The sequence below is a fragment of the Boleophthalmus pectinirostris genome, unplaced genomic scaffold (genome assembly GCF_026225935.1).
Source record: "Boleophthalmus pectinirostris isolate CB_2022bp ecotype Guang Dong unplaced genomic scaffold, ASM2622593v1 HiC_scaffold_16, whole genome shotgun sequence".
Lineage (NCBI taxonomy): Eukaryota > Metazoa > Chordata > Actinopteri > Gobiiformes > Gobiidae > Boleophthalmus > Boleophthalmus pectinirostris.
Genome location: NW_026571095.1, coordinates 28,113,056 through 28,257,234, shown reverse-complemented (window position 1 = coordinate 28,257,234; position 144,179 = coordinate 28,113,056). Strand labels below are relative to the sequence as shown.

The 144,179-nt window shown below is 37.4% G+C and overlaps 5 protein-coding genes across 10 annotated transcripts in view; 3 read left to right on the top strand and 2 right to left on the bottom strand.

Annotated features, from left to right (window-relative positions):
* gipc2 (GIPC PDZ domain containing family, member 2) overlaps positions 1 to 21,223 on the top strand; it is a 39,924-nt gene extending 18,701 nt beyond the window's left edge. Inside the window, exons 2-6 of the mRNA XM_020941016.2 lie at positions 9,008 to 9,193; positions 15,051 to 15,231; positions 16,648 to 16,757; positions 18,316 to 18,397; positions 19,286 to 21,223. Coding sequence (XP_020796675.1) covers positions 9,008 to 9,193; positions 15,051 to 15,231; positions 16,648 to 16,757; positions 18,316 to 18,397; positions 19,286 to 19,437 — 711 coding nt within the window. The 3' untranslated portion in view covers positions 19,438 to 21,223. The remainder of the gene's footprint in view (positions 1 to 9,007; positions 9,194 to 15,050; positions 15,232 to 16,647; positions 16,758 to 18,315; positions 18,398 to 19,285) is intronic.
* A 5,945-nt stretch (positions 21,224 to 27,168) lies between these two features.
* txndc12 (thioredoxin domain containing 12 (endoplasmic reticulum)) lies at positions 27,169 to 41,321 on the bottom strand. The gene is made up of 7 exons (XM_020941038.2): positions 41,145 to 41,321; positions 39,565 to 39,625; positions 38,102 to 38,154; positions 37,946 to 38,019; positions 36,092 to 36,161; positions 35,399 to 35,482; positions 27,169 to 33,077 (listed from the first exon to the last, which is right to left on the bottom strand). The coding sequence occupies exons 1-7, from the start codon at positions 41,242 to 41,244 to the stop codon at positions 33,001 to 33,003; spliced, it is 519 nt and encodes a 172-aa protein (XP_020796697.1). The 5' UTR covers positions 41,245 to 41,321; the 3' UTR covers positions 27,169 to 33,000.
* A 1,109-nt stretch (positions 41,322 to 42,430) lies between these two features.
* Positions 42,431 to 51,812, top strand: LOC110174890 (transcription factor BTF3 homolog 4-like). Of its 2 annotated transcripts, none has more exons than XM_020941003.2 (6): positions 42,431 to 42,540; positions 43,315 to 43,377; positions 44,944 to 45,057; positions 46,657 to 46,858; positions 48,937 to 48,996; positions 50,969 to 51,812. In XM_020941003.2, the coding sequence occupies exons 2-6, from the start codon at positions 43,324 to 43,326 to the stop codon at positions 51,013 to 51,015; spliced, it is 477 nt and encodes a 158-aa protein (XP_020796662.1). In that variant the 5' UTR covers positions 42,431 to 42,540; positions 43,315 to 43,323; the 3' UTR covers positions 51,016 to 51,812. The 2 variants fall into 2 exon arrangements, with proteins under 2 accessions (XP_020796662.1, XP_020796663.1); XM_020941004.2 differs by having other exon boundaries at positions 42,480 to 42,540; positions 43,286 to 43,377.
* Positions 51,813 to 56,170: 4,358 nt separating this feature from the next.
* On the top strand, positions 56,171 to 118,351 carry zfyve9a (zinc finger, FYVE domain containing 9a). Of its 4 annotated transcripts, none has more exons than XM_055151636.1 (20): positions 56,171 to 56,412; positions 57,289 to 57,380; positions 77,783 to 77,875; positions 83,260 to 83,364; positions 87,372 to 88,594; positions 92,957 to 93,056; positions 93,843 to 94,022; positions 94,579 to 94,736; positions 95,644 to 95,752; positions 96,987 to 97,109; positions 97,203 to 97,358; positions 100,707 to 100,931; positions 106,577 to 106,659; positions 106,741 to 106,845; positions 108,648 to 108,798; positions 109,846 to 109,926; positions 110,024 to 110,186; positions 110,259 to 110,364; positions 110,905 to 111,081; positions 112,252 to 118,351. In XM_055151636.1, exons 4-20 carry the CDS (start codon positions 83,295 to 83,297, stop codon positions 112,411 to 112,413), a joined length of 3,372 nt encoding a protein of 1,123 aa, XP_055007611.1. In that variant the 5' UTR covers positions 56,171 to 56,412; positions 57,289 to 57,380; positions 77,783 to 77,875; positions 83,260 to 83,294; the 3' UTR covers positions 112,414 to 118,351. The 4 variants fall into 4 exon arrangements, with proteins under 4 accessions (XP_055007611.1, XP_055007609.1, XP_055007610.1 ...); XM_055151634.1 differs by having other exon boundaries at positions 96,924 to 97,109; XM_055151635.1 differs by having other exon boundaries at positions 95,644 to 95,776.
* A 10,215-nt stretch (positions 118,352 to 128,566) lies between these two features.
* cc2d1b (coiled-coil and C2 domain containing 1B) overlaps positions 128,567 to 144,179 on the bottom strand; it is a 29,707-nt gene continuing 14,094 nt past the window's right edge. For both annotated transcript variants that reach the window (XM_020941006.2, XM_020941008.2), the window contains exons 11-26: positions 144,101 to 144,179; positions 143,278 to 143,350; positions 141,367 to 141,506; positions 140,469 to 140,580; positions 139,661 to 139,830; positions 138,846 to 138,971; positions 138,324 to 138,382; positions 137,056 to 137,172; positions 135,757 to 135,830; positions 135,613 to 135,671; positions 135,488 to 135,539; positions 135,090 to 135,189; positions 134,882 to 134,972; positions 134,157 to 134,273; positions 134,010 to 134,051; positions 128,567 to 133,813 (exon numbers count right to left, since the gene is read on the bottom strand). The exon at positions 144,101 to 144,179 is cut by the window's right edge and continues 61 nt beyond it. In XM_020941006.2, the coding sequence (XP_020796665.2) occupies positions 134,046 to 134,051; positions 134,157 to 134,273; positions 134,882 to 134,972; positions 135,090 to 135,189; positions 135,488 to 135,539; positions 135,613 to 135,671; positions 135,757 to 135,830; positions 137,056 to 137,172; positions 138,324 to 138,382; positions 138,846 to 138,971; positions 139,661 to 139,830; positions 140,469 to 140,580; positions 141,367 to 141,506; positions 143,278 to 143,350; positions 144,101 to 144,179 (1,375 nt within the window). In that variant the 3' untranslated portion in view covers positions 128,567 to 133,813; positions 134,010 to 134,045. The remainder of the gene's footprint in view (positions 133,814 to 134,009; positions 134,052 to 134,156; positions 134,274 to 134,881; positions 134,973 to 135,089; positions 135,190 to 135,487; positions 135,540 to 135,612; positions 135,672 to 135,756; positions 135,831 to 137,055; positions 137,173 to 138,323; positions 138,383 to 138,845; positions 138,972 to 139,660; positions 139,831 to 140,468; positions 140,581 to 141,366; positions 141,507 to 143,277; positions 143,351 to 144,100) is intronic.

Below are 144,179 nucleotides of genomic sequence, written 5' to 3'. Positions count from 1 at the left end.
GTCACTGCACATATTTAACCTGTACATGGTTTTAAAGTACTTTTATATTTCAAAGGGCCCACAAACTATGTCATAAAGTCTTTTCCTCATCACAAACAGACCTGGGGTTGTTTTGTTTCATTCACACATTTAACACACAAACCGCAAACCCTTCATATTTAGGCTGAGTTCTTTTACTGCTGATTGTTATGCCACAGTTTATCAGTGTTAATGCTCCTTTATCACCTGTCAATCAGTGTTTATGCTGCTTTAGCACCTGTCGATTAGTGTTAATGGTCTGTGTCACGCCATTGGGTCTGTTTTATAGACTTGTGTTACGCCCAAAGCGGCCTGGTCCCATTGTCCCCTACCTGGTCCATGCTGGAAGAGGCAAAAAAAAAACCCAAAAGGGCTTATATTAAAGCCTCCACCTTATGAATATATTAAAAAATTAACGTTATTGCTGTGCATAAAAAAAAAAACAATTACATTTACACACCTTGGATTAATTTCATTTGATTCAAACATGGATTAAAACACAATGAAACATCCACAATTGAATGATTACCAAACACTGTCATGAAATATCAAACATTTCTCTCTTTTTAAACAACATTCCTGATCTGCCGTCACTAACCAAAGGTGAAAACTGCTCCAGAATTTCCCGCCTCTGTATCGTAGCAAAACTGAGCTCTTGATGTGACACATTTTGGAATCAATGAAAATTATGATTTTGACGAGTTTTGTATCTACGAATCTCTGCATTGGTTTTAAAGTCAAATGTGAAATGGTTGGGGATTGTAGTTGTATTATAAAGAATTTTATACATGAAAATACAAATCTGATAAATATGAATCTCATAAATATTAAAAATGTTAAATTTGATGAATAAATCAGCAGATGATGTTAGTGGCAGGAATGAGTTTGAATGAGCAATTCAAACAAAACGTTTTTGCACCAATAATATTTTGTGTGCTTGTACTTGTCCAGACTATATTAAAGTATGACAGATAGGTATAAATTAAACTATAGTATAATGTAAGTCCAGAAATTTACACATTTTTCTTATAATACGAAGAGATTTATTAATTTTTCTGGTCTGGTCTGCTCTTCCCAGTTTAGATTATCATCGACAATTATGCCCAGGAATTTGGTGGATGAGACACGAGTTATTTCATTTGAATCAATTTTGATTTTAGGGTTTTAGGGCTACTAAAGTCATCTCATACCTCAAAATATTCTGTTCCACCTTGTGACGTCATTAAGTGGCAGTTTTAAAGTTAACAACTATGTGCATCCTGCTATATAGTGCAATAAATTAGAGTAACCATAAGTTGTTGTCATTTGTACAAAAATATGTTTGTTTTTCCTTTTTGTTCAGCTGAGATTACCACAGAAAGTCTACAATATCCTCCAGTGTATCGGGGAGTGAAGAAATTTCAACAAGGCTAAAACTATATGTAGCTTCAAACTTTGGCAAATCCAGGGCTGCAAATGTTTCAGATGATTCTAGAGAGGTGTATTTAGTAGAGTTTAAAACACAGTGAAGCACTTCCTGTATCACCACAGAAGATAAAACTGAGTGTTTTCAGTAAACAAAATGGGCCCTTTAATAATGGCTATAATAATGAATAATGGTATTTACCAAAGTGACGTGGATTAAAAACGTCTTGCTTCTTGTCCTTGTTCTTGGCACTCCCAGACTTCTACAGTTGTGAAATACATAAGTAAATCCACAGAGACACATGCAAGAATGTTAGTTTGGTTTCTATATTTGCACAACTGTTCATGCTACAGCAGCTGAGACCACAACATGACCACAACAATTGTCATGTTGTGGTCATGAGATCACAACATGACAATTACATGATGAGAGCATTTCCACACACAGTCAAACTAATCCCCGAATATGTTTTCTCGAGTGTTACTTCAACATTGTGCAATATTTAGGTTAATACATACTTCTGTCTGGACCACCAAAGGCTGTCGCAATGTGCAAAATGAACAATTCGAGGTTTTGGACCCCAAGAAAAATAATCCAATAGGGTTCCCATAAATAAATACATTATTAATAACATGGCTGCTCATTCTATAGCAGTCAAATCAAAATCGCAGTTTGAGTTGTTGCAATTATCAAATCACAAAGGATGCAAATAATTAGACTGACCTGTAGAATGTCCTGTCCAGATTAGGTGAGTGTATTTGTCATTTCTGTGTTGCATAAAAACAAAATTGTGTTTCATAGCCACCATGATTCAGTGCAAGAGTTGATGTTGTAAAAGTAATGTGGAGTCCAACCAGAGTTTCTGATTTAAGAAGCTGTGTATCATTAGTAGCAGTAGTTCTGTAGACCAACTTTGGCCCTGGACATGATGGAGAATCAAATCATTGCACTAAAAAATGTCGGTAGAGTTTTGATAGTTTCGGTTGGTATTTCCTCTGTTAGCTTTGTCGTGGTATAAAAAGTCTGTTGCATAGTGAGTTCTAATGTCTAATCAGCAGTGTTGGGCAAGTTATTTCAAAACTGTAATGTGTTATTTATGACTTATTACTATCATTTCAAAGTAATTTGTTACATTACAATATTACTGTATTTAAAATTTAAGGCATTACACGACTATTGCATTACTTTTAAGTTACTCTCACCAAAGTAACTGCGAAGATGCTGAACTTTTGCGCCGTATATGGACTGAACCAGGACTAAACCAGAACTGAACCAGGACTAAACCAGGTCTAAACCAGGACTATATTATTAAGATCATGTTTGTGATTTACAATGAACAAAACCTAAATTGATGAGCTACCTATTCAGTTCAATTCAGTCACTTTATGCTCGAGGAGCAATTAACTAAACCAGAACTGAACCAGGACTAAACCAGGACTAAACCAGACCCAAACCAGGTCTAAACCAGACCCAAACCAGGTCTAAACCAGGTCTAAACCAAGACTAAACCATGTCTAAACCAAAACTAAACCAGGACCAAACCAGGACTAATCTTGGACTAGAACTTGGCATCTAGGACTGCCCCTGAGAGAACCCTGAGCACAATTGGGCGTCATCTGTGTTTAGCTCCATGGAGCGCGGAGTTCTGTGTCGATCCTTTCGCTTGCGGTCACCCAACTGTCTACGCGGGCACACCTCTGGCATTTCATTGCTGCTTATATCGCGGTGATTTTGGCGAATTTGTATGAAGAAAAATGAAAAACCCACCACTTCAATCCAGGTTAAAAATCCAGGAAAAAAAAAATCGCATTGTGACGCACATTACTGACATTTGTACCAAGTAAAATATAAAAATTTTTTCCCTGTAATGCCACATTATGCATTACAGCAAAAAGCAATGCATTACAGTAATTTGTTACTTTTATGACGCGTTACTTCCAACACTGCTTATAATCAGTAATCAAAATAATCAGGTTCAACATTTGTAAATTTACCTTTTGGATATGTCGTGTCAAAGTATAATGTTATTAACAGGAAAATCTGTCTCTTGCCCCTGTCTGGGAGTATGACATAATCTAGAATCTGAAACCACCAATTAGCTGTTTGTTTGGGTTGGTGAGGAGACGGGACATTCCCTCAAAGTATTTCCTCTATGTCAGATCTAATCACAATACTTCAGAATACAAAATAGTTTTTCTAAAATCATAGAGCCTTAGATAAATACATAGCTATAAATGCTTTGTGAATGGCTGCAATTATTTAGACTGATTAATCAATAATTTAGTCAATTTATCAGACGATGTAGTCTTGGTCGACGAAAATGTGTATTAGTTAAGAATTTATATGTGAGTGAGTTATCTTACAATTTGGTATATTTTTGGTATTTATGTAAAAATGCTGATTAAACTATTGATTCACAAGTTTAATCTCTCTTCATATAAATACATTGTTTCTGAATAAATAGTAATTTTTGCATAAACTCCCCCTGCAGGTGTAGTTTTAAGAGTGTAGTTTGAGTCAGATACTTACAAAAAACATAATAGTTTTGAGCGCTTTTGCCATGCCTCCTTTTTTAGTCAAATAATTGATCTGCATGACATGTCTTTAATCCACCAAGAATTTCTTTAAGTCGACTAATATTATCTCTGTGTAGTAATACGCTGCTCATTGTTTGAAATACAGGGAATAATCTCAATTTTGTCCATTACCCACCTCGCTTTATGAGAGCTAACTTTGCTTTTTCAGCTAATTACATTTAAATCTGTTATTAAATCAGGAGCAATGTTGTTTTTAGTTAACACTTGTCCTGAAATATTGTTGTAGCTTGATACATTTGAGATTTTGTGTTAATTGAGCTTCATTACACCAGAGTAAACCAGACAAATGAGACTGAAATCCCCGAGGAGCTAATGCTAATGCTAATGCTAATGCTAACAGCTAAGAGGCAGTGGGCCCAGGTGCAGTTGTTTACACAGACAAGTGGAACGTGTGGTACCATTAAGAGTCTAATTTTTCTGAGAATTACTCACTATAATTAAGGATTTAAGTGTTATCATGAGTAAGATCATACAAATGCATCTAGAGGTGGATTAATAATAGGTTTAGTTCTGGCTTTGGTCATAGTTTAGGCCTAGTTTTGTTCTAGTTTTGGTTACGTTTTGTTCACGTTTTTTGCCTTGGTTTTGTCCTGATTTTGCCCTGGTTTAGTCCTTGTTTAGTCCTGGTTTAGTCTTGGTTTAGTCTTGGTTTTGCCCTGGTTTTGTCTTGGTTTTAGGCCTGGTTTGGCCTAGTTTAGGCTTGGTTTAGGCCTGGTTTAGTCCTGGTTTCGGCCTTTTTTAGTCCTGGTTTAGTCTTGGTTTAGTTCAGGTTTAGTCCAGGTTTAGTTTAATCTTGGTTTAGTGCAGGTTTAGGACTGGTTTTACCCTGGTTTAGGCCTGGTTTTTGCCTGGTTTTGCCCTGGTTTTGCCCTGGTTCAGTCCTGATTTAGGCCTGGTTTATTCCTGGTTTAGTCCTGGTTTAATGTAGGTTTAGTCCTTTTTTTTTCGTCCTGGTTTTGTCCTTATTTTGTTTTGATGTAGCCCTGGTTGTGTTGGTTTAGTCCTGGTTTAGTCTCGGATCAGTCCTGATTTAGTTCTTATTTTGTTTTGGCGTATCCCTGGTTTTGTTGGTTTAGTCCTGGTTTTGTTGGTTTAGCCTGGTTAGGTCCTAATAGGTCCTGATTTAGTCTTTGTTTAGTCCTTGTTTATGAACCAATGATTGTGTCTGCGTCATGTTCAGTTATTACAAACATTTTACAGTCACATTCTGGTCGATGATTAAACCAGTGAACTGCTGACAAACTCTGTTTAGATCATTAAAATATGTCGAGCCGACTTCAGCAGTCCAGCTAAAAGACCATCATACACATTTAAACCATGAAAGTGCTGCGTTATGTATATACTACTGCAAGGACCACTATTTCTATTTCTACTTCTACTACTACTAGTACTACTACTATCAAAACAACTACTACTACTAGCCCACTATTCCTACTGCTACTACTACTTTAAGCAATATGTTCACATTGAGGATCTTAGGGTGTCATCATGTACTACTACTTACTACTACTACTACTACTACTACTAACTACTACTGACTACCACTACTACTACTACTACTACTACTACTACTACTACTACTACTACTACTACTACTACTACTACTACTACTACTACTACTACTACTACTACTACTACTACTACTACTACTACTACTACTACCTACTACTACTACACTACTACTACTACTACTACTACTACTACTACTACTACTACTACTACTACTACTACTACTACTACTACTACTACTACTACTACTACTACTACTACTACTACTACTACCTACTACTACTACTACACTACTACTACTACTACTACTACTACTACTAGTACTACTACTACTACTACTACTACTACTACCACTACTACTACTACTACTACTACTACTACTACTACTACTACTACTACTACACTACTACTACTACTACTACACTACTACTACTACTACTACTACTACTACTACTACTACTACTACTACTACTACTACACTACTACTACTACTACTACTACTACTACTACTACTACCTACTACTACTACTACTACTACTACTACTACTACTACTACTACTACTACTACTACTACTACTACTACTACTACTACTACTACTACTACTACTACTACTACTACTACTACTACTACTACTACTACTACTACTACTACTACTACTACTACTACTACTACTCCACCTCCTCCTCCTCTTTCCACTACTACTATTAGTACTACTACTACCACTACCACTACTACCACTACTACTACGCACTTCCTCCTCCTCTTCCTCCTCCTCCTCCTATTATTACTACTACTACTCCTGCTCCTCCTCCTACTACTACTTCTACTACTATTACTACTACTAATTTTTTTTATAATATTGCACATTTTTAATAGTTTCTGGGTGTTTGGTGTTATTGTGTCATAATTACATTTTAAACAGAAGTAGCTAGTACTCCGTTGCATTTACTTTAGTAACTTTTCTAGCAGCATACTTACAATCCTACTTGAGTAATATTTTTATTGAAGTAACAGTACTCTTACTTGAGAAAAGGCTGTGGTTCCTCTTGCCACTGTGAGTAAGTCTACAGCGACAAAAGCTTCATGTGACAATATGAAATGATTTGAACATTTGTGTTTCTTGCACCGTCCGTCCATTGAAAATACCAGATTTTTTTATATTGATATTATATGACAGTTACTCTTTAAGTTACTTTTACTTGTAGTTTTCCCAAATACTTTTTATTCTCCTACTTGAGCCACTTCTTTGTGCTTCTCCTTCTACTTTACTCTTATTTAAGTAAAATTTTTTGGCTACTCTACCCACTTCTGAGTTCATTATTATCTTTTATCGTCTAATATCGCTCTTCAAAACGTATCAGGCCTACTTCCACGACTCTTCTCTCTTTAAAATCCCAGTTCCTGCCCTCTCCTCTCCATTTCTCTCTGCGTACATTAGTCCTTGTGCGCTGGTCCAACCCGGAGGAGGTGATGTCTTCTCTCCTCCTCTGTGACAGTAGCATCAGAGCAGCAGGGTGTGGAGGAGAGGAGACAGCAGCTCTGAAGAGGCCTGGAAACAACAAAAAACATGGAGGAGGAATAGAGAGAGTAGGCGCTCCCTGCTGTTTCTCCCACGCACAGTTTGAGTACTATCAAGTCTCTAGACACGTGCATGTTCTGGTAATGAATCAGAGATCGACCAATATATGTTTTCGACCGTTATGGGTTTTTACTTGGCCGATGACGATACTGATTGTTTAGAATCTATAGAAACTGATGGCTGATAAGCTCTGTGAATGTTTTTGGACTGATATGTTGGGCTGATTTTGTTTATTTTCTCCAAATTATGTCATTTAAATTTGGTACAAACTCACCAACCTTTAAGAAAGCTGTGTAGTATCACTTTGAACAGTTATATCTTCATATTACAGGGTTAAAAAAAATCTTTGTGTGTATTTTTTAGGTTGTAGATCGACCCACAGCTGAAAAAAGTCAAAAAATCAGCTTGATATATATCAGTCTGTCTCTATTGTTTTCTTGCCTGATGCCAGTGCCAATAGTTTAGTCATTTAAATCCATTACAAACTCACCCAGAGCCTTTTTAACCAAAGAGAGTCGTCTGATCATGTTTAGTTTATCTAGGGTTTACTCTTTACTCTTTGTAGTAAAATGTTGACTTCAATTTAAGCTTTAGGCAGCAGGTCGATCAGAACAAAATCTGGTCCTGGACATTACAGGCTGGTAACTGATACTCCCTCTGTTATCTGTTCATTTTACTATTAATAGTTTAGGTGTTTGGATTAAGAATGGCAACAAAAACACATGTTCTGTCTCATTCTGTATGACGTAATCGTATAATCAGTGGTGTTGCAGTTAGGGCTGGGTATCATTAAGATGTTGCAGATGCATTACATACCTCGATACTGTGAGATTACAATTCAGTATGAATCAATACGATATATTTCAAATCTATTTGATACAGTTCAATAAAAAATAAAGGCTAAATCATGTCTGTGATACTAAAAGTCTTTGTTAAACCACTTATTGTGCAAAGTTAATATGAAACACAAACATTTTAATAATCAAAACAGTGAAAATGTCAAATGTGTCGCATAAATGAGTTTCCACTGAACAAAACTGTAACAAAATAATTTACTCAAATATACCAAAAAATACTCTTGGTGAAATATCAATACAGCAGCCCACAATATCAATACTGTATCATCACATTAAACAATACGATATATCGATATTTTTATATTTTTGCACAGATCAGACCCCACCCCTCCTTCTCTTAAGGTCTTATATTACATACAGTTTGCTAGAATTAAAAGTTAGAATGTTGTTACCTCAACAAAAATATACCTGGAGTTGTGTTTTGTTTCATTCACACATGTTCGAGTAACCCTTTATTTATTAGTCCAGATCTAGATCTAGATCTCCAACGCTCAAAATGCTCTGTTCCACCTTATGATGTCATTTAGGGTTAGTTTTAAGATTAACAGCTAACTTTTACCTTTTGTTCAGTAGAGATTGGCAATTCCAAGGTTGAAATCATCCAAATGATTCTAGTGAAAGTGTATATAGTGTAAAAACACAGTGGAACATTTCTCGTATTATTGGAACTTGGTCTAAATATCCCGGAGTTGTGTGTTAAATATGGGCAAACAAAAAAAACACAACTATGGGTATGTTAATGATAAGGAAATTACATTATGAATAGCTTAATATGGTCCTTTTAACCTTGTAAACTTAAAATAACTTTAAAATATACAACATAAAGATTTGAATATTGTTCTTCACTTTGAAACCATAACTTCACAAGTCTGTTCCTATGATGTTATTAAGTTATTGCTGTTTGCAGAAGTAATAAAGCATAAATAAAAAGTCACTACTATCTTTCTAAGTCTATCTGTCTATAAAATATAAGGTTAATCTTTTCTTGCTTGGAGATTGCTGCTTAAATGGACTGTGTGTGTGTGTGTGTTTGCTGTCCAGATCCTGTTCTGCACGCTCAACACTCACAAGATCGACATGGACAAACTGCTGGGCGGACAGATCGGCCTGGAGGACTTCATCTTCGCTCACGTCCGAGGCATCAAGAAGGAGGTGGAGGTGCACAAGACTGAAGACGCTCTGGGTCTGACCATCACGGACAACGGAGCCGGATACGCTTTCATCAAGGTTAACATTTTTCTTTGTATTTTTGTTTTCTTTGTAAAGAAGTGACAAGATAAAATACAAAACTATACATAGGCCTGTCACGATAATACATTTTGAAGTGCGATATCCTCTATTGTTGAAGTAAATACGAACAGATAAACGATAATATTTAACCAAATTTACACAAAAGCTACAAAAACTATTCAGAATCTACAATATTTTTAATCAAACATGAGCTGCCATCGATAATTTGCAGAAAGAAACACTTACTTACACTTATTTAGTTTGCATCTGTAATGAGTCATAGAAGTTTTTAATTCAACTTTTTACTGCTTAAATCTCATTATACAGACAAAAAATAACCACAGATTTCCCAATATTGCAAAGAAAATGAAAAGAAAAGCACAAAAAATATTGGCCACAAAAACTATTGCTCCATGTGTCATATTGAAGTCTAGTAGGTGTAGTATTTTTTGTTTTGGTCAAGATTTAGTCAACTAATACTTCAATTGTCGTTAAATTCTTAGTCATGTAATGAATTCTTTTTAGTTATAATCTAGTTTTGGTCAAACTAAATGTCATACGAATTACTAGTTGACTAAATCCATGGTATTTAAACGATCAACATTTCTGGTTTTGGGCTCAGAGATTGTTCTTTTTATTTTTTTTGTTCAGTTTTTTATATTAAAAGAAAGCATCAGTAGTTCTATTTTTTGTTTAATCCCGTAGTTGTCCAGGTAGGATCCATAACAAAGGAGAAATTCAATTCTGTCAACTGGACAATTCGATCAAAAGCTTTTGTGCAGTTGACAGAATTTAATTTCTATTTTGCTATAAGTAGTTTTAGTCAATAAAAATTTGTATCAATCATAGTTTCACTTTATTAGTTCTTATTTCGTTTTCAGCAAAACTCCAAAGACAACAGAATCCCTGATCTATTCAAAGTCCTGTCCCAGGCTCATTCTAGGGAAATGAGGAAATAATTAGTCATGTCGCTCAGCCCTACTACAACAAACATTTAAGGGAAGGACAAAGTATCACATGTCACATCCTTCTGGGACAATTGTGGGAAATTGACAATTAACCAAATACTATTTCTGATGACAAAGCCTCTGTTTTTATTCTGTTTCCACTATATGAAGTGTTACTGTTGTATTTCCAGAGGTGAGAACTTCTCAGTTACATTTACATGAGAAATTTTACTTTTCAGAGTACTTTTATAGCAGCAGACTTTTACTAATACTTGAATCATATTTTTAATGAAGTAACAGTAAAAGTTTTAGTTCCTCTTCCCACTATAAGTACGTCTACAAGTGACAAAACTTTATGTGAAAATATGAAATGATTTGAACATTTGTGTTTCTTGCAGCGCTCCTTCAAATATATTGTTTTTGCATTTATTCTTAGAAAATACCAGAATCTGTGTGTTATTAAATGTTTTCTTCTTCATTATGTTCAAATGATATCAGATATTATGTCCAGAAGTTACTCTTTAAGTTATTCTTAGTTAGGGAAGTCACAATAACCGAAATATTGTGATATTGTTTAGTCAAAACTCAATAATAGCCTATTGTGGACTGTCACAATATATATCAAATTGCAAAGTTTTTCTATTAAAAGTGTTAAAAAAGAGGGAACTGCATCGGCCATGATCCTTTACTTCATTTACTACACGATAAATCTTATTTCTTTGGAGTATGACAGTAATGAGTCACACTGAAAACTTGTGAAGGTATTTAAAAAGGAAGTATCGCAGTAATTATGGTACCGTGAGATTCGTATTGTAATAATATCGTACCGAGACATTTGGATATCATTGCGTCCCTACTAGTAGTATTCCCAAGTACTTGTTTACTCTTACTTGAGTAATTTCTTAGACTACTATTTTGTACTTCTATTTGAGAAGTATTATTTTGAAGTAACCCTTACGTGAGTACAATTTCTGGCTACTCTACCCGCCTCTGTGTATTACTCATTTGTCCTACTCGAAGTGCGTGTCTGAGTGCAGTTGCTGTAATCAGTGTAAGCCTCTTAATGTGTTTCAAGAAAATCACCTCATTGATTTGACTCACACATGCCCCCTTGTGGTACAACTGCGACACCACACCACAGAATCTTTATTAACTGCCATTTTATTACTCTTAAGTCTATATAATTTATTTTTTTACATGGGTTTCAGGTTGTATCTTACACAGCATGAGATTGTTCAGTACAAGATAGATGGATCTATAATTGTGGAGGATCAATATTTTTCTGTGCTTTATTAATAAGATTTGAGCTGTAGAAGATTCAGTAAATACCTTCTCTGACTCATTAAAGATGCAAACTAACTCATTCATTATTTTTTTGTCCAGGATAATCTTGCTTTAGGGTTGTCGTGTCGCTATAAATTGGTTTCAGTATGATCACATATGACACATGTTTGAGTAATCATTTATCATTAGCCTGTCTACATTTCCAAACATCTAAATTGTTTGTTCCACCTTGTGATGTCATGTAGTGGTTGTTTCAAAGCTACCTTTTAACTTTACTGTCCTACAAATAACCTTAACTTGCCAGAGTGTGAAACTGAGAAAAATGACTTCAAAGTTTCTGTTTTGTCCAGACAAAAGTATAATCGGTAGGACTCCCAAAATTTGATATCTAGTTGCTATAATGAAGAAATATTTGTACGTGAAAAATATTGAGCTCAAAATTGATCTTTGACCCTTATTTGTCAGTTCCTGTTCTCTGCCTTTGTATCATGAGCCAAAAATAATGAGTCATGCAAAGACAAAAGGCAAAAATCAGAAACTGGCATTATCATTATTTACTTGATTTTCTCCAGACTTCCATCCGTTATAAGAAAAACACCTCACCAAGGTTGAGTCATCATGTTTTTTGTTTAAAATTCTATAAAAGAGCTTTGGGTTTCCTGTTTAGTGCTGATCAGGATCATGCTGGGACACTTACACAGTTAAACAGTTTGACAGACGAGTTACTTCACAGTATAGTAGGCAAGGCAAGGCAAGGCAAGTTTATTTGTATAGCACAATTCGTACACAAAGTAATTCAAAGTGCTTTACAGAATAAGAAATACATTAAAATCATAATAAAAACAAATCAAAACATAAATAATCATGAAGATTAAAGTTAAAAAAGAGAGACATAAATTGGAGAGAAGAGTGCGGAATGAAAACCTTTCAGTTATATGCACAGTTAAACAGAAATGTTTTGAGCCTGGATTTAAACAGCGTCACAGAAGAGTCTGTCTCACATGTTCAGAAGACTGTTCCAGGTTTTAGCTGCATGAACCTGAAACACTGACTCCCCTTGTTTAGTCGTGACTCTGAGCACCAGCAGGAGGTCGGTCCCTGAGCTCCTCAGAGTGCGAGATGGTTCATATGACACTAACATGTCACAGATGGTACTTTGGTGCTCGGCCATGGAGAGACTTGTACACAAGCAGAGCTGTTTTAAAGTCTATTCTCTGAGGCACAGGAGCCAGTGCAGAGACCTGAGCACAGGACTTATGTGCTCGTACTTCCTAGTTCGAGTAAGGACCCGAGCGTTCTGGATGTTCTGCATGTTCTCACAGCTCGTTTGGAGAGACCAGTGAGCAGAACATTACAGTAGTCTAAATCTACTGGAGACAAACGCATGGATAAGTTTCTCCAAGTCTGATTTAGACAGTAAACCTTTGATTTTTGCTATGTTTTTTAGATGGTAAAAGGCTGCAGATGTTATTGATTTGATGTGGCTGTTAAAGTTCAAGTCTGAGTCCATTATTACCCCTAGATTTCTTGCCTGATTTGAAGGTTTTAGAGAGAGAGACTGGAGGTGACTGCTGACACTGTCCCTTTGTTTCTGTGGACCAAACACTATGACTTCAGTCTTGTCAGAGTTTAGCTGGAGAAAGTTGTTTTGCATCCACACACTGATCTGTTGGATGCAGTGACCAAGTGAGTCCAGTATGTACAGTATGAATAAATACACAAAATACTTCCACATTAAAGATAATTGAAGTATAATTGAATACAAAGGTTTATTTATTTAATGCGTTCAGACCCTGTGCCAAGGCCGCAACAAAAAGAAAGAGACGAGAGGCTGGATTTTAAAATAAAATATATTTATTAACTAAATCTAACTAAAACAAAACATACACAGTTACTGCTTTTTGTCTTTGCATGACTCCTTATTTTTGACTCATGATACAAAGGCAGAGAACAGGAACTGACAAATAAGAGTCAAAGGTCAATTTTGAGCTCAATGTTTTTCACAATATTTATTCACATGATAAAGAAGGTCTCCAATACAAACAAAATGACATGAACTCATTTCTGACCAAACATGATGATACAGCGTTCTGTCTTTGTAGGACAGTTTATTTTAGTAGAGATGTGCAAATCCAGGACTAAAATGATCCAAATGATTCAAGTGAAGCTGTAGGTGTAAATATTGTGTCTACTTTAATGTCAACCAAGAATATTTTTTGCGAAACTTTGACACAAAAAGCACCAAAAAAACCAAACAAACAGGAGTGAAGAAGTATGGAGTTTAAAAATACAGTGGAGCACTTCCTGTATTACCACATAACATCACAAGGTAGAAGAGGGTTTTCTGTTTAATTTAACTCACCCTAAGTTTCCAGGGTTTGTGTGTACATGTTTTACACGTCCTTTTGCGCATTAAAACATGCAGTTGAATAAGCTACAAGTTCATTGTGTAGGGCTGAGTATCATTAAGAAGTTGCCAATATGATACATACTTCGATACAAAGGCCACAATATGATACATATCTCAACAGAGTGCATTTTCGGTTTGATGAAATACACTACTGGTCAAAAGTTTTAGAACACCACACTTTTTCCAGTTTTTTAGTGTTTACTGTTGACCAAAACTTTTGATTCATGAAAGTGTCCACCTTTGGCAGATAAAAGAGCTGAACACACTCGTGGCTCGTTCTTTTTACAAATATTCTTCAGAAAGTTCTTCCCAAGTCTGTTGCAGAAGTTCCCATAAATATGTGGCACTTGTAGGTTGTTTGACTTTCGCTCTTCTGTCCAGTTCATCCCAAACCAGCTCGATGGGGTTTAAGTCTGGAGACTGTGTTGGACACTTTTCAAGTTCAGCATCTTGTTCTTTTTTCCTGAGGTAGTTTTGGCAGAGCTTGGACTTGTGTTTTGCATCTTTTATCTTTTTTTTTAACATCTGGCTGTTCAGTTCTTACCTTTGTACGATTTCCAGCTACTAATTGGACTCGCACGACTTGAATTGCAATAAATAACTGGAAAAATTAGGGTGTTCTAAAACTCTTGACCGGTAATGTATTTCAAATCGATTCAATACAGTTCAGTAAAAAATAAAGGCTAAATCATGGCTGTGATACGAAAAGTCTTTGTTAAACCACTTCTTGTGCAAAGTTCATATGAAACACAAACATTTTAATCATCAAAACAGTGAAAATGTCAAATGTGTCACATAAATGAGTTTCCTTCCTCTAAACAGGCAACAAAACTGTAACACCGAGACATAATAATTTAGTAAAATGTACTAAAAAACACAGCAGCCCGCGATATCGATACTGTATCATCACATTAAACGATATGATATGCCGATATTTCGATATTTTTGCTCACCCCTAATACTGTGGAACATCCAAAGAAAAGTAAAAGAAAATGTTTGATTGCTTTACTTACTGGTGGAATTGCTAGTGGACAGAATGACCCAGACCTCCAAGACAAGGCAATAACACCTCCATGGAGACAAAACAGACCACCAGAAAAGTTCCGTAGTGCACTTTAACAAATACATGTGCCCTGTAAAGTAGAGCTCCAGTGGTTAACCATATGTTTTGAATACTCTTGTTTGTGTTTCCTGTTTCCTGTGTGCTGTGCAGAGGATTAAAGAGGGCAGCGTGGCGGACGGGGTGAAGGTGATCTGTGTGGGAGATCACATCGAGTGTGTCAACGGGAAGAACGTGGTGGGGACCAGACACTACGAAGTGGCTCGAATGTTAAAGGACCTGCCCAAAAACAAGACCTTCACTCTCAAACTGGTGGAGCCTATGAAGTCGTTCGGTCAGTATGAGTCATAAGAGTGTTACAGATTAGAGTGCTACAATATTTGAATAATATTTTACTACAGCGTTTTTGTGTGATCAGCTTCATTTACATTTGTTAGAGATCTGATTCCAGTGTTGTTTATATAAAATGTATTCACGTGTAATCCCTCATCTTGCCTGAGCAGCCAGTCCCGACTACATCCTGTTTAAGTCTTGGAACGTTCCAACCACAGCCCCTCGTGTGTGCGTCTCAAATGCAGAATACAAATTTCTGTGTCCATTCTAGGCAATCAAACGCCTTTTCAGCATCTAAATCACTCACCTACAGCCTGAAAGGATCCTGTGACATATGAGTACATCCTGAGTACATCCTGAGTATATGCAGCGGTATAAAAATATTGTCAGAGGGATAACGACCCTTGAGGAAATCTGTCTGAATATATGTCCTCTTAAAAGTTTTCGAATAATTCAGTACAAAATGTATAATTTCTTTTACCTGAGATCCAGTCCAACTTTATTTGCATAGCACATTTTGTAAACAAGGCAGTTTCCAAAGTGCTTCACATAGCAATGTAAAACGTTTTACTTTCTCTGATTAGCTAATCTACCTGTCAATCACTCCCTCTGAAATTGGAATTGGGGAGACAGTTCCAGTTCAATTCTTATATAGGGCTAGTTTTATTTTTGGACTATCATAACATGAAAAGGATGAGAAGATCACTCCACTGCAGAGGTGGGGACTTGTAAGTCATGACTTGGACTCAAGTCAAACTTAAGTCACTATATTTAGGGCTTGAGACTTGGCTTGATAAAATGGACTAAGACTTGGGACTTGACTTGGACTTGAGGCCTGTGACTTGAGAAGACTTGAGAAGCACTTTTAAATCTTAATTCTTTCTGTTCTGACCGTAATGATTCACACTAAGATCTTGTCAAGACTTTTAAAAAGAAAAAAAATAACATTTCTACAACTCTTATATACTCTATAAATTCTCATATAAATATACTATGATTTTTAAAGTAAAATTTATCTTAAAATTCATATAAATTGCAAAAATCTAAGCTATATTTGGTACTTAGATTTAAAGACTTGAAATGACTTGAAGCTCAAAGCAGACGACTTGGACTTGACTTAGACTTATGGACCAGTGACTCGAAACTCGACTTGGACTTGCCCGTCTTTGACTTGGGACTTGACTCGGACTTAAGGTCAAAGACTTGAGACTTACTTGAGACTTGCAAAACAACGACTTGGTCCCACCTCTGCTCCACTGTAACAAGTCGTTTTCACTTTTCACACTGAGCGTAATCACAATAACTCCACCTGCTGGTTTGAACATTGTACTGTACGTCCTTTTGACATTAGTATGTGGCTAAAAGCTGAACATAGCCTAATAACAATTTTTTACATATTGTGTGTGTTTTGTATCAGAAATGCTGGAGCCACGAAATAAAGGAGCCAAACCCACCGATGGTAAAGTCGGATCAGGCCGAGCCACACTCAGACTCAGGTCTAAGGGACCGGCCACCGTGGAGGACGAGGTGAGACCAAGATTTATGTTTCATGAATTAGTATCTCATAAAATATTATACTTTTGTTTTACTAGTAAGAGTACTGCTAGTATTGTGAACATTATACTTTATTTAGTGGTAATATGTATAATTGTAGGTACATAGCAGCAATACGTAAAAGCCTCCCCACGTGAATATTGAAGTAAAAATATACACAATAGTACCGTACAATGCAACTGAATAGTGTCATGAACCTAGATTTATGTACAACATTTTAAAGAAGATGGAAGAGAATTATGTTATTTAATAAATTGCTTCCTCAAAAACATACCCGAAGTTCTGTTTTGTTTCAATCACACATGTCTGAGTAACTCTTTATTATCTATTAGTCTGTCTACATGGAGCAAAACATGACTTTAGGTCTGTTTGTGATGAGGAAACAACATTATGACATAGATCAGAACATGAGCCCTTCAAAAATTGTTTAGTTAATAAAAGATTAATCTTCTTTTCTAATTTCCTTCAAGATAAACAAGTAAAGCTCTAGTTAACAGACGCGGCGCCTGTCTCACACCTCCCCAGTCTCACAGCACACCTCTGAATCACCTCCTTCACTTCACTAAAATCAGCCTGGGTTCATTTCTTATTTTAATACTTAACACAACGCTGAGGCGCCAGACTGCCTTTTGGACACAGAAACCTGGCTCAGATTGTTGCCAATATGTGAGTAGCTACAGTTAATGTCAAGTATTCTTAGTGTTGCTAGAGACTGAGGATAATTAATACAGCGAGAAGTAGGAGTAGTACAAGTATCGAAAATACACAATACTAAAACGAGTATTGAAACTACATACTCATTTTAATGTTGAAAATCACATTCTGTTGTCTAAAGAGTTTGAACATTTTGGGTCAGTATTGTGCATCCTACTGTTGTACTCAAGACTGCACTATTTGAGACCAAGACCAGTCCGAGACCCCAGGGTCCAGAGACCAGGACAAGACCAAGACCTGTGAGGGTCGAGACCGAGACAAGGCCGAGACTTTTAAAGGTCGAGACTGAGACAAGACTGAGACCACGTCCCATCGAGACTTTGTTATTTCCTACATTTATTTGTATTTTACAGTTATTTTGGCACATGTATATCAATGCTTTTATAAATCTATCTCCATTTTGTTTGATTAATATTCATTTAGGCTTAAAATAAGACAAACAAACTGTATCACACTTAAAGACTCTGCGCCCCTTTTTTGGACCCTCACTCACAGTTTGAGAGTCCCTTCTTTAACCCCGCTTCCACTGACACTTCAGAGAAAATTACTTCAAAGTGAATCAAGTCATTTTTGTCAAGTTCATAACATTTTCAGTTACATTATCTTAATGGGTGCAGTGATATTTAGCAGCCTCTGCACATTTACCGGCCGTAATAAAATATGATCGCACTCGTCGAGTGTTAGACCTCGAGTCCGAGACAAGACCGAGACCATAAAAAAGCCGTTCTCGAGACTAGTCTCGAGTACTGCAACACTAGCGCAGCCAAGTATTTCGTTATTTACTGAGTATGTTTATCATGTTTGCTTGTGTTTGTAGCCCACAGAGTTTGAGGAGAAAGCAGTGCAGAAAGTGGACGACCTCCTGGAGAGCTACATGGGCATCAGAGACACAGAACTGGGTAAGTTTGCTCACAATATATAAATTTTTGCTTATTGATAAAACTTTAAATACATTTCTATACAGAGACGAATTAGTACCTTTCATTAAACAGTAAAAACACCTGTAATTGAAATGCAAAATAGACAGATACTACTGCATTGTGTAACTTTCTTGGAGGGTCCTTCACCTGTTTCTTTCCATGGAGATATTGCCCGGATTGTTCCACATTATGGCATTACACTTATCTCCACGGAGACAGCAGGTGACACCACAGGTCCAAATTAAATGTCAGATCAGCCCACTCACGGTAATGTTTTTAGGTAAATAAAAACCCATGTTGTTGAGTAAATGCAAGATGGATACAGTTAAGGCCATACCGGGACATTCCAGACAAAGCAATAACATCTCCATGGAGACAAGCAGGTCGCAGCCCTTTCAACTTACAAAGATCTTACAAATAACTCATCAAAAAACTACTGTCTTCCACATTTACTACTTACATTAAAGGTGCATTGTGTAACTTTTCTGGTGGAGAGTTCGTCAAATACTTTTCTCTATGGAGACGTTATTGCTTTGTCTGGAATGTTCCACAGTGTGGCATTAAACCTTCCTGTCTGAGACGAAGACTAAGTTACAGGTCAGGTCTGTGGAGAGGCGACCCTGCTCACAGTCAGAATGTCTGTTTTTCTAGGTATTTTTGAGCTATAAACCCACCTGTAATTGAATAAATGTAAGATAGAGCTGTTTAAAGTCATACTGTGGAACATTCCAGGCAGAGCAATGACATCTCCATAGAAACAAGCAGGTGATGGACCCCCAACCAAAACGTTATACAGTGCACCTTTAAGCATGAAACTTACTGTACGTCCATGATTTGTTTTGATTTTTTTTTCTTTTTTCTCACCAGCGGCTACGATGGTGGAGGTCGGACGTGATAAGAAAAACCCGGATGAATTCGCCATGGCTCTGGACGAGACTCTGGGAGACTTTGCTTTTCCGGACGAGTTTGTATTCGACGTTTGGGGCGCGATCGGAGATGCCAAAACGGGAAGGGTTTAGGTTCAGATCCTGCCACTGTACCAGAAATAACAACAACACTATGTCCTATGTTCCTTTGTTTTTAAATGGACCAAATCTGACCTGCCACGCTGTAAGGGTAGTACATATTAGCTTTGTACATACACGGACTGTCCTGTTTTATAAGCAATTGATACTTTGCAGTGACATCACGCTGGGGGGGACTGCATGTATGTCTATGTAGGAATGTTCAGCAGCTGCACCGTGGTGACACAATGCCAAAAACGTTTTAAGTTCTCAAGAAAAAATACAAAATGGATTTAAACAATCCATTTTAAGGAGCCTGTGATCAATCCGAGCGTTCATGGTTCTGTTTATTTACGTTACTAGGTTATTTTTTCAGACTAAGAGTTTGTTTTCATACCTGACAGTTTTGACTGATGTTGCTCGGACATTTCTGGTCAGCGGATTTACACAGGTTTTGGCGCTGTCTTCCTACCGGTGGAGGCAAGATGACCTATAAACCGGGACGAGGGGGCTTTTTTACTCTCACACACCCGGGATACTGTCCTGAGGAAGTCGGACTGCAGATGGCGCTGTCGTCCTGCCTCCTCCGGTAGAAAGACAGCGCCAAAACCTGTTTAAATCAGCTGACCGGACACATCACAGCTAGCCAGTGCCTCCGCTCAATTTCATTTCTCTCCAGCGACTAAGTCAGGAATCAAAATACAATAGACGTTTTGCAAAAACCCCGGAAGTGCAAATTCGGGCACCAGCCAATCAGCGAAGAGTCATATATTCAGTGTTGTCAGCGATTCCAGAGATCGAGGATTTAAAGCCGGAACAAAGAGAATGTTTGGTGAATTTTATCAAGAGGAAAGACGTTATTGTCCTTCTTCTTACAGAATTTGGGGAAAGCTTAATATACCAGTTAGCTCCATTAGCGGCGCATTACATACGTCCCGACCAAATAGCAGTGATTGGTTAAATGATAAAAAGTACCCTCCTACCATCGAGCGAACGAAATCTAAGGCCAGACGATTTGTACGAAGTGAAACGAAGTAAAACCAGCTGATGAATGGCTACATCACAACAACATCACGTGAACACTCTGTCAGGTATGAAAACAAACTCTTGGTCTGAAAAAAGAACCTAATAACGTAAATTATCGAGAACTAAGTGAACCTCATTGGACTGTCCTGTTTGTGTGTTTTCAACAAAAAGGTGAGCGAATCTAAATGATAAACTGTCAGCTAATGTTATTTGAGAGGGACTTGTTTAACAGCACAAATCTGCTCACCTGTTTTAGTTCCAGCTAAGACAGTTTTATGATCAGATTGTGTTAAAACAAAACTGAGATTAAGGTCTAACTTGAGTAACAGAGCTTCAGACAGAGCAGTGCTTCCAGTTAGTTCCACTCCCCCAGGGAATGTTGATGATTTCAGCTGCAAAGTATCAATAGACGATGTCAACAATTCAATTCAACAAAGTAGCCTCACTATATAATAATGCTTATTGTAGAAATATTTTTATTGTATTTTCTAGAAAGGAGAATTGGTTTAAAATGTTGATTAAGCACTAAATGTTCTATACTTGGTGAATACTTATGTGTTTTGTTGAATAACTTCTGAAGCAATTGTAATTTTATCACTTATTATACCAGTTTGGTAACATTCTCGCCGACTCCAACACAAATGTATAGACTGGATTTTTAGATTTGACCCTTTAAAACTGCTATTGAACGCTATGCTTCCCTGTCGACAATGTATCAAGAACTACATTTGACGTCTTTAAGATAATATATGATCATTTGTAAAACGAAATATAACAGATTTTTATTTTCAGTTGATCCAAAAATCTCTATTATTGGTACCTCAACTTTCTCCAAGCAGCAGTACAACCTTTTTTTAAGCTACGTACCAGTCTGTAACCATTTTCAATCACTAAATTGTTTACGATTCAGCTTTTCTCCTTGGCAGTATAAAAAAATAGATATATATAAGTTTGGATTGAAGTTAAAGGGCTCATATTATGCCATTTTCTGTTGTGTTTTTATGTTTTTATGTTGTTTCCTCATCAAAAAAAACATACCCGGAGTTGTGTTTTGTTTCATTCACACATGTTTAACACAAAAAAATGAATAAATATTGTAACACTTTATTTTAGGGTAGACTTATTAACATACTAACTACCTGCTAATTAGTGTAGTTATAGATGGTTAGTTTGTAATTAATTGGTATTTATTCAGCCCTTATTAATGTCTAATTCTCCATAAGTTTATTCTGCTATTAGTTAGACATTTACAGACACTTTCCTATTAATACACTCCTTATTACTGCTTATTAATGTGATACTAAGCCATTTTTGTCCATGAATTCTAATAAGAGTGTTGTTAATTTACTTACCGTATTTTCCACACTATAGGGTGCTCTGGATTTTAAGGCGCACTGTCATTAAATGGTCTATTTTTGAACTTTTTTCACAAATAAACGGCACTGGACTTCAAACGAAACACAACAGCTGGATGGGTCAGTGGGACTTTGTTTGTTGCATTCACGGTGACTCTAGTCTTTGTTCAGTTGTGGCGTGTAGGGAGGGTGCTGTCTGGGACCGCTGGATTGTCGGCGTGTTCGCAGTGACTCAGTTGTTCAGTTGTGGCTAGAAGCGGCACATTGCACTCACTTTTTCGGCTTTTGAGCACGCCCTATAGTGCAGAAAATACGGTAATTCATGGCTAGTTGGACTCTTAACACTGACTAGACAGTGTTTTATTACATAAGAGAAATCTAAAATTATTAAGTGCAAATAAGTAAAAACTACATTTCTTGTCCTTAACAATACGCTTTTTACCAAAAGCTTATTAGAATCATAATTCATGGACAAAAATGGCTTAGTATCATATTAATAAGCAGTAATAGGGAGTGTATTAATAGAAAAGTGTTTGTAAATGTCTAACTAAAAGCAGAATAAGCTTATGGGGAATTAGACATTAATAAGGGCTGAATAAATACTAATTAATGACAAATTAACCATCTACAACTCGGCTAAAATACCCTAAAATAAAGCGTTACCATAAATATAAATAAAAAATTACTCAAACATGTGCGAATGAAACAAAACACAACTCAAGATGTGTTTTTGATGAGGTAACAAGATTATAACACGTCTTGAAGCTCAAAAGAGTCCATTTTAATTACGATTTAATTACACTAAACAATTGGCTAATAACAATGGTACACTACATCACATTTACTCCATCCATTCCTATTTTTGTGACAGCGCCATCTTGTGTCTTGCTTTAGAAAGTGTTTGATAATGTTGAGGTAGGTGTACTGCATGTGAATACTTAAATATAACTTTAAAATACTTTGAAAATGCTGTCGAAACACCGCGGAAACGTTTGTGAATGTAGAATAGAAACGTGTAACTGGTTAATAATACTTAGTGTCAAATTGAGTTGGCAGAAGTCTGGTACTCTGGAAATGAATGGTACATGTAGAAATTACGTTAGAATAATTACTTTTAATAATAATAAAAGCGGATATTGCCGTGTGCTCACAGGCTCTTTATACTGTATATGCTGCTAATTTGAAATAGGCAGTCTTGTGTAATTAGTGTAACTAGAAATTGTAGAAAATATTTTTGGTTTTTCTATTTTTCTATCTGCAAACGACTACTACTTGTGTCTTTAAAACTCGACAAGCCTTCCATCGATAGAAAGCCCTGTACTATCAAGCTCGATTTGAGATAATTTGGCTTATATTTTTTTATTTTCTATGTTATAATGTCGTTTTCTCGTCACAAACAGACCTGGATTTGTGTTTTGATTCATTCACACATGTTTAACACACAAACCTGCATATTTGGAGTTCTTCTCTCAAACAGAAAACACTGTTCCACCTTGTGATGTCACGTGGTAAAACAAGAAGCGCTCCACTGAGTTTTAAAGCTCCACACACCTTCATCGTCATCATTATTTGGATCAGGAATTGCCAATCTCTTTCTGAACTAAAGGTTAAAGGCGGCTGTTGACTTGAAAACTACCACTTCGTGACATCACCAGGTGGAACGGAGCATTTTGGGCTTTGGGAAATCTACTTTAAATCGACTCTACTTTGAAAAACAAGTGCGAATTAAACTAAACTAAACTAAACACAACTCCAGTCTGTTTTTGACGAGGTAACGGTGTTTCAACAACACTAAAAGCTCACATGAGTTAATTTTACGTAATATAGGGTCCACCATTCTGCTCGTTTCCATGGAGACGATATTGCTTTTCCTGAAATGTTCCACAGTATACCATTAAACCTCTATATCTTGCATTTATTCAATTACAGATGTTTTAATTGTTAATAAATACCTTTAAAAACACGCAATGTGGCCTGGTTGCGTCATCCGTTTGTTGCCGTGGTGATAGATCAGAGTTTAATGCTATACTGTGGAACATTCACAATCAAGGCAGAGCAACAGCAACTCCATGGATATGTGAAGTTGGAAAGCTCTCTAACAGAAAAGTGACGTAGTGGACCTTAAAGAATCACAAAACTGGTCCAATTTCTATTAGTAGAATCAACATTGACCATAATATTGGAATAATTATAAATCAATAATAAAAATAAATAAATAAATCATGTCGGGACATAAAAAAATACACAAGTAACTTCACGGTTTAGTAGGTAGGTGAAGTGCCTTGCTCAGTTACACAAGATTAGATGAAATTTGGGGGGAAGAATCAAAATTTGCAACCATTAATGAGTGCTAATCTTTACAAACTTTTACCAAGCAGTGTGATTAAAGCTCTATTGCGTAACATTTCAGGTTTCCGATGATATTTATTGCTCAAAAAACATATTTGTTCAATCATTTGCTTCGATAGTACAAGGTTTTGGGTTGAAACTAAGCTACAAACATATCAGAGGGACTTGTAATGCCTTTAACTTTGCTCATCCATTCGTTCTTTATTACGCTTTTATTTTGAAATGTGAGATGCATTTTAAGTTATTGCACCATACCTACTGTAACATCTTCTGTTTCTCTTTACGTAAGCCAGTCTTCACGTCCTTAATGCGTCGATCCGTTGTGTTTTAAATGCAATTCTCTGTTTCTGTCACTGTTCGTTTGAGTGTCATTCATATTGTGTCTGCGGTTTGAAACACTATAAGGGATCATGTTTGTTTAGAAAATAAAATTTGATACTCTTCTAAGTGTCGTGTAATTTCCTTTTCGCTTTTTATGTTTGATTAAGAGTTAACAACCAAAAACACTGGCACAGGCTTTATTATTCCAGTTTGTATGCAATTCGTTTTTGATTAGTTAGATTATACTTGAACTAATCTTATGATTATTTGTACAGTGTTTTTCGGTGATTATAATCAAATGTTTATCATATTTTAATTGGACACTTATGTAATCTGCATTGTTAAAGTGAAATCTTGTAACTTCTAAAGATGGAATGTCAAGTGAAGCCTTTTAGTTTATGTCGCACATTTAAAACAACCGTAACAAGTTGCACCAAAGCTCTTTACAGCATGAGACGCAACACTGTGAAACAATAAAACAAATGTAAAATACACTAAATATTACATAAAAGAGTGGCTTGAAACACAAAAGATAAAAGTCTAAAGTTGACTTCTTCAGAGTAAAGCTCATGGGGTATTGAACGCCATCTTAGAGAAATGTGTTTTTAGGAAGGTTTTAAAGCGAATTAAGGAGGAGAATGATCTGAGATGAAGAGGTAGGCTGTTCCAAAACTCAGGGGCGACAACAGAGAAAGCTCGGCCTCCCTCGGTTTTGTGGTGGGACGGACAGGAGTTTGAGAGAGTTTGACCTGAGAGACCGAGCGGCAGAGTGTGGGGCTAAAAAACTGTGGAGTGAGTGAGTTTAGTGATTTAAAAAACAAATAAATACAGAATTGATTTAAAAATGTTATTAACAGGTAACCAGTGGAGTTGGGCTACGATGAGTGTAATATGGTCTCTCGTTTTGGACCCAGTGAGTTGTCTGGCAGCGGCATTTTGGACTAACCGCGACCTATTGAGAGAGGATTGTGGGAAGCCTGAATGTGGCGAGTCGCAGTTATCCGATCTATCAGTTACAAAGGCTTGTTTCAAAGTTATTGCGTGTTAGGATTGGTTATAATTTAGCGATTTGTCTTATTGTTAAAAAGCTAGTTTTAACATTTGAAATTAGTTTAAAGTTTAAAAGCGAGTCGATACAAACAACAAGGTTCTTGCTGTACAAATTTGTAGCAAGAGGCCCAAGGTCAGATGCGAGGGAGTCAGTGTAACATCCAAATAGAATAACTGCAGGCTTATTTTCATTTAGCTGGAATTTTAAGTTAACTGCATGAACTGGAAATAGAAAGTTAAAATCATGATTCAGAACATTCTCCATAGTGTGTGTGTGTGTTTATGTGTTGATGACACAGACCGACAGCCTTGATTTCGGACAGTGTGCCTCAGGGCGGCTTTGGCTACAGCTTTATCTTATCACTACTGACTCTGGAACGCTTTGGCTGTCTCGAAAAGGCTCTATGTCAGGACTCTCCAACCTTTTTCCTCCTGTGAGCTCCTTTACAAAACAAAAATGCCAGAGAGCTACTCATTTTAGAAGCCGCATGAAAGAGAGCAAGCCTTGGGGTACAGCCAGTGTTGGGAAGGTTACTTTTAAAATGTATTCCCCTACAGATTACAGATTACATACCACAAAATGTAGTTTGTGACATAATACATTAAATTACTTGAGGTGAGTAACGTAATCTGAATACTTTGGATTACTTGATTTGCTGTAGAGAAGCAAAGTCGAGGAAATCTTCACATAAGATGTTTTGTCTGCTAAAAGAAAATGAAAAGCCCAGACTTTACTAAACCGTATTAAAAATATTATTGATAGAAGACGAGGACGTCTATGCAGCATGGTTTAGTCCTGTTAAATCCTGTTTTAGACCTGGTTTTAGACCTGGTTTTAGTCTTGATTTAGACCTGTTTTAGATCTAGTTTTAGATCTGGTTTAGACCTGGTTTAGACCTGGTTTAGACCTGGTTTAGACCTGGTTTAGACCTGGTTTTAGTCTTGATTTAGACCCGATTTAGACCTGGTTTTAGACCTGATTTAGACCTGGTTTAGACCTGATTTTAGATCTGGTTTTAGATCTGGTTTTAGATCTGGTTTTAGATCTGGTTTTAGATCTGGTTTGGACCTGGTTTAGAGTCCAGCAATGAGAAAAAAAAAAAGAAAAAAAAAGGGATATAGCCTAAACTGTGAAAACAGGAAAATACTGCTGTGTAATCCATTTATTTCAACAAAGTAACTGTAATCCAAGTACCACTCACTTAAACAGTAACTGTAACCGAATACAGTTACTCATAATTTGTACTCTGATTACGTAAGTCTGGTACATGTAATCTGTTACTCCCCAACACTGGGTACAGAGGTCTATAAAACATTAACCATTGTCCATTTATTAGTGCACAAAGTTGGGTTTCAAAGTGATAAATGAACAATGGTAATAGTCATGTAATAAACCAAATTTGTGTTATTCAGCACAACAGTATAATTCTGAAATCCCTCGGTGAGCTGCTTGGAAGAAAGTGGAGAGCTACAGGTTGGAGACTCCTGCTCTTTAAAAATCAAGTGCATTATTAAAATGATCTTTGAATTTTTCAAAACTAATCAAGTCACTGCAGCCTTATTAAAAATACAATATCATGGGACAAATCACGTGTTCACCTTTTGTGATGTCGTCTAAAATACAGACAAATAACGAAGAACACTGTTACTCAATACACAAACTTTATTTTGCCCAATGGCTGTGTATAAAATACATCGAAACAATGAACAAATGGGTTCCCTTACAGTTTAACAAGGCAAGTTTAAAGGCAGAGTCCAGTGACAGAAACGGATTTAAACTATAAACACAAATCATGTTTACTGGATAGGTTGTATATTGTCAATTATTGTGCTATATAATCTTGTTTTAATGGTACTTATGCAGCAAATCCTTAAAAAAAAGTCCAAATATTCTTCAATTTCACCACGAAACAACACGAAGTGACATGATATAGTTTAGATTTAAGATTTACTGGAACCTAAAGAGAATTTTAACCCCAGAATTTGACCCATCCTTTGAACCAGGATCACAGTTAAGAGGAGTAAATATTTCAATTTCTAACATGTGTATATTTTTGGCTAATGGAAGAAACTATATGGTAACACTGGAAACCCACCCAGACACAGGAAGAACATGCAAACTCCACACTATCTGGACATTAATCCTGCAACCTTCTAGTTTCCTGGTACTCCCAACCCCATCCCAAATACGCCTAAAATATAACAAAACACTGGACTATTCCTTTAAGTAACACAAGTAATACAAAAAGTCACTTCACAGGCAACAAAAGGTACGTTACAACTGAAGTACTTAAACTGTGAGGGTTAAATGAACGTTCGTAGTGTTTAAATAAAGAGAATAAAGAGTATTTTCACATAAGGAGGCTGTAGAGGACGATGGAAGCACGTTTGGAGGTGACTTGGCTAACGGTGCAAAAACCTGGTTCAATTATTTGTGATTAAAGTGCATACGAGAGGTTTGGTGGGACTGTACCTGTGGTCAGTATTTATCATAGTTTAATATTAGTTAAAGCGGCAATTTGTGGACAGAAATTTTAGAAGAAAAGTGCAAAAATACAGAACGTAGTAGTAAGTTCTGTCACCAACACAAAAGAGAGGGGGTATTTTACTTTTAAGGAGTATTAACTGCTAACCCATAACATATCATCATGTTACCTTTTATTGTTTTGAAAATGCTATATTCAGGGTTCCCACTCGTTTTCATGACCTAAAGTGAATTTTCCATGACTTTACGGCACCTACATGTGTAGAATTGATCAGACTTTTAGGGCTAAATATGAAATATTAACCCTTTCCACTCATCTTATGGTTTGGGATTATGGTTTTTAACATTCAAAATACTGTCAGTGCATTTATTGTCGTCTCTTTTAAACAAAAGGCTCAGACATTCGGAAATAATCATAATAGTTTAACAATAACTTAACAGAACGCTGGAGTTGTGTGAAAGAGATACTAAAATTCCATGACTTTTACAAAACTTTCACTGAATTTACAAAAATCCATGACTTATCGATAGCCTGATTCAGCAGCCGGTTTCACTTTGTAGAAACCGTCTGACCTCGCAGCATTAGGATTCGTTTGCTCAACGGTAGGCGGGTACTTTTTTTATTTAACCAATCGTTGCTATTTGGTCGTGACGTATGTAATGCGCCAAATCCCGTAGGAAGAAGGACAATAACGTCTTTCCCCTTGGTGAAATTCACCAAACATTCTCTTTGTTCAGGCTTTAAATCCTCGATCTTAGGAATCATTGCTAAAACAGAATGTATGTCTCTTCGCTGATTGGCTGGTGCCCGAACTCACACTTCCGGGGTTTTTGCGAATCGTCTAGTGTATTTTGATTCCTGACCTAGTCACTGGAGAGAAATGAAATTGAGCGGAGGCACTAGGTGGTGCCAACCTGACTAACTTTGAGGCCTGGACATGACTTTTCCAGGATTTACTTGACCGTGGGAACCCTGTATATTCACTGAAAACAACATGAACACTTTAGTTTTTGACGCCAAGTCCTTTCGCTCCCTGTGTTAAGTCACTCCCCCCTTAGAGTGCGATCACAACACTATCAACGTGCTAATGAACCGCTAATGAAACTACTGCTCATCACATCAGGTTTGTGAAGTTGTCATGCTTTCATATTTATGGTGAATTGTCGCGTGGGAGCTTGTGGGCGGAGTCTTCCACAGGGTTCGACTAGAGCCTACAAGAGATCTCTAAATTACTCAAAACATGCATAGATGGGATCTAAAATCTCTTCAGGCATGTTTTTGATGAGAGAACATTATAACATGAAGAAATCTAAAAAAATAAATAAATAAATTGCAGAATACCCCATGTTTTAGTGAAATGAGCCTGAACCTGTCGTATGCACTTTAACAGCATCTGGAAACACTGCGGGTCAGAAAGTCCAGCTAAATGTTTGGTACCTACATTATATTCGACATTATCGTAGAAAATGCATAGAGTCTACTTAAGAAAACAAATTTTATCAGTTATATTTGTCGGCCCGTGTATCATTCGTTCTTTTGAATTTCAATTAAGAATGAAAAACAATAAAATGAGAAAACAGTTTGTCATTTCATTTTTCCGTTTTAGTGTCAGAAAAACACCTTTCGACCTCTAGTTCCAATATTTCATTTAAACGTTTATTCTCAATCTCGATGTCTATTTCAATTTAGATATTTTATTTGGCTTATTTGCCCCGGAAGTTCTGCTGCTAGAAGGACTCGCCTGAAAAATCGTTGCAATTTTATGGACAAATGCGTCGTCTTCTTTTATCGTGACGTGTTAACTTTCGTGTCTTAGAAAGTCATTGTTGAACTCCATGATGAGAAACAGGTAACTGCGACAGAACTATAATAAAAATAGTTTTATTATAAATCTATTGCTGACACTGCAGCAGAACTTCTGGGGCAAATAAACCAGAGAGAATAAAATATCTAAATAAAACAGGCACAGAGACAGAAATAGTGGTGGAAATCAGTTTTTTTGTTTGACACTAAAATGAAATAATGAAATAACGAAATAAACTGTTTTCCCATTTTACTGTTTTTCGTTCTTAATTGAAATTCAAAAGAACGAACCTTTGTCCTGCATCTTTAATTACTGACCTTAACCTAAATGAAGCAAAAACACCAATAGTTTTTGACCCAGTTCACAAATACAAAATTAATGCAATATCTTGATCTTAATTGATTAAAATTTTGAGAAAGAAGTTCAAATATTTTGGCTTTTTAACTTGTATATGCAATCAAAGTTTTCAATATGCAAAACTGAGCTAAAATCTTGCAAAATACAAACTTTGCATTTTTAGATGTGCCACTTGTTTTTTATGAGTAATTGTAATTTTTAGCAATAGATCTTGTATACTCGAAGTTTTTTTTAGAAAATGTTATCCCCATTTTTGAACAAACTACACAAAATATTGCAAGATAAATTTGGGAGCAGCTGATTTCAGATTTAAATCTTAAACCATGGAGCGGGCTTTCTTTTGCAGTGTTCACAGATGTAACTTAAATAACTACGTTACTTGGCTCTGTGTAATTGTCCATCCTCTACAGACCAGAGTGACAGTCTTATGGCATTCAGAGAAAACAGTAAATTACAGTATCATGATCTGAACGTTACCAGGCAGAAAACCCATGTGTAAGACTATCAAATACTGCTGCCTTTGTTTTTGTTCAACTGGGGCTGCACAATATGTTCACCTCTTTAATCAAAACATCAACTCAGGAGTTTATTTCTTGAGGAGTCAAAAATGAAAGTGTTTGTCCTGACTAAACCTTTACTTGACGTCACAATTTAAGCCCTTTTCGCACGGGATTAGTTTTACCGGTGGACCTCTGGTGATTTGTAATAATTGCGGAAGATGTCTGAGATCTTAATCCATGTCTGTAATTTGTAAAGTAAAAATTCTGCAGCAAATTACCTACTTTATTTTGCTAAACATAGACGTCCGGTGATAATACTAGTCCCGTGCAAATCTGCATCTCAGAAAAGCGGAGATATTACAACAGCAAACAGCTTAATTTCTTTTGTTTCCGTGTTCTTTTCTCTTTCAACCTCAGTGTCAATGTCAGTAAAATAGAGAAATTTACCCACTTTGCTTATCCCGTGTGAATGCGCCTCAAGTAACACAGATTTGCAAATTACCAGACGTCCCCAGGTTGTACTTATCCCGTGCGAATAGGGCTATAGTCATGTATTTGTACTGTTCTTCGTTAAAACTTGTACATAAAGGCATTCAATTCTGCTCAGTAATAGAGAAAAACATACATTGCAAAAATTTGAGCTGTATTTGAAATAATGTTTACTGGAAACAACAAGCGTCTAGAGCAGAGGTGGGCAAACTTTTTGACTCGTGGGTCACAAAAGGGGTCTAAAATTTGATGGAAGGGCCAGACCAGGAGCAGATGGATGGAGTTTTTTGGTAATCCACCTCATAAAAGAAAAAAAATTGAAAAAACTGAAATATCCCATAATTGAAAAACATTCCAAAGCATTACAACAAATTATCTGTCTTTTAAATCCCACAGCATTTACTATTGATTGAAATGACTTTTAAAACACTGAAAATTATTATTATCAATATTCAAGTTTGGCGGGCCAGATTAAAAAGATTAAACGGCCGCATATGGCCCCTGGGCCGTAGTTTGCCCACCCCTGTGCTCGAGCATTCATCCTGTTTTTGTGTCCTTCACCCACATTGCCGAGTATGTATGTGGTGTGAGTGTTGGTGGTGGCCAGAGGGGCAGATGTGGCAGATTGGCAACCTCACTTTTGTCACTTTGTCACTTTTGTCTGTCCCAGGGCAGCTGTGGCTACAATAGTAATTTACCACCACTGAGTGATTAATCATTAGAGTGCAGCAAGACTTCAGCAAGCACTTTAAGGCATTATAATTCTTTTTGTATTGTCAAAACATAATCTACAATAATCTACTGTAATATGATGCAAGTTTTAAAAGTCCCTGTAGGGCTACTCCTCCTCCAGTCTACTACAGGTTTTGGAGCGGCAGAACTAATCTGTGTATCACTCGTTTATTAGTTTTTCCAAAATAAAACCAAAAATAAGAAAAGAAAAAAAAAAACAGTTTTTTAAATTATTTGTCTCTAAAACCAACATGAAAAAACAGAAAACAATTCGTTTTTTCAGTTTCCGATTTTGTGTTTAAATTAATAATGGAAAAATGGATAACGATTGTTTCCCGTTTCCGTGACTTAAACTGTGATGCTGGACGTCTGCGCCGCATACGGACTGAACCAGGACTAAACTAGGTCCGAGACCAGACTGGAACGAGACCGGGACCAGACCGGGACTGAGTCTGGGACCAGGACCAGGACTGAGATCAGGCCTGAGACCGGGACCAGACTGTGACTACAGACTGGGACTGAGGCCGGGACCAGACCGTGATTGAGACCGGGACCGAGGCCGGGACCGAGGCCGGGACCGAGGCCGGGACCAGAACAGGACTGAAAACGGTTTAGTCCTGGTTTACACCTGGTTTAGACCTGGTTTAGTCCTTTTAGTCCTGGTTCAGTCTTGGTTCAGTCCATATGTGGCGCAAAAGTCCAGCATCACAGTTTAAGTTACAGAAATATTATCAGTTTTTTCCATTATTCATTTAAACACAAAATCGAAAAGGGAAAAAACAAATCATTATCTGTTTTTTCATTTTGGTTTCGGAGACAAATAATGAAGAATAGTTTTGTTTTTCGTTTTCTTATTTTTGGTTTTATATTGAAAAACAAATGAACGAATGATACACGGATTCAGAACAACCTCCATAAAATTCAGAACAGATTTCCTTTCCCCACTTGCACCATTTTTGTTAAAGATTGGAGCTATAATGCTAATCTCTCCCAGAACCCTAAGTGAACATTCTTATTTGTTTATATTGTGCAGCCCGAGTGTCAGAATAGTTATTGGTTGTCCAGGGTTGTGTGGTAGCCCTTACAGCCTGATGTGAAATAGGTTTTCTTCAGAGCTCGTCTCCGCTGTGGCGTTTGAAAGCATCTCCGGTCAGCGTCTCCTGTGCCTCCCTCATCCCAGACACGACTGAAACACACACAATAACACAATAACATGTCAGTGTCTTTAAGTTTAAGTGTGCCAGGCTGTAATCTGGGTAAGAAAGAGCAAGATGGCGCCTGTGCTCAGCTCTCTCTCTTCCTTTTATCACCTGAGAAACATTTCAAAATGGAGGAAAACGGTGTCAAAGACTGGAGATGATCATACGTGCTTGTGTCTCTCCTCGTCTCGACTACTGCAACTCAGCGTTTACTTGTTTTAATAAAGGCAGCTCTCCAAAGACAACAGCTTGTGCAAAACTCTGCTGCAAGGATTTTAACAGGAACCCCCCAGAACAGTCCACATTACCCCAGTTTTATCATCTGTTCAATGGCTACCAGTAAAAATATACACGCTGACTTGTTTTGGGTTTACTCCTCCAGCTGCTCTCTCCAGTAATCCGGCCAGAGCCTCCTCATGGCCCAAAGACTTGGTTTAAAACTTGAGGGGGCCTGTCCTTCCAGGCTGTAGGCCCCAGACTGTGGAATGCCCTGCCCCTGGTCCTCCGTGAGACCTGTTCAGTGCACTCTTAAGAAGCAGCTGAATCATTCGTTCATTCTCAAAATAAAAAACAAAAATAAGAAAACGAAAAAAAAAAACAACAACAACTATTTTCTTCATTATTTGTCTCCAAAGCCAAAATGAAAAAACAGATAACGATTAATTTTTTCAGTTTTCGATTTTGTGTTTCAATGAATAATGGAAAAAACAGATAACGGCCGTTTCCTGTTTCCGAACCAGGACTAAAACAGGACTGAACCAAGACTGAACCAGGACTGAGCCAGGACTGAGCCAGGACTGAGCCAGGACTGAGCCAGGACTGAGCCAGGACTGAGCCAGGACTAAACTAGGACTGAAACCAGGTCTAAACAAGAATTAAAACAATCTTAGTCCTGATCACCCGAAAGTCTACGCGGGCGCAACTCCGGGTCCATCCTGACACTCCTGGTTCAGTCATGGTTCAGTCCAGCATCACAATTTAAGTCACGTAAACGGTAAACTGCCGTTATCCGTTTTTTCCAATATACAAGACAAAAACGAAAACAAAAAAAATCATTATCCGTTTTTTTCATTTTGGTTTTGGAGACAAATTAATGAAGAAAATAGTTGTTGCTGTTTTTTTTTCGTTTTCTTATTTTTGGTTTTTATTTTGAGAATGAACGAATGATTCAGCTGCTTCTTAAGAGAGCACGACAACATGATTTTATAGTTGGGTGAATGTGTACTATGTCTGTATGTATCCATATATTCTTCTTACTTTTCTAATATTATTCTATGATCGTTATATGATGATTTTATTATTATTATTTGTATTATTATTACACAATATGTTGACTGTCTTTGTTTTTTGAATTATGGGGTTTTGTGTGCACTGTTTCTTTATGACCTGTCACCCTTGGGTGCTTGCCACACCCTATTTAAGATGGCCACCTGAGCTCTCATTCTGTTTGCCTGACGAAGGCCTAGTGCCGAAACGTTGCACGGTTTGTCCTAATAAATTTCACAGTTTGCAAGTAAGACGGTGTGCGGGATTTTTCTGTATGTTCTGGGGCTGCTCCCTCTCCTCCAACGCACCCGTCTCTAGTAGTTGATGTGCGAGGCTCTCATTCTCTCATATGGTTTTGGAGACAAAAAAATGAAGAAAATTGTTGTTTTTTTAAGTTTTCTTATTTTTGGTTTTATTCTGAAAAACTAATGAACAAATGATACACAGATTCAGCTGAAAACACTTCTTTTTGAAATGGCTTTTAGTAGACTGGACTGTTACTTCAGTTAATTTCTGCATTTTTTTCTATTTGTGTATTTATTTAAAGCACTTTGCGATCTGTGAAAAGTGCTACACAAATAAAATGTGCTTACTTACTAACTAATCAGGAATGCATTAATTGAATAGTAAACATTTTCTGCAGCCAAGGGGTCTTCAACCTGTAGCTCTTCACCCCTTTTCAAGTAGCTCACCACAGGATTTCTAAATTACACGTATTGTCCTGAAAAACTCAAAGTTGATGAATTAAATGCCTATTGTTACTGTAAATCTATCATTTTGATGCCCGAGTTTGTGCACTCCTAAATAAATTATGTTTTATGTTTTATTTAACTGTATTCCATCTATGTCTTGCCATGGCTCTTATAGTTTTATTTCCTACAACTACTAAAAGCCGTAGCTGTCTAGAATTTTCGTTTAGTAAAGGTAGCTCACCTAAGGAAAAAGGTTGGAGACCCCTGCTTTGGGCATTTTTAAATTCTATTTTATATTCCACTTTTCCTATATGAGACAAAAAACAAACAATAAACTGAATCATATTTACCCTGCTCTGCGTTGCTGTAGAAGTACTTGTAGTTTGGATTGCCATTTCTGTTGGTGATTTCAGGGTGAACCTTTCCATGAGGATCTGGAAAAGAATAAACACACATTGATATTAATTAATAATAACAAATATGAAAATCTTTCCTGTAGATGTATGCACTCTGACAATACTTTAACAGCATAACTCAAATTTAACATCTTAAATTTACAAAACACACACAGAAAAAAATACAGAGTTTAACTTTTCTTTAATTGTAGAGCTGCTAACATTGGTGACATTGGCAAGTTGGTTAGTTTTAGCTTTAGTGAGCACTAAAATAATCACCACACATCAGAAGCACAACTAAAAACTGTGTTAGACCTTTTAAGTTTGAATAGCGTTTATTTATTACCAGGATTACTATAAGGTGCATTTCCTAACTTTTCTGTTGGAAGATCTGTCAAATGCTTGGATTTTCTAGGTATTTTGAGCAATAAAACCACCTGCAATTCAATAAATATAAATACTGTGGAACATTTTAAGCACAGCAATGACATATCCATAAAAACAAGCAGATCACAGAGCCCCAGCCATAAAGTTACACAGTACACCTTTAATGATACTGTGTCTAAGTTGTCATATGGGACAAGTATTCCCTCATATCCTGTAGCTTCACACGTGTTTGGAAGTCAACAAACCAGACCATGTTCGTACCGAGGAAAAGAATGCGGGGAATGTATCCTCCGTCTGGACTGAAGGCATCGTCCTTTGGCTCCTCCTCGTCCTGTTCAAAAGCCACACACACAAATTAAGACACAACGGACTCCGCGGAAGAGGCCTGGGAAAATCTGAATGAATCTGCACCTGTTGTGGCATTTGCTGCACATTTCACATTACAGTAACTCACAGGGTTCACACTCTTTTTTACTGACTTTTTCATGACCTAAAGTGAATTTGTCATGACTTTTGATCAGACTTTTAGGGCTAAATATGAAACTGTTAACCCTTTCCAACTCACCTTATGGTTTGGTATTATAGTTTTTTAACATTCAAAATAGTGTCAGTGCATTTATTGTCATCTTTTTTTTAAACAAAATGCGCATACGTTCGGAAATAATCATAATAGCCTAATGATAACTTAACAGAACGCTCTAGTTGCATGAAAGTGATACTAAAATTTATGACTTTTCCAGGCCTAAAAAATGACATTTTCAATTTCCATGACCGTGGGAACCCTGACTATTTCTGATTACAGTACATCCAAATCCAGTTTATTTATAAAGCACTATTAAAAACGCTCGTCTTAAGACCCACTTTTATTCTCTGGCTTTTAACACCGCGTCAGTTGTGTGGGCCTCTGTGTTTTTTTAATTTATTTTTATGTGTTTGTATTGGTTTTATTGATTTAATTTATTTATTGATTTATTTATTTCTATTCTATGATTTTGTTCTTATTTTATTTTACTGGTTTTATTATTTTAAGACTAGAATTATTTTAGTAGTTTATTTTATCATTTTATTATTGTTGTTATTATTATGTATTTGTGCAGCACTTTGGAAACTGATTGTTTGTGAAATGTGCTATAGAAATAAAATGGATTGGAAAAACAACAAAGTTTACCAAAATGCTACACACAAAAATAAAAACATATGTATAATACAATAAAAAAAATATATATACAGCAATTATTGAACAGTAAAAGACCTCAAAACTAGTTAAAAGTCAAAGAAAACAACCGTGTTTTAAGAAGTGATTTAAAAGCAAGAAGAAAGTCAGCTCGTCTTATGTGAATAGGCAACTCAATTCATAAATTAGGCGTTTAGTAACTCAAATCTGACTGGAATTTGAATTAATAGTGTCGTTATGATACTTACATTATTATAAACACAATTTCTTTAGACAGTAGAAAGTGATTTTTATTTAAAATCATAGTACCTTCTTTTATATTCCCATGTGGTCTTATATCTGTGTCTATCTTTTATTTCTTGTACTTGTTCTGATAAAGCTCAAGATCACTCTAAAACTACTCATAAAAGCTTCATTTCTGTCCTTTGAATGTAACTTTTTTAGTGTCTAGGTTCGATACTAGTTTTAGTATCGATTAGTATCTGATTTTCGTTACCTCCAATAGTACATTTTACGGAATTATTCAATGAGATTCAATGATCCTAAAGGTTGTAGTCACAAATACAGATACAGAGCAAGGGCCTATTAAAACTCTATGGGAGAGGTATTATTTTTAATTCATCGTTTGGGATCGGCTCCACAGACTTGCCATATTAATCATACGCCTTAAAGTCCTTTGAACAGTCTTTTGGCGTTGAATAATCGTGCTATAAAAAAAAAAAAACTGGCAGAGAAGAGGTTTGTGCCAGTTTGATGCAGTAATTACAGAGGAGATATTAACCATAAACCACTAACAAATCTGCAATCTGTCAGCTAAATGGCAAATCCATTTTTTTTCTTTTTTTCAGCTGTCAAAAAATCCTCCCTACAACCTTACCCTACGCTAAACCTCATAATCCATAAAAGAAAACTAAACAATAAATAAAACAAAAGGAGAATACCTCAAGGTTGACCATGACAAAGTTGTGTGCAAGTTCAGAAATGTCCTTGGACTCTGCAAACTTGGGCTTCAGCGCTGATTTGACGAGAAAGAGAAGTTCAAGTTCAGTTTACAGTTTCCCACAGAGTTAATATTCAAACAGACATTTACATTGTACCTTTGCAGGCGCCACACCAAGTCTTGTGAATTATGACCATCATTGGCAAACCGCTGGGAAAGAAAAGATTAAATGAATTGGCTGGTAATTTATTAAGCGTATATTCCTTAAAAACTGCAGTATGGAACTTTTCTGGTAGAGGAATTGCCAAGTACTCGTCACAAGGAGTGTAATGGTACGTGTCTTTGTGCCGAACTTTTTTGGTACGGTGCGTTCGGTTCGGTGCGCAGCTATGCAGGAGTAAGTTCGCGCAATTCGTGTGTGTTTACATTCCACTACTACATGTGCAGCTACACAGAGGCTTGGCTCTTTAATATTCACAAGGGAACTCGTCCGTGATTGGGGCAGTGTTTCCCGCAGCGCTTTGTAGTTAGGGCGGCCACGTTGACAACAATCGCCTCCCACCTTGACTACGTCCCTTGGAACCATGTGAATCCTCACAAAACTACAGTCGTCGCGCCGCACTCCTCACTTTTGCTTTTCGCCGGCACGAAATCTCCGTTCTCCCCAACTGTCAGCAGATCTGCACTTACTGCAGACAATGTGGACAAATTGTTTTTTCTGACCCAAAATATGAAGATTGAGTAAAACCTCATGCTGGAACTGTTAGTGCTGCGCTTTACTTTTTGAAAAGTTTTTACTTTTTTTGTTTTACTGTTTACAAGGAATTTTTTTGTTGCTTATTTGAGAATATTTTGTTTAACTTATTAGTGTTACCAACCAGCTCTTTGCATTTATTTTATTTTCCTGTTTGTATAATGTTAACACAAACTGTTTGTTTAATAAAAACACAAATAAACAACAAGCAAATGATTTTGCATGTTGTTCCCATACTGTACCGAAAATGAACTGAACCGTGACCACAAAACCAAGTTATGTACCGAACCATGATTTTTGTGTATTGTTACACCCCGACTCGTCACATATGATAATCTGATGCCATACTGTGGAACCTTACAGGCAAAGCAATAAGATCTCCATGGAGACAACCAAGTGGAAGACCCTCCATAAGAGAAGTTACATAATCCACCCTTTAAGCATATGTGTGCATTAATAACATAATACTACATGTAATACTACCTCACCAGTCAGTCCATTCTACATTCTGTTTCCTGAGGGTTTGGAATCGGACCACAGACTGAGACAAAACTCCATCTTAACTCGGGACGGTCCAAACACAGATGCCAATTTGAATCTCAGGTCTCTCAAATGCGCGAGACATCTCCTCTCAAATATTCATAACAAAATCATTGACGTTTTTTTTTTAAGATAAATAAGAGGCTGATGATTCAATTGTTGAGTCTACAGAAATGCCCTGCCCTTTTTTTCTTTGTAAGCCACCGTGTTTGTTTTGACACAAACGAACCGTCTTTGTGAAGTTTTGTCAAAGCCTGTGACTCTGGCCGGACAGGTTAAGGTTTCCAAATTAGAAAATACAATTAGTTTGAAAAAGCTTAACAAACCTGGCTTGTGCTTCCTTTTTACCATCATCCAGTGATCTCCAGTGGATGTGATCCCCAAATCCTGCAACAAAATAAAACATGTATAGTATATCCTCTGTCTTTACACAGATAAATATAAATACTAGAACATAAACAAACCAGTTTCACCAAATCCAAGAGAATTCAGTGAAATGTAATCCGTGGAAGTCGATATGTGTCTCTTATTGTGACCTGTTGTGTTTGTTTAGGCGTGTCCATTTGCTCCGGGTCTAGATTAACTAGGTTAACATTCACAATATTCTCTTTGGCACAATGGAAGAATAAATTAGGCTGAAAAGACCCAAAGGGAGTTCTGTTTCTGACAGGACTGAACAAGTATTGTACATTAGTGATAAATAAACCTTCTTAATTTTAATTGTTAAATCTTATACTTATAATTCTAGCTTTTATACTAGTTTCAGACTAGTCTTATATTTGTTCTGATACAGCTCAAGATCATTCTAAAGCTATTCAGGTCTGTTAATGTGACTTTAATATTGGCATTTGCGACATTAATTTTAGTACGGAGAATTTTCAATACTTCTGACAACCCTAACTGTTGGCCTTTTCTACTAAAACCAATCACACACCTCATTCATTTAGTTGAAGGGAGTAAAGTTCAACTGCACTGCAATGGTTGCCACCTGCCTGGGATCAAACCACAGACCTTTGCATTCAATTTTGGTGAGGTGACCACAGATTGTACAACTTTCTTTCTGCATGAGAATTGGATACAGGCTGTAAATTAAACTGGTCAAAATTATACATTATAATGAACCGATTAAAAGATGACGAAAGGAAATTGCATAATTCTAATTTGATTAATTAAAGGCTCCATATTACTTTTTATTTTCTGATATATGTTATAAGTCAGGTTTGTTCTGTTCACACACATTTAAAACACAAATCCCCGCTTCTCTCAAACAGAAAACACTCCACTCCACTTTGTGACATCATGTGTTAATACAGAAAGTGCTCCACTGTGTTTTTAAACTCCATACACCACGATCACTACACTTATTTGGATGATTTCAGCCCTGGAATTGCTGATCTGTAGCTGTTTAAAATGACCACTACATGACATCACAAGGTGGAACTGAGCATTCTGAGCTTTGGAGATGCAGACAGATTAATAATGAATGAAATAAAACACAACCCCAAGTATATTTTTGATGCGATAACATTAATTTGTCTGAAATCGCACAATAGTCAACTGTGTCTAAAACAGAACCTTTATATAATGAATGGACTTTGCCAGAGATTACTTAAAGTTCAAGTTTAGAATAAAAAGTAAAACTCACAACGCCAGGTTAATTCATAGGAAATAAAAGATTACATTGGATGAAAATTCTTGAAAAAAAAATAAAAATAAATAAAAATTGTGTCAATGTGGTGAGAATAAAAAAAAGCCACACAAAGACATTTCTCTTCCAAAATAAACACTATATGATTAAGTTATTGTGTTAGTTGAGTCTTATCCAGGATGTCATCGTAATGCTCCAGGATGCTCATAATAAAAGCGTGCCCTCCTTTCTTGCACTTTTCGCTTATAAAACACTCACCTCGTCCATCAGCTGCATCCACCACGTCCTGGAAAACGGACAGAGAAAGAAGAGCCTGCAAAATGGAAAATACGGCCAGTTTCACTATAGAAGTCTGCATTTTTCCGCTCTTTAGCCGGCTCTTTGCTTCACGATTGGAGAAAGTGCACGAAAAGCTAATCACAGGCTGCAGGTTTCGGTGAATTAGCAACCCGGAAGTCCAACCTCCAAGTTTCACAATAAGAGTCTTTGCTGGAGTTTGTAAAAAAAATAAAAATAAAAATAAATAAATCAATAATAATAATAATAATAATAATAATAATAGTAATACGTTGTGAGTTTTTTTTTGGTTTGTATGTAATTTTTGAGCAATACATATACTATTTTAGTGTTTCAAAATATGACCTAATATTTTATAAGAGGGCAACTTTAATCATAAATGGTCAATCATAAGAATAATTTCAGTTTATGGCTTAATGTGAAATAAAATAAAATGCGTAAAACAATATTATAATGAATACAACTTAATTAGACATATTCTTAAAATAATTTAAAATAGACAGTGAAATATGACTTCCTTATTAACAATATTAAACCTCCTCATATCTGAAATAATTGTTACCTAAAATTGTGTAAGAAGGCACTGTTAAACATAAATGGTCAATCATAAGAATTATTTAAGTTTATGGCTTAATATGCAATAAAATAAAATGCATAGGACAATATTATAGTGCATACATCTTAATCAAACTTAAAGAAGGGAATATACTTAAAATAATCAAAAAAATACTTATTCCTTATTAACAATTAGACCTCATATCTGAAATAATTATTAGACTATATTGTACCATGATCTGCACTGGATTTTGTAATTGCTTCTCTAATGTAAACACGTTATTTATTTATTTTACCGACGTATTAATACTGTGAGTTTGCTGAGCATGCACAACCCTGCCTTGATCCATATGGCATGAAAAGGCCAACCCACTTTACTATTTTATTTTCCATTTTTGTAGCCTCCACTCTGACATCACATCCAGATAACCGCGTGTTGCAGGCTGCGAGGCAATTAGTCAAGTTAGAAATTACAAACACACACGTAAACCGGAAACACATCTAATTTCAACACAATAAAACCACAAATAGGCACCAGAAAATCTACATTAATACAAATATAAAGACAAAATATTGCTAAGAATATTTAAAAATCAACATTATATAAAATTTAAACGTCGTAATTTAGCCGTATTACTTAAAAACAACGTAAATTTGCGGCGCGGTTAGTTTTATTTTGAAAGAGTTCACGGGAAATATGTCTAATTGTTTGGCATTGTTGTAAACCGTTAGCCCAGCTGCTGCTTCACCTCGTTTCTGCCTCACCACTTGAACATTCTGTCACTAAACTCCAATCAAAAAGGTAAATAATTATTCATCTCGACATCACTTTTATTAACCAAGTGGTGTCAGTCTTTGTTAATCTTTAGATGCCGTATTTTGCTGGTTTTGTTGGCAAAAATGGGCAGCACGAGTCGATAATCTAGGCTCGGCGTGCTACTATTAGCGATATTAGCTACATAGACGTGATCAAACATCGCTATTTAATAAAACATGTGGACAGAAGTAAAAATGGATAAATAAATCCACGACATAGCGTTTTAACAGCATGTTTTGAATGTAATCCAAGTGTAAAATTGTTTATTGTTTTAAAATGCTAAGCTAAGAGGCTAAAGGCTTATCTATTCTTAACCTTTAATTAATTTATTAGATTTTTCTTAATAATATGACACCAGTTTTGTTAATAATTGATAAAAATGCGTTTGTTTTATTTTTCTTATTTATTTAGCTACATATTTGACACTAAAGAGAAAAGAAAAGGAACATCCGCTGCATTGTAGTTATTAAATAAATCTTTATTTATAAACCACAAAATTTACAAAGTGCTGTACAAGCCACAAAGAACAATAAAAAAACATAAAAATAGTTTATAGAAGGCATTCAAAACGGACAATAATGCAAACAATTCAAGTAATTACAATAAATAAAAAGAAATAGAATAAAAATTATTTTTGTAACCTGAAATTCCTTGCATATGACTGAATGACACATGACAAAATTTGCTCTGCGTTTCTTGATTATCTGGTTTTTTTTACCTCCACCCCCAGCTGACCCAACCCATTTGTTCCTTTTCTAGAGAAGCAGCATGAATCGGGAAAAACTTGCAAAACTTCAGGCTGAAGTGCGGATAGGAGGAAAGGTACAGTTACAGTTGTTATTATTAATATTGTTTCTAACTTGACTACTATTTTCCTAGCTTTCCTTATATGATTTCTGAGTTAACAGCTGTTGTCTTTTCAGCTGTTGCGTTTGTAAATAGTGAGGTCCGTTTGCGCATCTGTGAGCCCTGTTAATCCTGACCTCAGCAGTTCTTATTAAAACACAGACAAAAGCTTTCTCTGTGGCTGTTTCCTCTCTGTAGACACATGGTGGCGCTATCTTACTGTTTTTGGTTGTTAAAATGGCCTCTGTTGCTGTTGTGAATGATTTGTACTTTACAGCTTTTTATTAATAAATGATTAATGTTGTGACGATAAAGAAAGTTTGAAATCGATTTCAGTACTTGGGAATAGACTTGATATACTCAGTTGTAATTCTGATACCATGATGAAAATAAAAAACAATCTTTTCTCTTCATCTTGCCTTGACAAAGTGGCAAAACTGTATGCAAAGGTTTTTAGTAAATTGAGTTGTTTTATTCAGTTTTGTGATCTCATTCCTGGACTGCTACAATTAAAACTTATATTGAAACTTGATACTCATTTGAGCAAGAATCGATACTAAAGTCACATTAATGGCACAAACTTTTAGCTTTAATTAACAGTTTGTGTCATTTATAGCTTTATCAGAACTAGTATCTCATGCTTTCATAAAGAAAGTACTGTTATTATTTCTATATGACAATTATTTTCTATTATTAAAAAGTATATTTCATTAAGGTTACCGATACGATACTTACCTCAATACGTAGGCTACGATACAATATGTTTTTCAATACAGTGCACTTTTGATTCAGTATGATACAGATATATTTCTAATGGATTCGATGAAACAGCCATTTAACTCATCAAAACAGTAAAAATTTCAACATGGTTGTAGCTCTTACACAAAATAACTTAGTAAAATATACCTAAAAATATTCTTGGCGATATATCGATACAGCAGCACAATATCGATACTGTATCATCAAATTAAACGATACGAAATATCGATTTTTCAATATTTTTGCACACGCCTAGTAGGGATGTGTAAAATATTGAAAAATCAATATATCGGAATATTTTTAGGTATATTTTACTAAATTATTTTGTTTAACAGCTACTATTGTTTTGACATTTTACTGTTTTGAGTAAAATGGGTTTTTCATATTAACTATGCACAAACTTAGTGGACTTAGTAGACTTTTCTACTTAGTCACACTAACTCACAGCCATGATTTAGGCTTTGTTTTTTACTGAACCGTATCAAATTTATTTGAAATATATATTGCACTGTATCGGAAAAAATGTATCATATCAACAACTTCTTAATGATACCCAGCCCTAACACCTAGTAATCGGTTTTGTGTTTTGAGTCAAATCCTTGGTATCAAAATCAATCAAGTTTGAAATTCCGGTATCGTGACAGCACTAATTTACTAAACAATGTACAGTAGTTAACGTTGTAAAAGACAGAATCTTCAATTTCATGGCTTCCCCTTTGTGTTCTTTTTTTAAAATCCCTTCCAAACTTGGGTAACTTGCTAAATAAATGTTTGTTTCTTCAGGGAACAGCCCGCAGAAAGAAGAAGGTGGTTCACAAAACGGCAACAGCAGACGACAAAAAGCTCCAGGGCTCATTGAAGAAACTGGCAGTGAACAACATCGCAGGAATAGAAGAGGTGAGAAACACTTTTGATTTGATAAGGGACAGTGGTGATTCTTGAGGACTGTGGGTTACGTTTGACACATTGGTAGTTACTTCCTCTAAAGTGAAAATAAAGGAACCAAGTCCAACAAGTAGGGCTTTCGAGATAAGTAAGAACTAAAAAAATAACTGTGACTATTTTATCTGCTTGTGGCACATTTATTTTATCATTCAGATTAGAGCCCGACCGATATATCGGTTGGCCGATATTATCGGCCGAATTGAGCACCTGGAAGCATATCGGCTATCGGCCGATATACTTGCTGATAGGGGCCGATATTTCACGTGGGCATGTTATACCTCGTTATAAAGCTTAGACTCTCTACATTATGTTAATTTAATCCAATTTACAGACAGATAAATGTCCTAATATGTGGCTCCACATCAGTATTTATCTGCGGAGTCATTTGTCTGTGTGAGAGTCACGTGCGTTTGTTTACACCCGCAGACATAGATCCAAACACTGGGATTATTTTCTTTTTTCGGACAATCGATTTGAGTCTGGATTAAAAGGACATTTATTAGTGCAGACTTGTGATGTGAGGAGGAGCCTGTGTGAGCGGTGAGTGTTGGAAATATGTCGACTTTGAAGCAAGTTTTTTGTTAGCGGTTAGCTGCTGTAGCTCCCACACATAAATAGGCCGTTTTCTATTGGTCTATTGTAAAGTGACTATATTGGCCGTATATTTGTTACTGGACCTGCATTGATATGTAAATGAGCTGTGAATAGACGTGTGAATGATGAAATTTGCGCATATAATTAATTACCGCGGCACGCAGCATTTACGGCTAAAGGCTAATAGCGATTGTTTATTTACTCGCTAGCAGTGATGGGTCGTTCGCGAACGAAGCGGCTCTTAGATCCGGCTCTTTGAAGCGAACGACGGGAGCCTGATCCTTATTGGGAGCCGTGTTTTCAGACTCGTGGTAGTTTGACAGCAGCAGCGGCTAAAAACGAAACTTTCAAAAACTCTGCGTGTGCATAGTGTAAAAAAAAAAACTTGCAAAAATATATTCAGCATAAAATAAATAAACCAGGACTAATCTTGGGGTCGAGAGAGGGAGAGAGATAGAGACCGAGTCCCGACACTCAGTCCTGGTTAAATTGTGGTTTAGTTCTGTTTTGCACATAGTTTAGATCTGTTATAGTCCTGGTTTAGTGCTTTTTCAGTGCTGGTTCAGTTCTGGTTTAGTCCTGCTTTAGACCTGCCTTAGACCTGCCTTAGACCTGCTTTAGTCCTATGACATTTCATGTAAAGAGGCAGAATAACAATAAATGTTTCCTAAATAAACCCAGTTTAAAATCCACAAGAGCCAAACCTAAGTTTTTTTTTTAAATAATTCAAGATTTACAGTGAATTTTTACATCACTAAATATATCGGTGATTATATCGGCTATCGGCAGCTCCAACTATCATTATATCGGTATCATATCGGCCACAACAAAATCCATATCGGTCGGGCTCTAATTCAGATTTGATAAAGCTGATCACATACTAGAGGAATGATGATCTATTAGACAGTGTTTTATGCGCTGTGTTTGTTATTTTGACCCTTTGTTTGTTCCTTTAAGGTGAACATGATCAAAGATGACGGCACGGTGATCCATTTCAACAACCCCAAAGTGCAGGCGTCTCTGTCGGCAAACACCTTCGCCATCACGGGCCACGCTGAGACCAAGCAGCTCACCGAGATGCTCCCCGGCATCCTGAGCCAGCTCGGGGCCGACAGCCTGTCCAGCCTGCGCAAACTGGCAGAGAGCTTCCCACGGCAAGGTCAGGACATGCACCACGTTGTTTTAGTTTAACTCGTTGATTATATCTTATACTTGGATTTGCATCAGTTAATTAATGTCACACTGGCCACGTTTAGATGTTTTTAATTCCGAATGAACTGTTCTGAATTAAAATATTCTCCTTTGAGTTTCCTTGGAAATAATAATTCCAAATTGACGTTTACTTGGAAAACATGTTAAATTGGCTTTATTTAATTTCGCCCAACGTCTGGGGGTCTGGAAGAGTTCTGATTGGACAGGAACATGAACGTATTTGCGTCTATCAGAAGAAAACACGCACTTCAGCTGCTACCGGCTTTTTAGTCATCTCGGTTTGTCGTTACACCATGAACACAAACATGATATAAACTTTTTCCGCGGTCGTTCCGATGATAATGAAGCAGCAGCTGGTGTATTATATTATTGCACTTTACGTTTGTCAGCTGAGGAGGAGAAGGGAAGAGTTTTGGAAAAGGGAGGAAGAAGACAAACTGAGTCAGCCGCTGCTTTGCCTCAGTACACTCCCGCATCCTGCTTGCAAATCCAAAGGGCAGTGGATGAAAGTCTGAAGCGAGGACTGATGGAGCTGGCTCGTCTGTATTGTGTCAGAAGAGCGACCCAACGAACATGCGCTGAACAACCAGAATTATTTTTAAGAAGAATAAACGTTTACACGATCGAGGAATAAATTTATTTGGCTTGAAAATCAAAATAAACCACCCATGTACTTGGAAATTAAGTTTATTTCCGTGTTTACATGGTCTTTTTAAAGCGGAATTTTTATTCAGAATTAAATTATTTTTAATCGGAATTAAAGCTCATATGTAAACGTGACAATAAACTTCAGAACCATTCAGAATAACAGAAGACTGGAGATAAGGTTGCAACGATTACTCAGAATAACTGTGACAAGTGACGCAGTAAAATAATCTTATTTTGAAAATGTTACCTGGACTAAATAGACATATGCCAGATACACTTTATTACAAAGACAGTGGCATTATTAAAGAGTTGGTATAGAAAACTGTACACTACAGCTACAACTGCACTAGTTTTATTAGTGGGATACATGTTGATTGTGTTGTTATTGCACTCTGAAAGGGGAGTAACTTGGTATGAAAAATACGAAAGCAAAGCAAACAAAAAATACAAAAGCAAAACTTATAGAACGTTTTATTACATTGTTTATGGCAAATATTACATTTTCAAAACAGTACAAGGTAACTAAATTTGTATCCTGCTCTGAAAAGTTAGAAGATTTTTCAGATTAAAAGACTTGGCCCAACAAAAGTCAGTTGGCAGACGATAAAACAAAAACCTCCGCAACTCAACCGAGATTAAACTTCAAAAATCCCTGCGTCAGATTGTTTTTTCTGTTAAAGTTTTTGTTACATGTATCTTAAGGCCATCTGCATTTTTGCGCTCAAACTTGAAAATGAATACGGTTAAGTGATGACAGCAGCACATTTTTGACATACCAGCTCTGCTAATCTGAAGAATGGTGCACACAACAAGGCCACTGTAGTTTAGAACGGCTTTTCACAAGGCGTCTTAACATGTGAAAACCAGCACTGTAAAGCAAAACATAAATCTGTACCACTGCTTCTCAAACTGTGGTACGTGTTTGTTCAATTTAGAGTCACTTTTATAAATATATTATCCTCCTCGGGGTTATATTTTGCTTAGAAATACAGTAGCAATACTAAAAGCCCTGTACTAAATTTGTTTTGTCAGGTCCACTGTGTAAATTTAGAAAGGATTTTATTGTCCGATAATCAGGAAGTGTACTGTTAGCATGCTAGTTGTAATTAGCGGAGAGCTCTGAGTGCTTATAAACTCCTCGCAGTGAATAATTAGGATGCTCGGAGTGCGTTAGGTAAGAGACGAATAACTTGGGACCACTAGTTTTTTAAGACCGTATAAATCAGGTTCTGCACTTTAAAGGTTCTGGACAAAGGTTTTCTTAAGTGGTACTTGGTCTGAAAAGTTTGAGAACCACGGTCTACTCTCGCAGTCTCTAATGGGTCTGTAAATCTTTTTAAAAATGTACTAATAATGTTTTTTTGTGGTGTTTTTCAGCAATGGACATGAAGGCGGTGAAGGAACAGATCATAGAAGAGGATGAGGATGATGTACCAGGTATGGAAGTAATTTTGGTTTTAACTGGTGACTGTAAATTGCAGGTTTCCCACAGTCATGGAAATTAAAAATTTAATTTTCCAGACCTGGAAAAGGCATGAAATTTTAGTATCTCTTTCACACAGCTACAGCGTACAGTTCTGTTAAGTTATCATTAGGCTATTATGATTATTTCTGAATGTATGTGCCTTTTGTTTAAAAGAGATGACAATAAATGCACTGACAGTATTTTGAATGTTAAAAAACTATAATACCAAACCATAAGGTGAATGGAAAGGTTAACATTTCATATTTAGCCCTAAAAGTCTGATCAATTCTACACATGTAGGTGCTGTAAAGCCATGGAAAATTCACTTTAGGTCATGAAAAAGTCATGGAAAAGTTTTGAAATGGTGTCAGTGAAAAGAGTGGGAACCCTGAAAATGGCAACCAACCATCTCATGACCAAAGTAGCAAGTAACTTTATATCAGCACTAAAAATGTGAACAAAAATCTAAAGATTCAGTTGGCACAGCCTTTGTGTCCTTGCTGAAGATGCCAGAACCCAAGCCTCAACTCAAAAACACGGACTACAGGTCAAATCCAAGGGCCAAGGTCCTGACCAAGACTAGCAACAACAACACGGAGAGTTAACCTTAACCTTACTGCTGCATTGTGTCACTTTTCTGGTGGAGGCTCCATCAAATGCTTTTCTGCATGCAGATGTTATTGCTTTGTCTGGAATGTTTCACAGTGTGGCATTAAACCTTTCCATCTTCATATAAAAAATAGACAGCCATAGAAACAAGCAGGTGATGGACCCACAAAGTTACACAGTGTTCCTTTAAAGTCTTGGACATTAAAAAATCTAACCACAGTAGTAGTTTAAAAAGCCTTTAAAACTGTAAGGCAACTCATATTAATTACTGCATGTATTACAAGACATTTTTAATCACTTTTAATTTACGAGAACAATAATTTTAAGTAAGTTGTAAGTATGTACGTCGTTGTTTTGCTTTCCCCATTCTGAAGTCAAACTAATGTTGTTGTAGTGCTGTATGGACTGACAGCGGTGGCACTTGTGTGTTAAATGCATGACATTCCTGAGCTCTGTGGACAGGTCTGTGGAAGTGATCAGTCACTCAAAACACTAAACTGAGGGATTAAAACATACTGTGCCCTCCACTACGACTGTGACGCCTTTCACACTCACTGAACAAGCTGTGAGAAAAGCCCTGCTGCCACTGAAACCTTAGGAATGAAGTTGTTTCTAGTTCAACAATTATTAGAACAATCTGTGTGTGTGCTGGGTGTAGCGTTTTGAGAATTGTAATGACAAAGCAAAAATGGCTCACTGTCAACACATTTAAAGATACACCCACAAAAACGTAAACAGCTGGGTTCAAACATCTATTACTGGTTGGGTATTTAACCAAAAAGTTTCTTAATTTTTTGAGAGCCTTGATCAAACCATTGTGGTGAAGAGAGAGCTGAGCCAAAAGGCAAAGCTCTTGACTTACCGTCAGTCTTAGTTTCTACCCTCACCTATAGCCATGAACTTTGGGTATAGACCAAAAGGACGAGATTGCAGATAAAAGCGGCTAAAATTTGTTTCTGGGCGCTCCCTTACAGATAGGGTGAGGAATTCAGTCACACGGGCGGAGGTCAGGGTAGAGCTGCTGCTGCTCCATGTCGAGAGGGGCAGCTGAGGTGGCTCGGGCATCTGTTCCCGATGCCTCCTGGGCATTTCCCTCGGGAGGTGTTCCCTGCATGCTCCACCGGAGAGATTATGTCTCTCAGCTGGCCTGGGAACACCCTAGGTTCTCCCTGGAGGAGCTGGAGGAAGTGTCGGGGGTGAAGGAAGTCTGGGAGTCTCTGCTTAAAGTGGTTCCCCCATGACCCGGCCCTGGATAAGCAGAAGAAAATGGATAGACTGCTGATCACATATAATAATGACACTATTTGGTTTGTGTTTTTTTTTTTTTTCCCTCAGATCTTGTCGAGAACTTTGACGAGGCCTCCAAGAATGAAGCCAACTGATGTTCCCTTGTCAACCCTCTGATTTCGTCGCTCAGTCGGACTCACACTAAAGGCATTTTCTCCTACGGGGGGGGAAAAAAAAAACAAAACACCAACGGCAGCAGCAGTCCTTAAAGGTGCAGTGCACTTTCCTCTGGACATGACTCACTTTGGCCAAATCCCTTTTCATTTCTGCTGCTCCGTGGACACATCACACAGAGACTATATTTTATCATTATTAAAGGAAGGTCCAGTTTTGCTATTGCAGTTTTCAAAAGTTTGGATACTATTTTCTATTCTATTAAAAAATATAATGTAAGTGCTGACTCAAAATCTTTCAAATAAAACGAAAGCAAAGACTGAAATCTGGTCTAAACTAAGAACCGGGACTTGGAAACGATATGTAATGGTAGTCTACAAAAATTGAATTAAAATCTGAATTTCCCTGCTAAAAATTCCCAAATTGTGTCCAAACTTTTGACAGGTACTGCCTCTTCTATAAAGGAATGCATTGTTTCCGATATAATCTATATAAATGCCACAATAGTTAAAGTTACTGGACCATATATCCCGTGCTGCAGACCACTCCATGCATTTTAACATTACGAGATTACTACAAAATATGAAATGAAAAACTTGACAAATCCTGATGATATGGGTGAAATAAAGCATTTTGGGCTAAGAATTTTATGATTTTTTTTTCATCGGAACAAGTAATCTACCATCTACAGTATTGAAGTAACAGGCAAAGTCTTTTTACGTCACATATTTGTACTTGATGCTTGTTTATAAATAGAATAAACACACGTAAAGCGTCACAGTGGGTCTCTTCCTTGAATTCAATTATGTTATATACAAGAGATTTACAGTGTTAATAAGTAATTATAACTTTTTGTTGTCTTTTTTTTTAAAAATGTTTCTAGGTGTAGGCAACAAATAAAAAATCTTTGCAGTTTCCTATTAATAACTTGGTCACAAAAAAGCAATTTCAAGATTATTATTAAAGTGAAGTGATCTTTAGGCTCCGTAAAATGCTGAATTGTGGTTGGACAAATTGGAGTTGAAGCTGATTTTTTTTTTTTTTGGTGCAAAATTGACTTTAGAGCTTTTAATCATGTTATAGTCGTTTCCCTCATCATTTTTTCATCCAAAGTTGAGTTTGAAGTGATTTATGTTTGAGCAGTTTTTAATTGCGTATTTTCAAGACCCCATTTTGGCGATTAACTCTCGTTTTTACTGACACCAGCATACGCTCACTTCTCTGCACTTGCTTCAGGGATCCCACGGTCATGGAAATCCTGGGAAAGTCATGGAAATTTAAAATGGAATTTGGAAATGTCATGGAATTTTAACGTCTTTCACGCAACTACAGCTTTCTGTTAAGTTCTCATTAGGCTATTATGATTATTTCTGAACGTATTTGCCTTTTTGTTTAAAAGAGACGACAATAAATGCACTGACAGTATTTTGAATGTTAAAAAACTATAATACCAAACCATAAGGTGAGTGGAAAAGGTTAACATTTTATATTTAGCCCTAAAAATAGGCTCAATTTTACACATGTAGGTGCTGTAAAGTCATGGAAAATTCACTTTAGGTCATGGAAAAGTCATGGAAAAGTTTTGAAATTTTGTCAGTGAAAAAGAGTGGGAAACCTGTTTTTCACTACTTTCCAATTTTATTTTCTTAATCTATGATATTTGTAGGATTCGCAGCGTTACATAGTCATTACGACACAAATTTCAACAAATCTGCTGCTCGTTAGTGTAAGGGTTTAATGAGGATCGCACAGTGAACAGTGAGCTACAGACTTCTGTCAAATTTTAGAACCCTTTGTGGCCCACACGTTCAAAACTTTGCCCGCCCCTGGTTTATTTATCAGTATTGAAAATCAGTATCGATATCGTGGGCCGCTGTATCGATTATATATCGGCAAGAGTATTTTTTGGTTTATTTTACTAAATTAATTTATTACAGTGCCACAGTTTTGTTGTTTGCTTGGAAGAAAGAAACTAATGTGTGTAATTTCACATTTTCACCGTTCTGATGATTAGAATTGGCATGTTTTATATTAACTTTGCACAAGAAGCGGTCTAACAAAGACTTTTAGTATCACCGCTATCATTTTTTTATTGAACCATACTGAATCGATTTGAAATATTTATCTTATTGGATTGTATCAAATCGAAATCTCACTGTATCGAGATATGTATCGTATCGTGGCCTGTGTATCGAGGTATGTATTGTGTCGGCAACTTCTTTACGATACTCAGCCCTAGTGAGCCTACTTTGAGTATTTTTTGAATATAAAATATAAATTACTTCATATACTTTATGTCTTTTATATGTAGACTATTTAAGTGTGGAAAATAGTAAACAAAATACATTGAATGAAATGCTGTGTCCGAGCTTTTCACTGATAGTGCATGCATTTACTTTTTTTTTTTTTTTTTTTTTCCATGGCTTGTCAGTAAAAGTCACTCCAAATGTTTACATCATAGTCCGCGGTCTGATCACGTGCGCGTGTATGTGTCATCCTGCCTCCCCCGGTACTGCGCTGTCATTCACGGAGATGCCCGGGCCCCGGTGCAAGGTGACGGGAGGACGTGACTGCGGTACGTCGGGGGGTCGTGGGGGTCGTGCGCCGCCGTGACGGGACAGTAGTAGACCCACCCCTGCGCTCCTGGCCGCGCGCTCTCTCCAAAATGTCCCTGCGGCGGGGCTGGAGCGCGAGGCTGAATCATAGGACCGAGAGGCGTTCGCGGCAAACGGAAATGACTCCTACAAAATAAGAGCGGCGTGGAGAAAATAATGCTCTGTTTAAATGCAGTTTCAGTGAAAATGGGTTTAATTTGGTGAATCTCAATTTAACAGGGCCTTGAGGTTGAGGACGAAAGAGAAATAGAGAGAACAGACAGAAGAGGTAAAGAGAAGAGACAGATAGAGAGATGGAACAAATTAGAGATAGGAGAGGTACAAGAGATGCAAGAGATGAGAGGTAGAGATAAAGAGAGATAGAAGAGATAAGATGATAGGAGAAAGGAAGAGGAGAGAGATAGAGATACAAGAGATTAGAGAGAAGAGATAAGATAGAGGAGAGACAGATAAAGAGAAAACAGATTACAGAGACAGAAGAAACGGATGAGAAGACAGAAAAGAACGGAAACAGTAGAGATGAGACGGAAGAGAGGTACTGTAGAGAGATGGAAGAGATGGAAGAAATAGAGAGGTGGAAGTAAGGTTGGTCAATTAATCAAGTTAATACTACTGCAATTAACTTAATAATGCATTACAATTAATATATCTACACAATTACAATTACATATTTACACAAATGTAATTCAAATGTCCAGTGTGCAAAAAAAAAAAAGGGATTTTATTTTATGACCATATTGCCCAGCCCAGATGGAAGTGATGGAGAGAGAGAACGAGATGTAGACTTTAGACTTTGACTTAAACAAACTTTATTGATTGACAAAGTTAAATTATCCAGACACAGCAGCTCACACATCACAATATGTTATAATAATCAAGAGCAACAATGTAAACGTCAATAATACATTCCAAGTAAGTAGCAAAAATAGCAAGATGATGAAATAAAATACAGAAATATAGTAATACAAATATATCTGGGCTATATACAAGAGGTGGGTAAGAGAAACAGTGCAAGATTAAACAATGATTAACATGATACAGGCTTATCTATAAGGGTGAGTTGTTGTACAGTTGTATGGAGTATTGTACAATTGTTGTCCTGTATCTCTCACATGAGTGGAGCTGTAAGAGCCTGTATGAGAATGAGCTCCTCTGTCCCTCTTGTTCAGTGTCCTCTTGCCCTTAACTATGACAAATGTCTCCATCACACAGCTGATCACATGGCCTGCTTTATGGGTCAGTTTGTCAATCCATCCAGTGTCCCTTTTGCTGGTGCTGCTCTCCCAGCAGGCTACAGCCAAGTACAGGGTGCTCGACTGGCCACCACAGGAAGAAAATCTAAAGTAACTTGCTGCACACTCTGAATATGATAGATGTAATAAAAGTGATAGAGAGGCAGATAGAAGGCTCATATTGAGTGAAGGGTCATGAGGAGGTAGTTTGCAAGTTAACAGATACATGTTTTTTCGTTTTGCTCAGTAGAGATGGGCAATTCCAGGGCTGAAATCATACAAATGATTCTAATGATGAATTTTAAAAACACAGCAGAGCACTTCCTGTATTACCACTTGATGATATCACAAGGTGGAAAAGAGTGTTTTTAGTCTGAGAGAAGAACTCAGCCTGAATTTACAAAGTTAGTGTTTTAAATATGTGTGAATTAAGCAAAACACAACTCCATGTTACAGTGACCAGACTTCCCTGTTTACCCGGTACAATCCCAGTTTTGAGCCCTGTGTCCCCATCCCAGCAGATTTATCCAAAGTCAGTGATTTGTCCCAGTTTTATACAAGAAATGTCTCAGGTGTCCCTATTTTTGACCAATTTGATACCTGCCAACAGTAAAGAGATGCATAAATTGTTATTTGTTTAGGTAAAATAAAGAAAATTGGCTTAAAAATGACCGAAACACAAAGAAAATGTGACTATACTGACTCACAGGTTAGTCATGAATGGGCCGAGTGCGTAGCTATTTTCCTTAATTACACACTCATTTCACAATTTTATTATTCCAACCACCCCAACTCTGGACACCCTACTTCAGGTATGCTTTTGATGAGGAAACATTACAATAACATAGATCAGCAAACAGCTCCCTTTATATAATTGTTATTTATTTGTTGTATGACTAAAGAGAGGCATAAATTGTCATTTGTTTAGGTAAAATAAAGAAAATCGGCTTAAAAATGACCGAAACACAAAGAAAATGTGACTATACTGACTCACATGTTAGTCATGAATGGGCCGAGTGCGTAGCTATTTTCCTTAATTACACACTCGTTTCACAGTTTTATTATTACCAACCACCCCAACTCTGGACACCCTACTTCAGGTATGCTTTTGATGAGGATACATTATAATAAAATAGATCAGAAAACAGCTCCCTTTATATGATTGTTATTTATTTGTTGTATGACTAAAAAAAAATAATAATAAAATAAAATAAAATCCAAATACAACTTTTATTTAGAACCTGTTCACCGGAAACAGTCGTGCATACTTCCGCTCGCTTTCCCATTAGCTCCGGTGTGTTTCTGTGAGCGCTGGAACCCTCGGGGGTGGATCCTGAGTGCTGCTGCCGCTGTCTGTCGCACAACTACGGCACACTACAGCCTCGACTTTCCGCCGTGTCTGTGGCTCACCGGAGCTCCTTCCAACACCGCGACTCATCCAGAAACAACCCCCCCAAATGCGATCACTTACCACGGACACCAAGGTGGGCGCCTCTTGCAGGACTATGCGTGCAAGATGAGGAGTCTTTTGGTGAGTAATAAGCCAGTTTTAATGAGGATTTCACAGGTTGTTGCTCATCTAAACCAGTCAGCGCCATTGCTATGCTTGTCCGAACTATTCAGCGGGCATTGGTGGAGTTTGTACCCGGGGATAGTGCTTCTTAAACGCGGGGGAGAAATCGCGTCTTGGTTGGTGGCGTTACCCGAACATCCCCGACAATTACACAACACATTAACCTCATCGTTACCAATTCACCTTAACACAACACCAAACCTGACCACAGCTTTGTTACTTGTTTGAGAAGATTACAAAGCGCGGATAGTGTTGATTAAAAAGCTTGAAGCGTGCTCCGTTAGCTGGACCCTCCGTGCTACCGACTCGTCACAGAGGCAAGTGTCCGTCAAAGATTCAACTCGAGGCGGTCACTCTGCTCACGACCGCCCGCTGTATCACTCAAGCTAACCCGTGCGGACTTAGCTTTCACAACAACGCTACAACTATGCTTTCTGCGCTTACAAAACAATCCCCAGTCATAAAAATAAACACGAAAAGCGATATTTGTAGTTTGGGGTGCGTTTCTGGCCTTACGTGCTATTTTGCGTGCGTTTTAATGCAGCTAGCAGCTTAAAGCTAATGCAACTACCCAAGTTTTGAAGCGAAATTGTCCAACTCTTTCACTGTCTATCCCACTTTTTTGCTTACTTCATTTAATAACACAGACTCATAAACCCAGAGCATAATGTTTACTGTCTGGGTAGAGAGTGTTTTGGTCCGTGTCAGTCATGGTAGTAAATTATTACATAACCAAAAGCTAATGAACACCTATCTGATCCCCTAAGTGTCTATGGTGGACTTGTTGATGTCTATTACGCTGTATTTACCACATTATTTTTGTTTTTTTGGCAGACGCTTGGTCAAAATGTGGAGGTGGATTCCTGGACAAGTGGGCCTTCTACACACAGTTCCTCCCTGAGTCTGTTCACCATTGAGAAAAACAGGTAAGGTTACACGTTTTCCTCATATATTACTTAAACGCACTGTATTATGCATTTTTTTAGCTGTATTATAATGATGTATCCTCGTCAAAAACATACCTGGAGTTGTTTAGGACGCACATCCTGCATATTTAGGCTGAGTTCCTCTCCCACACCTAAATATACTCCTTCTGAAGTCATTGTTTTTAAACTCCATACATCGTCACTAGAATCGTTTGGATAATTTGCAGCTCTGGAACTGCCTAACTTTCAACTTTGTTTTAGCTTTGTTGAATTGTCTTCGCTTCTCGGTGCAGCAGAAGGGATAGACTTTCTTTTAGTAATCTCAACTGTACAAAGTATTTTTAGAAATGGCAACAATTTATGGTTATTCTAGTGTACTGCATTCTGTAGCAGTTAATTTTAGGCTATAAAGAGTTAGTAACTTTCAAGCTGCCACTTAATTGCATCATCACAAGGTGGAACTGAGCATTTTGAGCTTTGGAGATGGAGACGGTCTAATAATACAAGATTACTCAAACATGTGTGAATGAAACAAAACACAACTTCGGGTATGTTTTTGATGAGGTAACAGCATTCCAACCTGACTAAAAGCTCACAAGAGTCCATTTTGTGTAATATAGGATCTTTAACTGTGGACTATTCAACAAGTATCATGCTGTTACATAATAAAATAAGTTATTACAACTGAAACTTAAGATAAATTGTGGTTTGAATAAGCGATACACGCAGAGAAAAGAAGTGCAGCCTAGTTCAGTACAAGTCTTAAATGATGATTTTTAAATCTATTTAAAATAAGATTAGAAACGTTTTAAAAACAAGATTCAGAATTATTTTAAATTAAACCAAGGGGAAAAGTTGTGGAATCAATCTAGACCAAAGCAGGACTCAGGCAGGACTGTACAAGGATGGAACTGGAATGGACCCAGGGCTAAATGAGGACTAAACATGGACTGAACACGGACTGAACACGGCCTGTACACGGCCTGTACACGGCCTGTACACGGCCTGTACACGGCCTATACACGGCCTATACACGGCCTATACACGGACTATACACGGACTATACACGGATTAAACCAGGATTAAACCAGGACCAAATCAGGGCTTGAAGCAGGACTTGCAGCAGGACTTGAAGTACCACTATACCCCCACCAGAGTCACTCCTCTACATTACTGTCGAGCCTAATGCAGTGTGTAACCTCTTTAATTTACTTGTCTGGACTACTCGGCATCTTTCCAGCAGACGCAGACTTCACTATTGTTGCTGTCAATTGGAAAAGCTTAAAGGTGAAATATGATACGGCTTTAAAACCTATAGTTGTGGCTGTGGTCAGATTCTCCACTAAAGAAAGTGTGCTGAAACGCCGTGAGGGTTAACTGAAGAGACGGATACAAGGCACTGCTTTGGACTTGAAATGTGTCTGGTACTACAACAGGATTTGACCAGGGCAAGACTAGAACTAGACCAGGACCTAAAGATTTAAACCATGATTTAACTTGGACTAGAGTTTGTACTGGAGCAGGACTAAAGTATTGCTGCAAGACCAGGACTAGACCGGGGCTATGGATAATGTTTCAATGAAATACTTGCTCTAGTCAGGACTTAACTGTATTTAAAAAGTATTTTAACCTGGGACTAAATCCCAGATTAAACCCAGGACTAAAACAAAACCACACTAAATGGGGACGTAAAAACCGGGACGCAAAATCCCGGGTCTTGAAACCCCGGGACTTGAAACCCCGGGACTTGAAACCCCGGGACTTGAAACCCCGGGACTTGAAACCCCGGGACTTGAAACCCCAAGACTTTGAAACCCCAAGACTTGAAACCCCAAGACTTGAAACCCCAAGACTTGAAACCCCAAGACTTGAAACCCCAAGACTTGAAACCCCAAGACTTGAAACCCCAAGACTTGAAACCCCAAGACTTGAAACCCCAAGACTTGAAACCCCAAGACTTGAAACCCCAAGACTTGAAACCCCAAGACTTGAAATCAAAACCGGACTAAAACTGGGACTAACACCAGAACCAGGACTAAAAACCAGGACTAAAAACCAGGACTAAAAACCAGGACTAAAAACCAGGACTAAAAACCAGGACTAAAAAACCAAGTCAAGCCACAGTTGGTACCTGTAGCTGGTTCGTAAATGCTTTGAGTCTTCATTGAGTAGACAGATACACAACTCTGATTCCTTTTAATAGCTCAGACTTTGAAGATGGAGGTTATTGTACTATTACAAGTGACTCCCTGATGAAACGTGCCTTTTCATGGCGTTTTTGTCCTCGAGTTTAAACACAGATCAAAACAAGAGAGAGGAACAGAGGCGGAGAAAGCATTTTGACGTGAAGCGCTTTGAAACCGAGCCAGATCTCCAGCTCTTTGCAAGCTTTTTTTCTGTATCTTTCACTGTCTTTTTGTCAACTCACAATCGGTTAAATCAATGTGGCTTTTGTTGTAAGTATTGCTGTATGGGTTGTGGCTGTTTTTTTTTTGCAGTTTAAAAAAATTGAAAGGTTGAACAAGTAAAATTCAAAGTATAAATTGCTTTCAAATGGCTGAAATGTTGTTATCGCAATGATTTATGAATCAGGATTTGCAAATAACATAATTCTGCTTTCTCTGATCTCATTTCTCAGTTTTATTTATTTGCGACGTGGTTAATAATTATTTGGTCTTTTGTTTACAAATCTTAATCTGTGGTGTAATCGTAACCAACTGTGCGCTCTTATCGTTATTTATACAGGGAGAGCCAAATGAAAGTACCAGACGCTCTTTCTCGCCTTGTTTATACAAGACAAAACAATAATAACAACTGCTTAGGTCAATTTGAAGCATTAAAAACAGGTGCAGGTGTGACTATAAATGTCTTATCACCAGATTATTCAAATACAGTAGTGTCTTTAAAGCATATGAAACCATGAGTCTGTTTTAAAAAGACAAATCTGACGCACTGAAGACCATCTGGAAATGACACATGGGCACACGCAGACTAGGGCTAGGTATCATTACGAAGTTGCAGATACTTCGATAAAGTGAACTTATGATTCAATACGATATATTTCAAATCAATTCGATACGGTTCAATAAAAAATAAAGGCTAAATCATGGCTGTGATCTTAAAAGTCTTTGTTAAACCACTTCTTGTGCAAAGTTCATATGAAACACAAACATTTTAATCATCAACACAAGTGAAAATGTCAAATGTGTCGCATGACCAAGTTTCCTTCCTCTCAACAAGCAACAAAACTGTAGTCCTGTAACAAAATAATTTAGGAAAATGTACCAAAAAAATACTCTCGGTGAAATATCGATACAGCAGCCAGCGATATCGATACTGTATCATCACATTAAACGGTACGATATTTCGATATTTTTGCACACCCCTAACGCAGGCTGTGCAGCGCAGAAAAAATATCAATATCAAATATAACAATGGAATATAAAAAAAAAATATATATATATATATATATATAATTAATTAAATAAATAAATAACAACTGCTACTACTACTACTACTACTACTACTACTACTACTACTACTACTACTACTACTACTACTACTATTACTACTACTACTACTCTACTATTACTACTACTACTACTACTACTATTACTACTACTACTACTACTACTATTACTACTACTACTACTACTACTACTACTATTACTATTACTACTACTACTACTACTACTACTACTACTACTACTACTACTCCACCTCCTCCTCTTCCCACTACTACTACTACTACTACTACTACTTTACTATTACCACTTCTCCTACCCCTACTACTACTTTACTATTACCACTACTGCTACTACTACTACTACTACTACTACTGCTACTACTACTACTACTACTACTACTACTACTACTACTAGTGCTACTACTACTAGTGCTACTACTACTAGTGCTACTGGTACTACTACTAATCATAATAATCATATATTATATATATAATACATAAATAAATAAATTTATCTATCAATATTAGTCGATATATATATATATATAGTCGATAACATTTTTGAAACCAGTATATCCTGTACTGAAACGCAACCCTATTGCGTAGAGAAAACTATTTGCAATTTGGTAATTACATTATCTGTTTTTGTTTAATGCTGTGGGTTACCCTTGTTCAGTTTTGATTAAGGGTAAAACAATAAACAAAATAGGTCTCCAGGCTATTGTGTCACGATATCGAATCCCAAGCTCCTTCTTAAATGCTTTGTTTTGTTGCATCAGTTAAAGATCTCAGTTAAATTATGCTCTTTTCTGATCTAATTATTAGTTATAATATTGTTTTCTCATCACAAACAGACCTGAGGTTGTGTTTTGTTTTGTAATAATAATGCGTTAAACATTTACACACGTTTAACACACAAACTCTGCATATTTAGGCTGAGTTCTTCATTCTCACATGACTCCACCTTGTGATGTCATGTGGTAATACAGGAAATGCTCCACCGTATTTTTAAACTCCATGCACTTTCACTAGAATCATTTGAGTCATTTCAGCTCTCGAATGGTCCATTTCTCCTGAACAAAAGATAAAAGGTAGCTGTTAACTTAAAAGCTTAATGGCATCACAAGGTGGAACAGAGTGTTTCGAGCTTTCCTTTTAATGGAAACCGTAGTACTTTATGCAATTCTGTTAAAGTAAAATATCACACCATGAGCTGCACATCGTGACTGCATCATAACGTGATCATTTGATATTTGTGTTTTTTATTTGATTTCAGTGAGACCAAATAAAATGAGGTTAATCTTACCTTTTTGTCATGTGTCCCAAGTGTTCCAGTATTTATTCATTAGTAATGCCTTAATAACCTGACCACAGCAAGACTCCTCCCAGTCTGTTCCAGTGTTAGGGCGTCAGCAGCGGTTACATAATAATGAAGTGTCACTTAGTCACGCAGAGCATAAATGTTTTTAAGTGAGTTTAGTCCAGAGGAAGCCGGCATTCTTGGTCCTTCCTGTGTCCGAGTGTAACACAGGACTCCAGGATGTGAGGCTGCATATCGAGGAAGCTTAAAGAGCCAGATACAAAAGACAGCTGAATAATGCTAATGACAACTAGAAGGAAAGGACTGTTTTTCATTTTAAGATTCAGCACTTATCTTGTGTTGACTTGTAAGACTAATTAAAATTGAATAAGGATCTAACAGTAATCAAAATATTGCGATATTGTATCATAAAAATTCTCACAATAATATCATGGCCTGTCACAATATATTGAATATTTACAGGATAGCCGCAGGGTCTTAAAAGTCTTAAAAAGGTCTTAAATTATGTTGTCCAAGTCTTATTTTTTTCACAAAGGTCTTAAAACTCATTAGCCTTTTCTTTTTCTTTTTTTAGATTCAACCGGGCTGCACTGCAATGTTAAATGGAGGGAGGGAAAAAAAACAAAAAAATGTGAATCATGTAATGTGAATGAACAAGTATGTGTAAACAATACCGAGTTTGTCTTGTTAGAATGTTATAAATGATTTTTTGGCCATTTTACAAGCAATGCATACTACTCTAAATGAGTTCTGAATGAGATTTTGTATTTAAAGTATTTTTTGTTATTTAAAGCACTGAGTAATGGTCATTATTAGAATTGGATCTGGTGTTTTTCTCTCGTATAATGGGTGCGATGTTGGTCTTAATTTTCATTTAAGTGGTCTTAAAAAGGTCTTAAATTTGGGGTAGTAAAACCTGGGGATAGCCTGTATTTATAAAAGTATAAGAAAGGGTTAACTACATAGACCGTGATTCTTTGCTTCATTTCCATGCACACTATATGATAAATTATCTCTTATTAAGCAATTTGAAATTTTAATTCTTTGGATTATGACATTAATGATTCACACTGAAGTCTTTTCAAGGCATTTTTAAAGAGAAAAGTAGCATTTCTTTTTCTTCTTCCAAAATTTTGCAATAAATATCGTACTGTGAGATGCATATCGTGATAATATCGTACAGTGAGATTTGGATATCTTGACGTTCCTACAATTGAAGCAACGTCTTAATTTTAATAGACTGGGAAATAGTTTGAATGTTGAGTTAGAATCTAAAGATGACTAGGACTGGGAATCGCAGGGTCCCTCATGATTCGATACTCGATACATGGCTTACGATACAATATTGTCACGATACGGCGAGGGCGATACATGCAGTAATCAATATATTACAAATGATATTCTGCCATATATCACTATTTTTAAGAACCAAATACTTAATAACAGTGTTTTCTTTGTTTATAACACTACTTCTGCAAAGTTAACATGGAATAAAGCAGTTGTAACTATTAAATACTGTATCACGATATTTCAGTATTTTAGCACACCCCTAATAGTGACAGTTGTTATAAAATGTAGTTTTACAATATAATGCACATTTTTATTATTTGTACTATATTCACCATGATAGGGCTGGGTGATACGTTGATAAAAATTGAATCTTGTGTGTATATATATATGTGTGTGTGTGTGTGTGTGTGTATATATATATATATATATGTGTGTGTATATATATATATATATATGTATATATATAATATATATATATATATATGTATATATATATATATATATATATATATATATAATATGTATGATATATATATATATAATATGTGATATATATATATATGTGATATATATATATATATATATGTGATATATATATAATATGTGATATATATATATATATATGTGATATATATATATGATATATATATATATATATATATATATATATATATATATATATATATATATATATATATATAATATGTGATATATACGGATGTGCTTATACTCGTGTAAATAGCTAAATGGACACTTAACATGTCTAATAAAATGAATAAATATATATTAAAAAAATAAATAAAAAATTTAATTGAATCTTGATCTCTCATGCCTCTGCCTGCTGCCATTTTGTTGAGATCGTCACTCCTTCTATTTCTCTTTAAAGCAGCTTTCAGCTCAAACCTACTCCTAGACGTGTCAGGATAATCGAAATATCAGTTTATCGTTCAATATATGCAAGCTGGAACAATATATTTTGAGGCCCTATATTTATCGTGGGTACTTTTTCAGCCAGCTTTGTGTAATACGCCAAGATTTGAGCTGTACAAGGTAGAATAAATAACTTCTATGGTTAATTATTGATGATCTTGCTTTGTGTCAGTGGCATAAACTAGTTACAACATTATCGTTTATCGCAAAATATCTCTAGAATATATATGGTCAAAAATATTTAACCAGGTATTTAAACAGTTAAGTTTATTATGACAGACCTACCCTCCAATTGGTTAATTTTTGTAAGGTCTGAGTGAGTGACAAGTGGATTTAACCAATCACAGTGAAGCATGAACTTTCAGAATCCCCTTAAAGACAAAAAAATACAAAAATACTAAGTATGCATAAATTGTGATCAAATTGAAATTGTGATCTGAAAATTGTGATATTAATGTTCTAACTTATCGCCCATTTCTAATTCCCCTAATGTGCAAAATTCCAAAATCATTTTATTTATCGTCTGCTTCATTCAAACTGGTACAAATATTCAACATTTCTTGCTTTGTAGCTAAAATATAAAACATACTAGGGCTGGGCGATATGGATCAAAAAATATATCTCGATATATTTTGCTATATCTCGATATACGATATATATCTCGATATCTGTACAGGAAAAAATAACCCCCTAAAACGGAAAACTGCAAAAACAAATATGCCAAATTCCACAAGGTCCTTTTTTTAAAAATTAAAGTGTAAGAGGTCAGCAGTTCATATAGGAACATTTAAGATTACAAAAAACCCTAATTACATAAATAATAATTTAACTGTCAAATAAAAGAAATATAAAAGAATAATTTTATGTTATTATTATTATTTTTTTTTTTTTTTGCAGCTTTGCGCAGACTGGTTTACGTTTTACAGAAACGAAACTTAAAAAGCGCATGGCTAATTTGCATAAACAGCGCACTCTACGTGCCGCTCTTGCGGTTCAACTTCTTTTGGACTAAAGGACATGACTCGGTGGAATATGAGGATGTGCTGCTGATGGTTTTGTCTGTAAATGGTGGAAAAGTTTCGTGGCGCTAGAAGCTTTTCACTGGCAGCAACTTTCGGCGTTCACGGCGATAGTGACGAGTGAATGAGACACGGGCGAACAAAATCAGGGAGGCGAGGGCGCGCGGGCGACGACAGAGAAGACAAACAAGCAAAGCGGCGAAATCAAAATTGAATATAAGCATTATATCGATATATACGATATGTTAGAATTCATATCGAGTTTAAAAAAAATCTCGATATATTAAAAATATCGAGATATCGCCCACCCCTAAAACATACTATTGCAAACGGCTTGAGAAGTTGGAGCTATCAGAGGAATTCTTCTAAAATATCAACAAATCAACATGTTTTGACGTGTGAACAACTGTGTGCAAGATTTGATTAGGATTTGTTTATGGAAAAATACGTTCAGAGTTGTTTTCCGTTCTGTTTTGCTTATCACTGTAAAGGTCAGATACGGGTTTCGATTGATTCCTAACAGGGTGAGTTTTCTGAATGCTGCCTTTGTCTCCAGAACAGACCGCTCCTGTCGCATAGTTTTTACACAATTCGTCACACTTTTACTGTGAAATTGTGTGAACACTGAAACCATTCTTATTTTACTTCATACTTCCACTTTTGAAAGCTTGTAATATATTTTAAAGCTACTGCCCCAATTATGCGCAGAGTGACTGTGGCTGCAATAGTCGGTTTCATCTATTTGTCTCCATGGAGTTTCCAAACTTTTATGCCAATTTGTGGAACTTTTCGAGCAAAACAACAGAACTTTTCGACCCTCCACCTAATATTTTGACGTCCCTTTAAATATCTAATGCCAGTCAGACGATACAGCGCAGACACGGACAATGGCATATGACAAAAACAGACTCAAATGTGTCACATAATTGTTTAGACGGGGTATTAAAATTCTATGGGGTTACCTTTTATTGTTTTGAAAATTCTGTATTCCCTGAAAAAAAAATTAACATGAAAAATTAACATAAACAAAAAAAATTTACATGTTAATAAGCTTCAGTTTTGCTTCAGCTGCTCTGAGTCTCTCCTAAGACTACGTTCAGACTGCAGCCTGAAGTGACCCAAATCTGATTTTTTCACCCCTATGCAACCTGTATCTGATCTTTTAATGACAGTCTGAACAACACAGATCTTTTTTTTAAAAATATGACCCAGGTCACTTGGATATGTGCTCCTAAAACTGATATATATCCAATCTTTTGACATGCGACTTCAGTCTGAACGGCCAGGTCACATTCATCCCACCTACACGTCAGGCTCCGAGTCTAGTTAAAGGAGGGAAAGCGGTTAGAAAGAGGTTAGAAAATTTGTTAATATATGGAGGGATCGCTGTATTCAGGCCAAATTGGATGAGTATTATCGGAACCGGGCGGTTTTTGAAATGATTATCAAAGAAATGTCTGAGTGCGGCTACAGGCGGTCCTGGCTCCAATGTCAACAAAAAATAAAGAGTGCGAGCCAAATACAAGGAGGCTAAAGACTCAAACAAACAAAGCGGACGTGTAACCTGTCCATTTTAAAGAAGAACTGGACCATATTTTGGGAGACAAGCCCAGCGTTTAGGTGAACCAGTGCTTGGGACAAAGGAAAGTAACAAACAAGATGTGATGTAATGTAAGTGGCTTTTGTAAAGTAAAAGTAAGTAAGTGCAGTAACAAAAATAAAGGTGTTTTACATTTGATAAATCAAAAATTCCCAATATGACTAAACAATATCTCTAATGGGATAAATAACTCAAAGAAAATACAAATGCCCCAGGGTCAATTCAAACTAGCAGTTACAAAAGGAAACGATAGGTCAATAACAACCTCTAGAGTCTCAAACACACAATTCAAACTTTACAAACAGCAGACAATAAGAGACACATCAATCATTGAGTGTGGCAAACTGAAACTGAGATCCAGCAGCGAGGAGGAACAGGCTCACTGCACTTTTATTGGAATGAGGCGATGAGATGTGTAGGAAGGGAATTGGAGGAGCGGGACGTCAATCTTCCAACCAGGCACGACAAACATCAGAGTCAACCCACACAGCATATGGAAATACGAAAGGCACAATCGGTAAAAAAAACGGGGAGCGCCGGGCGAGGTGGAGCCATGCTGCGAGCTGTAACACTTCCGTAAACACTGAGCTCTCTGCGTGTGACGTCGTCGTGTCCTCTAATGCTCATGTGGGACACTTTTGGGGCGTTTAAAGTTCACACTGGAGATCACATACAAGTTGCATTTAATTGGAAATGCGAACGACCTCGCAAAAAAATCTGATTTCACAAAAAAAAATCCAAATTGGACATCCCCCCAACCCCCATTCAGAGCGCTATCACATCACAATGGGATCAGTCGTCGCCTTAAACGTCATCACAATATGGACAGCTGCAGATCATTCTAGCGAGTAAACAAAAATGTGTACAAAAATGACTATGCAAAGCTCTTGTCTTGCGTACCGGAGAATAAAGGTTACTCAGTCATTCATGAATCACTCACAAATACAGCTTCAAGAAGGTAAACGAGAAAGGGAAACAATTATAACATGGTTAAAAGTGTGCCTTGTTTTATATTCAGGAAATTCACATTGAAAGCTATTTTTATTTGTTTTAATCAGATAAAATAATGGCCCAGCCCTAGAGTAGTAGATATTTTTACATGGTTTGTTTATTTGAAGCCAACCTAAATCACAACTCGACTTTGTTATTGCTCCTGACATCTTTTCCTGGCGTTACTCCCATGGCAGTACCGTACATTCTTGTAGGTATCATTAAACTTCAGCATTATTCATTCATTCATCATACTTTAATGTAGACGCTGGAAACTCCCCCCACCTCCTCTTCTTCCTCCTCCTCTCCTCTTCCTCCTCCTCCTCCTCTTTGCATCTGTCTGACACTACACAGGCCTCATAAATAAATGTACAATCGCTCCAGTGGACTCCAATTACAACATGGCACGGACACGTACTCATAACGGCGCTATAGTATCCATACGCGGAGGACTAATGTCGTATAGATTTTCAATTTGACGTGACCACGCTGAGCTTAATGATGTCAGTCCATCAGAGATTTGACGTGTTACGTTTAAGATTCATTTCAATAAGAATAGTACTTTTGCGTTCAGGGTGTAATGACTTTTGAACTTTTGAGAAATATAATGTAATTAGAAGTGATTTAACGCCACATTTCAAATTGGCGTCGCAAAGGATGGAAATTTACTAGTTAATTTTAAATGGTTCGAAGTGGTCCAAAGTTGTTCCTCCCTTACCTTATGCATTCTAAACATCCTATTTATTCATTTATTTATTTGTCAGTTGTCAGTGACTGGCATGATTTTCCTGAAATTCTTGAAAAAATATTATTACAGGGCCATTTAATTCGGAACAAAACACCTAAACTCTGCCCACAACCACATGTCAAACAGAGCTGCTAAACTGGGCAATACCTGAAGGACTAAAGGGACAGTGAGGGGGAAGGAGATCTAGAGGTATAAGGAACAGTGTGATTGGTCGAACACTTCAAACTCCGCCCCCGCAGCCAAGTATTTGTAATCTGAAACACCTGGCTGTAATTGGGGCAGTCTTCTGTGATGTCACCAACTACTTGAAATGGCAGAAGACACAGAAGGCAGCACAAACTTAGACGTTTTTGACGACATAGCTGAAAATTGACCTAGTTTTCACAAAAGTTGCCAGAAATTACGATATAAACTACAATAAATAATGCTATTAAAACTGCACCATATACACAGTTTGATAGTGATTTGAAAATTCATTGTACTACAGCAGTCAGTGTTTTTGATGCTCAGATCTCTCTTGTAATCACAGACCATAAAACAGGTCTGATTACTATAGTTATCTGACTTTTAGTGGCCATGTAAATGTATCCACAGTTTAAAGGTCTACATAAAATCGACTTGTGTGGGCGTTAAGCCATGTTATAATGTTGTTTCCTCATCAAAAACATACCCGGAGTTGTGTTTTGTTTCATTCATTCATAAGGCTGGGTATCGTGAAGTAGGTGCCGATACGATGCATACCTCGATACACAGGCCACGATACAATACATATCTCGATACAATGCATTTTTGATTCGATTCCGTATGTTTCAATGAAAAATAATGGCTAAATCATGGTTGTGATACTAAAAGTCTTTGTCTTCTTGTGCAAAGTTAATATGAAAAAAGCAGATTTTAATCCTCAAAACAGAAAAAATGTCAAATGTGTCGCATAAACGAGTTGCCATCCTCTGAACAAGCAACAAAACTGTAGCGCTGTAACAAAATAATTTAGTAAAATATAACTAAAAATACTCTTGGCGATATATCGATACAGCACCTCATGATATCGATACTGTATCATCACTAGGGGTGTAACGATCCAAGTCTCACGATACGATATTATCACGGTATGAACCTCACGGTATGATATTTATTGCGATATCGTGCGAAAGCTCACGATATGGAGGGGAGGCTCATGATTAGTGTTGTAACAATATCCAAATCTCTCGGTATGATATTTTCACGATATACATCTCACGGTACAATATTTATTGCGATATTTTGTGCAGGCTTACAAACAAAACTGTTAATATGCAACTTTTTCCTTTTCAAATGTCTTGACAAGATTTAATCTAAAGAACTAAGACTTAAAAGTGCTTAGAACTGTTATTTCTTCTTGTCTACACTGAAATGGAGCAAAGGATCATGGTCTATGTAGTTCCCTCTGTCTTTTTTCTATTGCTGCGCCATAACTCTTAATTTAAGCAAAGAGACTTGTAATTCGATATATTGTGATGGTCCTCGAGTTTATTGTATTATTGTTACATCCCTAATCATCACATTAAACGATACGATATATATTGATATTTTCGATATTTATGCACACCCAATTCATATATGTTTGAGTAACCCATTTGTGGTGTCATGTAGTAGTTGTTTTCAACTTAACAGCTCCTTTTACCTTTTGTTCAGTAGAGATCGGCAATTCCAGGGCTGAAAACATCTAAATGATTCGAGTGAAAGTGCACAGAGTTTCACTTCCTGTATTACCACATGACATCACAGGGTGGAACAGAGCGTTTTCCGTTTGAGAGAAGAACTCGGCCTAAATATGCAGGATTTGGTGTTAAACATTTGTGAATGAAACAAAACAGAACTCCAGGTCTGTTTGTGATTAACATTAAAACATACATCATAAAATAGCCTAATATAACCTTTAGAAAGCATGAGTTGTATTTGCATTTGTAAATTTTGTCTCGTCACTGTTTGATACCCAAACCCATTCTCTCCGCAGAGCTATTTCTACCCCTGTGTTTCCTGCGCTGCTATTTCTCCCCCCTGTCTCTCTGTTTGTGTACCGTCTTAAGTTTACGTCTAAAAATACTCGGCTGCCTCATGCACTCTGACTGAAAATGCATTATTCAGTTTGGCTTCTGCAGGTAATTAAATGTTAATCGGGGCTGGGCTGTCCTGGTGTAGGCGTGGTGCACTCTCTTAGAAGTTAAGGGCAAAAATTAATTACAGTTGAATAAAAATGAGTCATAATAATATATTTATTTGTGTTGCACTATTCAAAATGATCGTGACAAAGAGCTTTCCAGTTTAAAAACAATGTGCAATTACAGTGAGTAAAATAATATCGATGACATTTAAAAGAAACAAAGACCAATAAAAAAAACATTAACACAAATTTTAAATCACAATATTGATCTAAAACGACTTCAATCAACATGTCTGCTGATTTCTGTATAGGAGCGTAACGATATCTAAAATTCTCTGTACGATATTTTCAGGATATGCATCTCACAGTATGATAATATTGTAAATATGCTACTTTTTCCTTTAAAAATGCCTCGATAATCTTGGGTTCTGTCATAAACCAAAGAGTTAAGATTTAAAAGTGCTTATAACAATTCTTTCATTGTGTAAATTGAACTGAAACAGAGCAAAGGATCATGGTCTGTGTAGTTCCTTCTGTTTCTTTTCGCTATTGCTATGAATTTAAGCAAAGACACTTGAGATTCGGTATTACTGAGAGACATTTGACGATTCGATAATGATATTTCGGTTATTGTTACATCCCTGCTTCCGTATTAGCAGATTTGTTTTTTCATTTGTACCAAAATGACAATGCGATGCTGCCAAATCCTAACCTGGTTCCTCAGCCGGTTTCACTTCGTAAAAACCGTCTCACCTCACAGCATTAGGATTTGTTCACTTGACGGTAGGCTGGTACTTTAAAAAATTTAACCTATCCCTTCTATTTGGTCAAAACTTATGTAATGCGCGGCTAATGGGTATATTAAGCTTTTCCCAAATCCCGCAGGAAGAAGGACAATAACGTCTTTCCCCTTGATAAAATTCACCAAACATTCTCTTTGTTTCGGCTTTAAATCCTTGATCTACAGGAATAGTTGCCAAACACAGAATGTCTGGCTCGTCGCTGATTGGCTGGTGCCTGAACTTGCACTTCTGGGGATTTTGTGAACCGTCTAGTGTATTCTGATTCCTGACCTAGTCGCTGGAGAGAAATGAAATTGAGCGGAGGCACTAGGTGGCACCAGTCTGACTAGCCGAATCCTACATGTATCATTGACGAAGAAACTAAAATTGAAGAATGACGTAGAGAGCAGTGGGCCGATGCTGGTGGCGGTGAAAATGGAGGTTGATCAGAGCAATGAGATCTTGAATCCAGGATAATACGGAAACATGCTCAAACATGAATCACTCTAAATACAACTTCAGAGGGTAAATGAGAAGGAAACAGCTATAACTTGGTTAAAAACGCTTTGTTTTAGCAGCATTTATTTTATGTAATAGGTCCGCTTTTACTATTCTGAATTCTGTATATGTTTGCAAAAGCTATAATTAAGTCATGAAATGTTTTCTGCAGAAAACTAAATATGACTTTGTCTCTCTACACTCAAAAAAATAAATAAATTAAATACTGACCCTAGATAAATATATCCTGTCATCTTTTTCTATTTAACTAAGTTCTTTATGTTAAATTTATGTATTTTAATTAGATCATCTTAAAATCGAAATTATTTGCTTTAGATTAACTTAAAATAATTAAATGGGAAAAAGGTATATTAAACGTCCACATTTATTTTTTTATATACAGAGCCTTATTATCTTAAAAACCTTCTAACTCTGTAGTCTAGAGCTCTACAAACCGGTTCTGAAATGCATGGGATTCTTGATTTCCTTCAGCAGTTTAGATCTGTTTTTCCCCACTGTTAAAGCTCCCGTCGTTTAAATTGTGCACTGATTACATAAGAAGTTTTAGTACATTTTAGGGGCTATGTAAAAATAGCTGTTAGTCAGTAAATGACCTCACAATGTGGACCAGACTGTTTTGAGCTTTGGAGATGTAGATAGATAAATGTGTGAATGAAACAAAACACATGTTGTCTGTTTTTGATGGATTACCGGCTCAAGTGTCCCCCTGAATCCATGTATCATTCGTTCATTCGTTTTTTCAAAATAAAACCCAAAATAAGAAAACATCTTCATTATTTGTGTACAAAAACAAAAACAATAATGATTAATTTTTTTCAGTTTTCAATTTTGTGTTTAAGTGAATAATGGAAAAAACAGATAATGGCAGTTTCCTGAATCCGTGCCTTAAACGAAGCCGGACCGAATCGGGACTAACATAGAACTAAAACAGGATTAAAACAGGACTAAACCAGGTCTAAACCTGTCTCAGTCCTGGTCTCAGTCCCGGTCTGGTCCTGGTCTGGTCCTGGTTTCCTGGCCACCCAGTCTATCCGGGCGCACCTTCGAGCCCGTCCTGACACTCCAGGTTTATTCTTGGTTTATTCTTGGTTTAGTTGCGGTTTAGTCCTGGTTCAGTTCTGGTTTAGTCCTGGTTTAGTCCTGGTTTAGTCCTGAGACCGGGACTGAGACCGGGACTGAGACCGGGACTGAGACCGGGACTGAGACCGGGACTGAGACCGGGACTGAGACCGGGACTGAGACCGGGACTGAGACCGGGACTGAGACCGGGACTGAGACCAGTTTTAGTCCGTATGCAGCGCAAAAGTTTGGCGTCGCAGTTTAAGTCACAGAAATGGGAAATGGCCGTTATCCGTTTTTTCCATTTTTCATTTAAACACAAAATCGAACACTGAAATCTGTTTTTTTGTTTGTTTGTTTGTGTGTTTTTTTTGTTTTTTTTTATTTTTGGAGACAAATAATGAAGAAAAATGTTTTTAATTTTAGATTTTTTAAGTTTTTTTTTTTAATATGCATAAACATAAACTAACATAAAGGGTACAATTCAGGGGGACTTTCCAGCTGATGTCCTTTTGATGAGGTAACAGCATTATAATGTCTAAAAGCTCACAGGAGTCAGTTTTGCGTAAATTTAAGGAAGTCTTATGGGGATGTAGGCCGGCTAAATGTGGTTCAAAATATTGTTGATCTTTTAAAATGCAGCTCCGTGGAGATAGACAAGTTAAATGACACAGTGGAAAATTTGTAGACATTGCAATTACATTTCCACATAGACAAGCAGATGGCAGATTCTCCTCCAGAAGAGTTCCACAGTGCTCCTTTAAATGAGATCCACCCTTGTTAATATTTAAAGAAAAGCCTCGTGTCTTCACCTTCTGCGTTCAAGATGCTGCTGTTTGTAATCCTACCTCCTTCTGTTGTAACTCTAACTGTGCAGCCTACACTTTTTGTTTCCTCCATTTAGAGTTGAATTGAATTATTTGGGGAATATTTTATGAATTGTGATTTTTATGTTTAGATTTAGACAGTTTTTCTTCTTTTTTAGGTATTCACAGTGTATTTGTTTCAGGCTGGAACTGCTAAAAAGCCTCAAATGTGAAGTGACAAACTAAAACACAAATCAGACTTCAGAATGTTTGTATGGAGCAAAACTACAGAGTGAGCTGTTTTTATGCAGAATAACATTTTTTTTAAGATTTTGTTTGTGGAAGAAATCATAGTACTTCATTTATAATCATAGATATCACTCCTGGTGCAGTAGTTAGAGTACTGGTACTTGTCCACTAACCCGGAGGTCTGTGGTTTCATTGTGTCTTTAGATGAGACACTTCACTCACATTTCCTAGCAGTGGTAGGAGAGGCTGCTGGCAAAGATACACAGCACTTAAAGGAATAACATACTCTAGAAAGGTTTTGCATTGAACCGTCTTTTTGTCTCTTTTGAAATGTTATTGAAATGTCATTTTTAAACATATTTGTTTGATTCATTCATCATGAATTAGTTCAAGGAGCAAATTCGTCCCTCAGCCATCAACCTTGGTGTCAGTGTAGATTGTGGTTTTAAACTTAACAAGCAGCTCAATTCTGTTGTTAAATCCAGTTTTTATCACCTTCGTCTTTTATCTTTTAATAATTTTAAACAGGTCCTGCACGCTTTTATCTATACTCGTCTAGACTACTGCAGTTCACTCCACACAGGAATCAACCAAAACACACTTCATCGCTTGCAGTTAGTCCAGAACTCTGCTGCAGAGTCCTGCACGGGTCGGGTACGGGCAAATTTTATGCAGGCGGGTAATAATTACACATGGGTGGGTCAGGTCTAAACCAGGTCTAAACCAGGTCTAAACCAGGACTAATATTGGACTTAAGAGACAGAACCCCGAGCCCGTGGAGCAGGGTGTCTGCAAAGCGCGATCGGGCGACGGCTGCGCTTACGTTCGTGAGTTGCGGAGCTCTGCGTGGGTCCTTTCTCCTGCAGTCACCTCCGAGCCCATCCCAATAGTGAGTCCTGGTTTAGTCCTGGTTTAGTCCTGGTTTAGTCCTGGTTTAGTCCTGATTTAGTCCTCTTTGTTCAGTCCTGGAATCAGTCCTAGGTTAGTCCTGGGTTAGTCCTGGTTTAGTCTTGGTTCAGTCCGTGGCGTAGGCTGCGCAAATGTTTGATATAATCTCGGGTTAACGGGTGGGTGCGGTGCTGTACTGTGTGATTTTAAGATTTTATAATTTGTTTTTAAAGCTTTGAATGGACTGGCCCCACAATTCATCTCAGACCTCATCCTGATTTACACCCCCGCATGCACTCTGAGGTTCGAGGGTCAGCTCCAGCTCGGTGTTGCCTAAAACAAGACTTAAACCCTTCTCTGTGGCCGACCTCAAACTCTGTAACGCTCTGCCCCTTCATGTCCGAACAGCCCCCACACTGGAGTGTTTTTAAATCTCATTTTAAGACCCACTTTTACTCTCTGGCTTTTAATACCATGTGAGTTGTGTCCTCTTTTATTTATTTATTTTATTTATGTATTTATTGTTTTTATCTATTTTATTTTATTTTAGTACTGCTTTTATGCATTGATTTTATTATTTTTGTTCATTGATTTTATTATTATTATTTTATTTATTGATTCTATTAGTTTTCTCATGGTTGGAACATAATTCTTCTCTCTTTTTTTTTTTTTAAGAGTCAGGATTAAATGTGCTATACAAATAAAGTTGGATTGATTGGATTATTATGTTACTCAAAAATACCTAAAGATACGTGCATTCTTACTGTAAGATGTGCTACCTCTCCACAGATCTGACCAGTAACTCGTCCTGGTGGCGTCATCTCTTTGTCAACATAGATACAGACATGTTCCAGGCCATACTGTGGAACATTCTAGACAAAACAAATAATGTCCCCATGGAGACAATTAAGTGTCAAGGCCCAGACCCTCCAGCAGAAGTTACGCAGTGCACCTTTAAATGTGTTGACTCCGTGTTTTCCAAGGTCATGTCTCCGTGTTACAGCATTATTTAGTCTCTGGTGTAATCCTGTGTCTTCTGTCATCATGGGAACGACCCTGGACCTAAGTCATTCACGGTCCATAAACACATCAGACGCCTTCAAGGACTTCACTTCAGAGAGGGCAAACCGCTACTGAGCATGCAAGATAATTTAAGCTTGCATTTAATTGAATATAAAATAATAATAGTGTATATATATAAAATAACTTGTGTTTTTAGAAGTGTAGTTGAAAATGTGAATTTTAATTGCTTTTAGTCCGAGATTGCACAAAGTTGATGATCCATAAAAACCAGGACAAACTACAAAACAGCCATTATAGAGCAGCCATTATTTCACTAAATGGTGCTATCAAAACATTTGTTTTTTATGTTTTACAGGTACGAATGTGGATGTGTATGGCTGGGATATGTGTGGGTGTGTGAGGTTTTGATGTACTTTTTTTTTTTTTTTTATGTAGAGACTCTATCTTTTTATTTTTTATTATTTATTTGTTGCTGCCTTTGCACAGAATGAGGACTGCACTTAATTTTGTTGTAATTTTGTTGTTACAATGAAGATATTCTTCTTCTTGACTCTTGTGAGTTTTAAGCCATGTTAGTAAAAACACACCTGGAGTTGTGTTTTGTTTCAGTCACACATGTTTGTGTAATTATTTTTTAGTTGTTATTATTAGTCTGTTTTACATCTCCAAAGCACAAAATGCAGCTACAACTACTTTTTATCTTGTGTTCAGTAGGGGTGTAACGATATCCAAATCTCTCGGGACGATATTATCACAATATGCATCTGACGGTACGATATTTATTGCGATATTTTGGAGAGGCTGATATAATTGTAGATAGGACACTTATTTTGCTTTGAAATACCTTGACAAGATTTTGGTGTGAATTATTTCCTTCATAATCTCAAGAATTCAAGTAAAAACATTTCTTCATTTCTTTGGTTGAAACATGTTGGCTTTGGCCATCTAAAAAAAGGCCTTTTAACTATATTTTTCCTCGAGCAATTTTTACTTCTTTGGAGTGCCTGGAGTCCGTTGTGTTTTAAGTTTTGATCCTTTTTCCAAGAGCACCCTCACTCTTGCTTCCACTGATTGGAACACCTGCAGCATACAGCCACATTTTAGTTTTTTCTGTACATATTTCTTCATCATGTTTGCACTGAAATGAATCATGGGATATGTAGTTCTGTATGTTTATAAGCTGTTTCTACTATAAAACCATGCATTTAGGCAAGGTCACTTGTATTTCGATATATTGTGACAGCCCACGATATTATTTTGAGACTTTTGACAATACGGTATCATGATATTTCGGTTATTGTTACATCCCTAGTGTTCAGTAGAGATTGGAAATTACAGGGCTGAAGTTATCCAAATGATTCCATTGAAGATGCATGGAGTTTACCACATGATATCACAAGTGTTTTCAGTTTGCCTAGATATGCAGGGTTTATGTGCTAAACGAATGAAACAAAACAATCTCTGGATTTGTTTGTGATGAGGAACCAGCATTATAATATGGTAATATGGTCGCTTTAAAGATGAGGGCAGGAAAATCAAAATAAAAAATGACTCTCTCCTTCTCTCTAGGTGTGTGGGCGTTGGGCGGTTGCCAGATTGACTGAAGTTACTGAAACCTGTTGAGGGGATTCATCGCAGTGACTGAGAGGGAGCTCTGAGCAGGTGAGAGCTGACACCAGACTTCATTATTTACTTCATTCCTCATGTCTTGGTTATTTTTTAACTTGCTGGTTCCTGGTTCTGACTCTGGCACTTCGCAATTGTTACTATGCACAGTCACTCGCTGTGTTTTATTGCTCTGTGTAATAAGAGTGTAGTATAACTTAAAATATTGGTGCAGTTCAGTGGCAAATTTTTATTTTGTGTTTTCCATGCAATAAATAAACAAATATTCAAAGAGGTACAGGTAGTGTGTGGGGTTGTAAGTGTCAAAAATCAGATACTTACTGATCCAAAAAGTAGTATTGATACATTTATTTATTTATTTATTTTGCATATATAACATGACAATAAAAAGAAACACACTAGATAAAAAGTAGGTGCCGAAAGAGGCAAAAAACCCAATAGGGCTTATATTAAAGCCTCCACCTTATGAATACATTAAAACTTTTACATTATCATTGTGCATAAAAATGTATATATTAAAAAATTACATTTAAACACCATGCATTAAATTCTTTTGATTCAAACATGGATTAAAACACAATAAAAAAAATCCACAATTGAAAGATTATCAAACATTGAGGAAATGTTTAATATTTCATGTTAAACTCTTTTTAAACAACGCCTCTGAACTGCCGTCACTAACCAGATGTGAAAACTGACTCCAGAATTTACAGCCTCTGAACACACATACATAAAGTCACATTCACAGGACAGAAATGAACCTTTCCTGAAGAGCTTTAGAATGATCTTGAGCTGTATCAGAACAAATATAAGAGCACATAGACTAATATACGTCCATGGACCACTGAGGGATTACACAGATATAAGACCACATGGAAAAATAACACTCATTTAATGTTGAAAATCACAATCTATTGTCTCACAGAATTGTGTTCATTATTATCATCCTGGTAGGGCTGCTTGATTATGGAAACAATCATTATCATGTTTATTTTGGTCAATATTGAAATCACGATTACTCAAACGATGATTTTTTTTAGTTACAGGATGCATTTATTCAGCATTTCTCTCTTTCAAGAAAAAACCCCACTTTGTTATTATTGACAATTTACGCAAAACTTTCAAATTGAAAATAAATATAGGCTACAAAAATAGAACTTAGAGCAGTTTTGCAATGTATAAAACATAAAATGAATAAAATCAGGGTAGCCGCGGGGTCTTAAAAGTCTTAAAACGGTCTTAAATTTCATGTACCTAAATTAAGGCCTTAAAAAGTCTTAAATTTTGTTGTCCAAGTCTTATTTTTTTCACAAAGTTCTTAAATTTCATTAGCCTATTTAATTGTTTACTCAACCGGGCTGCAGTGTGAGGTTAAATGGAGGGAAGAAAAAACAACAACGTGAACAATTAATAAACAATCAGTAGAGGTTTAATCCACAGTGACTTTGGTGGTTTTGGTGTTTTTCGCTTGCATATTGGGAGCGATGTTGATCTTAATTTTCATTAAATGGTCTTAAAAAGGTCTTAAATTCTTAAAATTGGAGTAGTCAAATCTGGGAATGCCCTGAAAATATACTTTGAACATGAAATAAGGCATAGAAAAACATCAATGTATCCAAATAATATATATATCCAGCTGTTCTACAATCTCTATATTAAAAAAACCCCAAAAAAAACATATTTATATAAAAAATATCCCAAAATAAACTTTGTTAAGCTAAATAATTTCAACTCGATTATATGAGTTTGGAGATTGTTTGATACACAAATCTAAATCGTGATTAAAATTCAATTAATTGCACTTACATCCTGGTATCAGAATCACTTTTTATTATCGAGTCTATTTTTAGTATCATGCAATTAGTCCTAGTGTGACTCATTACTAGTTTTGCACAGTATAGAAACAATTATATTTTATGGTGGATCCTGCATGTCACACAAAATGTATGTAAGTTTTCATTTAAAACGTCTAATAAATTCACAAAGGCTTTTATTAAGAGTTTTTAAAAGATTATTTCATATATTACAAATCCTTTTAGGGAAACCTTCCTCAAATAGCATTACCTTTTTTGATTAACTGCTCTGATTACCTTTTCCACGATTTATTTATAGTGATAATTACAAACATATATCGCAAAACCTGTCACGTGCAAACCAATCGCAGAGTTTGTTACTAGGACTTCACTGGAATTTTGCCAGAACAACCGAGAGCTAATGGAAGAAGTTAATCAGAGAAGGCAATACAATTTGAGAAAGCTTCTGAATAATGTATAAAGAATAATGCATAATGAATAAAGTACAGGGTGTTTAAAAATCAGTCTTTTAAAAACTCTTTAAATAAAAATACTTGGGGGAAAAATACCACATATTACACAGATTTGCAACAGATGTATAGACGTAAGCAAAAAAGCTAAATATTATTGCAATTATAGTTATAGTTAAGCTTGGTTTTTGAGCCATTCATAAAAAAATGAGACCATGCGTAATTGTTTTTATTCTTTGGAAACCTTTACCCGTTAACTCTGTACATTCATCGCTCATTGATTTTATTCCACCTCATACAAGATCGTGGTGCGGCAAAAATATATAGCTTTGAATCACAATTTCAATTATTTTTTTCCATTATTTCTTAAACGGATGAGCCCTTGAAGTAGCCACATCAGCCGTACATCACTTTTATGAGTCACATGACCAGGGAAAAGTCACGTGACCGGAGTTATAAATAGAAACGGATGAAGGTTGGTCAGAGGACATTGAAGCAACATTATGTAACTTACCCAGTCTATAAATAACATCAGCCTCAGTCCCATTTTCTTTATATGAAACGAGACATTTTTTTCACTGGCTATTTTTAAGACGGTATTGGCCTGTAGGGGCTGAACACCACAGCGGGGGGGAGGACTGGGTGGAGATGGTGGAGAGCAGGCTAATAGTTGGCGTTTTGAGTCAATATTTTCCTATTAGTGTATTGTTTTTATATGATTTCTTTCTTTTCCTTAATTTAAAAGGTTCATTTCTAGTCAAAACTATGCCAAATATTTTTTACATTTTTTCAGATTAAATTTCAGGGCTCATTCAATATTGTCACTTTTATGTACTACATTTTCTTTCAATTAAGATGTATGTTTTTTCATTTTTTTGTGTGTGTTCGCTTATTGTAAATATATGAAAAGTGCTTATTGCAAGTATAAAGACTTAAATTTGAAGATAAATAGATGGGTTTCTCATTTACAAACATTCAGAGATGCTGAACGGCAGAGTGGTTAACGTTACAGGTCTGTTTGAAGCTCTGTACAGTGTATGATTAAAACCGGTTTTCTAGTTGTAGACTTTTAGGTTTGTGTACACTTGCTGACACTCTTTAGAAAAACATATCATGCGGTGTTTAGATCTTAATTGTTGTTTAATTTGCTTTCATATTGACCTTATAATAACCACAGGGAGGTTAGAGCCAGTTACATCTCAGGTTACACCAGCACCTTGTTTTACCGTCACTGTTGTTTATTCACCCGGAAAGCTTTGTCAAGACTGAATGTTACGATGTCAAAATTATCCATTGATATCATAGTTTAATAAAATTACATCTCTGAGTTTTCTGTCTGCTTTGCATTTGCATCATTATAGCGGCTTGACCTAATGAGCCTGTGCGAGCGAGCAGTCAGTCAGTTCATCTACAGGATTATCAAATGTGTGTACAGAGAAATTTTAAACGAATGAGCTATGTGAATGGTTAACGCTTCATAGGACGCTGACATCATGTCCAACAAATTCGTGAAAATTTCATACAATGTAGTAATATGTTTTTATTGAGCTTCAATAAACGGAGTGCCGCTTACTCTTCTACGTAGCCGTCGCCAGACTCAACATCTCAACATCCAGTTAGAATTATTCTGGCCTTTCTGAATCCCGACAGGATGGTTACGGTTGTCACTGAAGTTCAGGCTTTGTCGACTCATCCAATGACTTCCAGGAAAGTTACATGGCGCACCCGCCCGGTTGCTCCATTCCCGCTTTCCGCCAATCCCTCACAAGTTTCTCGGTCACTCCAAACTTTCTTTCTGCTGCTCGATTACTGTTTTCGGCTGCATATTTCACTATTTGCAGCAGGACAGCAGGCTTACTACTGGCACACAAGAGTAGAGCCTCTCGCGGCTGTCTGTCTGAAACTTTTAATATATAAGTCGCACCGGAGTATAAGTAGCATGACCACCCAAACCATGAAAAGTGCGAATTATTGTCCGAAAAATACGGTAATTTACGACCTGTCATAATTGACTACTATACTGTACTGTTCTTGCCTAAATGTTCTATGACTGTGCACAGTAGAAGAGGCTAAGTTTGCTAGTTTAGGATTTCTAACAAATGACACAGAAACACTGAATAGTTCCGATCATGCTGGTAAGTAAGTTGGTCCACAGCAATGGGCACCACTTGCCTGATCCATATACTATTCTCACTTCTGTTTGTGCAATTAACACAAAAACTTCTCATTGTAACAAGGGAAATGCTTCTGTGTATTTGTCTATGTATCTGTCTGTTTATCTTTTGCTCCTCGACTTCATCTATATGCATTCTATTTAGTATGAAGTAGTTTAGTAATAGTTTAAAGCCACAATTGAGACTAAACAGCCCCATTGTAACTATTATCCAAGACGTGGTGGTTTTCAGTCCAAAAACTTTTCAAATTTGGTTAAACATTGTAATAACTTATTGGTTTAGAAAGTTTACAGTTTATTTAAGAAGATTGTGAGTTCTTCTTGTGGTCATTAGTTGGCACATAGCTTATTAACCCCCTGCAACTTTTAAAGAAGCTATATTATGCTTGTGTTTGGTATATAGTTATAATCTGACAGTGTACATGCATCATTATTTTATAATTTGGACATTTTAAATTGAAATCTTGATCTAAACCGACTTGATAAAAGATACTAGTCTGCTGATTTACGCATTAGAAAACTGCAGTGTCTAATGTGTGCATTGTATTTATATCAATACACTAATTGTATTGATATAAATACAATGTCAGAGAGAGATGACATTTATGACGCTGCCATAAATGTCATCACAACAAAGAGTCATGCAGTTGTTGGCCCCTCCTATGGATAGTTGAAGGTTTTTTCCTTTGAAATTAAATTGGAGAAAATACAGAGCAGTGAGTGTATGCTGGTAGCGTTGAAAACCGGGGTTGATTTGTTAAAAGCTGTAAAAAGTTTATTTCCACTTTATTTATTTATTTAGAAATGCGTGAGAAATTTACTTTTGGAAACTTTTACTGTGCGGTCACTGTTGTGCAACATTGTGGACTCTGGACAAGTATTTAGAGTATTTCCTTCGGCAGATCTGAAGTGTGTCAAATCTGAATACGCCTGATGCTGTGTTCTGAAATGTGCGGTATTCAGTTTGTTCTTCCTGTTTTTTAGGGGCACCGCAGCGGCAGGGTGGAGCTTCCTGACTCATGGAGAATTACTTCCAGGCCGAAGCCTTCAACCTGGACAAGGTGCTGGACGAGTTTGAGCAAAATGAAGGTGAGAAAACTCTGCCTACACAAACTTACTTGATGTCTTCTGTCACCATATCCTGTTTTATACCATCCCACTACTTAACTTTTAGGAGAGTTAAAGGTATGCCCTGTGCATCACTTAATCCACTGAAACGAATTTGTTTACGAAGTACTTAAAAAAACATGTAAGTTTGTTAAAAGTATTGAAAATTAGATATTAATTGATACTAAAACTACCTAATTTGAGCAAGTTTTGATACTTAAAAAAAAAAAAGTCACATTCACTGGACCTTTCTTCTAAAGAAAGTCACATTCACAGGACAGAAATAAACCTTTTCTGGATAGATTTAGAATGATCTTGAGCTGTATCAGAACAAGTATAAGAGCACACAGACTAGACACAGATAGAATGAGGGAGAGATACTTTATTGATTCAGAAGGAAATTCAAGTTTTGCCGCATTTCTACTGTGTCTCAGTCAAAGGTCTCAGTGCAGTTTAACAGGAGGACTGGTCAGGCAGGGTCAGCAGATCCTGTGGAAGAGCCGAAAATGTCCTGCAGCATCACAGCAGTATCCAGGGGTACCAGGTGAACACAACAGGAAAGACCTCATTCTTACTCCGCTCTGTGGTTTCAGTCAGTGATGAAATGGTTATAGATAAAATAAGTGAAAAGGCCGAGAAGTCACTCAAACAACAAGCTACAAACATGTTCCAAAATGCATGCAGGGTGATCTGTGTATCATTCGTTCATTTGTTTTTCAATGTAAAACCAACAATAAATGAAAAAGCAACTGTTTTCTTCTTTATTTGTCTCTAAAACCAAAATTAAAAAACAGATAACAATTAGTTTTTTCAGTTTTTGATTTTGTGTTTAAATGAATAATGGAAAAAAGGATAACGGCCGTTTCCCAGTTCCGTAACTTAAACTGCGATGCCGGTCTTTTTTGCTGCATATGGACTGAACAGGGACTGGACCAGATCTGGGGCTGAGACCGGGGCTGAGACCGGGGCTGAGACCGGGGCTGAGACCGGGGCTGAGACCGGGGCTGAGACCGGGGCTGAGACCGGGGCTGAGACCGGGACTGAGACCGGGACTGAGACCGGGGACTGAGACCGGGACTGAGACCTGTTTAGTCCTGGTTTAGTTCGTATGTGACAGAAAAGTCCGGCATCGCAGTTTAAGTCACGGAAACAGGAAATGGTTGTTATTCGTTTTTTCCATTATTCATTTAAACACATAATTGAAAACTGAAAAAACGAATTGTTATCCGTATTTTCATTTTGTTTTTTGAGACAAATAATGAAGAAAATTGTTGTTTTTTTCATTTTCTTATTTTTGGTTTTATTTTGAAAAACAAATGAACGAGTGATACACAGATTCAGAGTTCCCACGGTCATGGAAATCCTGGAAAAGTCATGGAATTTTAGCATCTCTTTCACACAACGACAGCGTTCTGTTATGTTATCATTAGGCTATTATGATTATTTCCGAACGTCTGCGCCTTTTGTTTAAAAGAAACAATAATAAATGCACTGACAGTATAATGAATGTTAAAAAACTATAAAACCAAACCATAAAGTGAGTGGAAAGGATTAACATTTCATATTTAGCCCTAAAAGTCTAATCAATTCTACACATGTAGGTGCTGTAAAGTCATGGAAAATTCACTTTAGGTCATGAAAAAGTCATGGAGCAGTTTTGAAATTTTGTCAGTGAAAGAGTGGGAACCCTGTGCATGAGATTCTTTCAGTTCAGATTTCAGGCAAATTTTAATGCTTCTGGAGTTGTTTACAATGTGCAAAAAATATGTCGCCATTCTAGCCACAATTGCAGTACTTGTCACCATAATTTGTATGGTGTTGATTTGCAGTTCCATCAATAAAACATCTCCACACTGTACACAGCTTTCTAGTCTTTAAATAATCCATATCACCACGGTTCTCCTTGGACTTCTAGCATTCCCGTCTTCGCTGCCACAGTTTGATCGACAGCTCCCCAGAGTGGCTCAAGTGTGGCCCAATTTCTCACTGTGTCCCAGTCCATTCACGAGGCGCTAATTTCACACTCCACGCTAACCTCGTTCCTGCTCTCATCTGATTGTTCTTCTTAAATCACCTGGGAGCCCGCTTCACTGTGGCAGATCATTTAAAGCTTCCTGTCTCAAAGTAATGGGTCATGAACACTTTATGAATACTAATGGTTCAGGTGAAATACTCTTTACTTAAGTTAAAGGGCCCGCTGTTTTCTGAACGGAATAATGTTTTAATGTTCTTTCTTCATCACAAACATTCCTGGAGTTGTTTTGTTTTCTTTTGTTTCACACATATCACATAATTTAGGGCCTTTAAAGCAACACTGTGTAGCTTTTATGGTGCACCTGATTGGAGATGTCAATACTTTGCCTGAAATATTTCATAGTAAAGCATAAAACATGACTGCCTTTCCTTCATTCAGGCGTTTTATTGGTAAAAACGAAAACCCTCTTCTCAATGTGAGCGGGGTCCTCTCGTAGATCTGACCTGTAACTTGGGCTGGTGGGCATCTCTATGGAGACAGAGAAGTTTAATGCCATAATGTGGAATACTTGCGGACAAAGCAATAACATCTCCATGGAGGAAAACAAGTGGCAGGCCCTCAAACAGAGAAGTTATATGCACCAGCACTTTTTAATCTCAGAGTTTATTCCTAAATATTTAAAAACATCAGACAGCAGTATGTTATTAGGTTCCTTTGTCAGATAAAAAAATAACCTAATAATCTAAGAATTTGGTCTGAAAAAAAGAACCTAATAACATAAATTAGTGGAAGACCAAATGAACCTCGTTAGACTATCAGACAGCAGTAGTTCTTGGAGACCTTTTCCACCTCTTCTGATGAGAACACTTAAATTTACCCACTTTGTCTACTACAGCAGGGCATCTGGCATAAATGTTTACTAAATCACCATACAATTGTCTTAATTTCCTCTGCCCCCCACTGGGAGCAATTTATTTAATTGCTGCCCCTTTTAAGTGTTTGTTTAAAATCCTGTCTGTTCACTGTAAATTGTATAGGAACCCTGCCACGCAAGATCAAGAAGTTTCCACTTTTCTGCAACTAGTGTCAGAATCAAAATAAAGTTTGAAGTTTTAGTATTATAAGGAATAGATTTATACCAATTCCAATTACACGATAATAAAAAAAGTACTTTTTAAGACAATAAAATGTGATTTTCAACATTAAATCATAGTTATGTCTTTTATATGTCCATGTCCATGTGGTCTTTATATCTGTGTAATCCCTCAGTGGTCCAGGTAGGTTTCATGGTCCATGGGCACATACTAGTCTTTGTGCTTTTAAACTTGTCTGATACAGCTTAAGATTATTCTAAAACTATTCAGGAAAGGTTCATTACTGTCCTGTGAATGTCACTTTCTGTAGAAGAAAGGTCCAGTGAATGTGACTTTTTTTAGTTAATTTCTGTCCTGTGAATATGTCTTTTTTTTTATCAATACCTGCTCAAATGTGTATCTAGTTTCGATGCTAGTTTTAATATCTGTTAATATCTGATTTTCGATACTGTCCTGAATAGGGATGTGCAAAAATATTGAAATATCCATATATCGTATAGTTTAATGTCATAATACAGTATCGATATCATGGGCTGCAGTATCGATATGTCACGTCATGAGTATTTTTAGGTATATTTTATTAAATTATTTTGCGTAAGAGCTACAATTGCGTTGACATTTTCACCGTTATTGATGAGTAAAATGGGTGTTTTTCATATTAACTTTGCAGAAACTCAATGGACTTAGGTCATGGATGTGATACTAAAAGTTCACTATCTGCAATCCAGAAGTTTCCATTACATTACAACTGCGCACAAACCACTTGATAATAATAAGAATGATAACTGTTTAAAAAAGCTCACAAATAAATTCATTACAATACAAAAAAGACATGCATATTATACCAAAATCTCTGTAGTTTGTGTAAAAATCAGTTGTGTCTATGTAAAATTATCCAACTTCTTTTCTCTCTCTTCCAGATGAAACAGACACTCCGATCCTCTCCGACGCCAAGTGGACTCAGATCCTGGCTCCGCCCCCTCACCTGCTCTCTCTAAACCCCGCCCTGGCCCACGCGGACCTGAGCCCGGGGGACAGTCCTCTTCCCTTTAAGACCCTCCCCCCGGACTTCACCCCCTCCACCACCACCACCACCCCGCCGTCCAGCCTCTCCCCGGGCGCCGATCCCAAACGCCACCCCAGCTCCGAGCATCCGTCCTGGAGTGAGGAGAGACCCGCGGACGTCCACAGCCCTCCGCTTCCGCAGCCCAATATCGGCAAACTGGTGGGGGCTGATGATTTGTCACCTCCTCCAGTGAATTCTTGCGAAAATGGGGGCTCACAAGATTGCGTTTCGTTACGGGACGGGCAACCTGCTGCTCCGGAACAACTGTCCTCAAGTCAAGAGGAGAGAAATGATTCAACACGTTTTAGTTTTGAAGTAGGAGCACAAAATGGCGACGTTGAGGACACTACAGAACAAGTTGAATCCAAACAAGATATTTTGAATGGAGAAGGTTGCAGTGAATCGGATAGCGTTGACGCAGAAAAGGAGATTAAAGCGAGTTCAGATGAGGAAGCAAAGGAAGAATCACACGTCACGAATGTTTGCAATGGTCCGGTTGAAGACGCTTCGTCCCAAAGTCAAGGAACGGAGGAGGAAGAAGCAGCTGCGTCCATTTGCGTATCATCCAAAGAAGATTCGGTGACGGAAGAGAAGGAGATGGAGGAGAGCAAACAAGAAATCCAAGATGGGGGCGCGACGTCTGGCAGCGCCCAAACGAAACTGAACAACGGGCGACTGCAGCCGGTCAGCATTCCGTACGGAGGAGCACGTCCCAAGCAACCGGTCAACCTCAAACTGCAAATCCCTCAACCTTTATCGAATCATGTCCAAAATCAACTCGGGCCGTCAGCGGTGAACAGTAAAAACAAAAATCTAGAAAGTCAAAATCGAAAAAGCGCAGAGTTGACGGAGGATACGAGTACGCTAAACGGGGATGCGATTTCTAACTCCACACCGCAGCCCGAGAGTCCTGATAATGATGTCCAGGCCGGTCAGCAGGGGGCGCTGTGCAGGAAGATCTCACTGGGAGAGGTGGCCCCGGTCTGGGTGCCCGATTCGCAGGCTCCCGTGTGTATGAAGTGTGACGTCAAGTTCACCTTCACCAAGAGGAGGCACCACTGCAGAGCCTGTGGCAAGGTCAGTGCACAAGAGTCACAAAGAGTAGATAAAACTATAAACTTAGTGGGAGATGTTTTATGTTCAGAATCTGCTAATGTCACAGTACTAAAATTTCATTGTCCGTTTCGATAAAGGAATAGACGATGATAATAAAAAACAATAGAATCTTAGACAATAGAATCTTATTGAACACATTCAAGAATAGACCTTTTTCACAACGGCCGGAAGTGCCGCGATGTAGGGTAAACATCACTGACGTTAATGGTTTTCTGTGGCAAACTATCTGTGGAAATGTCTCGTGTATTTTCCACCAGCTTCATAAATCTGCCCCATCACCAAATCTTCATCCAACAAGGCCGACAAAGGACATATTCTGTCCATGAAGAATTTATCCACAATTATCAAGGTAAGAAAGACGAAAACTTAAAGGCGAACAATAACTAGCATTAGTGAACTACTCCAAAATGTAGATATTGGCATAGAGAGATTTGTGCATTTTGAATGCGAGACATCTATGCCAGGGGTGTTCAAACTTTTTTCATCAAGGGCCACATATCTAAACACAAATGAAGCAGAGGGCTGATTGAGGGCCGTAGACTGGTGCTCAGTACAGTGAATAATTGAAATATGTGCATGTTTAACTCTTTAGAATGAATAAAGACTGATGGCTCATTCCAAGATCCTTAAAATCACACACTAAATATTAAATATTAGCTTTATCAAGGTAGAGTTTTAAAAAAAAAAAGTTAATTTTTGATTGGGCCAATTTAACTGGAAGCCTGAGGGCCAAGAAAAATTTGCCTGGGGCCCACATTTGTCCCACGGGCCATAATTTGGACATGCCTGATCTATGCCAATATCTACATCATGAAATAAATTTTAAATTTTAATCATAGAATCAGTCTGACTTCACAAGTTACTTATGTTTTATTCATGACCATAACATTAGTTTTGCTCAGGAGTAGTTCACTAAATGCGTCATCGTTGTTCACCTTTAAGTTTTCGTCTTTTTTACCTTGATAGTTGTGGATAAATCCTTCATGGACAGAATATGTCCTTTGTCGACCTTGTTGGATGAAGATTTGGTGATGGGGCAGATTTACGAAGCTGGTAGAAAATACACGAGACATTTCCACAGATATTTTGCCACAGAAAACCATTAACATAAGTGACGTTTACCCTACATTGCGGCACTTCCGGTCGTTGTGAAAAATGTCTATAATTCTTTCTTTTACATTACCATGTGATGTCGTATCTATGTAATCCCTCAGTGGTCCATGTCTGTCTATTGGTCTATGTGCTCTTATAATTGTTCCATGGAATTAGAAAGTTAAAACCATATTATAAAAAACATAAAAACATTCTACATTGATATAGACGCTTTTTATACCATACTGTGAAATATTACAGCTGCAGGAACGACATTTCCATGGAAACAAGCAGGAGAAGGCCTCGCTCCAGGCAAAATAAGAGTCAGGTTTGTGGAGATGAAAAGCTCACTCAGAGTAAGAAAGCATGTTTTTTGATGCAATAAACACATTCGCATCCTTGGGGCTTTAATATTATCATGAATAGGGACTCAAGGTAGCTCACATAAAAGAAAAAGTAATATTTTATAATAATTTTCACACTCCTACTTTATATATATATATTTCATTTAGATGGATAGATAGATGGATGGATAGATATTCAGCAGCAACAATGATACATAATAACAATAATACATCAGTAATTCAGTTTATACAGCAGGACAGAGACAACAACTGATATTTTTGCATCCTCAACAAGTGCTAATCTGAAAATGTCTGAAAACAATCATTAAAAATGTTTATGCTTAATAAAAAAATCTCAGGATAAAGAACCAGTACAGAGTTAAAATATTCTGTTGGACGTGGAGCTGGTCCTGATTTGAACCTGGTGTATTCCTCTCCCCTCACATGAGCCCTGTCTCCTCTCCTCTCTGGGTTTTTCACTGAAGTCGCTGACAGCACCGATTTCTAGACTGTGGAGCTTCTTCTTTTCCCTGGGTGGTAAACAAACACTGTGGGGTCTGAGCCGACAGGAGCTGGCTCTGCAATACCACACCGAGTCTACACAGGATGAACTTATACAGCAGAGGCACTTCAACCCACTCAAATACTTGTATACCCGTAATACCGTGGAAAAGTGCTCCAACGCTTCTTGGATTAAGTTTTTTCTTATTAGCCACACTTTAGCATTAGTGTCCATGTCAAAATTCGCAATATTCATCTAAAACGCTCTAGAAAACTGATGTGCCCAATGAAAGCTGACGCCGCCGTAAACATTATCACAACAAAGACTCTCTATCTCCAGTGCATGGCTGTGAATCCTGCCAGTGAGCAGCAGATTTTTTTTTGTTTTTTTATTTGTACCAAAATAACTACATGACGTTGTGGAATTGTTGTGTATCATAGATTTTAAAAATACCATTGGAGAATGAAGTGAGTAGAGAGCAATGGGCATATGGGCGAAATCGTGCAGTGATCAGTACAGGTCTGCAAAAATATTGAAATATCTATATATCGTGTCGTTTAATGTGATGATACAGTATTGATATCGTGGGCTGCTGTATCGATATATCACCAACACAATTTTTTGGTATATTTTACTAAATTGTTTTGTTGCTTGTTTAGTGGAAGGAAACTCATTTATGCAACACATTTGACATTTTCATATTTTGATGATTAAAATGTTTGTGTTTTATATGAGCTATCCCCCCTCCTCCGGAGAGATCCCAAGGCGTTCCCAGGCCAGCCCAGAGACATAGTCCCTCCAGTGTGTTCTGGGTCTTGCCCATGCTTTGGACATGCCCAGAACACCTCTCGAGGGAGGCGTCCAGGAGGCATCCAGAGCAGATGCCCGAGCCACCTTAACTGGCTCTTCTCGATGTGAAGGAGCAGCGGCTCTACTCCGAGCTCCTCTTGCGTGACTGAGCTCCTCACCCTATCTCTTAGGGCGCGCCCAGCCACCCTGCGGAGGAAACTAATTTTGGCCGCTTGTATCCATGATCTCGTCCTTTCAGTCATTACCCAAACCTCATGACCATAGGTGAGGGCAGGAACGTAGACTGATGGTAAATCGAGAGCTTTGCCTTTCGGCTCAGCTCTCCTTTAACCAAAACAGTCTGATACAGCGACCACATCACTGCCAACGCTGCACCGATCCACCTGTCAATCTCACGCTCCATCCTCCCCTCACTCATGAACAAGACCCCGAGATACTTGAACTCCTCCACTTGAGGCCGTATTGAATCAATTTGAAATATATCGTTTCAAATCAAAAGTTCACTGCAGTGACATATGTATCGTATCGGAAACTTACTGATACCCGGTGACCGGCAATATGGCGTCTGGAAAATAAGTGATTAAAGATTACTTTAACCTCCACAAATCACTTCAAATGCAACTTTGGATGAATAAATGGAGAGGGGAAACTATAACATGGTTAAAAAGTCTAAAAAGTCAATTTTACAGAATATGTTTGCTTTAATCAAATGTCTTTCATAATTTTAACCTGGACGTCCCTTTTGTTTGGTTTGTTTTTCTGGGCCTGGACTGTAGAGTAATTTACTTATCTTAGACTAATTTGAGTAAACATTTAGCAGACATAAATGCAAATAGCCTTTTCGGTTGTAAAATGCCAGCTAATGAAGCGCGCTAATGAATTGCATCCTCCATTCTCTGTGTAATCGTCTCAATACAAACGTTAGTGATAATTACGTGTAATGGGCCTCCGCTAATCCATCGACCGCTAAGCTAACGGCACAGGAAATCAATGCCCAGGAAATGCTACATTAATCACGACTTCAACCTTTACAGACTCGCACACAGCCAACGCAGAATGGTCTAGAAAAAGAATGTAATTGTGGTGACATTGAATTGTATTGTATAGAGGTTTCATTCATGTCCTACAATTTGATTATGTCATAATTTCAGAAGGAGGACAAAGGCAGATTCACTGTTTTTGATAGAAATCTCCAAACTTATGATCCACAAATGTCGAAACGTATTATTATTTGTTTGAGATTGCCTCCACAAACTTGTCATATTAATGGTTCGGTCCTTTCAACTGACAACAATCACGTCTTTGGGGTTGAAAAATGGCAGCACTTTCTGAAGCTACTGTCAAAAGATAATTTCACTTTTATTTATTTATGGTGACAGACATGACGTTGAACTTTGCACCAGTTTTTGTGTCAAGTGGAAAGGTCTGGTAACTTCAGAGACACGAACCATAAACCAGGTCAACAAATCACTGCAAATTACACGACTGAATTCTGACCTGTCCTCGAGCTCAGCGTTAAACTATCGGGACTGTACTTTGTTGTCAAGTGAACTCAACCTGTTGTCTTGTCTTTAGGTTTTCTGTGCGTCCTGCTGCAGTTTGAAGTGCAGACTCTTGTACATGGACAGAAAAGAGGCTCGTGTCTGTGTGACGTGTCATTCAACTCTGACGAGTGGTGAGTGGAGAAGAAATGTTTAAAATGCACTTTTTCTACATATTTGTGAATGACTTTCATACCTTCACACATACAATACTTTTCTTTTAGAATTTTAACACCTTAAATAACTTCTTTAATGTCTTTTTTTCCCCTTTTGAGTTGTTTTTCTTCAATGGTCACATATTGAAAAAGACCACCTAAGGGTCAATACTGAATCATTCAAAAAATTACCTGTTTTCTGAGGTTTCTAAGTGCCACCACAACTTAAAGGTCTAAGACTGAATTAATCTGGTATATCTCACATCAAAATGATTAGTTCTTTCATTTAATACTAGCAGTAAAAAGTTCTTCCCAGAATAATTTGGGCCATTACACCAGAAAGCCTGAGGACCAAGAAAAAAAAAAAAGCCTGGGGCACAAGGGCCATAGTTTGGACTAGTCAGGTTCGTCGGCCAGTTTCACTTTGTGGAAACCGTCTGACCTCGCAGCGTTAGGATTTGTTTACTCGATGGTAGGCAGGTACTTTTTTTATTTGGTCCTGAGCTAGTCACTGGAGTGAAATGAAATTGAGCAGAGGCACTAGGTGGCACCAGCCCTGAACACCCTTCAGCTAGAAAAATTGGAAATTGATTTTGACCTTCTTTAAATTGTTTATTGTTGATTTCAAAGAAAACATATCTGAGTAAAATTTCAACATTTATTTTTGCTAAGTTGTCATCATTCTGAAACCCATGGATATGAAACGAGTGCTAATTCATCTATGTATGCTCTTTATCTCATGTACCTCTCTTTTCTTTGCTCCAGCTCCGTCGTCGTGGGAGACTCAGGTGTGTCCCAGTAACCAGAGTCCAAACCCCAATAACCCGTCTGAGTACTGCTCCACAGTGCCCCCCCTGCAGCAGGCCCAGGCTTCAGGAGCGCTCAGCTCACCCCCTCCCACTGTCATGGTCCCTGTGGGGGTGCTCCAGCAGAACGCCAATGAAGGTACGGCAGTCCGGTGTTCACCTTCACTAAGTACAAAATCAATGTGTCAGGCTTTGGATGTTCTGCTCTGACAAATGTTTTCAGAATGTACCAAAAATCTTCACTAAATAAACAACTTTGATATATTTAAATTTATTAAAACTACCTTCACAATTGTTTTTAGTTGTAATTCAAGTAACAATTTATGCACTTTGTCATTCCATTCAGGTTTCTAAATAAATACGTTTATTACAGAAACAGCAGAAGTATTCTATAAGCAGCTCTTGAGTTTAAAATAAGTCCACTGTGTACTGTCTTCATTTAATTATAAAGTCTTTAGTGTGATGGCAAAACTCTGCTTTGTTCTCTGAGAGTTGTGAAAAACATTCAACTTAAATTCAGTGCGGGAAATTATTAGGATGCTTGAAATGCGTAAGTTGACCTGCAAACCATTTAAAATGACTCTTAAAAAAATTTCTGTTTTTCACATTTTAAGACCGTAAAAATCAGGTGTAGCCACATTAAAATATGTTTTTCTTACCGAATTTTCTGCTTTGTCTTTCATTGTTCCCTTCAGTGTCCCTGTCCCGTGAGCAGAGGAGAGTGTGGTTTGCAGATGGAGCCCTGACAAACGGAGAGGCTTCAGAATCTCCCAAACCCCTGTCATCGCACCAGCCGCCCTCACAGTCCAGAGCCATTTCAAACAAGACCCACTCCACTGCAGCCAGCTCCGAGGTAACAAGAAGAATAGTTAGAAGTGTGGGACTAAACACTTTTACTTCGATCAAAACCACATTTCACATTGAGCTGCTGAACCGGGCAGTTGATTTAGTGTTTAGTTCCACCATTTATAACTAAAATAATTGGCCTCTAGTCAAACTGAGTCCAAATCAAAACCAGACTAAACTATGACCATAACAAAGAAAAACCGCCTTGAGAAGATCACGACAGAAATGAAACTTCTACGATGTATTGTGGGGCCCTCAACTCCTGCACTTACGTTATGTCATTAAGTGTTGACTCATTTGGCACAAAGCTTCTCCTGTGGGAAAAGTCCAGACTTGGAGACCAGCGGAAAACCTGATCAGAAGAATAACCATGCTTTTGCTTAACTAGAATTATCCCAAGAGCAAGAATTTCACTGTAGGACTCATTTAGAATTTGGTTCACAAATATCAGGACGAGCCAAAATATACGACTTCGGGCTGTTTATGCTCAGTGAACTAATGTTTTTCTAAACGCATTACAATTTTATACAGACATGCAAGACGGAGACTGAAGAATATTCCACCTGCTTTGTCTCCGTGGAGATGTTATTGCTTTTCTTGTAATGTTCCATAGTGTTACACTAAGCTTATCTGACATGCTTTTTTACAATTCCAGGTCTTTTATCGCACCAGAAACATTCATTTTAAGTGTGAGCAGGGTTCGATTCTCCGCAGATCTGACCTATAACTTAACTTAAAAGCAACACTGTGGATGCAACATTTGAGCCAAAGCAATGCCTAATTTATAAGAGATTTAATAAAGTGTAACCCAAGATCTGTGTACCATGTGATTTAAAATTGAATAAAGATTGTTAAATAAAGGATAAATGAATTAAACCATGCTCTTGGGTAAACTCTCCTGTTCTCCTCCATAGGCGTTGCAGTCTGGAGCGCCCCCTGTGGGCAGTCCTGTGGGCAGTGCGGTCAGTCTGATCCCAGAGGACGGACTTCCTCCCATCCTCATCTCCACTGGAGTCAAAGGAGGTACGGGAGGCCCCCTCACCTCAGGTGCTTCACTCATCCTCCATCCACCGCCTCTCTGTGCTCTGCCTCTGTGTCTGTATGTGTGTGTGTGTGTGTGTGTGTGTCTGTGTCTGTGTCTGTGTCTGTGTCTGTGTCTGTGTCTGTGTCTGTGTGTGTGTCTGTGTCTGTGTCTGCCTCTGTGTCTGTGTGTGTGTGTGTGTCTGTGTGTGTGTCTGTGTGTGTGTCTGTGTGTGTGTGTGTGTGTGTCTGTGTGCATGCGTGGGTATCTGTCTCTGCTTTGTGTGCGTGTGTGTGTGTATCTGCTCTGCCTTTGCGTGTATATTAGGCTTATGCGATATGGCAAAAAATGTATATGACCATTTTCTTAGATCATGATTTTGATTTGATCATGATTCATGTATCCTGTTTTTTTTTCATCCCGTTGCCTAAGAGGGTAAACAGTCATCTGCTTCTTGTGAATGTTCAGTCTGCTTTTTGATTGGTTAAATGCAGCTGTCTCTCTCTCTCTCAAAGTGTTACAGAGGTTACCCAGCAGAAGTGGGTTGGATAAAGTGTCTTTGTTTCGGCAGAAAGCTGCATTAATAGAGAAATAGTGAATCATGCGATTTTACCAAAATTGCAGATGGTCACAGGGATGAGATCACAATTTGTTTTTCATCACCATATCGCTCTAGTGTATGTGTGTCAGTGTTCTGCCTGTGTGTGTGTGTGTGTGTGTGTGTGTGTGTTTGTTATGCATGTGTCTATGCTGCTGTGGTCTGTGCATGTGATCTGATGTGATGTCTGTGGTTTCAGTGGCTTTATCACTGCTCATGTGTCATCACTGCACTCTTCGATGGGAAACATCAGGGTTCCCTCATGGCATAAAAACTGAAATTAAAAATATTAGGTTTCTTTTCTTCTTTATAAATTGTAAGGTCAACTGTTAACGTTGCCTACAGTTTTTTTGCAATGTTCTGTTATCCCACAAAGTTAATGTAACATAAACGATCATTTTATTTTTAACATCTGTCTAGTTTGTATATATACAGAGTATTATAAATGAATGGATTTTTGTCTCTTGACAAATAAAACTGTCAGGCAATAAATGTTACATTGATTTAAAAATGTGGGAACCCAGATTTTGTTTGTTCAGTTGTGGCATATTCTTCTCACTTGTCTCATCCTTTAGTTGGTGTCCTGTCCATATCTAACGTCCCTCTGCTCCATGGCGCCCCCTCTGTCCTCTCCTCAGATTACGCAGTAGAGGAGCGTCCATCTGAAGTGGTCCTAATGCAGCAGCTGGAGGAGGGCGGACCTGACCCTCTGGTGTTTGTGCTCAATGCAAACCTGCTCGCCATGGTCAAACTGGTCAACTGTGAGTCCACACAAGTGTTCTAATTCAAAATAATCAATGCATTTGTCTCATGTCCATGTGTAATACGATATGTGCCTTTTGCTTGCCTCTGTTATGTGAACCGTAAGTGCTGGTACCTGAGCACTAAGGGCATGCACGCTGTGGGACAGACCGAGGTGGTGATCCTGCTCCAGTGTCTCCCCGATGAGAAGACCCTCCCCAAAGACGTCTTCAGACACTTCGTCCAGCTCTACCAGGAGGCCCTCACCGGTGAGCAAACAACAATGAGGAGAAATGTGAAGTCGAGCGCTCAAAGATATTACAGACTGCTGAAATGATAGATTTACAATTAACAGAATGTGTTCTTTTCTCAAAACTTAATGTAGGCAGATCTGTTAAAGGGAATAGGGTCTCATTTCCTCGTGAGTCAGAGTGTTGGAGACGTGTGGAGACACTTTTTTAAATATTCCATCCAGTCCTTGTATTTGCAGAGGTCTCTGGTGCTAGACTAGTGCATGTCAATGGCCATAGTTATCCTGCCACTAAAAACAGTCTTACCCACTCCACAAAACACCCGAAGGAAATCTATTATTACACCAGACTGTCGATGTGAATGTCTGTGTTGATAGAATAATGTCTGAAATAAAACTAACCTTACATCGCATGAATCGTCGCATGTTGAGGGACTATTTTCTCATATATCAGTCCGCTGCTGTCAAGCTTTCTATCAGGAAGTACAACTCGCTGCTGCTGCTCAGACATAAATCCTTCAAATGCAAGGTTGGTTTTACTTCTAAAATGATTCTATTGACACAAATGTTCACATCGACAGTCTGGTGTAATAATCGATTTGCTTCGGGTGTTTTGTAGAGTGATTAAGACTGTTTTTAGTGGCAGGATAACTGTGGCTGTTGACATGCACTCTGCAAATACAAGGACTGGATGTAATATTTAAAAAAGTATCTTTATACGTCTCCAACACTCTGGCTCACTTGGAAATGAGTTCCTTTGTCCAAAATTCTGGACTGTCCCTTAAATTTTTGGCTTAATTCAACTTTTGTCTTTGGTAGAAGTAGTTCTAGTTTTGACTGTTTTCTCATGGACATGTCCAGCTTGTTTTTGTCCACAAAGATGTTATTGTTTTGCCTGGAATGTTCCCCAGCATGACATTAAACTTATCTATTTTGTTGGACACAAGCAGATGATGATGTTTGTTTTTGCAATACAAATTTAATAACGATGTGAAAAACATTAAGACAAAGAAGTAACATCTTTGGCTTCACCAGTAAAGTTACAAAATGCACAGTTAGATCCTTTTTTTTTTTTTAAGTAGTGATGGTTGTTGTCATATTCAGTAAACTGAGTGTAGCAGTATTTAAGCCATCAAATCACTTGAAATCATATTACAAATGTACTCTCTCCCAAAAGCATTACCTCGTACCCCTCAAATCCTGTATTAGCTCTTCTCTCCAAACTCCATTTAAGCACCATTGTCACATCACATTAAACCTGATGATATTGTGTGACATTGAGGATTCTGCCTGTGGGCTGTTTGCGTTTTCACATTCACAGAGCAGCCAGTCAAGACGTTAAACATATGGAGTCACTCATTCTTTATTAAGCCCTGTCAGTCAGATGCTGTTGTAGCATTCTGGAGATACACGGCAAACATAGGCCTATTGTGCTCGGAGCCAAATTCACTGGGCACACTGTCGACTGTTGTGGTAACTTGATAATCTAGTGGTAACACAAGTCACCTACAGCTGTTGCGTACTCTTGGTTGTGTTTGAGTTTAGTCCCAGTTTTTACATGGTGTGTGTATCGATTAATATCTGATTTTCAATACTTTTGACAGCCCTATTCTGGTTTTCAGATTCTAAAATTTAATGTCGTACTTTTAGATGGGGGCACAGCCAGATTTTCCTATTAATTTTTCTTTCAGATATGCCTTTGCAAAGTACATTATAATTAAAAAAAACTTTGTCCCTGACTATTTCTATTAGTAATGAGGACCTAGAACTCACTGTATTACAACAGAAAATTTGCATATTACCAGAAAATGGATTTTTGTCAGCTTTTAAATTAAGGCTGTGCAATTAATTGAATTTTGATCACGATTTCAATTTGTGTATCAAATGATTTCCAAGCTCACGTAATCGAGTTGAAATTATTTAAAGATTAACAAAGTTTATTTCGGAATATTTTTTATATAAATAAGTGTATTTATTTTATTTTTTAAATATAGAGATTGTCGAATAGCTGGATATATAGTTTAATTTGGATAGATTTATGTTTTTCTCTTCCTTATTTTATGTTCAAAGTATATTTTATACATCGCAAAACTGCTCTAAGGTACAGATTTGTAGCCTATATTTATTTTCAATTTGAAAGTTTTGTGTAAATTATCAATAAAGTGTTTTTTTCAGAGGGAGAAATGTTGAATAAATGCACCGTGTAACAAAAAAATAATCGTTTGCATAATTGTGATTTCAGTATTGACCAAAATAATCGTGATAATGATTTTTTCCATAATCAAGCAACCCTAATTTAAATACTATGTTGTTGCCTCAAAAAAGCTACCCAAAGTTGTGTTTTGTTTCATTCAGACATGCTTGAGTAGCTCTATTAGTCTCAATCATCTAAGTGATCCAAGTGAAGGTGTATGGAGTTTAAAAACACAATGGAGCACTTTCTGTATTACCATTAGTGTGTGACTCGGGATGAATTTTTATGTCCGAGCCCTGCCCGGGTCCGACAGAGCAGTGATCAAATTTGACCCAAGCCCGACAGACATTAAGATATCTGTGTCCCAACCCGACCGAACCCGACACAATTAAAATCACACCATTTTCATAAACCAACTGACCCACGTAGGATATTATTTGTGTGGCCTCTAACTGACACAGAGACACAAAATACAAACTCAGGACATAGCGAAATTAATGAGAAGACTTCATTACTCACCTCTCGTAAAGTGGTAAATTAAAGTGCATCATCTCATCCACATTATCCATAGAAATTGTCCTTCGCAAATAATGACACCCAGTCCACAAAACCACGCTGTTAATCCAGTTTGAGGCGTTATTTAAAAGTAAAAAGGCGAAAGTAGTTCCTCACGTGTCGAGGTGAAGCTGCAGATTATCGATAGTGACTCTACTTCCTGTGGACTTTATCACCGATCTTTTATGCTTTAAAAATCACGTATCTGAAGTTTTATACCACATTTCACAAATAATAACAACACAGTTTGACTTGTATCTAATCTAGAAGTGCAGTGCTGTGATGCTTTGAACACTTAAGAATCTCAAAGCGAGTGGTTTTATTGTAGACAGCTGACGTGCTGATGTGTCTGACCCCGACCTGAGCCGTACGTAAGTTTTAAATATTTGTCCAAACCCGTTCCGTCAGATTTTGGTTGGGTTTCTATGCTCTAATTACCATATGAAATCACATGTTGGAACAGAGTGTTTTCTGTTTGAGAGAAGAACTCATTATGCAGGGTTTTTGTGGATTAAACATGTGTGAATGAAACAAAACAGAACTCCAGGTCTGTTTGTGAAATAAATCAGAAAACAGGATACTCTAAACCCATCTCTTCTCCGTCTCTCTCGTCTGCAGGTAGCGTGCTGAGCCACCTGAGTCATTCGTTCTTCACTCAGAGTTTTCTGGGCAGCAAAGAACACGGCGGTTTCCTGTACATCAGCCCGTCGTTCCAGTCGCTCCAGGACCTGCTGCTGCCCAACCCGCCCTTCCTCTTCGGAGTCCTCATCCAGAAGTGGGAGACGCCCTGGGCCAAAGTCTTCCCCATACGCCTCATGCTGCGGCTGGGAGCAGAGTACAGATGTGAGTGCGGGGAGTGCGGCTGCCACATAAATCACAATCAAATCAAACGTGTATCTATTGGCCGAAGGTTCAGCAGTTGCCATGGTGACACAATGCACACATTAGCAAACGCAGACAAAAAAGTATTAAGATAGTCTGAAGAAAACTGAAGAAAAAAATACAAAATGGATTTAAACAGCACATTTTCCAGAGCCTGTGTTCAATACAAGCGTTCATGGTCAACTGAGCTCACCTGTTGTACTTCCTTAGACTTGGAAGAACTTTATTGATCCACAAGGGAAATTATTTGGGCACAGTAGCTCACACATAACAATAAATATAATAACAGAGAGTAAAAAATAGAAATGGTAATATAGAAAAAAAGATGATCCGGTTTCACTTTGTCAAAACCGTCTGACCTCGCAGCATTGGAATTCGTTCGCTCGACTGTAGCCAGGTACTTTTTTTATTTAACCAGTCGCTGCTATTTGGTCGTGATGTATGTAATGCGCCAAATCTCGTAGGAAGAAGGGCAATAACGTCTTTCCCCTTGATAAAATTCACCAAACATTCTCTTTGTTCTGACTTTAAATCCTCGATCTTGGAAATTCCAACACAGAATGTATGTCTTCGTCTGCATTCATCTCGATCGCTTTGTTTACTGTTGTGCTTCACAGCTCTTCACTGATTGGCCGGTGCACGGTCTACAACTTCTGAGGTTCTTGCAAACTGTCTAGTGCAGGCATGTCCAAACTATGGCCCCTGGGCCAAATGCGGCCCTCAGACAATTTTTTCTTGACCCTTAAGCTTCCAGGAGAATTGGCCCAAATTACCTTGCATCAATGAAAAATGTTGTTTTTATTGCAAGTTTTTTGAAAATCTACCTTGATAAAGCTAATATTTAATATTTAGTGTGTGGTTTTAAGGATCTTAGCATGAATAAAGACTGATGGCTCATTCTAACGTGCAGATATTTCAATTATTCACTGTACTGAGCACCAGTCTATGGCCCTTTGATCGGCCCTCTGCTTCGTCTGTGTTTAGAGATGTGGCCCTTGATGAAAAAAGTTTGGACACCCCTGGTCTAGTGTATTCCCATTCCTGACTTAGTCGCTGGAGAGAAATGAAATTGAGCGGAGGCACGAGGTGGCGCCAGCCTGGCTTACAAAAAAGATGGCAATATAGCAGAATTGACTTCCAGCCAAGTCTATTGTTTATGGACGGATTGTGTTAAGATAAAGCGCCAAGTCTAATTTAAGTAACAGAGCTTTAGACGGAGTAGTGCCTCCTGTTAGCTTCACACCCCAAGGAATGCTGATGAAAAAGTATCGATAGGTTCACATTCTTGTATTTGGTGTTTAATTTCAGATAGTGGCAAGAGCCTATGTAACTCCAGAGGCAGGTAGAGAAACCAAAAATTGTACTCAAGTAAGAGTCATGTTACCTCAAAATAATATTACTAAAGTGTAGTGGTCCAAGAAATTACTCAGATAAGAGTAAAAAGTATTTGGGAAAACTAGTAAAAGTAACTTGGAGTAACTCACAGTGGAAGAAGTACTTTTACTGGAGTGCTGTTACTTCGATAAAAATATTACTCAAGTAGGGCTAAAAGTATGCTGCTAGAGAAAAGTACAATTTCTTCAAAAAGTTACTCTCTACAACTCTATGGGAAATGTACTGTTTTTGAAAGAAATATCCAAAATATAACTCCACAAATGTCACATCTTATATTTGTTAGGTGTTGAAAGCTGGATCGCTCATATTAATCTCATGGCTGAAAATCCATTAAACTGGCAACAATCGCGCCTTTGGAGTTGAATAATTGCATAATTTCTGAGGCTATTGTAAAAACATTTCACTTTTGTTTATTTATACTGACAAAAAATAATAATGTATCTTATTCTGCAAAAACAAAAAACAGCGAACCACATTTCAGTCTTTTTGTAATTTTTTTCTGGATGTGGTTAAAAAGAGAGATTTTTCCTATTTAAATCCGGTCAACTTTTTCCCAGATTTCAGAAATAAAGTCTTCGTTTGACCCGTCCTTCAACCTGGGCCTCTGGGAAACCTGTCTGAAGCAGTGGGCTACCGCGGCAGATATTAGTGTGTAATTTTACAGTCCATTCACATTTATGCAGTACTCCAGACTTTATTCAAGACATTAGTTTTAGCACCTTTCTCACGGATCTCAAAAATATGACTGATCTATAAAATGTCTTCTGTCACACACAATTAAAAAAGTTTGAAAGCGTAAAAACACTGAAATTTTGATTTGCTTTCCCCATTTTATGCAATGAACCCATAGAACTATAATAAAATCTGTAATAAAACTAAAATAAAATAATTTTTTATTATAGATCATGATTGTACCTTTACTTTTCTGTGAACTTAACGCCCCCTGCTGTTGATGGATGGTATAGCTGTAACTCATACGTCTTCTTTATTGTAATATAGCTGTTCATATGATTGTGGGGAGCTTAAAATGTCAAGAACCGTTTCGAAGTTCACATTCCCTCAGATTTCTCAAACCTCTTATGAAAGGGTTTATCAAAGACCTGCTCCTCTGAACCAAATCCAGACTTAAACCTGTGCACTGCCTGGCTCTGTGTAAGCCGCTCCAGCACTTAGCCTGTCTGAATACATAATCGCGCACTATACAGCTCCAATCGAAGACATGTGCGATTAGGCTGAAAAATAACGAAAAAATAAGCAAGAATATGTAACCAATTAAATTAAACATTTACGTATAATAATATATATATATATATATATATATATATTATATATATATATATATATATATATTTTTTTTTTTATAAACCCTACGTATACTAGTCTATGTGCTCTTATACTTTTTCTGAAACTGCTCAAAATCATTCTAAATCTATTCAGGAAAGGTTCATTTCTGTCCTGTGAATGTGACTTTTTTAGTATTCATACCTGCTCAAATAAATTTCTAGTTTCAGTACTAGTTGTAGTATCAATTAGCAACTGATAGGGATGTAACAATAACCAAAATATTGTGATATCGTATCGTCAAAAGTCTCACAATAATACCATGGGGCGTCACAATATATCAAATTACAAAATTGTTTACTTAAATACATTGTTTTATAGTAACAATAGCTAATAAACATTGGGAACTACATATCCCATGAGTCATTTCAGTGCAGACAACATGAAGAAATATGTTTTTACTTGAATTCTTGAGATTATGACGGTAATAATTCACACCAAAATTTTGTCAGGGTAATTTAAAAGCAAAAAAATGTGCTTTCTGCAATTATATCAGCCTCTCTCCAAAATATCGCAATAGTATCGTACCGAGAAATTTGGATATTGTTACATCTCTAGCATCTGATTTTCAATACTTTTGACAATCCTACAAGCAATTATTTCTATTGAACAGTTGTAAAATACATTTTTAACCAGATAAAAGTCAAATACGGCGGCTGAAGGCTTCTGAAGATAGAATATTTACAAATTTGGTAATTACTGATGCCAAATTATTAGGGATGTAACGATATCCAAATCTCACGATACAATATTGTTACGATATTTATTGCGATATTTGTGAAGAATAACAAAACTGTGAATATGCTGCTTACTACTTAAAAAAAAAAAACATTGATACTGTTAATAATGGTCCTGTTGTAATATGAAGAATTAACATTTAAAAGTGTTATTAATGTTAAGTCTCTATTGACAACACCAAAGGATCGTGGTCTATGTAGTTTCCTCTGTTTTTTAGCAATTGCTGCACCATAACAATGAATTTAACTAAAGTGACTTGTAGTTAGGATATATTGTGACGGTCCATGATGATATTGCAAGACTTTTGATGATACGATATCACTATATTTCGGTTATTGTTTCGTCCCTACGAATTATACATTACAATTATTTTTAAAAGTAATTCTGATTCAGTAATGCCTCATCTCTAAAATGTCTGCTTCGTCTATCTTTCAAAATATAAATTCAAATTTTAAATTACTTCTCAACACATTTTCATTAGTCGCGTTATTTTTACGTTTTACCTTAATCCATCTGCTTCTTAGACTGTCCTTTTGGTGCATGGATTCTCGTGTTTTCCAGATTGCAGCAGAGATTTGTCCTTAGTGTTATTAAGTGTGTGGTGACATCTTCCTCGCAGCTGTTTGTCTGGATAAGGCTAAAAATAGTGACATAAGGAGCTTTAGGAAACCACTGGAAACCGCTGTCCTTTTTCCCTCCTCAGGATTAGTTTCTTGGAGCTAGAGAAGCACTTCTTAAGGATTTGATGTGATTGTGGCGTCCTGATTTTCATTTTCATTTTCACATTAAGCAGAAATGTGGTATAATCTGTAAAAACATGAAAAATATCACCTTATAAAACAGAAGTACAGGCAGTTAAGAGAAGCATTTATCATATTTTAATTGGTAAATATATACTGCCACTGCCAACAGAGTGGAAGCTCAACCATAGACTGTATATAAAAATGAACAGGAAGTGAGCATGGTCGTGCTTCCAGCTCCATCGGCTCTGGTTCCAGTTCACTTTGTATTGATAATCAATGCCTATTCCTAATATCGAACTTGGCTCTAAATTTGCCTGTATAACCGCTAGTCTCGTGATCTTAATTTGACTGAAGACGAACGCTACGGGTGAGAAGGACAGTTTAAAGGTGCACTGTGTAACTTTTCGGTTGGGGGTCCGTCACCTGCTTATTTTTATGGATATGTCATTGCTCTGCTCCACAATGTTCCACAGTATAACATTAAACACCCAACAGTCTAAGGAGGGACTCCCAGACTTCCCTCACCCCAGACACTTCCTCCAGCTCCTCCAGGGGGACCCTGAGGCATTCCCAGGCCAGCCGAGAGACATAGACCCTCCAGTGTGTCCTGGGTCTTCCCCGGGGCCTCCTCCTGGTGGGACATGCCCGGAACATCTCCTGGGGGAGACGTCTAGGAGGCGTCCGGAACAGACCCACCTCAACTGCTCCCCTTGACGTGGAGGAGCAATGACTCTACTCCGAGCTCCTCCTGTGTGACTGAGTTCCTCACCCTATCTCTCAGGGAGCGCCCAGCCACACTGCAGAGGAAATTCATTTCGGCCGCTTGTAACGGCGATCTTGTCCTTTCGGTCATTACCCAGAGCTCATGACCATAGGTTAGAGCAGGAACGTAGATTGATCGGTAAATCGAGAGCTTTGAATTTCGGCTCACCTCCCTCGTCACCACAACGGTCCGATACAGCGACCGCATCACTGCAGATGCTGCACCGATCCGCCTGTCAATCTCACGCTCCATCCTCCCCTCGTGAACAAGACCCCGAGATACTTGAACTCCTCCACTTGAGGCAGGGACTCTCCACCCACCTGGACGTTAAACAGCTCTACCTTACGTTTACTCAGTGACAGGTGTTTCTATAGCTCAAAAACTGACGAGCTTGCCTCTCTACAGATCTGATCTGTAACTTGGTCCGGTTTGGTCTCCATGAAGTTAGAAAGGTTTAAACACCATAAATACCGGACCCTCCACCCGAAAAGTTACACAATGCACAATAGCAACACACAGTGACATTTTTACAAGCTCGGTTTGGTTAACAATATTTTTTACTGGTTTGAAAGGGAGATTATGACAAAAAATAATTAAACTGACTTAAACTTATCTTTGCATTGCAGTCTACCCGTGTCCGCTGTTCAGTGTTCGCTTCAGGAAACCTCTTTTTGGAGAAACCGGACACACCATCATGAATCTACTCGCGGTAAGTCAAGCTTTAGTCAGGATCACCATTAATATAACCATTTAAAATACGCTGATCAGTGCTTTTATTTTTTTCCCTAAGGATTTCCGTAATTACCAGTACAGTCTGCCGGCAGTCAAAGGATTGGTCGTAGACATGGAAGTGCGGAAAACTAGCATCAAGATTCCCAGTAATCGCTACAATGAGGTGAGGGCTTTGAATCCTGCAGGCACTGACCTCTCTACTATGTCATTTATTAGTATTTAAGTACATTAATTACATGATATATTAAGAGTAATGTGTGATGTTACAATGTGTATGCTTTGTAGAAATAGCCTGGGTTTAATTTCTTGGTAAATGGTTAATCGTTGCATTTTTATATAGCGCTTTTCCACCTTCAAGGCACTCAAAGAGCTCCCTTCAAAAGCATTTCTGGATTAACCAATTTACATACATTTGCCTGCAGTTAAATGTCGTTTCCAAATCGGTCATCTGTGGCTGCCGTAGAGTTTAACTGTACTCAAGCTCAGACCAATTAGGATTAACCAGCAGAGACCCATAAGCCTATTCTACACATCATAGACCCAGAGGAGAGGTCATTAAAAACTGAGCTACACAACATGTGACATTGAAATCTGGTTTAAGGGCCTGTACTCGATTATTTTCTATGTATTTGATCAAAATGTGCCCCAGTATAGATATATTGCATAAGCAGCTCCAAACTATGTACTGTCTGTGTCAAATTATAAATCTTTTTACTGATCAAAATCTGAAAGTGCGTGTTATTGTACTACTTGTTAGCTGTATCATCACGGCAAAACTCCGCACTGGAAGCAAGCAGACGAATTTATATAGCACAGTTTCATAGACAAGGAAGTTCCAAAGTGCCTCAGAACAAGACACTGATCTCTGAGAGCTGTAAAAAGTGCTTATAAACTTATCACAGTGAATAATTAGGATGCTCAGAATGTATGTCAGGAACCACTCCAAACTGTTGTAAGATGAACTAGTTCTGCTTTTCACAACATACAGAGAAGTATAAAGATAACTGCATCTTCTTAATTGAAAATTGGTTATTATGCGAGCTGTTCCCTCATAAAAAACATGCCTGAAATGGTTTTCTGAATCATTCGTGCATGTTTGAGTAATCGACTTATTAAATTTATTGATCCACAAGGGAAATTATTTGGACACAGCAGCTCACGCATCACAATATAATATAATAACTAAGTACAACAATATAAATGGCAATAATAAAATCTAAATAAGTAGCAAAAAAGACAGCAAGAGACAGATAAATGTTTATGTACAAGTCAAAATAAAATAGAAAAATAAGTAATAAAATACAAAATCTCAGCTTTATACAAGAGGTCATAGGAAGACAGAGCGACAATGATATGATGATTGACAGGACATAGGGTTATCCGTTACATAAGGGTGAGTTGTTGTATAGTTGTAGGGAGTATTATAGTATGAATGTAGTCCTGTATCTCTCACTATTTCGGCGGAGCTGTAGGTTCCTGTTGGAGAATTAACTCCTCTGATCCTCTATAGTCTAATAATCTAGGGATCTCTCATGGGCCTATTTGAACCATACTTATTGTTTGGAATATGAGACCGTGCGTCTTGTCTGAGGCTCCGCCCACAAGCCTACGTAACCATGAAGCTCTCTGCAGTGCTCCCCATGCTCCAGCTACACTGCTCCTCTCTGCTCTGCTCCTCTCACTGAACAGCGAGTTGAAGAGAGACTAATTAATTAACATTTTTAATATGTTGTTCTATGTAAATTTTGTATTTTCAAAACAATAGAAGTTAACACTGTGATCTAAATATGTGACATGATGGCAGTCAATACCCATAGAAATGTAATACCCCTTTTTTACACTGTCCAGTCACTCCAGCAAACTCACTCTGGGCCTTCTCCTTTCTGTTATTGTGTATTTTAAACTAATTAGTCAACTTAACATCAAATCTTCAGTGTGCATTTCTTGTGTGTTTTCTTGGTGCAGCTGATGAAGGCCATGAACAAGTCGAACGAGCACGTGTTGGCGATGGGGGCGTGTTTTAACGAGCGCGCCGACTCTCACCTGGTCTGTGTGCAGAACGACGACGGAAACTACCAAACACAGGCCATCAGCATCCACCACCAGCCCCGCAAAGGTACCACACTAACATGAAGTCCTACTGCAGATTTTCAGATTCTACTATGTGATGATGTTATGCTCCCAGATGAGGAAATGCATGAGTTTTTCTATTGACTACACTGGGTTTTACAGTGTAGTCAAAAAAACTCAGTGTATTACAACAATACACTAAGTTACCACAATACATTGCATGTACATTATCCATTTTAGCTGCTCTTCATCTGTATTAAATATTATTGGGGTATGCAATGATGTGATGTCATCTGAAACACAGAAATAGACACTTGGTTCTAGAGGTGTGCAAAAATATTGAAATATCGATATATCGTATTGTTTAATGTGATGATACAGTATCGATATCGGGGACTGCTGTATCGATATATCGCTAAGAGTATTTTTGAAATATTTTACTGAATAATTTTGTTACAGAGCTAGAGTTTTGTTGCTTGTTTAGAGGAAGGAAACTGTGACACATTTGACATTTTCACTGTTTTGATGATTAAAATGTTTGTGTTTCATATTAACTTTGCACATGAAGTGGTTTAACAAAGACTTTTATTATCACAGCCATGATTTAGCCTTTATTTTTTACTGAACCGTATCGAATCAATTTGAAATATATTGTATCAAAGTGAAAGTGCTTTGTATCAAGATATGTATCGTATCGTGGCCTATGTATGGTATCGGCAACTTCTTAATGATACCCAGCCCTACTGGGTTCAGAGTATACTGGGGATGTTTGTGGATCTAGGGCTGCGCAATTCATTGTCATTTCTAACTGTCACTGACGTCGTTCAGGGTTTTTAATCAAGAGGTTTGCAGCAAATATTCTGTCCTCTGGAACTCTGATTTGCCCCATTTAACCGAAGGAACATGTAATACCATGCCTAGCAGTCCTGACCAATACTAGCTCAAAATCTGCTTCTGACAGGTTTCCCCAGCTGCATTGAAGGATGGGTCAAATGCAAAGAACAAATTTCCCTATGGGGACTGTAAACTGTAACTTGAACCTAAAACCTCGACTAAACCCGGAAATGCTAACTTCTTCTCTTGTCTGTTTCAGTGACTGGAGCCTGTTTCTTTGTGTTCAGTGGAGCTCTGAAAGCCTCATCGGGATACTTGGCTAAAACCAGCATCGTAGAAGGTTTGTAGAACAGGAAAACATCACCTTTTACATTTTTTTTTTTTTTTAAAGAAAAAGTTGATACTGACATCTCTACTGACAAAAACGTTTCCTTCAGATGGAGTGATGATCCAGATCACCGCGGAGACGATGGAGGCTCTACGGCAAGCGCTGAGGGACATGAAGGACTTCAGTATCACCTGTGGAAAAGCGGATCAGGAGGAGAGCCAGGACACTGTTCACATCCAGTGGACCGAAGACGACCACAATTTCAACAAAGGGTGAGGAATGGGAAACAATAAATCATTTCTAGTGTAAAGTCTCCTTTATTTGACCTTGTTCTGTGTCTTCAGTGTGATCAGTCCCATCGACGGGAAGTCCATGGAGTCCATAACCAGCATCAAGATCTTTCACGGCTCCGAGTTCAAGGCCAATGGGAAAGTCATCCGCTGGACCGAGGTGACAACTACAGGATACAGCATTTCATCAAAAACATTTATAAAGCTTTGTGACAAGGCTGAATCATTGTAGAAAAAATATCTAATGGCATTTTGAAATTAATACTGTGGTTAGATTTGCAATTTGTTTTTAAGGAATCGATTTAGAGACACCTCCAGGAGCATTAAGAACACTCACTGACGTTTATTCAATAGAGATTACTCTTAACCTCGCACTATGTTTGGGATTTCACAACTGTGATTTTTCAACTGTGACGGGGCCCGGCTGTTGTTAGAAACTGGATCAATCACAGGACAACATTGTGGTTTAGGGAGGAGCCAAAGGTGACGCGCCCAAACAAAGCAAACATGGCAACTACGACTGACATAATTCGGTCGATTTTGCCAAAAATAGCGACCAATAGTGTTTTTGCAGATGTGCAGAGTTAGGTAGTTTGTGCGTTTGTGGACAGATGTTTGTGCTTTTGTCTCAGCTGCATCTCGATTATTCTTGCAGCTCTAATATAAACTACAAACTCTTTCTCTCCCTCTGCTCCCTCAGGTGTTCTTCCTCCAGAGTGAGGAGCAGTCTGGAGGTCTGTCTGACCCGGCCGATCACAGTCGTCTGACAGAGAGCATGGCCAAGGCGTTCTGCATCGCTCTGTGCCCACACCTCAAACTGCTCAAAGAGGACGGTATGGCTAAGCTGGGCCTGAGGGTCACTCTGGACTCAGACCAGGTACGCAAAACAACTCATGCAGTAACTCTCACTTTTTACACTGTTTAAAGGGGCACTATGACACTTTTGTGGTCTGCAATCAATTTGTTTCATGTAGATTCTTGCCTAGATATTTGCTTTTGCCTAGAACAGAGGAAACAGTTTTGAGATCCCTGGCCTGGAATATTCCACGTCAGGCTTCATACTGATCCTCAGTTCACAAATGTTAAACCTGATCATTTCTGTTAGTGCCTAGCAGTGTTGGCAGATTGGGTTTAGTGATTTCCACCCAATCACGTTCGAAAACCTGCCCTCTTCAGTAAAAAAACACCCAATAACGTTTTGTTGCAAAACATTTACTGGTAATCTTTGACTAAATGTATGTTTGTTGTTGGGCTTTTTAAAAACATTGCCAGTATTAAGAAAACATGTTAAATGTAAAACAGTATTTTCATTTATCAAAGATAAAAATTTTATTTAGCCTAATTTGAATAAACATGTTGTAACATAATCTATTGTCTTTTTTTGCCAGGATTGAGAAAACATGTTTGTAAAACCTTTGGTAAAACGTAGAACAGCATTTGAACGTAGTGGACGTCCATTCATTAGAGCACAGACCGGAGCGCACCTCCTTAAAAACTGGACAGGAATGAAAGTCCCATATGGTTCCTCGCGTTATTATGTTATTGCATTATTGCATATCGTGTTGATTAGTGTGAAAATAAAAACAGCCCAAACTTGTTGAAAGAAGCCGAAATATTGTCTAACCATGACCCGTCCAATCTGGCAACTCTGGTGACTAGACCCAAGAACTGACTGTATTATTACAAAAACCTGCATTTTAACAATATTTAATTAATAATCAAGAAAGCCACAGGGTTTTAAAAGTCTTAAAAAGGTCTTAAATTTCATGTTCCCAAGTTAAGGCCGTAAAAAGTCATTTCATTTAAGTGGTCTTAAAAAGGCCTTTAAAAAGTCTTAAATTTGGGGTAGTCAAACCTAGGGATACCCTGATAATATAATAATTTTACCTTCCAGCTATTTGTATTAAATATTTCTATCTTATAGAATGTTATGTCATCAGATACACAGCAATACCACAATAATGATGTACAAGTGTAGTTTAAAAGTCAAAATAATACATGTATTTTTAAGAGAACATGGATTTAAATGTCTTGTTTTTCTTTGCAGGTTGGATATTTGGCCGGCAGTAACGGGCAGCCCCTCCCCCCTCAGTACCTCAGCGACTTGGACTCCGCCCTCATTCCCATAATTCACAGCGGCGCGTGTCAGCTGAGCGAGGGGCCCGTCGTCATGGAGCTCATCTTCTACATCCTGGAAATCATCTCCTAGAAACAAGACTCCTGAGGCTTCATGGAAAACACACATTTTTAAGGCATTTCACTCAAGGTCATTCAAATTCGAGGCCTTTTGATCGAGCAGACGTGGTTTTAGGATGAACATTACCATGGAAACTGTGGTGTAAACATGTTCAACCATTTTTGTATTGTACAGGAGCCGGGAGGGTTCATAACAAATGGAAACGCCGCAATAAAGAAGTCACAACACGCCAAAAAAAGCCACAACAGAAGTGACAGCGGGAATCTAGTTTAATGCAAACGCCACAACAAAAATGCAAACACAACAACACAACAAAAAGCCACAACAAACCAAAAAAAGCCACAATGGAAGTGACCGCGGAACTCTTTTTTTTTCGACGGACCAAGCGACAGTCAGACAGTGTCATCGATCCTGGCCACAAAACAATAAATTACTTTTACTTACATTTCCAACTTCGTTCACCTCTCTGTTGCTTTACTTTTCACATTCTTGTTCTTCTTCAGCTTTTTCCATTCACTTCCCACGTGGTCCGTCGGAAAATAGAGTCCTACAGTCACTTCCGTTGTGGCTTCTTGGTTTGTTGTGGCTTTTTGTTGTGTTGTGGCATTTTTATTTGTTGCTGCGTTTGCATTAAAAGAGTCCTGTGGTCATTTCCATTGTGACTTTTTTGGTGTTTCATGGCAATTTTTGGTTTGTTGTGGCTTTTTGTTGTGTTGTTGCGGCGTTTGCGTTTGTTATGATCCCTCCCGGCTTCTGTAATATTGTGTATTGCAAAAAACAAAACAAAAACAACAACTTGAAAACATGCATTCTTACTGTATGCGGCCTTGCCTCACCACAGATCTGACCTGTAATGTTAACCCGGTGGTGGGTATTGCTTGCTTTTCTCAATGTAAACGAAATAACACTATATATTTTTCCAATTTAACATTTTAAACAACTAAATGGCCCGATCGAAATGCCTAGAATTTTCCAAGTCCTGCGCCGTCATCAAAAGCTCTCACCTCATCGGTCGATTTCGTTGAAGCCCGGATGCAGCACTTCCTGGTTCCAGGCGGGTAGCAGTCCTCTTCACATCTATGCATCCGCCGCAGCTCTGTTTTTTTATTATAGCACCGAGTTCCAGGCCCTCACTGTGGACACCAAGGGCCTCAGCAATGCATTTTGGGTAGCAGCAACCACATACACACAATACAGATATTTCTCTAGCTCAACAAAAATATCAACACTACATTTTGGTTGCAATTTTGGATTAAATCGAGGGAAATTTTATCTCTTCTGAGTGTGTGCTGTTGTGTCTATGAGCAAGACACTTCACACACATTGCCTACATCGATTGTGTGGCTTTGACAGGGTGAAGGGCATCTGACGCAAAAAAAACAAACAAACAAAAAAAACCTGTAAATTCTCCTAAAATCAAGTTATCCAATCAGAAAGCAGAAAGAGGTTCTCACTTTGGGTTGCCAGATCCTCCGACTAAAACCAGCTCTGCGATTTTAAACTCTGGGGTTCTTGGTATTGCACAAAATGTATATCTTCATATTTTTGATAACAATATTCAGAAGATAATTATAGAAACTCATGTGAGGCTCATTCTGTTTTCTGATGGATAATCATCTTGTGAACCAAAACACCAAATTTCAGCGTGGCCAGAATTTCTAAATAAACTAGGACATCCCAATTTTTGGTGGTTGGTAATAATAGAGTTCCCACGTCCCACGTCATGGAAATCCTGAAAAAGTCATGGAATTTTAGTATCTCTTTCACACAACCACAGCGTTCTGTTAAATTATCATTAGGCTGTTATGATTATTTCTGAACATATGCGCCTTTTGTTTAAAGAGACGACAATAAATGCACTGACATTATTTTGAAATGTTAAAAAACTATAATCCCAAACCATAAGGCGAGTGGAAAGAGTTAACATTTCATATTTAGCCCTAAAAGTCTGATCAATTTTACACATGTAGAAATGTCATGAAGTCATGGAAAATTCACTTGAGGTCATGAAAAAGTCATGGAAATGTTTAGAAATTTTATCAATGAAAAAAAAGTGGGAATAAAATAAACAAACAAGTGCGGAATGAAAAAAATTTTTATGCCGAGACCATTCATGACTAACGTGAGACAGTATAGTCACATTTTCTTTGTGTTTTGGTCATTTTTACGCAGATTTAAAAATATTTTACCTAAACAAATGACAATTTATGCTTCCGTTTACTGTCGGCAGGTGTCAGATTTGTCAAAAATAGGGACATCAGGGACATTTCTTGTATAAAACTGGGACAAATGACTGGGAAAGGGGACACGGGGCTCAAAACTGGGACTGTCCCGTTAACCGTCATGAGCTTCATTTGACCAGAGCTGAACGCTGTGGGTGATGTCGCGCTCACTCAGTGCACTTCTTTATACAGTCTGTGTTATTTTAATTAAAAATAAATCAGTGTTATAGTTCGCTCACTGTGTCTCGCAGCGAACAGTCACTTTTAGTCAAACTGTAAAACATAAAAGAAAAAACCCATTCAAATTCAGATTCATTTCAGGAGTACAGAATTATTTTTAATGTGTAAAATACTTGAGCTTGAGGTGGTGTTTTTATTAGTATTTTTTATTCCTCAAACTTAGCGATAGCGTTAGCATTAGCGTTAGCATTGAGACACAAACATGCCTCTTTCTAAACACAAAACTGTCCTCTGCTCAAATATTCGTTTTATTTATGTAATTTTTAACATGTTGTCAGTGACATCCACCCACAACTCACAGTCCAGTGTCTTATTTTTAAATATTTATTCATTTTAACCAAAAAAAACCCCCCAAAAAACAAAAACGTAGATTCACAATTGTACAGGAAGTAGTGACGCTAACATTAAGGTTACCGGGCACTGTTGTGCATAGAGCCGATTTTGACCAGTAAAAGATGTATTTAATTTGAGTTTACCTTGAACCTGCGGACACAGTTAGGCCAAAACTATGAAATTTTGTATTAAAATTGTACATAATGTTCCTCTAATGTGAAATAACCCACAAAAGGTCAGAAATATCACTTAAAACCCTTGAGAAATGTCACAATGTCCATAGTTTGATATTTTCCCAGGTCTGTTTTTAAACCAGTAGAAGCACAAGTTACAATTATTACCTTTTTTTTTTTTTTGTCTCTGGTGCTACCCATGACCTAAAAACTTAAAAAATATTGACATTTGGGGAAAATTGCAGCCAAAATGAATGTTGAAATTTCGTTTTGTTCAGCATTTAAACACTACAGATCACACTGTTGCGGTGCTACGATCGCTCGTGTATTTGAGGTAAATGGACTTCAGTTTTCCAGCTTTATTCTCCATCAGCACTGGCTTTACCTGGACTCTCAAAGACTGTACATAGTTTTATACTCATTATAACCAATACATGTAGCCTCCAGTGGGAAAAAACTATGTAAAAGACAGTATTAAGAGCAAAAGGGACTCAAGTAATGTACAAATATTTCATGTCGAATTGTGAATTGAAATCGCTCGGTGGTTCCAATGCTTTATGATGTAATTCAAATTGTACAGACGCAGCAGCTGAACCTGTCACGTCAATGTGTTTCTATTGAAGATTTCTGTCCATGTAAAGTTAAAAAAAAAAAAAAAAAAAAAAAAGTACAGCTATAAATATATAAATCTATATTAGAGATGTTTTAAATGCACTGGATTAAAGCCATTTCAAGCCTGGACAGCCATACTGAAGTTGAATAGGTTAATATCTTGAAATTGGACCAATCAGAATGCGTTTAACCAAAAAGGGGCGGGACTATTCATTCAAGCTTCTCTCTGATTGGCTGAATATCTGTGTTTAGAGATACAAATTCAAATATTATGCTTTTTACTGTCTAAATCTACCTACCTTTTGCATTCTGAGCATCCTAATTACTCACAGTGATGAGTTTATAAGCGTTTTCCGCAACTTCCAGAGACCAGAGCGGTAATTCTGACAACTAACAACAACACTAGCATGCTAAAGCACACTTCCTGATTCTTGGATAATAAAACGGGTTATAATTAGATCCAGACAGTCCAAAAGAGCTGCTTATTTGCATGCAGTTTTGAGTAAAATATATGGAAAAAACAAGTTAGAGAGTCTTTAAATATTAGTTTAGAAATATCAGAAAACCTGACTTCAAGTATGGGTGCCCAGGCTGGACATTTTCCGAAGGTTAAATTTTGCGAGTTGGGCCTATAGAGGAATCCCTTCGTTTTGGACTCTTATAGAAGTTGAATGTAAAACCATAATCTTCTGTCGTTTTCACCCAGTCATGAAAACTAGACTCTATGTAACTGAATGGACCTTTTGAACAAGTAATAGTATTGATTTTTTTTTTTTATTTAGAAATGTGTTTTTTGTTTTTAAGTTACCAAATCCGCTGTTAAAATAAGATGTACGGCTCATAAATCACCTGTATAGGGGACAGACAATCATGGACACAACTAATTTCTGCACACAAGCTGGACGTTAAAGAGGGGGTATTCTGCTAAATCAACTTTTTAGAGCTTTCTACTCATCAAAAACATTCCTGACATGGTTGAAGAGTAATTTAGCAATCACTCTCGGGTCCTACTCAAACCCTCCTTACGGTTAGCTGTAAGATTTTGCACAATTCTCAGCCCACACTTCTCCATAAATACACAAAAACATGATGCAAAACTGTACACTACAACTTCACAAACCTAATACGATGTGCTGTAGTTTCTTTAGTGCTCTGAAGGGGGAGTGATTAGCACGAGGAGCAAAGCGAGGTGAGGCTCAAAGTGTCAAAAACAATAGTGACACTTATAAAACTTCATTGTTAATACTTTGTTTTTGGAGCGAAAAGGGCATTTTGAAAACAATAAAAGGTAACACGGTGATCTAAATATGTTTTGTGTTAGTAGTTAATACCCCATAGAAGTAAAATACCCCCTCTTTAAAGAAACAGTACGTAACTTTTCTAGTGGGGGACTGCCGATTTGTGTCTACTCTGCAAAAAGTTTTATCTAGGTAAGTTAAAATGTCTTGAATTAACAATAATAAATATTTTGATTTCAGTAAATTTTACTTGACAATGCAACAAGTTTAAGCAACATACAATTAGTGCAAAGTTGTTGTTTTTTTCTTATTTAAAGTACAAAAATTTTACAAAAACTTTAACTTGTCCAGTCAAATCTACTCAAACCAAAATAATGTATTCTTAATTTATGCATTAAAACAATTTAAACTTGCCTAGATATGTTTTGCAGTGAATGCTTGAAGATAATCTAAATGTTTTTGTTTCTGTGCAAGAAATGTGATCAAATTGAAATTGTGACAAGAAAATGTTTGTATTTTTATATTTTTGGCCAGATTGCCATCTCAAACATAACCTGTTTTGATGAAAAAAAACCAAAAAACAGTCTAGACACAGAGAGAACATGCATACTGCACACAGAAAGTCCCCAAACATGTGTTATTTCTTATTTTATGTATTTTTATTCAGTTTAGTTTCATTTAGCGCCACTTTTAAAAAAAACTTTAACATTTCTTTGGTTCATTCAGACCACTTCTTACTGCTTACTAATGGTCTTTATCATTTTCAAGATTCATATTTAGTATTTTATTTTGGTTAAATTGGCATCATCAGTTTATTGTTAGAACTTGTTTAAACTCTTTCCCATTTCCAGTTTGTGCAATTTGTCCAAAAAGGTGCAATTTAAAAAGTCTCATTTAGTTGTGTTCGACGATATGGACTTCACTAGAACATGCATGCAACAGAAGCAGCCTGGGAATTGATCATTACACTACTCTGAGTTTGTGGAAATGAATTGTTTTGTGGTTTGATTTATTTTTTTTAATGAACATTGGTTGAAATGTTTGAAAAGCCAAAAATGTGCTTATTTTTCGTTACAAAGTGGACTTCATCCGCCTCTGTAGAATATGTACAATAAATACTTGTAGAAAATGACAGAGTGGAATATTGTGCTGTTTTTGAGCTACGTGCCACAAATATGAACATGTTCTGTATAAGCCCATTGCTCATAAACATACTGCATATACTATAAGTCCTGAGACATGAAGAGCCAGGACTAAAATAGGACAGAACCAAGACTAAAACAGGACTGAACCAGGTCTAAACCAGGACTAAACCAGATCTAAACCAAGACTAAAACAGGACTGAACCAGGACTGTATCAAGACTAAAACGGGTCCAAACCAGAACTGAACCAGGACTGAACCAAGACTAAAACAAGTCTAAACCAGAACTGAACCAGGATTAAAAGAGGACTGAACTAGGACTGAACCAGGATGAAAACAGGATTACACCAGGACTACACCAGGACTGAACCAGGACTAAACCAGGTCTAAACCAGAACTGAACCAGGACTAAAACAGGATTAAACCAGGTCTAAACCAGAACTGAACTAGGACTGAACCAGGATTAAAACAGAACTAAAACAGGTCTAAAACAGGACTGAACTAGAACTGAACCAGGACTAAAACAGGTCTGAACCAGGTCTGAATCAAGACTGAACCAGGACTAAAATAGGTCTAAACCAGAACTGAACCAGGACTACACCAGGACTGAACCAGGACTAAACCAGGTCTAAACCAGAACTGAACCAGGACTAAAACAGGATTAAACCAGGTCTAAACCAGAACTGAACTAGGACTAAAACAGGTCTAAAACAGGACTGAACTAGAACTGAACCAGGACTAAAACAGGTCTGAACCAAGACTGAACCAGGACTAAAACAGAACTAAAATAGGTCTAAACCAGAACTGAACCAGGACTGACCTAGGACTGAACCAGGACTACAACCAGGACTAAACCAGGTCTAAACCAGAACTGAACCAGGACTAAACAGGATTAAACCAGGTCTGAACCAGGATTAAAAAACAGAACTAAAACAGGACTGAACTAGAACTGAACCAGGACTAAAACAGGTCTGAACCAAGACTGAACCAGGACTAAAATAGGTCTAAACCAGAACTGAACCAGGACTACACCAGGACTGACCTAGGACTGAACCAGGACTACACCAGGACTAAACCAGGACTAAACCAGGTCTAAACCAGGTCTAAACCAGAACTGAACCAGGACCAAAAACAGGATTAAACCAGGTCTGAACCAGGATTAAAACAGGTCTAAAACAGGACTGAACTAGAACTGAACCAGGACTAAAACAGGTCTGAACCAAGACTGAACCAGGACTAAAACAGAACTAAAATAGGTCTAAACCAGAACTGAACCAGGACTGACCTAGGACTGAACCAGGACTACACCAGGACTAAACCAGGTCTAAACCAGGTCTAAACCAGAACTGAACCAGGACTAAAACAGGATTAAACCAGGTCTGAACCAGGATTAAAACAGAACTAAAACAGGACTGAACTAGAACTGAACCAGGACTAAAACAGGTCTGAACCAGGTCTGAACCAAGACTGAACCAGGACTAAAATAGGTCTAAACCAGAACTGAACCAGGACTGACCTAGGACTGAACCAGGACTAGACCAGGACTAAACCAGGTCTAAACCAGAACTGAACCAGGACTAAAACAGGATTAAACCAGGTCTAAACCAGAACTGAACTAGGACTAAAACAGAACTAAAACAGGTCTAAAACAGGACTGAACTAGAACTGAACTAGGACTAAAACAGGTCTGAACCAAGACTGAACCAGGACTAAAATAGGTCTAAACCAGAACTGAACCAGGACTGAACCAGGACTAGACCAGGACTAAACCAGGTCTAAACCAGAACTGAACCAGGTATAAAACAAGTCCAAACCAGAACTGAACCAGGACTAAAACAGGCCTAAAACAGGTCTAAACAAGGACTAAACCAGAACTGAACCAGGTATAGTATATTGTGCATTCCCTATGCTTTGGGACAGTTGCCATGGTGATTCCCGCCAGGTGAGCGTGAGTCACGTGAGCACAGGTGGCTTATGGGCGCCTATTAATATGGCGTCTCCCAGAACTCAGGTGAGGGCATGGCAATGGACAATGCGGCAGAGCTTCTTTGGGACACCAGCGTTTCGGTTTTACGCTCTTTCAACGCGGATTTAACAGACAGCGAAAGGGAAATGTTTGTAAGTCATTCAGATTCAGAACAATGCGGGATTCAGAACTATGCGGGATTCAGTACTATGCGGGATTCAGAACTATGCGGGATTCAGAACTACGCGGGATTCAGAACTACGCGGGATTCAGAACTACGCGGGATTCAGAACTACGCGGGATTCAGAACTACGCGGGATTCAAAACTACGCGGGATTCAGGATGCGGGGCCGAGGAAAACGCGCCAAACGTGCAGCGGCGCCCAGATGACCACGTCAGCACGTCGAACCACGCCGAGGGGTCCAGATAAGTTTTACGTGTTGCCTGATCAGCCAAGACCGCACACACTTTTGCAACTTTACTACTTTATATTGTTTTCGAAGGGGATGTTTGTGAAATCCCTCTGTTGTCCAGGTAGGATCGATAACAAATGAGAAAATCAATGGACAAACTGAATTGAATTTCTCCTTTGCTGTAGACCTACATTTGCCCCTTTGTTACACAGTTCCCCTTTGCGATACATTTAACTTTCGACTTTAGTGCCCCAAACATTTCCCGTTTTGGCGGGACATAGGTCGGATTGGCGGGATGTAGGCTGGGCACGCAATTTAACCCTTTGTTATCGCAATACACAGTCGGAATGTTTGTGTTTTTTGATGAACTGTCGATGAATAATGCTTGTGTTTTTGATGAACTGTCGATGAATAATGCTTGTTTAATGTCACTGTGCTGAAGTTGTTCCTCGCGCTGGTTGATTTTTTGCAATGTGTGGTTTGAATAACGCTATGCTTTTGTGGGATTTCGTATGAATCGCGGCAGTGCTTTTGTTGAGAGGAAATGCTGTGCTTTTTTCATATTTCGGATTTGTCTAAATGTAATGATTCACTAAAGAAATGCAATATAAAAAGAAAAACCGGGGTCAAACGCCCTGTGTCCTGAAATTTTCTGGTAAAAGGTCGCGCAAACTCAAAGAAGCCTCTCTGAATGAAGTTAAACAAATTAGGTTTTCAATCAAAAGCCATACACCAAGAAATGAAATGGAAACTAATAACTCACTAAAACAAGATTTATATGATCTATACCATAAACATTGAGGTAGGCGACGCGTACTTTACTAATTTCTCATGATGGAAATTTATTCTTTGCGTCTGACCCGTTCTTCAATCACGGCCGCTGCTCCGGGACCATTCTCCGGGTCAAGAGATTTAAATTTATTTATTTTATTTTTTTTTAATTTTTTATTTTTTAATTTTTTTTTTTATTTTTATATTAAACGGGGAGTAGATTATTAAGTTTATTTCAAACTGCTAAACATTAAAGATACTAGTTTATTATTTGAATACAGCTAAAGCTAAAACATGTCCGTCATATATCATGTATACTGTCTAGCCCTTAAATTTTGAACATTGCTAAGCTAACCCATGCTAACTTTAGTGTTGTACTGCGAAACACTACTGTGACATGTTCATTGTCTAACCTTTTTTTCCTCCTCACAGGGAGCAGATTTATTGTCATGTTTATTACAAACTGCTAAAGATTTAAGCTACTAGTTTTGAATACAGCTAAAGCTAAAACATGTTTGTCATTGGATATTGACTAGCCCTTAAATTTTAAACATTGTAAGCTAAACTATGCTAACTTTAGTGTTGTACTGCTAAGCTAAATACTAATGTGACATGTCATTAACCTTTACAAGTTTTAACCCTCTCCAGGCAGGAGTTGCAGATTTGCAACAGCTACTTACTCCAAATCCATATTATATGAGCCTTTTTTCCCATCCATGCTGATAAACGTGGATGATGCAGACTGTAAGAATGGTTACACACAAACAGCCTGCCAGAAGTGCAAAGTACTTTTGTTGTTTACAAAGGATAAAAATTGTTTCTTGGAGTACCACATGAAAAAGTGATGTTGTTCTGCCATTGTAAAGCACTGTTACACTGTGCTTTATGTTTTCATTGTTATGAAAAGTGGTATACACATAAAGTTAGCGTTCATATCATTTTCAGTCTTCAATGTTAATTTACCACACCGGACCAATGCTGAAAATCTGCAACATCCCAGAACACATTGGATGTGAAGGTCTCTCTCAGAAAAAGTCAAGATTGTATATTACTACCCCATATGATCATTTCCCCCAAATATCAGATTTTTCCTGATACTAAAAATTAATTTGAGCCTGAAAGGGTTAAGGTGGTGTCTAACCTTGTTTTTTTGTTTTTTTGTTGTTGTTGTTGTTTTTTTTTTACAGGGAGCAGATTTATTGTCATGTTTATTTCAAAATGCTAAACATTCAAGCTACTAGTTTATTTTTCGAACACAGCTAAAGCTAAAACATGTTTGTTATATTTATATTGACTAGCCCCTAAGTTTTGAACTTTGCTAAGCTAAACTATGCTAACTTTAGTTGTGTACTGCAAAACTAATCTACTTCATGTCTTGCAAATGTGAGACATGAAGATCATCTGCGGCAACTGTCGCAGATGTTAGTTTATTTTAAATACATGTCTGTCATATCATGTTACTAACACTTAAATTTTGAACATTAGCAATGTTCAATATACCAGTCTTAGCATAGTTTAGCTTAGTAAATTACAAACTTTAGTGGTGTACTGCTACGCAAAATACTAATGTGACATGTCGTTTACCTTTTCAGGTTTTAAGGTGGCGTCTCTTTTTTTCCACAGGGAGCAGTTTTACTGTCATGTTTATTTCAGACTGCTAAACATTTAAGCTACTAGTTTATTTTTCGAACACCGCTAAAACTAAAACATGTTTGTCATGTGTATATTGACTAGCCCTTAAATTTTGAACATTGTTAACCCTTTTCAGGTTTTAAGGTGGCGGCTAACTTTTTTTTTTTTTTTTACAGGGAGCGGATGTCATGTTTATTTCAAACTGTTAAACATTTAAGATACTAGTTTATTTAATTGAACAGCTAAAGCTAAAACATGTCTGTTATATATTATGTCAATTGAATAGCCCTTAAATGTTGAACTTTGCTATTCTAAACTATGCTAAATTTAGTCATGTACTGCTAAGTTAAATACTAATGTGACATGTCATTTACCTTTTCAGGTTTAAGGTGGCGTCTAATCTAGTTTTTTTTTCCACAGGGGGCAGAATTATTGTAATTTTTGATTTCAAACTGCTAAACATTTAAGCTACTAGTTTATTTTTCGAACACAGCTAAAGCTAAAACATGTTTGCCTTAAATTTTGAACATTGCTAAGCTAAACCATGCTAACTTTAGTGGTGTACCGCTAAGCTAAACACTTCTGTGACATGTCATTTACCTTTTCAGGTTTAAAGGTGCCATCTCACCTTGTTTTTTTTCCCACTGAGCAGATTTATTGTAATTTTTATTTCAAACTGCTAAACATTTAAGCTACTTGTTTTTCGAACACAGCTAAAGCTAAAACAAGTTTGTCACTGTATTTTGACTAGCCCTTAAATTTTGAACTTTGCTAAGCTAAACTATGCTAACTTTAGTGTTGTACTGCTGAGCTAAACACTTCTGTGACATGTCATTTACTAACCCTCTTCAGGTTTTCAGGTGGCGTCTAATCTTTTTTTTTTTTTTTAACCTCACAGGGAGCAGATTTATGTTGAGCAGATTTAAGCTACTAGGTTATTTTTCAAACACAGCTTAAGCTAAAACATGTTTGTCATTGTATATTGACTAGCTCTTAAATTTTGAACATTGCAAAGCTAAACTATGCTAACTTTAGTCATGTACTGCTAAGCTAAACACTATTGTGACATGTTCATTTACTAACTCTTTCCTTTTAAGGTGGCGTCTAACCTTTTTTTTTTTTTTCACAGGGAGCAGATTTATTATGTTTATTTCAAACTGCTAAACATTTAAGCTACTAATTTATTTTTCAAACCCAGCTAAAGCTAAAACATGTTTGTCATGTGTATATTGACTAGCCTTTAAATTTTGAACATTGTTAACCCTTTTCAGGTTTTAAGGTGGCGTCTAACCTTTTTTCTTCTTCTTCCCAGGGAGCAGATTTACTGACATGTTTATTTCAAACTGCTAAACATTTAAGCTACTTGTTTTTCGAATACAGCTAAAGCTAAAACAAGTTTGTCACTGTATATTGACTAGCCCTTAAATTTTGAACTTGTTAAGCTAAACTATGTTAACTTTAGTGATGTACTGCTGAGCTAAACACTTCTGTGACGTTCATTTACTAACCCTCTTCAGGTTTTCAGGTGGCGTCTAATCTTTTTTTTTTTTTTTTTTAACCTCACAGGGAGCAGATTTAAGCTACTAGTTTATTTTTCAAACACAGCTAAAGCTAGAACATGTTTGTCATTGTATATTGACTAGCTCTTAAATTTTGAACATTGCAAAGCTAAACTATGCTAACTTTAGTCATGTACTGCTAAACTAAACACTATTGTGACATGTTCATTTACTAACTCTTTCCTTTCAAGGTGGCGTCTGACCTTTTTTTTTTTTTTTTTTTTTCTCACAGGGAGCAGATTTATTATGTTTATTTCAAACTGCTAAACATTTAAGCTACTAGTTTTGAATACAGCGAAAGCTAAAACATGTCTGTCATGTTATTGACTAGTCCTTAAGTTTTAAACTTTGCTAAGCTAAACTATGCTAGTTCTAGTTGTGTACTGCTAAGATGAACTTTATTGTGACATGTCATTTACATGTGGTGGTGGGGTGGTGTCTATCCTTAACATGCTAATCTAACCTTTTTACAGGAAGCTCTGGGATCTTTGGCCCAGTACAGGGTGTGGACTACTGAAAACTGAACCTTCACCTCTATTTGATGTCAAATAGCCAAAAAAGGACCCAGGAGAAAAAACCTCAGGAGATGAAGTAACTGTTGAATTAATCAAGAATTTTTTTTTTTTTTTTTATCAGAGGATATACACAAAAATGAAGAATGAATGAATGAAATGAATAAAGAAAATATATCAACCAAAGAAAGAATGCACCTTGAACTGCAAGAATTAAGCACCTAATACGTCAAAGTCAAAACAAGAAAATGGAGTGCTCTGGAGCTAACTATGAAAGTATAAAAGCCGAACAGTGACTAAACCGTTACATTCTTGAAAAAATGGATTGCATTGTGGACCACCCACAACCGAACATGTCCTGGGACTAATCTGGAGGAGTCCAACCTGCCACAAAAAAGTTTGGGGTCCCATGATCAACATTCGTTCAAAGGTTGGAGGTTGAGAGAATGGCACAAGATGGAACCAAATGGAGAAATGTTCAAACCTGATAATTTTAAATAAAGTTGAAGTTTACTTTGAAATTCCCTCACAAGGGATTAATAATCTGATGATAAATGAGTTAAATACAATCAAGTAACTCAATCAAGGCAACTTCAGGAGCAGTAAGCTGCTGCTGTACATGTGAGTGCTAACCACTCAGCCACCACCCTAATGGAGGATCATATACATACATGACACACTGAATATTCTGACAGTCTTGGTTTTGGTCCAAGGGTTGAGGCCCTTTGTGTTTCTTTTTTTCCTCTTGTGACTTTTATGGTCCAGCACGGCCACACATGGACTGGGTGCAATGGTTCAAACCCAGATGCTTTATACGTTTGGATTGTGACTGAAATAATCTTACAGGGATGATCTCTCCCTGCTGCTGGTTTCACAGGTTTTATTGGTCTGTCTATGCAGACTTAAACTCGGTAGGTATTTGTGAGGTTCTGAACCTTGTATCTTCTCAAAACAAGGTCTGAATATGCTGAGGATTTTCTTAGAGTTACACTCTAAGGCTCTGGTTTTGGGCCTAAACTGGTGTGTGCCAAATTCTAAACACTGGCACACTTTTCTGGAGCATGGTCTCCTTGGTCTGATCTGATCTAAATGTGGATCAGATTTAAACCCTGGTAAAACATGTGATGGTCACATGGGTCTGAGACTAAAACCCCTGATTCCAAATTTAAATTTTCACAGGTTTAACTAAAGTTTTTACTTTGCTTGGTCTAAACCAGGTCTATCTGAAACTAAGCACCCAGATGTGGCTTACTGAATGTGATGTGTTTTGTATTAGATTTGGACTGGTTTATCGAGTGTAATAACTCTGGTCTTAACCTTTACACGACACACACCCTGAAACTGTTTTTTCAAAATTAACACTTCCACAGGTTAAACTGATTTTTTTGTTTCTATTCATTTAGAGTTTAAACTCAGGTCTGAATTGACAATCTTGGGTTTTTGAATGTCTTTGTATTTAATTTGGTCCACACTGGTCTAAAGGTGAGCCACATTTCGACTAGTTTATTATTGTATGGTCCTTACCCTTACATTGGACCGAAATACTGGCTATTCTAAACTAACAATACTTCCACAGGTTAAACTGATTTTTGTTTCTGTTCATTAAGTTTAAAACCAGGTCTGAACTGGGTCTTTGGTTTTTGAATGCTTGTATTTAATTTGGTCCGCACTGGTCTAAAGGTGGGCCAGATTTGAACAAATTTATTGAGTAATAGCTCTGGTCCTAACTCTTACATTGGACCACAATGTTGGTTATTTTAAACTAACACTTCCACAGGTTTAAATGAATTTTGTTTCTGCTCATTTAGTGTTAAAATCAGGTCTGAACTGACAATCTTACATTTTTGAGTGTGTTTTGTATTTGGTTTGATATGAACTGGTCTAAATGTGGGCCAGATTTAGACTGGTTTAAAGTGTGATGGCTCTGATCCAAACCCTTGCACTGAACTGAAATACTGGTTATTCTAATCTCCTAAACTCTTCCACTGGTTTGCATTGTTAATGGTCTGTTCATTTTAACCTTAAACCATTTTGAAACATGTTGACGTTTCTCTTTGAACACTCTAATTTAACACAAGATTAAGTCTGTTACTAACGTTGAGTCATTACTGCCATTTTGTATGTTATTTTGATGATTCTAACCCTAACTCTTCTGAATTTTTTTTCTCGTTGCAGATCTAAACTGTTTTTTACTCTTTTTAACTTCTAAACTAGTCTTCACAGGTCCCAGAGGCTGCTGATTGTGGTGAGTATCTGCAGCACTTACTAACATACTAACCTAACAAAAGCACGGGCGGTGGGTTTAATCCAGCCACAGAGGGCGCTGTGTGTGTCCCTCTGTGCCAGTCCCCAGCCTGGACAAATGGAGAGGGTTGCTTTAGCATAAAACCTGCTGCCTGTATAATCACACATGTTTGAGTAACATTTTATTGTTACTCTGTCTACATCTCCAAAGCTCAATGCTCTGTTCCACCTTGTGATGTCATGTAGTGGTGGTTTTAGAGTTAAATGCTACTTTTTATCTTTAGTTTAGTAGAGCTTGGCAATTCCAGGGCATAAAATATCCAAATGATTCTTGTGCAAATGTATGGGGTTTGAAATCGCAGAAACTTTGGCCTTTTTTTTTTTTTCTAAAGGAGAAAAAGAAAAGAAATGGAATATCAATTATGAATTGGCTGTAATGTGTCAATGTGGGGGGGCCCAGTGGTATGTTTATGTTGCACTACCACATTACTTTTGTTTAATTTAGCCCAATTTGTGTCACTGTCTGAGGTCGGGGGGAAATGTAGTTGTAGTAATCTGTTAAATATTGATTGTTGTATTCTGTTGTCCTCAATTTAAAAAAAAAAAAAAAAAATCCCTTGAGTCGTTCTTCAGTTATGGCCCATTGAAATTTTGGGGCCATGCTCACTTTTTCTGAAGCTTTAATTTATAAGCATGTTTGAAAGACCATAACGTCATAAAAAATAGAGCTAGGAAGCTTTGTATTATTGCAGATTCTTGGTCATAGATTCTGAATCTGTTGTCAAATATTGGGTATCTTTATTAAGAGGGGTGCTGAGGGCCCCCAAAATCTCAAATTTTAAATTCAATTTCTGGTTGAATTTTTTTTTTGAAAATTTTTCAGCCAAATCTGAAATGGCTCATAGGGGAGGGATGCTGAATTCATATGGACTGACTCATATTCATACTCCACTAATGACACTGGTGCAGTCCTGCTTTAGACCTGGTTCAGTCCTGGTTTAGTGTTGGTCTGGTCCTGGTCTGGGCAATAATGCAATTTTACCAAACCAAAAAATAAAAGTTACACTGAGATTCAAGGTTCAAAGTTTTAGAAACCAGAGTCACAGAATTAACCATAACATTATTTATTTATGTATTTATTTATTGATACAGCTAAGTCAGTTCAGGTTCATTACAAGTGACACATTTCAAAATAAGGCTCCACATTACAAGAACAGGCTTTGTGAGAGTTTTTGAACTTAAAATAAAAACACCATTATATTGTTATAAGGTGGAACCTTACCTCATGTGTAAGTGACATCCTTAATCTTTGTAAACATGTTAAAATAATAAACAAAAACACTACACTATGGCAAAGTAATATGCAATTTATTTAACTGAAGAGAACTATAGAAATGTATGGACCGCTCACATCTGTAATTAGATAGTTCAACTTCTGAGGTACAAAGACTTGGCTGTATGGCTCCGAAAATAGAACATATATGAATTTGTTTAAAGACACACTATGTAACTTTACTGGTGGAGGGTTCTGCCAACTGCTTGTCTCCATGGACATGTTAGTACTTTGCCTGGAATGTTCCACAGTGTAATATTAAACGTCTTCTATCTTCCATCTATTCAATTAAATGTGAAAATTCCTTAGCATTATTATTGTGTATGGGTCGCCTTTCCACAGATCTGACCTGAAACTAGGCTGAGGGGGATTCTGGTCTCCATGGAAACAGATAAGTTTAATACCAAACTGGAACATTCTAGGGAAGGCAATGACATCTCACTAGAAACAAAACAAAGCAGGAGTTACATAGAGAATCTTTAAAAGAAAAATAACGCAAACACTTAACGAAAACATTTCAATTAAAATTTTATCCTTCAAAATTTCTAAATATGTTGAGAATACAATAAGTGAAAAACAGTAGTAGGGTAATTTGGTAAACACAACTTGTGAATTTTAAGAACCCAGCTTTAGTAGAGCTAATACACTTTCTGTGATAAAGGTGGGCATCAGAAGTAAAAAATAAAACAAAAATTATAACATATTTTAGGTGAGCTGGTCCTTTTTAAGCCTAGTATTTGTAATATAAGGGCAGTCTGACAGAAAAATTAGCTTTAATACATATTTAATTGTGTTTTTAGACAGATAAAATTCTATGTTTTAAGTTTAGTGACAGTTGGAAAACAAAGGTGCATGGAAAAAACATTTTTAGGTCACACTGCTTAACTTTTCCGGTGGGGGATTCAGCACCTGCTCGACTCTGTGGGATTGTATTTTTAATTTTGCCAGGAATATTCCACAGTAGGGCTTTTAATCAAGTGTCTTAGCTTGGTGACGTGACCTGCTTGTTTCCATGGAGATACTGTGGAATATTTCTCATTTTAACAGAGACAAGTAGGTAGCAGACCCTCCTCCAGAAAAGTAACATCTTCAAATAGAAAAACCACTGTACCATTTCTACTATTAGCTGTACAGTTCTCTCCTTGGCAAACTGCTCCTGTAATATTATAAAGTGATTTTTAAAGTAGGATTCATGTGGTAAGAGTGATAAGTGCTCTGAAGGGGGAGTGACTATCACATTACAATCGGCGTGCATTTCGTTAAAGAAGACCTATCGTGCATGCATTTGCTATATCGTGATAATCTATGACACCCGTGGATCGTTATGTTAGAATTTGGACATTTTAAATTGCAACATGATCTAAAACTGCTGATTTCCGTGTTAGAAAAATGCGGTGCCCAATGGGAGTTGGCGTCATCACAACAAACAGGGTTCCCACTCTTTTTCACTGACACAATTTCAAAACATTTCCATGACATTTTCATGACCTCAAGTGAATTTTCCATGACTTTACAGCACCTACTTGTGTAGAATTGAGCATTATGTTTAGGGCTAAATATGAAATGTTAACCCTTTCCACTCACCTTATGGTTTGGTGTTATAGTTTTTTAACATTCAAAATACTGTCAGTGCATTTATTGTCGTCTTTTTAAGTTCTCATTAGACTATTATGATTAACAGAACGCTGTAGTTGCATGAAAGAAGATGGTAAAATGCCATGAATATTCCAAGCCTGGACAAATAACGATGTAAATTTTGATGACTTTTCCTAGATTTCCATGACCGTGGGAACCCTGAACCAGCACCTCCAATGGATAGCTGCTAGTTTGTTTTTTTTTTTTGTTTGTTTTTTCAGTTCGTACCAAAATGTGTCAAATATGTATCACTGATTAAGAAAAAACGCAAGTGCAGAGGAGTGGGCGTGTACCGCTGAAGGTGAAAACGATTTGATTGGCGAAATGGCGTCTTGAAAATAAAGTTTCCTCAAACATCACTCCAAATACAACTTCGGGTGAGAAAAATGTGAGGGGAAACAACTACAACATGATTAAAACCTCTGAAAAGTCGATTTTTTTGCGTAACAGGTCCACTTTAATAAAACCGCTGCACATCTTATCAGATTTGTGAAGTCGTAGTACCACATAAATCCTACTTTCAAAATCGGATCTCAAATGTAAACGTATCAGCTGCATGCCCCCCGCTCCGACGTACCACGACACAATAAAAGAACATCGATTTAACGTAATATTATTAGTTCAGACTTCAGACAGCGCGGTCCGCAGCAGCAGCAGCAGCAGCAGCAGCAGCTCAAGGCATTTCAGCAACAGTGATTGACTTTGGCTTAGTGCATAGTGTATTTACATAGGAGACAGATGAATTCGATTATTAGACTGTGCGGAATAACGTTGCAGCAGGATAAGCTAAAACGGACACCAAACTCCTTCAAACAGAGACAGTCCAGGAAGATCAGGAGTCTGTTTGTATCTGTTCACACATTTATATTACACAGAATTGACTCTATTCACGTTACATCACAAATCAGGGAGACGTTTGGAAACATGCGATGACAACTTCCGCAAGCTCTATTCGTGGTAGGAAGTCTGACAAAATCTCGAAAAAATTTGAAAATGTCCCAGTTTTCTTCATCTCCATGTCATTGTAGTGTTCCGTTATGTTCAGCTAATCAACAATTAGAATCATACCTCAGTTTTCATTATTTCCCCACTGACGCACAACTCCGCAAGCACTGTGTACATGCGATAAGAAGAGACGAGGTGTCAAATTCAAGATGATTCCAAACAGCACATAATTACTTCAAGGTTGTATGGAGGATTTTTTTTTTTTGTTTCAAATTGTCAATGAAAGTTTAAAATACCATTACAGAGACGCAGCAACCTTGTAATTATGATGACCAAAAAAAAAAAGAATGAAAATCTATCATCTGTGGATGTAGTGAGGCCAGATAAACATCAGCCAATAGAAAACGAGGCTGCCTCATTTTCTATTGGCTGTTAGGTTGTCAGTCAAACGCCCTCGTGTAATTGACTCGCCAGCGTGCGGGGATTACTTGGTTTCTGCAGCGGTTCTTAGAGGCTTTTTCAAACGGTTGCTGAAAGGAGAAAGCGAAAAGGAGCAAAATCAAACTGAGGTGATTCTTGGAGATTCCTTCCAGCGACTGAAGCAGACAAAGGGTCTAAAAACAGATGCATCGGTCGCTAAATTACTTCTAGACAGGTCACTTCAACAGTAATTCTGAACACGTACTGGCTGTAAAGAGGCGGGAGGAGGCGTTTCTACTGAGGGAGCTGTGGAGGAGGACGATGGTGTCACGCATGCACAAGGACTGTCGCTGTACTTTTCTTCCCTTAAAAAATCCTCTGTACAACCTTTCAGTGGGTTTTATCACAGTCAGTCAGCGAGCCCAGTGTCAGGAACTACACCGAAAGTTGTCATCGCATCTTTCTAAACGTCTTTCTTTTCTTAAATAGAGCCCACTGACACTTGTGAGCTTTTAGTCATATTTTTAATGTTGTTCTCATATCGAAAAACACACCTGGAGTTGTGTTTGGGTTCATTTACACACATCTGAGTAATCCTGCATCATTAGTCTGTCTAGATCTTCAAGTAGTTTTCAAGTGAACAGCTCCTTTTACCTTTAGGTCAGTAGAGATTGGCAATTCCAGGGCTGAAATTGTCCAAATGGTTGTAGTGAAGGTGTGTGGAGTTTAAAAACACAGTGGAGCACCTCCTGTATTAACACAAGTAATCACAGGGTGGAACAGTGCAAAAAAGCTTGGCCAAAACTTAAGAGATAAACGCTTAAATCTATCAGAAAGTAACTCAAAAGTAGTGTAATTATGTGTCCATGCAGCAAGATTATTTTAAGATAACTTGTGTAAAGTAAAATTAACAATCTGTAGACTAGAATGAAGCAGTCTCTGGTCTAGTAAGTAGATAAGAAATCTGAAAACAAGATAAATAACCTGATATAACTTTTAAAATCTTGGCCAGATCAGAGAAATTTGCAGTGAACAGTGTTTTAAGAGTGTCTTTAAATATGCAGGGTTTGTGTGTTAAACATGTGAATGAAACAAAACACAACTCCAGGTCTGTTTGTGATGAGGAAACAACATTATAACAGCCCTGAAAATAGAGTAATATAGACCTTTTTAAAGTGGGACCAAACACCAAGCTAAAAGTTTAGTCCTCGAGGCAATGCCCAGTTTAAGGGAAGAGAAAAGGAGTTGGATTTCACAGGTTTCTTCAAATATAGTGACTGAGTTTAACCAAAGACCTGTTAGAAACCACTGCAACTTCAAAAAGAACTAGGGCTGCATCTCATTTCTCTTTCCTCGCTTCCTTCTCCTCAATTCTGCAGAAAATGGGTGAGGAAGTCCCACTGACGTCAGCTCCTGAAGCCTCCCTCATGTTTACTCCTCCATTCCGTGGTTTTCTCTATTAATACGAAGGCATTGAAGGCAGCACAAACTTAGATTTAGGTGTTTTTGACCAGAAAGCTGCAAATGTACCTGCCAAAAATGACTAGGAACAGTAGACAATGATACTAAAACACCATATACACAGTTCAGCAGCAAAAAAGTGTATGTACTGTTTAGTTCCACTTTAAGTTAGTACAGGACTACCAGTTTAGAAATATATTTAAAAGATTCTGCTATTTAGTATTTAGTTGGGCAGAAAACACTATTTTCAAGAATCAGATTGCGAATTTAGTGTTTAGCCCCACTTTAAAATCTCTAGCTCATTTCAAAGGCTTTAAATGTTTGTCAAGACTTGTTTTCTGAGCATTCAAACTGTTTATTTTTGTGTCTCTCCTTCATTCCATTAATTACTCCCCAACACTGGTACAGACCTAGACCCTCAAGGTCCAGTCCAGTTCTGGTACAGACCCGGTTCAGTCCTCTGTTGTTGGAGTTTGTGTCTCAATGTGCAAAAGTCTAACAGGAGCCACACCTGTGAACAGTGTTGGGCTCTTTCTCTGAGTTCGATTGGATCAGTTCAATCTGGAAAATACAAACAGCAAAATGTTAAGACGATAATCAGATGTAATGTACTATTGAAAGTGAAAGAAAGAAAATTGACATACATTTTGTGGCACAGGAACAAGTGTTTCATTATTTAAATTACTATTTACTTACATTTTGCACCCTAAAAAGCTGAAATATTGGTGGTATTTTTTAGAGAGAAGTTTATTTTTACCTTTCATTTGAACTTGTTTCTTGCAGCAGGTTTAAACTAGACCTGAAGGAGAGAATAGTCCATGTTAAACCTCTGTATTGTGTAATACTGTGTAACAGATGTACAAATGTGTGTTAGAATACGACAGCATGACTGTAGCGGCCTCACCTGGTCGATAACGAGCCACTTGAGGGAGCTGGTTTGCAGTTCTGTCCCACTCAGAGGCTCTCGAAGTCGGACCTTCACATCCACACGACCCCCGGTGTGTTTACGACCATCCATCACCTCAAACACACACGGTTAGATTTTATAAAGAGATAGATCAATATGTTGGTTGGCTGATCTTTGCTTTTTTTCCCCCATTTTTTTTAAATTAAATATCCAGCAGTGGCCGACCTGCTGCCTAAAGAATATACACACTCCTTTATTTGAACACTTAAATGCAAAAAGACAACTGCACAAACCGGACGACACAGCTCTCTTCAAAGTTTGTGGTAAAAAGGGCTGTGGGTTTTTTGCTCTACGTATCAGTCCACAAAAATGGGCAGAGCTTATAGTGGAAAATATGTATTCTGCAAGTTACTTTATTCTACACTTCATATTTAAAGGAGACATTATAGAAATTGGACTTTTATGACAGTGTTATAGTGTATTTTGATTGTTTCATGCACGTTTGAGTAATTGTGCATTGTCCTTCATTCTATCTCTCTCAAAATTCAGCTCGGAGTAAATTAATATTGATTGAGGAACATTAGAACATGACTAAAAACAGAATTTGACATGTCCCCTTAAGTCAGTTTTTGATCAGTATTGTGGTTTGCAAGAACACAAGTGTAAAAGTAGGTCTTATTACATAGAGTGTGCTGTTTTCATCATTTCACATAAATCCTCACCTCCACAATCTCCCTGATTTCGCTCTGATTTTCCAAACCCTCCAGTTTGACCACAGCCGTCCCGATCGGTTTGTCACTTCGCAGAAAACCACTGAAAACACATCACAAGCACAACGTCTATTAGAAAAATTTACTTACAGTGTCATATCTTTAGTATGTTTTAACATGACATTCCTATAGGAGAGCGCCCCCTGCTGTTCAGACTCACCCTTTATGAAACAGCTCCAGTTTTAAGCCTTTCGACGTCACCAGGCGCCTGAACCCTCGGTGGTTTCTGTTTATCGTTAACGTGAAGCTCTGATTGTACTCTGTCAAAATAAAACAAGACAAAACATAAACATGGGAGCTAATTTAAACTTGACCTCACCAATCACAGTCTAATATTTTATAAATCTATACCAGGACTGTCAAAATCAATATTAATCAAAACTAGTATTGAAACTATCAATCTGTACTAAAAAAAAAAAAAAAAAAAATCACATTAACAGGACACAAAATTAACTTGAAAAGCTTTTGAACAAATTTCTTAATACACACCTTATACACAAAACATAGAATTTATAATAAAGTTCTGTAGTTTCATCTAAACAGAGTCAGCTTTCTCACCTGGACAGTTTGTGTTCTTAATAACAGATGTTTTGTGCTTCTGTGCCTGCTCCTGAAAAACATCAAACCATCAGCCACAAGATTTGAGAAAATAAAAGCGTAAAAATATGTCCTAAATCTCTTACCGTACTGGGGTAGGGGAAGTCAAACTTTATAAAGGCGTCGAGGTCATTCGTTTGGATACCTGCCAGAAAAACAAATTTTAGCCTGTCAGTATTCGGTAATCAGACATTATTATAAAATGACTACAGTGTTTTCGTTTTTCTTACCACTGGGAGCAGGTAGATTAATCCCTTTGACAATAATGACCACCATCTCTGTACTGCTCAGCTCTGGGAATATACTAAGAAAAAAAGAGAAATAAAAGGGATTAAAGATACATGATAATAATACACATGGATAAGAAACATGTGAGGGATTTAGGCCGGATGCATTAGTTAATTATTGGAATATAAACTTTTAATAGATATGTTTATAGAAGCATTATTATTAAGTATAATGAGGTGTCACATCTCCTGCGTAATTTCACTGAAAAAGAAAATTAAAGCCGTACTTCAGAATATTCCAAGTGCATATAGGAGTTTTATGGCTCTAGACTATAGCCAAAGGAACAAAATTTCCATTGGCCCTCCTCAAGGCCAAAAAAAAGTCTTAATTTAGTCTATGTTTTGGCTAAAAAGCTATAAACTGGGGTTTTAAATGTAGTAAATAAAGGCTGCAACTAACAAATATTTTTATTGATGGATTCAACATTTATATTAATCTCACTGTGTATGTAATGGTAATGTAATATTCACTTTTGTTACTTAATCTAATTATAATCAATGTATCAATATGTGCACTTAAACAATTCTGTTTCTGAGTATTGCAGATTTCATGAGTTTGCAGAAGGTCACGAAGTCCTATCAAATCTAATAACAGGAAACATCTTGGGCGACCATTGCTTAAGGAGGATAAAACTAAGGAGGATGAAACGAGGAAGGGCAGACTGACCTTAACTCTGGCCTGAATACTGTATTGAAGTGTTATTTTTGTGTTTCCTGTAAGCAAAAGAAGAACTACTCCTTTAATGTTTAATGTTTGCATGTTCCCCCTCCCGTTCTGAGAGGAGTAGTTCCCATTGTAACTAGGGGTCCTAATATTGAATAAAAGGCGTGGAGAAACGAGAGAAGGCTTTAGAGGGTATTGGGTGAACAACAACTAGTTTCATGTAACTAGAGTTCTTCTCTCGGTACTCCCTCCACGCGTGTAAAAGATATTAATCTCTTGTCTTCTCTCTTGTTAAATATTGAGTATAGGTAAAGGTGAACCTATCATTTATACATTTTTAACCAGATAGAAAAAAATAATAAATATGCTGACTGGAGGATTCTACATTGTTTTTGTTTTTTTTAAATGCAGCTGTCTTTGTTATAAAACATGCTTTAGTCTAGTTAATTAAAATGAATTAAAGGGCCCATATAACGCTCTTCTCTGATCTGTTATAATGTTGTTTCCTAATCCTTTGCCTGTTATAATAAACTCATTTTGTTTTCCTCCATGTGTGAAATACCAAATGTATATAGTACCCCACGGTGTGAAAAGCCCTCTCCTCAAAGTGGTGTTTTGGAGGCGGTAACCCTCGACTGTGACTCAGCTTCAGCAGCTCCAGGCTCTTCTTACAGCTCTCCGCCATTTTCTCAAACCTGCAGCAAACAAGAAACACATCACATTTAACTGACGAAAAAAAAAAGATAAATCGTAATCAAATCGAACATGAAAATTGAATGGGTGTAATCAGCGAATCACAAAGGCTGTAATTTTTACCATGATACATACTATCATTTCCTCCACAAACAACAAGCTATCAGTGTAGTTTGGATCTGAAAGGTGATTCTTGCATTAGTTTGTCAGTTCATATTTCAGTGTTTTTGTCAGTTCTTCTGGATTCAATTGAAACGTAAACTTTTTAAACACTCTATATAAACCAAATGCCTTTTAATACCATCATTATTACTGGTCACTGGTTTAGATTACAGACAATGGCCACGTTTACATGATGATTTTTTAATTACGAATGAAATAGTTCGTAGTTAAAATATTCTCCTTTGAGTTTACATGAAAATAATCATTCTGAATTGACACGGAAAACATGTTAAATTGCCTTTGATTTAATTCCGCTCAACGTCTGGGGTCGGGAAGGGTTCTGATTGGACAGAGACATGAACATATTTACGTCGACCGGAAGAAAACACTTCAGCTGCTACCCACTTTTTCATCTAGGTTTTTCGTTACGCCACGGACACAAACATGACACAAACTTTTTTCGCGGTCGTTTCGATGATAATTGCGCAACAGCTGGAGAATTCTACCATCACGCTTTACGTCTGTCAGTTGAGAAGGAGAAGGAAGAGTGTCGGAAAAGGGAGGAAGAAGAAACAAACTAAGTCAACAGCTGCTCTACCTCAGCCCACTCCTGCATCCCGCTCTCAAATCCAAAGAGACATAGATGAAAGTCCAAAGCCAGGACTGGTGGAGCCAGATCGTCCGGATCGTGTCAAAAGGACAACCCAATGAGCATACGCTGAACAACCGGAATTATTTTTAAGAAGAGTAAACGTTTACATGATCAAGGAATAAATAAATTCCGCTTTAAAATTGGGATAAACCACCTGCTTACTTTGAAATTAAGTTTAATACTGAATAATATTTTTTATTAGGAATTAACTTTTTACATGGTCTTTTTAAAGCGGAATACATTTTAATTCAGAATTATAATTTTTTTTATTTGGAATTAAAGCTCTTATGTAAACGTGGCAAATGTCAGCAAACATATAGATTGAGACACTGTACTCACTTGGTTGTCTCTTTGACGTTGCCCAAATGAGTGAACTGCTTGGAGTGAGTCATACATTTCTAAAAAACAAACAAGTAGGAGATGTCACAGCTATTTAAAGTTTAAAAAAAGTTAGGTTGACACATTTTTAAACTCAGTGGATCCCCACAACATATTGCAATTTGCCTGGCAATTCCAGACTGAAATCACAGTATTTTTTAAACAAAGGGAGATCAGTCTGGTCCAAGCACCTCTAGTACGTCTCGAGCCAGAACCAAACATGATCATCCAATCTGATTTGTTTATTTCAGTGACGCATGTGAAACGAAGGAGCTGATTGATCTCACCTCTCTCACTTCAGATCACTTTTGTGCTTTACTCATTGATTCTGTAGAAATCTGATGTTTTTTAGTTTTTCCTTTTTTTTCTTCCAAATTTTACTTTCATACAGAGATTACAAGAGACCAGATTTGCATCTTTATAAAGTATTGAAGATGTCTGTACGAAAAAATAAATATACAAATAAAAATAAACATCGCTTGCCTCATACTGCTCTTGTAGGATCTTGGTGAGCTGGGCGTAGATTTCCTCTGCTTTCTCTGAGAGCTGAACGTCGCTGTGGTGAATCATGATGAAGTCGTCGTCCTCATCACCGGGTGGCGACGGAATCTACAGCATAAGACAAAACCGATATGAACCTATAACACTATATCACGTGAAACCAGCCTATTTCGAGACATGTATATTGTGTATTATAAAGAAACCTGAAATTTCAATCTATAAAATTCACTATCAGATGTTACCACAGTCATTTTATCACCCCCTTCCCCTTGTCTCATGTGTTTACTATGTTTTTAGTAGTTTTATTGTGACTTTGACTGTCCTTGTCTATTCTATGTTTGTGTACAGCACTTTCGCCAGCTGTAACATCTTTAAAGCACTTCATAAATAAAGCTTGAATGGTATAGTATTTTACTAAGGTGACCAGACGTCCTTATTTACCCGGGACAGTCCCAGTTTTGAGCCCTATGTCCCTTGTCCCAGCAGATTTATCCAAAACCATTGATTTGTCCCAGTTTTATACAAGAAATGTCCCTGATGTCCCTATTTTTGACCAAAATTATCCCTGCCAACAGTAAAGAGAGGCATACATTGACATTTGTTGTGGTAAAATACAGAAAAGCTTCTTAAAAATGATCAAAACACAAAGAAAAGAGACTATACTGGCTCACATGTAAGTCACGAATGGGCAGGTCTTAAGTTACGCATTTTGTTTCAGTTTTATTAACCAACCACCCCAAACCGAGAGGTGTCACAGTTTTTGATTTTGAAATTCTGATCCTTATATTTGACCTCACCTGGCTGATGTTCATAGGTTTTCCCGCTCGAGCTGCTTCGATCATGGGCTCCAGTGCTTTGGCTTTCCGCAGCAGAGCCTTGGCCTGGTCCAGCTCGTTCTTCTGCTTGGCCTGAACAGCCGCCTTTAGCAACTGCTTCCTCCTGTTCTCCAACGTCTCCACCTGATCCGCTGGAAATGGAGAATTAGGTTAGTATGTATTCCTTAAAGGGGAAATATTAACAAAAAAATAAATAAAAATAACAAAACACAAGCCTGGTAATGCTTTTATTACAATGTTATAACATGATGAAAGTTAGAAAAGCTATTTTAAAGAGGCGGTATTTTACTTCTATGGGGTATTAACTGCTAACATATAATATATTTAGATCACCGTGGTACTTTTTACTGTTTTGAAAATGCTATATTCGCCGAAAACAAAGTATTAAAATGTTTTATAAGTCTCACTTTTGTCACTCCCCCTGCCTGCTTCAGAGTGCAGTCTCAACACAATTGGGGTGCCAAAGCAATGACTGCACACTGGATGAGGTTTGTAAAGTTGTAGTGTATTTTGTATCATGCTTTTGTAGATTCAAATGTAGATTTTGTAGATTGAAAATGTTTGTTTGTAAATTAAAAATATAAAATTGTTATGTTGGAGCTTTGGACAGAATCTGACTGCTAACCGTAAGAAAGGTTCAAACAGGACCTGGGAGAGATCGGTAAATTCCTCAAACATGCACGGATGACATCTAAAACCTTTTCAGACATGTTTTTGATGAAAGAACAATTTTATAACATGATAGAAAACGCTCTTAATTGTGACTCACATGTTGGAGAAAGTGCGTCCTTCTGAGATCTTCGGTCTGGAGATGGGGTCCTCTTCTTCTGTGGAGCTGCGGGCAGGTCCAGTAGTGGCTTTTTGGGCTCCTCCGGCTTTGACTAAAAACAAAAACTACATTAAAGAAAGAAATCACAGAGAAAACAGTAGAAATGCACTCACTCATTAAGTTAAAGTACAACATTCAGATTATTTCAAAGCTGCAAGTTTCCTAAGGATGTTAGGTTGTTGCACAACAAAAATCTGATTTCTAAAGTTATCAGATTGAAACATTTCAAGTTGCATCTAATGCAGAAATCGACAGATGTTTTTTTTATGGCCAATCCTAATTTGTTTTGAATCCAGCACCGAAAAGGTCTACTGATAGTTTTTGGCCAATATGTATTTTGATCATTTTACCCAAATTATGCCATTTTAATTTACCAAAAACTCAATCACTACTTCTTTTTGTCACAAACCTGTAGCTGTAGTCAGGTTTTGTACAGTCATTTCTTTGTTCAAGTAAAAATTTAAGGCCAGTTTTAGTCAGTGAGCTAAAAAGTACAAATATCGGGCAAGTACATATGACAATATCTGTCCATCTCTAATCTTGATATAATCTGACTTCTCTCTGACCAAGTGTTCATGGGTTAACAAAAAATTAAACAAAAAATTCAACAAAAAGGCAAAGTAAAAACAAAATGTACAAATGTAAACGACTGAAAGCTCATTTAAAAATAATTATACTTTGACCCACTGTGGAAATCGTTTAATTTACTGACAGATCTTTCCACATGTTTTGTTAAAATTTCAATAGACAGATCTGGGTTATCCAATTTCTCCATTTATCAGATGTTTTAACTGAGTTTCTTCTCTCATCTATGACAAAAACAAACTTAAATCCCCACCTCTGCCTCCTGCTCCTCTCCCTCGTCGTCTTCTGCAGTTTGGTTGACGTCCGCAGAGGCCAGTTTGTGAGCGGCCTCCAGTGCTGCCACTATCCCCTGATCTGCCTCTGGAGTCTTTTGTCCGGGGATCGGAGGGAAGCCTGACAAAAAAAAAAAAAAAAAACACCTCTTAACAGGGATGGTCTGACATCAATTTTTGAGTCAATACCGTTGCTATTATAATTTTTGCAGATACAAACAATACATTACACTTTTTAAAACCACAGCAACGGCCAGATTGTGGCATTTGTGTTATAGTGAAGTACAAATTAAGTATTCCCTTTTGTTAAAAGTAATAAAACTGATTTTGTTATAAAATATATTGTCACTTATTTATTCTTTTCAAAAAGACAAATCTGATGCACTAACAGGGTATCCCCGGGTTTGCCTACAGTGACCTTTTTAAGACCACTTAAATGAAAATTAAGACCAACATCACACCCATTATGCCGGTGAAAAACACCAGATCCAGTTCTAATGACCAATCAACTACAGATTCTATATCTAGAATCTAAAGCTACATTTATATGGTGGCGGTCCTAACCGAAGACACAAAAGTGGCGCAGCGTCTTCACTTTTTATTCCACGTTTAGACAAGCGTTTTCAGGAGGAAATCTGAGAGCATACGGTGATGCAAAAGTGTGTGGAATTCGACTGGGTTTACATGCCAGGCGGCTCGGTGGTGACGGATGTGATGTAAACACATATACGACGTGAGCAGATCTGACCAGAGTTTTGCGTCTTGGACAGTGTAGACTGAACTGATTGGTTTTGGTGTCGGCGGCAATGAGTAAACAAAGTATTATTTGCGCATACTCCAAATTAGACGTTCATTCACGTTGTTTTTTTTCCCCCTCCCTCCATTGCACTGCAGCCCGGTTGAGTAAACAAAAAAACAGGCTAATGAAATTTAAGACCTTTGTGGAAAAAAATAAGACTTGGACAACATCATTTTTTAAGGCCTTAATTTAGGAACATGAAATTTAAGACCTTTTTAAGACTTAAGACCTTGTGGCTGCCCTGACCAAGGTCACACTGGAAATGACATGTGGTGGATACCTCTGCCACCACTCCACAGTGTCAGTATTATTTCATTTCATTTACATTAAGTTAATTACAGCACATAATTTAATTCCTTTATTCAGACTTATATTCTAATTTGGATGCACACATTTTAATTAATATAAGACTGAATTATTAAGTTTGTCTAGTTTGTTTTAAGATCACTTTATTATCACTTATTATTTTTGTTACTTTAAGTTAGTAGTTTTAGTTAATAATTTAGTGTAATTCTCCCCTCTTGTGTTCAGTTTTAGTTGACCCTGATATATTTAATTAAACACCCCTGTTCTTTGTCTGGTTGGGTTTAGTTTTGTTCTGTTCAGTTTGATTTAAGTTACCCCAGTTGGACCTGGTTTTTGTTAATGATTTACCTAATTTCAGCCTTTGTTAAATTATCTCTTTTTTGACTTTATTAAATTTAAACTCATTTTTATACCTTGTCCTTGTCCACTACATTACAGATGGAAAAATATCCGTGTCAAATATCAGCAAAATTTTCTATATCAGAATGTTTTATTACTGATAGTGATCGCTGAAACTGCAGATAACAGTTGACCGAGAAACATTTCTGACAATGCATGTTATTTTGGAATCTATTAAACTGGAATGTATTAACTGGAACTTTTCACACAGCAAAGACATGAAATGAAATGTGGAGCTGTGTGAAGGTCAGCGCACACCGAGGCAGTGAGGCAATGACAGGAGAGGAAAGGCTGGAGCAGTTTAATGCCAAAGGGTGTCGATGCCAGTTTGAAAAGGGTAAAAACATGCATTTACAAATAGACTATTTACAAGGGCACTAAAACTCACCAGGAGGGACCGGGAGCTCGTCAAAATTTACAGCTTTTCCTGCTTTGTGGGCTCGAATGGCATTCTGATATTGCTGCAAAAAAGGACAGAATGTGATTTATTTTTTTTAAATGAGGAAAGATGTCGAGCTAAACAGAGATTAAACCAGGTCTGAACTAGGTGTGAACTAGGTCTAAAGCAGGTCTAAAAGGTCTAAAAAAAGGTCTAAAGCAGATTTGAACGAGGGCTAAACGAGGTCTGAACCAGGTCTGAACCAGGAAGGTCTAAGCTAGGTCTAAAGCAGATTTAAACAAGGTCTGAACTGGGTCTAAAGCAGGTCTGAACCAGGTGTGCACAAGTTCTAAGCCAGGTCTAAAGCAGGTCTAAACGAGGTCTAAACGAGGTCTAAACGAGGTCTAAACGAGGTCTAACGCAGGTCTAACGCAGGTCTAACGCAGGTCTAACGCAGGTCTAACGCAGGTCTAACGCAGGTCTAACGCAGGTCTAACGCAGGTCTGAACCGGGTTTAAAGCAGGTCTAAATCAGGTCTAAAGCAGGTCTGAACCAGGTCTGAACCAGGTCTGACCTAGGTCTAAAGCAGGTCTAAAAGGTCTAAAAAAAGTTCTAAAGCAGATTTGAACGAGGGCTAAACGAGGTCTGAACCAGGTCTGAACCAGGAAGGTCTAAAGCAGGTCTAAAGCAGATCTAAACAAGGTTTGAACCACGTCTGGACCAGGTCTGAACCAGGTAAGTCTAAAGCAGATCTAAAAGCAACTCTAACGAAGGTCTAAAGCAGGTCTAAAAGTAGGTCTAAAGCAGGTCTAAAGCAGGTCTAAAGCAGTACCTTGGCGATGCGGTCATGCATTCGGGCTTTGCGGTCGTCCCCGTTGGCTTTGGCCTGAGCTGAAGCCTCCACATATTTA

What these genes read in the sequence shown, in the direction of transcription:
- txndc12 (XM_020941038.2), bottom strand. Translation starts at nt 41,244, where the DNA reads ATGCAGACTTCTATAGTGAAACTGGCCGTATTTTCCATTTTGCAGGCT. An exon ending in AAAAAGGAAGCACAAGCCAG is followed by an intron (nt 38,155 to 39,564) that starts GTTTGTTAAGCT and finishes TTTCTTTCCCAG; the next exon opens with CGGTTTGCCAATGATGGTCA. An exon ending in CTACAGCAACGCAGAGCAGG is followed by an intron (nt 33,078 to 35,398) that starts GTAAATATGATT and finishes TGTGTGTTTCAG; the next exon opens with TCGTGTCTGGGATGAGGGAG.
- LOC110174890 (XM_020941003.2), top strand. Translation starts at nt 43,324, where the DNA reads ATGAATCGGGAAAAACTTGCAAAACTTCAGGCTGAAGTGCGGATAGGA. An exon ending in ACATCGCAGGAATAGAAGAG is followed by an intron (nt 45,058 to 46,656) that starts GTGAGAAACACT and finishes TGTTCCTTTAAG; the next exon opens with GTGAACATGATCAAAGATGA. An exon ending in AGAGAGCTTCCCACGGCAAG is followed by an intron (nt 46,859 to 48,936) that starts GTCAGGACATGC and finishes GGTGTTTTTCAG; the next exon opens with CAATGGACATGAAGGCGGTG.
- zfyve9a (XM_055151633.1), top strand. Translation starts at nt 83,295, where the DNA reads ATGGAGAATTACTTCCAGGCCGAAGCCTTCAACCTGGACAAGGTGCTG. An exon ending in GGGAGGCCCCCTCACCTCAG is followed by an intron (nt 95,777 to 96,923) that starts GTGCTTCACTCA and finishes CTCATCCTTTAG; the next exon opens with TTGGTGTCCTGTCCATATCT. An exon ending in CATGGTCAAACTGGTCAACT is followed by an intron (nt 97,110 to 97,202) that starts GTGAGTCCACAC and finishes CTTGCCTCTGTT; the next exon opens with ATGTGAACCGTAAGTGCTGG.